This window comes from Canis lupus, chromosome 30, assembly GCF_003254725.2.
Source record: "Canis lupus dingo isolate Sandy chromosome 30, ASM325472v2, whole genome shotgun sequence".
NCBI lineage: Eukaryota > Metazoa > Chordata > Mammalia > Carnivora > Canidae > Canis > Canis lupus.
The window spans coordinates 23,260,216-23,404,394 of record NC_064272.1 but is presented as its reverse complement, the minus strand read 5'-3'; the positions used below and the strand labels follow the sequence as shown (position 1 = coordinate 23,404,394).

The 144,179-nt window shown below is 41.0% G+C and overlaps 1 protein-coding gene and 1 long non-coding RNA gene across 2 annotated transcripts; one reads left to right on the top strand and one right to left on the bottom strand.

Annotated features, from left to right (window-relative positions):
- The first annotated feature begins 28,017 nt into the window (after nucleotides 1–28,017).
- ALDH1A2 (aldehyde dehydrogenase 1 family member A2) lies at nucleotides 28,018–124,160 on the top strand. The gene is made up of 13 exons (XM_025472665.3): nucleotides 28,018–28,316; nucleotides 68,086–68,190; nucleotides 68,375–68,515; nucleotides 71,571–71,700; nucleotides 84,095–84,156; nucleotides 86,166–86,294; nucleotides 86,423–86,536; nucleotides 109,657–109,759; nucleotides 111,486–111,670; nucleotides 113,048–113,212; nucleotides 113,881–114,038; nucleotides 114,407–114,481; nucleotides 122,328–124,160. Exons 1-13 carry the CDS (start codon nucleotides 28,200–28,202, stop codon nucleotides 122,398–122,400), a joined length of 1,557 nt encoding a protein of 518 aa, XP_025328450.1. The 5' UTR covers nucleotides 28,018–28,199; the 3' UTR covers nucleotides 122,401–124,160.
- LOC125754062 (uncharacterized) lies at nucleotides 115,636–116,363 on the bottom strand. Its single transcript, XR_007407333.1, has 2 exons — nucleotides 116,163–116,363; nucleotides 115,636–115,760 (listed from the first exon to the last, which is right to left on the bottom strand). It is a non-coding gene; the product is annotated as an uncharacterized LOC125754062 (long non-coding RNA).
- Nucleotides 124,161–144,179: the final 20,019 nt, after the last annotated feature.

Genomic DNA, 144,179 nt, shown 5'->3' with positions numbered 1-144,179 from the left:
TTAGTTGTTTATGTAAAGTATAAGGACGGATACTATGAAGTTGAAAATGTCACATAGTTGTTGAGGCTTCTGGGGGCATCCATGTGAGGAATATAAGACTTCAGAGGTTGACGTCACATGGTTTTTACCTTTGAGAGTTTGATGGAATCTGTAGGTGGGCAAGTTTTTATAACTGTGTAGTAACATACCTGGAGAGGGACAGCACAGCCTTAAAAAGTGCACGTAGTATGTGAACCTTGTTATGACCTAGGTAGGTGTAACTTTGACCTAAACAGATTCAGTTTAGCTTCAGCCTGGTTGAAGCAGGGAATAAGTCATTGGGAACTATGTCCTATAATTCCAGGAAAATTTTACCTCAAAATAGAGCTTCAAGGTACAAGTGTTTTAGGCATTGGTTTGAGGAACAATTTTCATTGCTTTTATTTGGCGTATCAACAGTTAGCAACTCTTTAGTCTATAAAGACAGGCCAGTTCTACTTGGGCTATAAAGCACGAACACGTGAGTTTCTTGCCAGGCCCATTTAGGAAGAACCAGATAAGCCCCTTTGTGTTTGAGCTGTTGCTAGAGCCTAGCGAAGTGGTGGTGAATGAATTAGCCTTTTAGAATTACATCGTTTGTTCATAGGCTCAGGTGCTCTCTCAAGCTGGCCCTGGTTTTGTTAACTTTGTCACTTATGGCTATGCTTTGGGATCTGTTTTCTTCTACAAAGTTATCCATCATTTAATTGTCCTCATGAACAAATCAAAATAGGACAAACATTATATGGTTTCACTTATGTGGGGAATGTAAAAAATAGTGAAAGGGATTATAGGGGAAAGGAGAGAAAATGAGTGGGAAAATCAGAGAGAGGAACAGAACATGAGAAACTCCTAACTTTGGGGGTAGTGGAAGGGGAGGTGGGTGGGGGGATGGGGTGACTGGGTGACGGGCACTGAGGGGGGCACTTGACGGAATGAGCACTGGGTGTTATGCTATATGCTGGCAAATCAAACTCCAATTAAAAAAAATCCAAAAAAAATAGAACTTTTATTATAAAGAGACTATAGTATCCTTGGGTTACAGAAAAGAAATTTCTTAATGAAATTATTACAAACACAAAAGTAAAGAAGAAAACAGAAAAGGCCTATATCTAAAATATTGTCTTTGGAAATAAAGTATGTTTAGAAAATAAAGAAGGTATTGTTTGAAAGGACTAGATGTGGATGCGGGTTTTGTGAAGAACGAAGATCTACAATTTGGGCACCTTCTTTAAGAAAAAGAGTACAGGGACGCCTGGGTGGCTCAGTGGTTGAGCATCTGCCTTGGCTCAGGTCATGATCTTGGGCTCCCCACAGGAAGCCTACTTCTCCCTCTATGTCTCTGCCTCTCTCTGTCTCTCATGAATAAATAAATAAAATCTTAAAAAAAAAAAGAAAAAGAATACAACATTTTAAAGCAAAATTAATGACTCAACATTCTTAACTTTAAATGTAATCCAATTTATTAGTCTTTTGTAGTTTTTCATATCTTGTTTTTAAAAATCCTTCCCCCCAAAACAAACAAACAAACAAACAAATAAATGAATAAATAAATCCTTCCCAAATCCTAAGGTCACCAAGGTATTCTCTATAAGCTTCTTAGAGATTTCTAATTTTGCCTTTTATAAAAGATTTTTAATTATCTAGTATCGATATTTCTGTATAGTGTCAGGTAGAAATCTAACTTCATTTTTCCTCATCTGGACAGGCAACTATTTCAGCCCCATTTGTTTAAAAAGTCTTTTTTTTCCCTACTGCCCTGTAGCACCTGACTGTCAGTACTCATATAGATCTGTTTCTGGCCTCTCTATTCATTCCAGTTTTCTATTTCTTTATCTCTGAGCAAATGTCACACTAACTTAATTATGATAGCTTTAATATAAATCTTGATATATGGTAGAGTAAGTTCTCCCATCTTGTTCATTTTTAAAAGTATCTTTGATCTTCTGGGTATTTTGTATTTCTGCATACCTTTTAGACCCAGTCTGTTAAGTTCCATAAAAATTTCTATTAGGATTTTTACTGGAATTGCATTAAATATGTTAATCGTGTGGGCCAAATTGGCATATTTATAATATTAAGTCTTCTAAGCCATAAATATTAAATAACTCTCATTTGTATAAGTGTGATGTTAATATTAGATAAAGACCAGTTTCTCTTTGGTATTTGCCAGATGATTTTTTTTAAGATTTTGTTTATTTATTCATGAGAGACACAGAGGGAGTCAGAGACATAGACAGAGGGAGAAGTGGGCTCCATGCAGGAAGCCCATTGTGGGACTCGATCCTGGGACTCCAGGATCACGCCCTGAGCCAAAGGCAGACACTCAACCACTGAGCCACCCAGGCATTTCTTGCTAGATGATTTTTGATTTTTTTTTTTTGACAACTGTTGATTTTCTTTCAATAATTCTGGGAAAATTCTCAACCTCATGGCTCTTCAAATACTGACTCTTCCTCTCTGACTCTATTATTCCTCTCTGAAACACCCAATGACACATTCATTAGTCCTTCATATCCTAGACTCTGTGGCTCTTTACCTCTTTCATATTTTCTATCCTTTTACCTTTTTGGGCTACACTCTGGAAATTTTCTTTGACTCTATCTTCAAGTTCACTAGCTATCTCTTGAATTATGTCTAATCTTTAATATCAAACTTAAATTTTTTAATTTCAATCACATTTTTATTTCCTAGAATTTCTATTTGACTCTTTTTTAAGTCCTCTTGGTTGTTTTTATAGTCTCCTGTATATGTTCAAATCTTCTTTTTTACCTCTTAAAGTATGTTAAACATATTTTAAATACATATTAAGCATGAATTTTATATTTTTCACTAAGTCAAATATCTGAAATCTTTATGACTCTAATTCTGCTATGTATTATTTCTGCTGGCTTTTCCTCACAACTTATTTTCTTGTGTTCTGAGATTCTATGATTTCTTAAGTGGGAATTCTTTGAGACTGAGGCTAATCTCTTGTTCCTTCAGGAAGGATTTGAGCTTACTTATGAAGGTTGCTGGGAGGATTATCTTTCCAGGCTCACTACATTTTCACTTCACAATGATACTTGTATTTATATTTTTTAAACAACCTCAAATTTGCAGAAAGTTGCAAGAATTACACAAAGAGCTATATCTCTGAACTATCTGAAAGTGAGTTGCCAGGTGATGTTCCATCACTTCCATTTATCCTAGTGTTGCCTACACACAGGGACATTCTCCCACATAGACATGATACAACCATCATTGATATATTACTATTATCTAATCCTCAGACCCCATTTATGTCTCAGCAATTGTTCCAATAATGTATTTTATAACAGACGAAGCCCATCTAGAATCATGTGTTACTTATAGTTATCACAGTAATTCTTCAGTCTCCTTCAATTAGGAAGGGTTCCTCAGTTTTTCTGGACTGTCTTGATCTTGACACTTTTAATCATTACAGACCAATTACTTTGTAGAATGTCCCATAACTTGGATTTGTATGCTGCTTCTTTATGATTAAACTGAGAAAGAACACAACAAACCAGGCAAGATTCTGGGACTGAGAATAGAAAATAAGCTCAAGAATGAAGGTATAAGGTAAGCCCTAGCCCAAAAGAATGGATTTCTTTAGAAATAACTAATATTAATGAGATGATTTTTAAAAATCAAATGGTGAAGCTGATTAGGGGGAAGTTGAAGCACTCGTGTCCTGTGGCCCACTCTGTACCGCCAAATATCTTAAAAGGCAAGTCTGCTTCCACTTCCTCTTCACCCACTCACTTCAATCCCATCATTTCAGAGAAGAAATCCCCCTTTTAAAGGTCACCAGTGAACTTTTAATCATCAAGTTCTAAGGTCACCAACAAACTTTTAATCATCAAATTCTATAGCCTTACTCAGTATTCATTCTCCTTGACCTTCCTGCAAAAAGTGACACAATGGACCACTCCCTTTATTATTTTTTTCTTAAACAGCTAGACTGAGATATAATTCACAAACCATGCAATTCATTCAAATAAAGTATACAATTCAGTGGTTCTTATTGTGTTTACAGACTTGTGCATTGATCACAATCCATTTTAAAATACTTCATTACCATTTGCTTCAACGTGGATGGAACTGGAGGGTATTATGCTGAGTGAAGTAAGTCAGTCGGAGAAGGACAAACATTATATGTTCTCATTTATTTGGGGAATATAAATAATAGTGAAAGGGAATATAAGGGAAGGGAGAAGAAATGTGTGGGAAATATCAGAAAGGGAGACATAATGTAAAGACTACTAACTCTGGGAAACGAACTAGGGGTGGTAGAAGGGGAGGAGGGCGGGGGGTGGGAGTGAGTGGGTGACAGGCACTGGGGGTTATTCTGTATGTTGGTAAATTGAACACCAATAAAAAAAAACAAAAACAAAAAAAACTTCATTACCCTAAAAGAAACTCCACTCCCTCCAATCCTTCCACTTGGCCCCAGGCCTAGTAACCAATAACCTGCTTTCTGTCTCTATGGATTTGTCTATTTCAGACAGTTTATACAAATAAAATCTCATATGTAGTCCTTTGTGACTGGCTTCTTTCACTTAGCATGTTTTCAAGGTTCATTCATATGTAATATGTAACAGTCCTCTATTCCCTTTTATGGATGAACAATATTCCGTTGTACAGATATATCACATGTGTTTATCCATTCATTGGTTGATGAGCATTTGAGTTGTTTCCATTTTTGTCTTTTGTGAATAATGGTGCTTCTCTTCACCTTAAAACCCTTCCTTCTTTTGTCTTTGACACCACTGTATGTCATAAATAGTTTTTCTGTTACCTTCTGAAGAAGGAAGGAAGGATGCGAGAGGGAGAGAGAAAGAAAAAGGAAGGAAGGGAGGAAGGAAGGAAGGAAGGAAGGAAGGAAGGAAGGGAGGGAGGGAGGAAGAAAGGTATAGATTTGTTTTTCTGTCTCAAACTCTGCTCATCTCTTTTTTTGTTTAAAGATTTATTTATTTTTAGACAGAGCATGAGTAGGGGGCAGGGCAGAGGGAAAGGGAGGAGAAGAGAAGCAGATTCCTCACTGAGCGCAGAGTTCAATGAGAAGGTTGATCTCACAACCCCTGAGATCATGACTCAAGCCAAAATCAAGAATTGGATGCTTAACCGACTAAGCCACACAGGCACCCCTCTGCTTATCTTTTTTAACTGGAGGCAAACCATATCCAGTGATTTTAAGCCTGGATTTTTAGATGCTTTTTCATATGTTCCATTCCTGCCAAAGCCATCATTTTCTATCTTTCAAGGACCAAACAAAATCTTCCAAATCAAAAAACAACAACAACAAAAAACTCAAAATCTTCAAAGTTCATCTCAAATGCCACCAGAAACTTTTCCATAACCCAATTTTTAAGATAAATTTTTGCATGCTTTGTTTCTTGCCACTCTTCCAACACATTCTTCACATTATGACTATTTGTGTACTCACTACCTTCCCTACCAAACTTAGTCCTTGAGGACAGAAACTAAGTCTTATCTTGTAGCACCTTGCAAACTTGACTTATTCAAAGTAGGGTTTGATAAATATTTACTTGTGAAGCTACTTGAGGGAAATCATGTGAATTGTCTCAATATTTCAAAAGAATATCTAGACATTTGGGGGAGAGCTATTTTGTGATTCTAAATTATCCAGAATCCAAAACTTCAGTTATTTTTAATTTGAGGCATGACCACAGAGAAGACAGTTGTCTTCTGACTAATTCCTATCATATTTGTTAAAGATTTTACTTATTTATTTATTTGAGAGAGAGAGAAAGAGCATGAGTGAGAGGAGGAGCAGAGGTGGAGAAAAGCAGACTCTGTGCTGAGTGTAGAACCCACCGAAAGGCTCAATCCCAGGACCCTAAGATCATGACCTGAGTTGAAATCAAGAGTCAGACACTCAAACAATTGAGCCATCCAGGCACCCCTTCCTATAATATTCAATTTGAGACAATGACTCATTTTTAAAAATATACTGTGATTCGACACTACTTATAATTAAATATCTATGTATATAAAATGAATGGTGAGTGACTTACAAAAGTAGTTGATTCACTAGAGGTGGGGGATCATAGTTTCTAAAACAGTACTAGATTACAGCCTTTTATTAAAAAAACACACACACAAAACCAAACAACAACAAATGCTACAGCCACATTCAATGGCAATGTAAGTTAAAGAAGTTCTGTCGTCAACTGAATGGAACTACCACCATGGCCATTATATGCCTGGATTTGTGGCAGAGGAAGACTTTTGAAATTGATTGTAAAATAGTGAAAAAGACATCATTAATCATTCTCAAAATGCACACTTTATGAAGCATTCTTGTCTATACAATTTGGACATGAACACAATCAAGCCTCTGGATCCAACCACCCATTTACAGGAAATGTAGGAGATAGGGGAACAAGTTGAATAACACCATGAATCCAGAACAAAAGCTGAATCCAGAATGTGAATAATTCTATGACACAAATAACATGTTTGTTTTTAACAAATCAGTGGCATAAAGTAAAAAATATTTTTTTAAAAGAAGAAACTGCATTTATTAAAAGACATAATGAATGCAGTTTGTGGGTCTTGTCTGAATCCTTATTCCAACAAATTGACTAAAAATAGTCACTTGAAGATAATCAAGAACATTTGCATATCAACCAGGTTATAGATGATATTAAAGAATCACTCTTAATTCTGTTAGGTATAATAACAATATGGGGGCAAGCTAGAGATGTGTACTAAAGTATTTACGTGTAACAGAACAGAAAGTGTTGAGATATAAAAGGAGTTTGACAAACTGTTGACATGTGTTGAACAGTGGGTAGTGGGTACACGGGGGTTTGGTATAATTCTTCTTTTTCCTTTTGTATGTTTGAAAATTTCCACAATAAAAATATTTTTTAAAAAATCCTAACACAACGGACTTGGATTTAATGAAGATATGCCATGCACTTTCTATAGGTACGGCCCTGTGCTAGGTGTAGCACTGTTATAAGCTAGACTCTATGTAATTCTCAGTATAATCCTGAGAGAGCTATTCCTCTCCCCATTTTATATATGAGGAAGCAGAGACTCAGAGAAAGTAAAGAATGACATGGCCTCACAGGGTTGGTAAAGAGCAGAATCAGAATATAAATCCAAATCCTATGACTGTAAATTCAAAACTCTTTCACAGCTGTATTACAGCCATTTCATTATCTTATCACTAACTTTAACATGATTTTTTTGCCACATAAGTTAAATTGATCATTCTTTTATGTTATTTATTTTTTTTCTTTTATGTTATTTATGATGGGAAGACAGAACAGAAGGCTATGAAAAAATTCAGAGGTTCATTTCTTTCTTATAGGGGATAAAATCTTAAAAAGGAGGTGCGGAAGTGTTGAGTACTACTGATCAAATGAGAAATCTACTTTAGGAGAAGAAGAACAAGAATGAGTGAAATCAATGCATTCTGGAAAATGGGAAATCAGACAAGACAATTTTGAAGATCTCTCATACTGAACTGCACTGACTCCATTCCCCATCGCCCTGGTTGTACCTCCTCCCCTTACGATAACGGTATTTTAGTGAGAAAAACCACTTGCAAATGAGCAACAGGATGATTAGAGCTATTTGATTATAGCCCATCCATTTAGGAGCATGTCCCTTCACGTCAATCTCCCAATACCTCCAGGAATGACTGATACAGGAGATGTGAACCTACAGTTTTTTTGTCCTGACAGCACATGCTTAGCTGCTTCCTCCAACCTCCGTCCTTTCTTTCTGCTCTTTACTGATTGCCTCCTTGAGAAAGCCAAGTCACAACTATTTTCAAGTTAAATGATCAAAAACCTCCAAAGTAAACCCACAGAAAATACTCTGATCAACGTTGGCATTTCCCAGCAGATCCACTTTCTGTGTCACATAAGCATAGCAGCACCTGGCAGGTCAATGGCAAGTCACACAAGGGGCTCACAGGGGTGGCTTATTCTTCTCACTTACCCTCCCTTAGAACTCAGCAATCCAGCCAAATGCCCGAGAGGATTTTAAAAGCTCTAGTACTCCAACTGCCTATACAGGTCTACAGGTCTCCAACTGCCAGGGACAATATCCTCGGGAAATTCTGGGGATTTACATAATACTAGTAACAGACCACAGCTCCTACCCAGTAGATGTGTTCATGTAAAATAATCTAAGTAGTCACGCTATGCTTCCCCCCCATCCCTGCTCCATTCATATGTTGAAGTCCTAATGCCCCCGGAGAATGTAACCATATTTAGAGATAAGGCCTTTTAAGAGGTGATTAAGTTAAAATGAGAAACTAATCCAATCTGATTGGTGTCCTTAGAAGAGGAAATTTGGACACACAAAGTCATACCAGGGATGTGCTCACACAGAGAGAAGACTATATGAAGAGACAGCCAGAGGGTAGCTACCTTCAGGCCACAGGGAGAGGGACCTCAGGAAAAACGAGACCTTTTGGGACCTCGATGTTGGACTCCCAGCCTCCAAATCTGTTAGAAAATACATTTCTATGTGTAAGCCATCGATGGCATTTTGTTATGGCAGCCCTAGCAAACTAATACAAGTCATCACTTATTTTGTCTAGATACCAGGACGACTGAAAAAAGAGAGATTTTTCAAGTTCCAGACAATGGAATTCTTAAATTTTGGTTGGAAAATTAGACAGTGAAAGGAAAAAAACAACACAGCTATATACATATCCACACATAACCACACATAAATGTGTGCTATTAAATTGTCATACTGATTCCATACTGATTCCTGGAATTGTAATAATAGTAGTAGTAGTAGTAGTAGTAGTAGTAGTAGTAGTAGTAGTAATGTTTAAATAGCATTTACAGGATCCCTGGGTGGCTCAGCGGTTTAGCACTTGCCTTTGGCCCAGGGTGCAATCCTGGAGTCCCGGGATCGAGTCCCACATCGGGCTCCTGGCATGGAGCCTGCTTCTCCCTCCTCCTGTGTCTCTGCCTCTCTCTCTCTGTGTCTATCATAAATAAATAAATAAATAAATAAATAAATAAATAAATAAATAAATAGCATTTACTATGTTCCAGGCAATGTTCTAAGACCTTTATCTATATCCACTCATTTACCACTAACCACAAACTCACAAGACACACACTGTTATTATCTACATTTCAAAGGCAAAGTCACTAAGGCACAGGGAGGTTACATAATTCTTCAAGGTCAGAGAACTAACAAGGGGCAGAGTTAGGATCTGAATCCAAAGAATTGGCTACAGAGTATGAGTTTTTAAGCACCAGAACTGTCTACAAATGCTCATAATTGAATGGAAAGTGATCGAGTGACAGGACAGTTGCTCACACAGCGCTAGTGAAACTGGCCACATATTAAGAGGCTTAGCAACCCAGATCTGAACATCTAACCAAGCATTTGGGTATGACTTGTCAGTCTGTCACTATGTGAATAAAAACAAATTAAATGATCATAACTGACAAAAGCAGTTTACCTTCAGTTACAGCCGCTGTAAAGATATGGCCTCAGCCCATCATACTTTCGGGTACACAGTAAAAAGAATTTTGAATCTGAAAGCTAAAATACCTACCATCAGGGCCCTGCTTTATTATTGAGAGCCATTTAACCTTGAGCATGTCATTTAACTTAGAATCAGGAAAGTTTTCCTAACTATAAAATAGAGATAAAGCACTACTTTGTGGACTTAATGTGACAATTGAGTAAGGTCATGAATATGAAAGATCCCGGCAGAAAAAAAATTGCTCAATAGGGGAATTCTGAAGAAGTTGAATCAAAAATTCTAACAAAATGAATAAAACTGCGTGACAGCTCATGTAAGATATTACTGCCAACTACTTCCAGATAAATTTAGAGATGAATCTAATATTTAGTAGGAAGAATGAAGCATAAATGAAGTACAGGAAAAAATTTAGTTCATTTTATTTTGGGTCTGTATTGCTTTTCTTTTTTTTTAATTTTTATTTATTTATGATAGTCACACAGAGAGAGAGAGAGAGAGAGAGGCAGAGACACAGGCAGAGGGAGAAGCAGGCTCCATGCACCAGGATCCCGATGTGGGATTCGATCCCGGGTCTCCAGGATCGCGCCCTGGGCCAAAGGCAGGCACCAAATCGCTGCGCCACCCAGGGATCCCTGTATTGCTTTTCTAAATATCTCTTAGACTTTTACATTCTACTATATATACTTGACTGCTGTTAACAGTTAAAGAGTCTTTTTATAAGTGGTAAATGATATTATACTGTGAACACACTATGACCAAATTATGTATATTAAGAAACACATCATTACTCCTTCGGTATTTACAATCATCTTTGGTGTCAAAATGGTACTCAATAGTATAAATCATATAAGTCTCAGGATTATCGTTATTTTACTCATTTATATTGAAAAAGCCAGGATCTACCTCCCCAACAGTTGAGATCCTCTTTCCCTCAAACATGTCCTCCCACGCCCCCTACAGATCTCCATGACTAAGGTTTCCTCTGAACCCAGAAGCCCATGAGCTAGAGGCAACAGAAACTCTAGACTGTAAGACTGGCACCATGACCTTCTTACTTGGAGAGAAGGCAAGGAAAAGACACCAGCCAGGTGAAAAGATTCCTCAGCTAGGAGGAATGTGCCATTGGCCACAAGACATCATTAGGAAGGAGTGAGGGCACCATGAACATAGACTCTCAAAGTCTAGGATCTGTATATAAGAGCAGAGAGGAAGGCAGGAATCAGAGAGTGAAAGAGAATCAGCTCAAGTATTTTGCTGTCTTTATTGACTGTCACTATTTGGGTACATAAAAGTAAGAGAATTCTTACACTGGCCAGTGTAAGAGGGGACACTGGCCAGTGTCATCCTCCCAGGTCTGGGGTCTAGCTCGGGCCAAGGGCCAGGCTTCTCCATTTGACCTGGCCTTCCTTACAACATACTGACTTCCAAAGACAAGGGTCCAGGAAGCAAGCGATGGAGGCAGGAGGAGAAGATAAAGAGGGAGGGAGGGTGGGTGGGGTGGAAGCACAGCGGGTGGAAGCCATATTTTATTCTATGAGCTAGCCTTAGAAGAAGCCTTAGAAGTCATGCTGCAGCACTCCTGCCACATCCTATTGGTCAGGGAGGTTACAGAGGTAGCCAGGTTCAAGGAGTGGGAACAGAGACCTCACCTCTGGATGGAGGATTGTAGATCCTGTGGGATGGGATATATATTGATGAAGCCATTTTGAAAAATGGTATCACTTGAAAAATACAGTCTGCCCTATGGTAGACCCTTCACTTCCCATCTACCCCTTCAGGATCACTTCCTTCTACTCTTTGTCACTCACTCTAGATTTTCCATACTGAAATTCTGTTTTGCTTAGTTTTTTTCTTTGAACGTGACAAAGTTTTCTGTGCCTCTGTACCCTTGTGTATGCTGTTCCTTATACTTGGAATGTCCTTCCTTCTCCGTGTTAACTCCCTAGTAAAAACCTTCCCATGCTTCAAGTCCAAATTCAAGTGTAGCATCTCTATAAAGCCTTCTTGTTTCAGCCCAAAGAAGGTTAACTATTCAGTTCTCCAGGATGCTGTGTATGTTACACATATCTCTGGCAGTATTCTCTGGTTGGCTTTTCATCCTCACCAGACTGTGAGCAAGTCAAAGAAAAAGACCAAGCCCTGTTATTTGTTATTATTATTATTATTTTATTTTATTTTATTAATAATATATCTCCCCGTTCTCTTCTGGTTGCTAAATATTCAACATAGTCCTTACTTAACACAAGGTCCCCACTCACTAAATATGAACTAATGGCTGAAGAAAAATTTAAGGCAACCTTTGGAAAATTATCATTTCAAGGGCAAGGTGACTTCCTTGACTTTCTATCACATTTTTTTTTCTATTTCTACTACTGCCTGAAATAATTTACTTTTTTAAGTCTTACAGAGATAGATAGAGAGAAAGCTGGATGGTATAAATGCCCGGTCTAAAGCAAAACAGTGCCTCAGTCAAAGTATGGCTGATGACAACAAAGCCATTTCTATGTATCTGGAGAAGAAAGGGTTGAGAACAAGGACTCACTGAGGGGATGAAGAGGTGAGGACACTAACAAGCCAGAAAAGGAAGCAAAAAGGGAAAGCTAGAAACGCCAGCAGCAGATTCTGCTGCACTCACAATTTTGCCCACAAGTCAAATCTTGTGTACTTTCAGCTGTCTCTGAACAACCAGAAGCTTCTGGTTGGGGCCAGAAGCTGGGGATGTTGCTGTCACGGCCCCATGGGAGTGATGGGAGTGGGAGAAAGGCCCCTCCCTGCCTGGATCATATACTGCTGAGAGCCCCAAGGTGGACCTTAGATTAGGCTCTGTCACCAACACTCTGCTGACATTATCATGAGGTCTGCAGTCTCATTCACAACTCTCCTGCTTTCAGGTCCCTCCATTCTGGAATATGGCCTATCCTCATCTGTCAAACAAGGTCGTGGACTCTCTCACTGTTTCCCCAAACCACCTGAACATCGGAATACTCTGGGAGAGCTCCGGTTGTTAAACACACACACTCCTGGGCCCTTTCTTCGGAGACTGATCCAGTGGGCCTGGGAGGACTCTGGGAGTCTATGATACTCATAAGTGATGAGGGGAGTTTAGGAAAGCTCAGACTGGGTGACCTCGAGTTCTCTTGTCAGGCTTGAATGAATGGTCTACTTCTCTCAACATGGTTATACAATGGACCCTCCAAAGTCATAGCTCTGATCATTTTCTGCCACATCAAGGAATTTGGGTTTCATCCTGTAGGCACTGAGAAGGCGCTATGCAGAAGAGTAGCAGGTTCATAGTCGAGATGTCAAAAGGACACTCTGTCAGTTGCGTGAAGGGTAGGACAAGACCAGAAGCGGTAGGACAGAAGTATTATAATAGTCCAGGAATCCTCTTCTCTTATCAGTGGCTCAAAACATTCCTGCTTCCGACATCCCACAGGAACTGACCTGGTGTCACTTAATTTCAACTGAAATTCATTCTTGTCAATGTAGAACTTTGCAGAGCTACCTATGCTATTCAGGACATGGGGAAGAGCAGGACCAAAGCAGTGGAACAGAGCTGGAGAGAAAGGGCTGGACAGGAGAATGGTAGTGAGCTAGAAGATAGAGTTTGGTGAGGAGACGGTTAACACAGAGACCAGCCTGTACCTTGCAAGGTACTGTAGCCAGTGAGGTGGGAGTGACTCTTACCTCCTTCTTAGCAACACCTCCAGGCATCTCACAACCCTTTCTTCATCACCTTGCCTCCTTCTCCTATAACCCTAGGAATTTCCCTCATTCCCGGGAATCCTTTGATTCATAGACCTTTTGAACCTTTTTTTGGTTTCACCTGGCTATTTACAATGTTGAATGGCAATAGCTTACACATTACACTTCTCTACCATCTATCTAACTCATCATATCCTCATGTAAAGAGGTGTGTGTGTGTGTGCATGTGAGAGAGAGAGAAAGAGACAGAGACAGACAGACCGACAGAGACAGAAATAGAGAAAGAGACAAATAGACACTTTACTTGAGCTCCCTGTTCTATCCAATCATTTCTTAGCTTATCATCTAGGTTATGTCCTTACCATTGGTCTGCAGGTATGTTATACTTTTCTTTTCCAAAATTTGTTCCAGTCTTCCTACCATCATACTAGTCTTGCCTGTGTGCCCTACCATGTAGGTACAGCTCAAATGCCATCTTCTGGTTGCCATGGAGATATAACTATTTTCTCTTCTGATCTCTGTAGCACTGCACACCTGTTAGAGCACCACTACGCTCCCTGCTGGTTTGAACACAGACCTCTTTCATCTGAGGCAATGGCTTATGCATCTTTATAGCCCTGAGTTCCTAATAGTGCTGTAGGTATTTTTGTTGGATTATAAAGATGTAATGTAATAATCATATTTCACATATACCATAACTTGTTTAGCTCAACCACATCCTAATTCTCTATTCCACAGTTTTGAGAGTGGCTTTGTACTATAGAAAATTGGCATTGTTTACCTTTGTGGTTTAAAAAAAATGCAGATCTCCTAATACAAACTCTGACACTTTCACATGAGGATATACTCACATTAGCATAAACGTTTTCTACCAGGGGATGTTTCAATGGCTAAAGCACAGTGAGTAAGGGAATATTCAGGAATAGAATTTAGGTTTCCTGAATCCTGATCCAGTGCCCTTTCCATATTGATATAGGGTAAACAAACAAAAAATTATCATGAAAATAAACATCAAAATCAAAAGCTTTTGCACAGCAAAGGAAACCATCAATGAAACAACAATGCAACCTAAAGATTGAGAGAAAATATTTGCAAAAGATATATCCGAAAGAGGTTACTATCCAGAATTTATGAATAATTTGTACTGAAAACCCAAAAACCTACAAATAATCTGATTTTAAAATGGGCTGAGGACTTGAATAGATTTTTTTTTTTTCAAAGAAGACATACCGCTGGCCAACAGACAAATGTAAAGATGATCATTGTCACTAGTCATCTAGGAAACGTAAATCAAAACCACAATGAAATATCATTGCACACCTGTCAGAATAATAAAAAGATAAAAAATAACAAATGTTGACAAGGACACGGAGAATAGGCAATCTTTGTGCACTGTTGGTAGAAATGTAAATCGGGGCAACCACTGTGGAAAACACTATGGAGGTTCCTCAAAAAATTAAAAATAAAAATACCATATGATCCAGTAATTCCACTGCTGGGTATTTTCCCAGAGAAAACAAACAAAATAATTCAAAAATATATACGCACGCCTATGTTTATTGCAGTATTAATTATAATAGCCAAGACATGGAAACAACCCAACTGTCTATCAGTAGATGAATGGATAAAGAATATGTGGTATGTATACAATGGAATATTACTCAGTCATAAAAAAGAATGAAATCTTACTATTTGTGACAACAGGGATGGATCTAGAGGGCATATAAAGCTAAGTGAAATAAATTAGAGAAAGACAAATATCATATAATTTCACTTACATGTAGAATCTAAAAAAATAAAAGAGTAAACCAACAACAACAGCAACAAAAGACTCAAATACAAAGAACAAACTGGCAACTGCTGAAGGGAAATTGGTAGGTGATGGGATTAAGAGGTAAAAATTTCCAGCCACAAAATAAATAAGTAATGGAGGTGTGAAGTACAGCACAGGGAATATAGAAAAAAAAATGAGAGAGAAAACCTCAATAACATTGATTCAATCTATTAACTATGCATGAAAACAACTTATAACTAAAAAGGTAATTAACATATTAAGTTCAAATTCAAACAATGTTTCTAGAAATACTTTACACCCCTTTTTAGAGAAAGGTTTTAAAATATGCGAGGGAAATATCACAGGATAGTCAACAAAAGAAAACAGTTACCAACTCGCCTAGGTTCTCCTAGAAGTTAAGCGGAATCAGGACACAAAGAAACATAAATCTCTTAAGCCCCTGGAGAAAAGCAGATCCTTACATATGGGCCCACCCCTAACATGGGTGGGGTCCAGATAAAGAGAACAAATGGAGACCCAAATACTATACATTTAAATATTTTATAATTTTTAACTAACTTACAAATTGTTAAATATATTTTTCTTTTCTGATTTAATAGAATTTCACGATGGCAACATCTTTAAATATGTAAAGCTATACTTTTTTATTTGGCTGAAAGTCAGCAAAATCTCAAAGCTACTGAATTTCATTATCATACAGCTTTCTAGATCCATACATGTTGTCACAAATGGCAAGATCGCATTCTTTTTTATGGATGAGTAATATCCCACTATATATACACCACATATTCTTTATCTATTCATCTATTGATAGACACTGGGGTTGTTTTCACGTCTTGGTTGTTATAATTAATATTGCAACGACGCCTGGGTGGCTCAGTGGTTGAGCGTCTACCTTTGGCTTGGGGCATGGTCCCCAGGTCCTGGGATCGAGTCCCACATCAGGCTTCTCTCGGGGGGCCTGCTTCTCCCTTTGCCTATGTCTCTGCCTCTCTATCTCTGTGTCTCTCATAAATAAATAAAATCTTTAAAAATAATAATCAATACTGCAAAAAACATAGACATATTGTGTATGTTTTAGTGTTCTGTTGATGGGCCAGCAATGTGTGGGTAACTAATGAAATAAAGAGTTGGGTGGTTTGTAAATTATATATGTATTCCACAGAACGCAAAATGCAGCTTTTCCTTTCATTTCACCAAAATCACTATATTGTTACAACCAAGATTTTCACATAATTTGATGATATTGATTTGAAGTTTTTTAAGAAGGAATTATATTTGAAGTGTACAAATTTGACTATGTTTCATTAGAAATGTGAATTAAATAAAACTAGAAACTGGGTGACGGGCACTAAGGGGGGAACTTGATGGGATGAGCACTGGGTGTTATTCTATATGTTGGCAAATTGAACACCGATAAAAAATCAATTTATTTTATTTTTTTTTAATTTTTATTTATTTATGATAGTCACAGAGAGAGAGAGAGAGAGAGAGAGGCAGAGACACAGGCAGAGGGAGAAGCAGGCTCCATGCACTGGGAGCCCGATGTGGGATTCGATCCTGGGTCTCCAGGATCGCGCCCTGGGCCAAAGGCAGGCGCCAAACCGCTGCGCCACCCAGGGATCCCAAAAAATAAATTTATTAAAAAAAACTAGAAACAGTAAAATATTTCTCATAAATGCTTTCAAAAGTTATTTTTCTAAACTATTTAAAATTTTCTATTAAAAAGGCAAAAGAGAAATTAAAATTAATGAGTATCAAACTTAAAATTACCCAGTTTTTAAAAATATAATTACAAAAATATATATATAATTACATCTCATAAAGTGCTTTTATAAAAATAAAACTCTTAGACTCTACATAATAAAGGTCCCATATGAAAAACCCATGGCTAACACCATACTCAATGGAAAATAACTGAGAGCTTTTCCTCTAATGTGAGAAATAAGACAGTCCACTTTCATCACTTTATTCAAATAGTTCTGGAAGTCCTAGCCACAGCAATCAGTCAACAGAAAGAAATAAAAAGCAACCTAATTCATAAGGAAGAATTAAAACTTTCACTATTTGCAGATGACATGATATTATTTATGCAAAACCCTAGAGATTCCACCTAAAAAACTACTACAACTGATAATGAATTCAGTAAGGTTGCAGGATACAAAAATCAATGTGCAGAAATCTGTTGCATTTCTATACACTAAGAATGAAGCAGCAGAAAGAAATTAAGAAAGCAATCCCATTTACAATTTCACCAAAAATAGTAAGATAAACCAAACCAAAATTGTGAAAGATCTGTACTCTGAAAACTATAAAACATTGACAAAAGAAATTGAAGATGATATAAAGAAATGGAAAGACATTCCATGCTTGTGGATTGGAAGAACAAATATTGTTAAAATGTTTATACTACCCAAAGCAATCTACAAATTTAATTTAACCCCTAACAAAATACCAACACCATTTTTCACAATACTAGAACAAAAAAATCCTAAAATTTATATGGAACCACAAAACACCCCAAATTGCCAAAGCAATTTTTAAAAAGATTTTATTTATTTATTCATGAGAGACACAGAGATGCAGAGACACTGGCAGAGGGAGAAGCTGGCTCCCTTCTGGGAACCTGATGTGGGACTCAATCCCAGGACCCTGGGATCACGACCTGAGCCAAAAGTAGATGCTCAACCACAGAGCCACCCAGGTGCCCCATCCAAAATAATTTTGAAAAAGAAGAGCAAAGCTAGAGGTATCGTAATTCCAGACTTCAAGTTATATTATAAGGCTATAGTAATAAAAAGACTATGTACTGGCACAAAAATAGACACGTGGATCAGTGGAACAGAATATAAAACCCAGAAAAAAAACCCCACAATAATATGGTCAATTGATCTTTGACAAAGCAGAAAGAACATCTAATGGGAAAAAGACAGTCTCGGGGATCCCTGGGTTGCTCAGTGGTTTAGCGCCCGCCTTTGGCCCAGGGCGCGATCCTGGAGTCCCGGAATCAAGTCCCACATCGGGCTCCCGGCATGGAGCCTGCTTCTCCCTCTGCCTGTGTCTCTGCCTCTCTCTCTCTCTCTCTCTCTCTCTCTCTTTATGTCTATCATGAATAAATAAATAAAATCTTTAAAAAAAGAAAAGAAAAAGTCTCTTCAACAAATGGTGTTAGGAAAACTGGACAGTTATGTGCAAAAGAGTGAAATGAAAATAATGCTACATGGAAAATAATGAAATGGGACCACTTTCTTACACCACACACAAAAATAAATTCAAAATGGATTAAAGGCCTAAGTATGAGACCTGAAACAATAAAAATCCTAGAAGAGTGTACAGGCAGTAATGTCTCTCACATCATCTGTAGTAACATTTTTCTAGACATGTCTCCCGAGACCAGGGAAATAAAAGCAAAAGTAAACTATTGGGACTACATCAAAATAAAAAGCTGCACAACTAAGGAAATAATCAGCAAAACTGAAAGGCAACCTATGAAATGGGAGAAGTTATTTGCAAATGACATATTCAAATAAGGGTTAGTGTTCAAAATCTAAAAAGAACTTACAAAACTCAACACTGGAAAAAAAATAATCCAATTTAAAAAAAAATAGGTAGAAGAAACAAATAGACATTTCTCCAGAGAAGACATACAGAGCGCCAACAGACACATGAAAAAATGCTCAACATCACTCATCATCAGGGGTATGCAAATTAAAACTACAATGAGATACCACCTCAGATATATCAGTATGGCTAAGATCAAGAACACAGGAAACAACATATGTTGGTGAGGTGGTGGGGAAAAGGAAATTCTTCTACACTGTTGGTGGGATAGCAAACTGGTATAGTCACTGTGGAAAACAGTGTGGAGATGCCTCAGAAAGTTAAAAATAGAACTACCCTATGATCTAGTAATCATGCTACTGGATATTTACCTCCCAAATACAGAAACAGTAATTTAAAGGGATATGTGTGCTTCTATGTTTATAACAGCATTATTTACAATAGCCATATTATGGAAGCAGCCCAAGTGTCCATTAGTAGATGAATGGATAAAGAAGATGTGGTATATATGCAATGGAATATTATTCAGCCATTAAAAAGAATGAAATATTGCCATTTGCAATGACATAGATGGAGCTAGGAAGTATTACCCTAAATGAAACAGAGAAAGACAAATACCATATGATTTCACTCCTATGTGGAATTTAAGAAACAAAACAAATGAACAAAGGAAAAGAAAGAGAGAATGAGAGACAAACCAAGAAACAGACTCTTAACTATAGAGAACAAACTGATGGTTACCAGGGGTGGGGGAGGGGGGGGAGATGGGTGAAATAGGTGAAGGGGATTAAGGAGGGCATGAGTTGTGATGAGTACTGGGTGTTGTATGGAAGTGTTGAATCACTATATTATACTCCTGAAACTAATATCACACTGTATGTTAACCACACCAGCATCAAAAATTAAAAAAGTAAAACTATTAGAAATTCTTGAGTTCAATATCTGTCTAGTTGCCAAGATAAAGAATCAATATCACACTTAATGCATGTGATGTCTAGACATACATATATATATGTTTTAGAGTATTACAAATTATTTAATATTGCAAAATATTCCTCAGTTAATTTACACAACTGGCAAGAACACCATGTTAATTTGTGACTACTGCAAAAACCATCTACTGGAATACAAAGAGAAGCAAGAAAATGGACACTCGGCATTCTTGGGCAACGATGCTTCCACTTTGGGAGCCTATTGCATTCACGCTGTCTGGGGAGAGGATGTGATGAGGTAGCTCACTTATTCTCTATCTCACCTCCACTCTCGCACGGCTCAGACCCTTCCTGTACACTAACGAGGACCATGCTTAAACACACTAACTTTCCAGCACTTGAATATTGTCTTTTGTTTTCAGGAAAAAAGACAATAGAGATGAAGAAGAGCCTTTCCCAGAGGCCTGAACCGTGATCAAGGGTGACCGTGGATGTTCAGGGCTCACTAGTACTGAAACGCCAGATCTTGACCCACCTAGGTGCCTGGGTTTTTTTTTTTTTACTAAATTGGCTCCTTTTGCATTTGTAACTTCAGGGACCTCTGTAGCAAGGGTACCAGGGCAGGCTTCCCTCTGACTCAAGTATTACGTGTTCTCCTTCCAGGCCACCTGAGCCGATCAGGAGCCTTTTTTTTTCTTTTATTTCCTTTTTTTCCTTCTGTTTCTTCCACTGGGAGCAGCATGGAGAAGATTTACTCACACAGGCACTATTTTTCAGACACTGAACAGGATAAACCACCCTTGAAACCCAGCAAATCTTGTGGGACTGGGTATATGTGTTGTCAATTATAGAGATTTTTTTATGAGGATCAAATTATTAATCCCTTGAGGTGTGACCAGAATTTATATTTTTCTTTATCATACTCCCAAGGAGTGTGGCCAGTGCTAGGCACGTAAGAGGCCATCAGTAATAGACATAATGAGTATCATAGTAATTCATTTTAAAAATATTTAACAGGGGATCCCTGGGTGGCACAGTGGTTTAGCGCCTGCCTTTGGCCCAGGGCGCCATCCTGGAGACCCAGGATCGATACCATGTCGGGCTCCCGGCGCATGGAGCCTGCTTCTCCCTCTGCCTATGTCTCTGCCTCTCTCTCTCTCTGTGTGACTATCATAAATAAATAAATAAAAATAAAAATAAAATATTAAAAAAAATTTAACAAATGTGCACTGGATACTACAGCAAGGATATTGGGACTATGCAATTCTATAATTAAAAGTAAGAAATGTGGTCTTTGCATGATTCAAATGTTAGCTTGAATGTAAGGAGTATAAAATGAAAAAAAGAATAAAAGACTTATAATCCCTCAATATGGTAGGATGCACATGTCCTCAGTTACTAATTACTGTCACATCACAGACACAAGTCCAAAGTCACTTGTTTAACTCTTGCTCCGACGTGGGACCTATCACATGCTTGGGAGGGAATCTGATTATTTTCCTCACAATCTTGCCATCTCTAAAAAGAGTCTTTCACATGAATTCTAGCTCCAGCCACCTTTCCTGAAACTCATGACTTTTTCATGATTACTAAAAATGTCTGTTTTTCATAGCCAAAGAAATAAAAAAAAAACAGAATTTCAATAATTGAAAATATTGTGGAAATTCATTTTAGACCCCTGAATTATCTAGACTCCCAAAATAACAGATTACTGAAATATCCAGTTCCTAAAATAACGTCTGGTCCTATTTTTAAATCTATAAAATCACCTGAGCTTGGAATGATCCTAAACTTTAACAGTAAGTTAAAGATTTTGTTTAATTTGTGACATTAGTTTTTCCATTGAATTTATTTTCTTAAGCAGTTTTCATGAAAAATGCAGGTTAGAAAAACCTCAATAATTTGAAGTGAAAATCTAGACCTGTATGGGTTTTATATCGCAAAGGGTCTGTACATGTGTACTTCTTTCACAATTCTGATTCTCATATTTCTCTGTAAAGGCAGTTATCTCTGGAGAACATATTGTCTTTCCTATGTCAGCAGACCCCTAAAATTCCTTCCGGGCATTATAGTAGCAGAAATGGGAAAACTGAAAGTTCAAGCTGTTTTAGTTATGTAACAGATTTTTCTTCTTTCATAGCAGAAAAGTTTGAGTCCTTTCAACGGCAAGCAGATGTTGCCCTAGTGCTGCCTCCATATTCATTAGCCCATAATGAATCTATTAATTGAATATGTAAGTTTGGCTAATTAGATGTAAGACATTTCTTCAGATTTAAAGGGTAATAATAAAAAATTTAAACTGCAACACCAGATCGAGCATTTAAGAGTTGATAAATGTGAACTGGAAAGTGCACGATTCCAATATAAATTAGTTAATTGCCTCCGTTAATTTAGGTGAAATACATTAGCAGAAAGGTCAATCCATTTGAGGCTTGATGTGTTTTTCAAATAGTAAATTAAAAATAGCAAATCAAAGAGCACTACAGAGTAGGAAGCATGGAATCCACTTTTCCAACCCAGAGGCTGCAGAGTGGACTCAAGTAACTCCAGAGTTAACCTCCCATGGGTTGACCAGTTGGTTCTCCAAACAGGCTGTGTCTTATAGTCACCAAGAAGCTTTGTTAAAAGGAGTGCCTTGGGTGTTAAAAAGCAGTGTCTGTCTACCTTAGACTAACTGGTATCTTCGGAGGTGAAAGCAGGCCTCCATATTTTTTAAGGCTCCCAAAATGAGTATCATCGGAAGCTGGGTTGAAAACCACTAGACTATTCCATGCCTGTCTGATCCCCTCAGCTCAGCAGGAAGGAGTAAAGTGGCAATGTCAATCCATAGTAGGTATGTCAGCATTAGAAATATGACTTAATGTCACACTTAATGCTTTCTTTTCTCCTAACCTAATGAGGAAAAAAAATCTGCTGCCCTTGGTTCTTCTACTTTCTCTTCTGGCCAGGTCTGTACCGAAAGGTCTCCTACTTGAACACATTTCACTCAGATTTGGGAAATGGGAGGAATCTCAGCTCTGAGTATTTGCTTTTGGGAATTGCCATTTTACAGAGTTAAGCTCTCCAATCACGTTAGCTAGCTTTCCACCAAAAGCTATCAAAGGAGCTCTTTGGGGGACATGTTTTGGGGGATGCTGTCCTTACCACTTGTGTCTTATGTTCCCCATGGCACCAAGGATTACAAGGCCTGGGGAAAGGCCGACTGAGGTATTTGCCAACAGCCTGTCCCTGTCTGCCACTGCCTTTCGCTGTCGTTGTACACCGCATCTTCTGACTTCTTTCCTGTCCCTTCCAGCCCTTGAATAGCTTCGTAGATGCAGCTCCTGCCATCCCACACACTCCTATTTTGTTCTCCATAGACTCCACGTCAATGCTTGGCTCGTAAGGTGCTGTCAGGGAATATTTGTTCACTCGGAGCTATCTGACCGGTAGAGGGAGGACAAAGTCTGTGTTTAGCACCAGTAGTCAAGGAGTCACAGATGCCCTGGAAGGGAGAAGACGTATGCCTGAAGCAGGAGATCGGCCTCTGCCATTTGGGGCAGGAGGTGTACCTTGGAAGTCAGGGTTCTGGCTCTGAATGTCTCCCATGTGTGCCCCGTGGCTTTCACAGATTGAACTGTGCTGCTGAGAAGAAAGGAGCGGCATTCCCCTTCTGTTGCCAAGACATCTACCGTGAAAAGATCTTCGGTGGCTCATTCTAGCATGTAAAAGAGGGAGACAGTGACTGTTCAATTAGCCTCGCTTTCTAGTGAACATGGATACGGATCCCAGTCCCAAATATCACCAAAGTTCATGTGACAATTCCACAAGGAGAAGGACCCTTTGGATGACTGACTGCCTAAGGGCAGAGGCACCTGGAGAAAGAGCTATGTTTAAGAATGGGAGAGCCCGAAAGTAAGGAGTAGCAGTTAAGAGTTACATGTAGATGTGACGCATTTTAAAAGTAAAAGTAAAACTGCAAATTAAGGAACATGAAAGGAAAACAGAAAAGCAAACTTAACTTAGTTACATGCCAAAGAGTTCTTTTTTTTTTTAGTAACCTTTCCTCACCCACCATGATAAAAATAGTTGCTTCCAATCTGAGACACACTCATGTGATTTGCTCAGGGATACCACATGTTCTGAACTACTGTGTGAGCAGGACTGGGGGGGGGGGGTGGCTGAGTATTTTACTTTCTATGCTATCCTAAAAGCCAAAACCTTTTTTAATGAAAGTCCCTCCTAAATTAACTGTAGTTTGAAATCGGTCTGCATTCTGAGTTGCACCCCCCACCAGCCTGATTCAAATTAAAACTGTAACATCTCCATATATTTCTCATCAATGGTGGATAAAATACACTAAATTCAAACTATTGCCTTTTGACATTTCGCCTTCATTTGCACATACATGCCATCAACTGCAGAGGGAGCTAATGCCTTTTTCCTGGGGCCTGGCAGAGAGGGCTGTAGAGCTGGGATTTTAATTTCTCCCTGTGCCTGTTAAGTATGACTATTGATAAAGTGCTGAGCTCATCCCTGCCCCTAGATTGATGCCTCTAAAACATATATGAGGTGGAACTGGGCTTTATAACAAAGACAAATCTAGTTTCCACTTTTAAAATAGTCTCTCGAGGCTCCCTAAAGGTAGAGGATATATTTTAAAAGGAAAGAACTGTGTTTTGTATCAAAACATTATTTTTGGAGTCATAACCAATTAGGAATCTAATCCCTGCAACCATAAATACCCCTTTTCATGGAATACAGTGACCAGAGGCCACACTGGGGTAGGAGGGACTTAATATATAGAGAATTTTTATAGTTAATAAATGCCACAATCTCAGCCTCTTTTCTTCTAGATGTTGGAAGGAACAGGATAATTAAATGAGTGTTTAGATCCCAAATAAAAAGTTACTATTCACGTTAAATAAAAATATAAGTATATTTGTTTTATAGAAGTTTTCAGAATGGATCCAAAATACTTCATTAAGCATTTCTGGATAAAAACATGCAACGCTCTTTACAAGCTTTTGTTAATAAATTAAACACCATCTCTCTATAAATATACTTCGCATTAAGCTTTCCTGTTAGAATTTTCAGGAAACATTTTAAATGAAGTAGCTGAGCATATCCCGTTTGAGATGAATGAGATCATTAGGAAACACTTATATCTGAAATAAGCACTGAGATCATTCTGCATACAACCCAAGGGCCCTAATTTTTTAAATATTTCAAACAATGTGCTTCTTTTAAATCACTAGAGTTAGAGACATTTAAGGAACTGATTCAATTAACCCGGAAGAGAGAAATGCCATAACGTGTGATTTATTTTTGCAGATAAATTAAAATGCGAGTGTATCTGTTAGAAAAGGTAGGCTGTCAGCATGGTTAGTAATGGGAACAGGAAGGCAATTAAGCAGAGCCACCTGAGGCTGACACAGCCCCTGAACATAGAAGCTTGAAGTTCAAGCTGGACATTGTTGTTGTCAAAACCAGAAGCGTTCCTTGGTTGGGAGGAGGAATCTTTGTGCTCCGTTCAGTTTCCTTCATTGATTTTTCTAAAGCATGTTTCTCAATTTGTTTCCCCATAACTGCCAACTAAAAATAAGCCCAGACTGCTATGGTTTCATATTTTTTAAAAAAAAAAATCAAACTTCATATAAAGCGGATGCCTTAAAATTACAACTTTGCATTCTATTATTTAGGTGAGGAAATATGAGGCAAGAATTTATTTTTCTCCTCTACAACTCCAGGATATTGGCTCCATCAGGCCTAATAAATTGTTTTCACAAGGAAATAGAGCATGCTGTAGCTTGTGTTCCCTTGTGCAAGGGGTTTTATAAACATGATGTATCCTAAACAATAAATAATTACAGATGGGAGGGGGTGGGAGAAGGAAACATTATAAGGGTGGGGGAAAATGTTTCTTAACCAAATCACGGAAAAGAGTGATTTTTAAAATGCTACAAATCTGAAGGTAGTTGTGGGGAAGATGGCCTCTTTAATGGTGGTGAAATCTACAGAGGAAATGAGAAAGTAAAAGAACAAGAGAGTAAAAGAAAGAAAAAAGGCAAAGACTGAGAATGTGAGAAGAGAGGTTATGGCAGCCTTACAAGTAAGTAGCAAAGTCCTATGAACAGAAATGAAGAAAAATGTACACTGAAGAAGTAATTGTAATCCACTATTCTTTTCTGCAAAATCTTGTCTCTCATCTTGAATTGGACAAAGAACACAAAAACCAAAAACCAAAATACTAGACCTTTTGGAGTGGCTTAGGACAAAAAGCTAAGAGAGCCTCCTTTTCCTGCCTGGAGAAGAGGGACTCTCTTTATTTGTTCCCCATCACTGTGCAACCAATGCTAGTGATTCCATCATACTTCCCTGGGAGAGATTTTCCAGCCGTGGTGCTAGAACCAGAGTCAGCAAGCAAGAAGTGAGGTCAAGGGTGAACCATCCTGTCTCGTACTTTGCGAAGAAGATAGCTCAATGGTTTCTAGTTTGTGAGAGTCTTTCCTGACAATATTCATTCATCAGTCCAATTTATACAGATTTCCCTTTTTCTCATCCTCAGAATCTTCTGATGGCATCTCAGTGTCTCGAGAACTGAGGTCCTTACACCCTGAGTCAACTGCCTTGGCAGCCTCATCCGCTGCTCCCCCAGCCACATTAATCCTACCCCCTCCCCCTGAGTTTATATACCTTTGCTATTGTGGACTCTACTGCCTATTCTCTCCTCTCCTTTGCTGGGGGTGTCTCACCTCTCCTTTTCAGGCCCAGCTCAAAGGCCGTGGTTCCCAGAGATCAGGCCTCTTCCTTAGCGGAGCCCCAGATCATATGGGTGATGCTCTGTTCTAAGTTTCCCCACAGACACAGTCAGTGATCCTATCTCCCTGTGGAGAAGGGATTCCAGCTCAGTGATGGCAAAGGCTACTCATCTTGCTTGAAACCCAGCCTCCAGCCTCCTGCCTTGCAAAACATGTTGGCAGAATGAGCACCATTGGTTGGTTCCTCCTTGTTTCTATCTTCTCCCTCTCTCCCCAACTAACTCTGGGACCGTTTTCTTCATTCCTCCATTGTATCTCCGACTCTCTCCAAGGCTTTAAAAAAAAAATCTGTATCTCACCAACATATACGATTTACTAAAGGACAATTTTTGACCCTAGTGATCCCCTGTGAATTGAGATCTTTCTATTGCCTAAGCTCAGGCAATTCACTCAGGTAGCCTCGGGTAGTTAACTTTGGGTTCTGAGGGGCTGGAATTTATTTCTACGGCCCTGAAACCAAAATGAAATATTTTTGTCTATTTCTGCTATTGGTTAGCATCCAGGCACTGACTGTTTGGCACTTTTAGTTAGGGAAAGTACCTGAGGGGAGATCTCTTCTGGCTGTCCCTTAACATCCAAAGAAATGAGGTTCGAGGGACCCTGAAAACGGCATCCAAGATTAAGAATCAGTAGGCCCTTGTCACGCTCACACTGGAAATCTAGAAAGGTCTAGATTTTTTACCTGAAGCCCGGATTTGGCCCACCCAGCCCAAAGCCCATTCTGGGATGGGATCTCTGGGCTCTTGATGTACATCTATATGCTGACCTCTAGGATCCCACAAACTAGAAGAAGGCCTTTTGGAGCTATGTCGATACCTAAGTTGGGGGGGGGGCGGCGGGTATAGATATGGAAGCTCAACACCAAAGGAGCAGCTCAAGTAAGGAACCCGCTCCAGTGCCTGTCGGGATCGTAGCTGTTGTGAGAAACAACAACAAAAAAAGCAAAGCGAGCATATCCTTGTATTATTTGGGGGGCGAGGAGGGAAGGATTGGAAGGGGGGATCCGAGAAGCAAGATGCAAGAAGACTCCGGAGAGCCCGTGAGGACCAACGCCCGCATCCCGGGGCGCAGCCCCGACCGCCCGGGGTGGTCCCCGCCGGCAGAGGGCAGCAGCCGGGCGGCAGAAGCCCGGCCAAGGCCGCCTTGCGGGGACACTCGGCTTTGAGCGCGGGGCGAGGGACTCGCACTCATCACTCCCCGGGCGGGATCCCGCGGCCGCGGCGCACCCGGGCTCCGGTGCGGGGCCGCCTGCCCAGGGCGGAGAACGGAGGGCGCCCCGCCCCCACCCCGGGGGTCCGGCACCGCAGGGGCGACGCGGGTCGGGCCGGCCCCGGGACGCGGGTGGGTGGGAGGGGCCCTGGGTGCGCCCCGGCCCCTGCCCGGCCCCTGCCCGGCCCCTGCCCGGCGCCCCAGGAGCCGCCCTCCGCCCGCTGAGCTTCTGGGGCCGCGACCTGCGCCGGACACCGGCCGAGGTGCGCCCCGCGGCCCCCGCCCCCAACCCCCCCCCCGCCGCCGGGCCCGGGCCGAGCGAGGCGGGTGCAGCTCTCGGAGCGCCGCGGGTTCCGACTGTGGCCGTCGGGGCGGGGGCGGGGGGCTGTCCCCGCGGCCGGGCGGGGGCGGGCCGGGGGCGGGGACGGGGGGGGCCGCCGGGCACCCTTGACCGTGGGCGCCGCGAGAACCGGCCGCGCAGCGCGGGCGGCGGGCTTTATGTAAATCGGGGCTGCGCCCGGGGCGTCCTAGGTAGGATGGACCAGCCCCCCGCGCCTCGGCCCTCACGTCCAATAAGAAAAGCCCCAGCTTGACACCTGCCTATATACAGGCGAGCGCGCCCCCGGCCCGCGGACCGCGCGCACCGCCCGCACCGCCCACGCCGCGGGCCCGCCAGCATGACTTCCAGCAAGATCGAGATGCCCGGCGAGGTGAAGGCCGACCCCGCCGCCCTCATGGCCTCCCTGCACCTCTTGCCGTCCCCCACGCCCAACCTCGAAATCAAGTACACCAAGGTAAGCGGCCGCGAGGACCTGCCGTCCGCCGGCGCTTTCTAGAACCTTCCTCCCTGTCCAGGGTCCGTTAGGGGGCGAGGGCGGCGTGACGGGGTCGGGGCCGGTGGGGCGGAGGGTGTGTGTGTGTGTGTGTGCGTGTGTGCGGGTGCGCGCGCGTGGCCGGCTCCAGGCTGTCATCCGTGCGCGGCGGAGGGACGCCCCGTCCTCGGGGCTGGAGCATCCCGAGGCCCCGGGGGTCGCCGTCAACGGCTCCTTAGGAGGCCGCGTCCGCCGCCGCCTTCCGAGCGGGCCCTCGGGGTGCGCGCGGCGTCGGACTCTTGCACCCTCCGCTGCAGGTGGGAGCCGGGGTGGCCGCCAGGTGGGCCGCGCGGCGCGGCCGCTCTTCCCCTCCGCCTGCGGGCTCGGGCCTCGGAGGGAGCGACCCTGCGCCGCGCGCGGAGACCTGGCCGCGGGCGCCCCGCCGCTCCGGGGTCCGCGTTTCGTTCGCGCGCTGGCGGCAGCTCTCCTGGAAGCTTCGGAAACCCTCTCAATTCGTGCAAAACGAACGGGGCTCGCCTTCGGACTGCAGGAAAAAAAAAAAAAAAAAAAAAAAGCATTTCTTAGAACGAACTCTGACGTCTTGGGTTTGCCAAGCAGGATTTGTCGTTGCTGTTGTTGTTGCTTTTGCACCACATTAAAAAAAAAAAAAAAAAAAAAAAAGACTATGCCATTCGCTGCCTTCGTGTAAATTGAATTGACTTCCTACGAATCTCACGTAGAGAAAAATATATTAAGACACACGAGGGTGATGATAACGTTATAGCATGATGATGATGGAGGGGGGAGAGGAGGGAGATGGATGGGACTGAAAGGCATGTTGCTGGGAGTTCATCTTAACAGTTCTCTTGATTTTCTATCCTTTCAGTTGATTCCTTCCTCAGATTTCTCCCGGTTAACTAAAACACGCGCTGTGCGCACACAATAGGGTTAAAGTTGTTTTCCGTCCTGCTGATTACAAGGTAAACTAGATCCGTTAAGGAAATTGTTTGGTTCCCGGCTTGATGGTTAAAAGAGAAAGTTTTTTTTTTTTTTTAAAAAAAGATCCAAATATCGAAATTTGACTTGCATTGGTTTAGGACACCAGTCAAGATGGTTCTTGTTCTGAATGCCCAATTTATGATGGCTCTGATGTACCTGTTAGCTTTTTTTTTTTTTTTTTTTTAAGATGGTGTGACAAAGTTTTGAAGGCCATTTTAATGGGAGGTCGTTAATGGTTACAGCCATTTAGACACTGTTTGCATAACAATAGTGCCAATGCGGGACCCATCGCTGGGTTGGGACACAAGCAGGGAAAGTACACAGCTTAAACGTTTTGTTTTATGAGGGTCCCTAACCTCTTCAGCTTCTCTTGAAAGCTCTTAAGATCCAAGATCTACCCGGGAGACAGGACCAAACTCTCACGTTTGGGAGGGTTTGATTTTAGTCTTGACTTTTGTTTGGATTTTCTTCACAGCCCCGGAAAGGAGTTTTAGGTATGCAGTAGGTATCCCGGAATTTAATTTGGAGGCTCTTCCAGTTCTCTTTTTTCCTCCAACTACCCCCTCTCTCTTTTTCTCTTGTTCTCCCCCAGTAGGAAAGACAACTGATTTATAGCTAATTGAAGCCTTTAATGTGGAGTCTTTTAGCTCGGGAGAGACTTTTATCCAGGATCCACTTTCCCACTTATTACAAAGAAAAACAATCAGAAATGAAATAATGGATTGTAACTTGACTCTTTAATTTGTGGGGAGGAGGCACCTGATTTTTGGCTTGACAAACAACCCTCATAAACATTGAGTAATGCTAATCTAAAGGCAGGCTCTTTGCACAGAACCTTGTTAAATCAGGTATCTGTGAACGTTCCCAGCAGCTTTCCTCCTCAGCTTTTTAGCGAGACTTCTAAATTTTCTGAGACAAGCGTCATGGGCGAGCAGCTCTTTTAACACGAAGAGCAGAAGCTGCTCTTTTGGTAGCTGAGGGTAATGGGTAATGATCTTTTACTTACAAGAAAAAGATTAGTGGAAAGGTTTCTGAAAGTTCACTTCTGATCCGCAGTGAGGGATATTAGTAATTTTAAACAGGAGAATGAAAAAGGGAGAATGGACAGCTCGTCCTTTCGAACAGTAGTACCACACTCATCAGGAATTTTTAAGAGTAATGGCTTAGAAATGACTGTGCTGGAAGGCTGGAGGAATAACATAAACAAATACGGTGTTTGTGTCACAAAGTGGTATAAGGCAAACAAGACGGATCCTTCATCCTTTTTGTCTTCTTAAACGAATACATCTTTAGGGAAGGCTGGTACGACAGGATTTTTAAATGTGTTCTGGGGACCAACATGAAGTTACTACCTATGGGTAAATGGTCAGAGTATGAGGATTTCAAGTAGCATGCATTTAGAAAACTTTGCCTTTGTGATCTTGCATTTCCTGTATTTTTCATCATTCTTCTAAAAGTATTTTGCATTTTTTTAAATAAAAGGGGGCGTGGAGGAGATCATCAGAAATAAAAGTTACAGCTTTGTGTGTCAAAGGTCCAGTGAAAATGCTCCAGCATTACAGCTCAGTCCCCGTGGATGCTGAAGGGGCTAAGGCTGTGCTCCTATGTTGACTTTCATGGAGTTAAATTTAGTTTTTAATATAAACCTGCCTCTGTGAAGTTCTACTACCCATCTTAGACTAAGGATCAATGGCAGTACCGCTTTTGGTATATGTCTAATTTTATTTCCTTAGTGCGGTGAGCTAGATCCCAAGAATTAAAAATGATTCCTTAACTTGGAGAAAACAAAAAAAAAAAATGATTCCTTATTAAGGAATATGGGGGTGGTTGTTGGGTTTTTTAAATTATTATATTTTAAGACTGCGTTAGTCAAGAAAGAGTGCTGACTCCATCAACAAGAAGTAGCAAGGGGACCTCTTGGAGCCTGAGAGAGTGTGTACTCCCTTGCTTGTATCCTGAGAAGCCTGCTTATCAACTGTCACAGGAATCTGATTGCTTTTAGCTGTGTTTTTATGAATTAAAGCTTTTCTGAATTGTTTCTCTTTCTTCAGGCTGGCTTAAAACTTCGCATGACTGAATATATTATAGGAGCTCACACACTGTCAAATAGAAGCTAGTCCTTCACTGACTGCCCCAAACTGCAGGGGAGATTTCTTCCAGATTCCCCGAAGGACTTTGGAATCTTCCCGTCTTTATCCCGGCCCTACCTTCTCTATTGTCTCTATCATCTCTTCTGGCACCACTAGTTCCTCCCGGCTGCCACATCTCCCTTCCACGTACACACACACACACACACACACACACACACACACACACACACATTGTGCTGTCTCTGTGTTGAGCATTTTCTCAGGGACAGTTTATGCCTATAACTAATAGTAATGTAAAGGGTGTGTTTTATTGCAGCATCTGATGCTGTGGGGAGCTAGAACAGGGGGAGGGAGGGAACATTTACAGAGTACTGACCTACTGAACTAGAAGAGAAAAAGTAAAAGACAGCTGAGAATCAGCGCTTATGTGTGTTGGGTAACTACTGTTTATTTATTTATTTATTTATTTATTTATTTATTTATTTATTTAAAAACTTCTTATTGATCATCTGCTCTTTTCTAGAGTCCATTTCAATTCAGTCCAAAGGATGTTTGGGTGGTCGTTGAGTGTCGTTCGTGTTCTGAACAACAGTGCTTTCCATTATGCTAGTTGGGCATTTGCCTTCCAGGAGCTTAGGGTCTTATCAGAAAGACTGGGTGCCAAAAATTAATTGTCAGCATGGCAGGAGTTGACTCGATCGATGTAGTAACAATAGTGATAATAAAATGTATAATGCCACTTACATAGTTTATATGGCCTAATGGTTTACTTAGCACTTTCATTGTGTCTTATTTGATCCTTGCAAAACCTTTTGAAGGAGAGAGAATAGAAAGAAGTAGAAATAATTGATAAGGAAGACCTTGGCCTTGACTTTTAAAAAACTGCCAGAAGGGCCCCTGGGTGGCTCAGTGGTTGAGCCTATCTATGCCTTTGGCTCAGGTTGTGATCCCGAGGTCCTGAGATCTAGTCCTGAGTCGGGCTTTCCACAGGGAGCCTGCTTCTTCCTCTGCTATGTCTCTACTTCTCTCTGTCTCTTTAAATAAATAAATAAATAAATAAATAAATAAATAAATAAATAAATAAAATCTTACAAGAAAAAATAAACTGCGGGAACTTGCCTCACCGTACACTTTGTTTTTTTCTAGCAGTCACATAGTTGCTTGTTTTTGTTTTGGGATTTTTGTTTTGTTTTGGTTGTTTTTTTGTGAGAAAGAGTTTAAATCTTTATTCTTTCTGTTGCTTCTATTGCAAACATGGAGAGACCAGGTACTGGCCCACTCCTTTTAAGAAGCAGCTGCATCTGTGGCTTTTTCGTTCTCTGACTTTAAATTACTAATTTTTGATGTGCCTTTGAGTTTTGTTGTTGTTGTTGGGTCTAGGGCAAGATTCTTGCCTGTCCTAGGGATTATTTCTTAAAAGATGGGGTGGGTCTAGTTCTTTCCAAACCTCTAACCAAGGATCTCTTGATGGTAAATTGTGACTCACACACTTCCATGTTTATAGAAACATCAGATTTTCAAAAGAATACTTTTTCATAATTGTACAGTTTTTTTGAAGTTTATGTCATCTCCATTTAAGCTAGAGAAGCTAGCCATCTTAATTGTATGGCTTGAATTAGATAACTCTCCTGGGGTCCTACCCTGATGCCTTCTACTGTACAGGTGTATGCTACCGTATGGAATCATCATTTGCTGAGACAATTCTATAAAATGAGGAATGACAGAGTTTTTTGATAATTTTTGTATTAGAGGGTAGAAGATTCTCTGAGGAGCCTATTCTATAAGGTCTTATTTCCTTGTAGCAAGGCTTAGGAGAAGCCAGGCATGCGTAGTAAGTTCTCTGATGCATTACCCAAGCACAGTGATCAAACCATGACCACATCAAAAAACATCTCAGAGTACCAACATTGGTAGTTCTGTCTCAAATCTTGCTCAGCTGGACAATGAAACAAATACTGATGTATATTTTTGTCTTTTTCACTTATCTTAGTGACATCTTGCAGTGGTTAGCAAACTCCAGACTATCTGCCTGATTTTGTAAATAAAAGTTTATCCAGCTACGTGTTAGCTGGAGCTACTTTTGCACTGCAATGGTAGAGTCAGGTAGTCACAACAGAGATCATATGGCCTACATTTTAGAAAAAGTTTATAAGCCCTTGATTCAGAAAAAGAAAGGCTCGGAGTTAAACTAGGACTTTACTCAAACCTTAGACATGTACTTATTAGCTATGTGGGCAGTTAACATGGATTCAGCACCCAGGGCCACCTATGCATGCCTCCAGGCTCTGGAGATGCACGGTAAACGAGGTGTGGATGTTGTCTCCTGTTGGGAGTTTCTTCACTGAGTGCCAGTTTCTACATCTGCCAAATGCCAGGTAATAGTAGCTACCTTGTGGGGTTGTTGTCAGGACTAAATGAACAACTATGTGAAAGTACATAGGATGGCAATCAGCCAAGGGCTAATTCCATTTCATTTTTTCATTTGGAGCTATGGATTAACTGAGGCCCATTTTAAGAAAGATCAAAACTGTATGGTCAATAAAGTTTTATAAAACAGGCCACTGTTTACTGTTTTAATTAGTCATAGGAGTTTAATATTATGGGTAGCTATGGATCCCTTACAGTTTTACACTGGATTTTCATCAAATGAGATATCTTGGAGGTTTCCCTACCAAGGGTCTTCTCTTTATTAAAAAGTCACTAAATCAAACAGTTTCCCAGCCAGTATTTTAATAATCAAATCAGATATCTTATTAGGTATTAATATGCCTCAGTATACCCAAGTGGCTGGTCCTAAGTGACAGATGGCAAACAGCCATTTCTGGCATTTTAAGTTGTTTGGGCAAAGATGTTCCCTTGTTTTTGGCACATAAATCTGGGAGGTACGGCAGCATTTGAGGACATTCTCAGAAGTAGAAGTGGGAAGGTATCTCAGTTCATATGATTTAAAACTAGAGAGACTTTGACTGATCCTGACTGCCCAATTTTATGGCACTTCACCTTCCAGAAAGTAAAACCACCGCGCAGTGACTCTTTTGAAAGCCCTTCTAGCATTTCACTAGTTTCTTTATTCACTGTGACAGACCATTTCAAAGCCAGTCATTTCCCCTCAGACACCAAATCGGATGCATATAAAGACCATTGCCACAATGTCACTTGGCACAATTTTTCCAAAGATTTTATTTGTTTATTTTGAGAGCGTGAGAGAGAACAGGGGTGAGAGGCAGAAGGAAGGAGAGAATCTCAAGCAGACTTCATGCTGAGCGTGGAGCCAGACGCAGGGCTCAATCTCATGACCCTGAGATCATGACTTGAGCCAAAATCAAGAGGCAGATGCTTAACCGCTTGAGCCTCTCAGGCCCCCCACTTTGGATAATTGTTAATTGCCTTTTCATACATCTTTGAGCTCCATTCCATTTTATCTTTCAGACATGAGATTATCCACATTTGAGAATTTCTAACCTCTGGCATTTCTCCATTGCTCATTTGTTGGCCTTTATGATGAAGTTATGTTTAAATTGTTTCCCTTCAAAATCTTAGGTCTTAATGAGTTTATTTACAGCACGTCTCTGTTGTGTCACATGATTTGGAAATACTTCCAACCTTTGAAAATTCCAGTTGGAGTAATTGGGTGCTTTCACCACCTAGACTTTTGCTGGGCTCTCAACAAAATTTCCCTGGGGCTAAACACGGGGGTTTATTGACCTCTATAGAATGTGGTTAAAAATTAGAATGTCTGTGAGTGAACATTCAAATTTTTATTATAGAAGGAAGCTTTCTCCTTACTTCAGTTCAGCTCTGTTACCTCCGAAAGTAGTTAGCTGCTCTGCTTCCTTTCCCCCATCACAGGCTGACCTTTGGAGAGCCAGAGAAGCTATTGCTTTAGCCCTAGATCTCTGGAAATATAAAACTTACTGTCCAGCTAAAACTGGACACACCTGTCTCTTATTGGCGAAGAATTTAGGGTATCACAGGTACTCATACACTTTTGAGTCTTGATTATAAAATATAGGAGGGAAATTTCAAAATAATTTCAAAATAGTTAAAGATTATATTTTTATACATTTTATTGTACATTTTTTTCGTTCCTCTAGTCTACATCTTCTGACTTCAAGTCCAGTGACTCTCAAGAGTTTTTTGTTTGTTTGTTTGTTTGTTTTGCCCCAGGTCACTTTTAGAGATTTCTCAAAGATTAAACTTAGTCAAAAATGGTGGTTCTTCCAATAGATAAGTGGATCTTACAAAATATTGTGGGTTAAGTAAACCAAGAAATAGGCAAAAATAACCTAGTTCTTTCCCTAGTCCCCACAACCAATACATGCACCCATTCTGTGAGCTGACTGATAGGTGTGTAATGATGGAGTGTTTATGGTCGGAAGGAAAAGAGGACATAGGAAGGCCTTACCTGAGAAGACAAAATTATGAAATGTCTGTAGAAATCTATAGAGAATAACTGAAGTCATACTTCCCTACATGTGAAAATTGGACTTTTGCATAGAAGAGATTTTGGGGAGGAGATCAGGAATCAATATAACTGGTTAAATTCCCAAGCAAACCCAAGCCAGTGAATTTTGGTTTATCATGTATGTTTTAGAGTCTGATACTCACCATACCAATATACCTTGATTTTCATAGGAAAGGATATCTAACTGTAATCTCTTGAGGTCATTTTTATTTTTAACTATAGCCAAAGCCACACTTTGGCTCACCTGAAGTTATTAATTTGTTCATTCATTTGACATTTATTTGGGCCAGTTGTGTACAAAGCATTGTTCATCACTCTGTGGCATGAAAAGTTACACAGATGTGGGCCCTGCCCTCAAGAGGCTGAGGAGAATTTCCACTTGGATGCGGGGTAAGGACATGCGCACAACTATGGTGCATAATAAAAGATGCAGATGCTTGAGATGAATGCACTGAAAGCACCATGAGCATCAGAAGGTAAAGAGATGCTTCAGGCTCGGCCAACCAACTGCACACTGTGTTGTTAGACCTACTTGACAGGAAATGAAATGTTTCAATCCTATAGAAGATTATAGACAATAATATAACTAGCATGTCCTGGCATGTCCTGTACCTGTACCCAGACGTGTTAGTGCTTAACAACAATCCTTGCTTCTATTTTTTTTTTAAAGAAATGCATTGAAACTCCACCTATGAACTTCTTCCATTCCTCTCTTCTTCTCCGTTCTTTCCTCAGAGACATTTATCTCTACCTTGGGTTATGTATCTGTACATCTATTTGTATTCATAAATAATATATACTCTTATTTTGCATGCTAATTCTATTTTTTTATATAAAGGGTACCATGCTACAGTTTGCTTTGTTTGCATAGCATAATATTTTCAAGATTCCTCCATGTTACTGGATGTATTTGCAATTCATTCATCATCATTCATTTATTCATTCGTTCATCGTCAGATCCGATTCTTTGAATATATTACATTTTTTAATTCATTCCACTAGTGACTTTTTTTCACTTTTTAAACTTGATTTGTTCATTCTACTAGTGACTTTTAAGATACTTCCAGCATTTTGCTATTACAGTAAAGCTGCATTAAATATTCTAAGCATATCTCCTTATGTGCCTGGATGAGAAACTTTTCTAGGATGTATACTGAGAAGTGATATTGCTGGCTCATGGAGTATGTGGATCTAGATCTTAATTAGGGATTGCCAAACTTCCAACACTGTTAAACTGGTTTCCCCCTGCCACCAGCAGTATATCAAAGTACCTGCTACTCTATTTCCTCACCCATACTTGGAGTTCTCATACTTCTTACATTTTGCCAGTCTATGTGAAATGATATTTCATTGTTGATTTAATTTGCATTGCATCGATTTCTTGTGAGGTTTAGTATCTTTCCATATCTTCATTGGCCATTTGGCTGTTCTTCTTTATGAGTTGTTTAGTATATCATTTGCTCATTTCTGCTTGCATATGTGTGTATTTTAACTGACTTGTAGCAATTTTTATGTACTTGGGATTATAATTTTTTGACAGTTATGTACCACATGAAAATTTTCTACCCCTTTGTACTTTTTCTTCTTCTTCCTTCAAGGGTAATGCCATATGGTTTTAAATGCAAAAAGAGAGGAATATTTCTTTTCTTTATGTTTAGTGCTTTTGGTGTCTTTCTAAAGAAATCTATCCTTATTCTGAGTTTTTCAAGATATTCTTTTATATAGTCTTCTGAATCTTTTTTTTTAAGATTTTATTCATTTGGGAGAGAGAGAGACAGAGCACAAGCAGGGGGAGAGGCAGAGGGAGAAGCAGACTCCCTGCTGAGCAGGGAGCCTGATGTGGAATTCGATCTCAGGACCCTGAGATCATGACCTGAGCCGAAGGCAGATGCTTAACCATCTGAGCCATCCATGCGCCCCTGAAAGTTTTTTATTACTAAAAAATGTATCTTTCTCATTGTGTCTTAAAAAATGTATCTTTCTCATTGTGTCTTAGGGCATCTGTAATTGGTATTTGTACGTGTATAACAACACAGGTAGATGTTAAAGACAAGTGATGTAACATATGGGAAAATAAAATGATACTAATATGTAAAGAATTTTTCAAATTGCATTCCAGGCAATTTTTGAGATTAGGAGGTTCAGAATGTGTGGTATTCCTAGTCTGTAGTTTCCTACAGAGAAACCTAGTCTTCTCTGTAACAGGAAAATATTAGAAACTAGTCCTACTTCCATGGATGATTTTAGTACAAATATGTTTTAAACTAAGAACAGTAGTACATTCTATAAACCTACCTCTAAGGACTCATTGTATAAAACTTTAAGATAATATGATCATTATAAGTTTTTCATGTCAAAACTTTTTTCCCCACCTTTCTTGTTTGTATTCCCTAGAACAGAATACATGCTCATGTTAGCTACTGTTCTCGCTCTCTCTCTCTCTCTCTCTTTCACACACACACACACCCCTCACTCATTTATTGAAGGAGCATTACCAGGTAAATAGGTAAATTCCTCACCATGTGCTATTTGTTTATATGACTGGAGAAAAACTAGAGGGATGACAACTAATATAAAGTGAAAAAGAACTTCCTGTCGACTTTTCTCTTGAATGACTAATTCAATACTGTGCTTCACCCTGTTAGTTTAGAGAATTTAAATTATTCCATAGCACCCAGCTTGAAAATAACACTACTTTGTATTTCATTAATGTTTTAACTCCTTGTGTTTTAAGCTTAAAGCGGTATTACACATTCACATTCACTTTTGTGTTTGGATTTCGTAAATTATTGAATGTGTGCTTGTGTACCTCTAGCTCTAAAGAAGCTACCGAGGAAGAATGAAATTTTCCAACCTTAAAATTGAATCTAGCCCTTTTGTGCATATTACAGATGTAACACCTGACAGTTGGCCCCACACTTTTTTTTGGGGGGGGAATAAACCCATTTTCTCTGAATGCCTAATATTAATTGTTTGCAGTACTCAATAGTACGATTTTTTGCATGATGATTACATTTTCTTCGTAACTCCCTACTCCTAACCTGTACTAGATTATAACTCTTGCTCATCTTGGTATTGCTGAAACTTTTAGCTCAGTGCCTTACAGGGAAATGCTTAGGAAATGTTTGTTGAATGAATACTTGTTATATTGTATTGTCATTACTGGCTACACATAGTTCTTTTTAATATTATTACTGTAATGTCCAAAGTGCTACGTGCATATGATTACATTTAATAATTGCAGCCAGCAGTCCTATGACACGGATATTACGTTAATAGTCTCACTTTATAAGTGAGAAAGTCAAGCATATTGAAGTTAAAAACATTCTTCCTAATAGCTAGGAAGTGGCCATCCCAACTTGGTCTTCTTCTTTCTCTGCTCATAACAACAGGAGCAAGCACGAGAACCACAACAAAGCCAATAAAATTGGAAATATTAACCTCAAGCTCTGCCAAGTATTGCATAGGACAATCCCAAGCCCAGCTCTCTGACTACAGATCCCAAACTTAATTATAGGAGGCACTGTAGTAGCTACCATTAGCAACAATTTCAATTTCATATAAAGATGAGAGAGTTCATTGAAAAAAATCCCCACAATAAAGGATTGATATCATCTTTCAGGTAGGTGTAATTCTTTGGGCTACAGTAAAGAACTGTGTTTTTGGATTCCTACTGGTTGGGTGCCTCATACTGCCCTTACCAACACCTGCTTGTTTGTTTGTTTTTCCATGCAGAAAGTGCTTTTCTTTGTTATGTGTTCTTTAGATTTACCTGGAAATAAGTATTTATGAGACCATTGAGAGTAAGTAGATTTCACATTCTTTCTAGTGCATCCTCTCTCCATAGGCCATCATTTTTTGTGTAACTTGACTGTAACCTATGTGGAAGAGATACTTGCCAGAAAGAGTCGGGGGGGTATGTTCCGCCCTGACTTTTATAAGCCATCATTTCTCACTAAGGTTTAACCGCATTAGATTCATCTGTTGCTTGCAGCCTCAGTGGGAATGCAGAATAGAGAAATAGAGAGTGGGCCCCAGAAATTCATCCAATATCTATCCTTTAACAGAGCTTCAGTGCCAGGAGGGTAGTAGTTGGGATGCACGATTAATGTTTCATTGTAAATGATTTCAAAAATCCTACCTAAGGAATCTGCTAACAAGTTGTTTCCTTGAAGCCAGATCTCATAGTCTTCAGATTTCTGTCTTCACTTCTCGAGAGAGGACATTTTTCTTTCTTCTCTACTTCTCAATCAGAGTTACTCTTTCTCACCTTTTCCATCTTTTTCTCTTCTCTTCCTTGTCTTTCTTCTGCTTCTCTTCCACCTCCCTTAAGTGTTTCTGTCAGGCGGGCCTTTGAGGACCCTCATTCCTTGGTCAGATTCATTTACCTGTTTTCATAAAATGTCTAGTTATGCCTGGGAATCTTTGTAGTCAGCTCTTCCAGCTGTTGGCCTGAATGCTCCTTTGGGAGACCAGAAGCAATGAACCTGGAATAACCACATTTGACTTCTGTGAGCCCTCCTGAGAATTTAGTAATTACTTAATGGATTGAATTGGTGACATATACTATTCCAGATAACAGCCTGGGTTGCATTAAATTAACCTTCACAAATGGGTATTTATTGGTGTACTCTTAAAAGACTACATGTGTTGGCCGTAATTGCTCTTCCATGTTTCTCCATGCTGATAGGTATTTGTACTGAGTGAAAAATTTCTCAGATTAGAGCCTGGGTGGTAGTTTCAGCCATTTAGTGATGTGTGTCATTGTGTTCAGCACATTGAGCATAAATCCTGTCTTGTAAACAGCAGGGAGACTAATGAGGTTTGCCCACATTCTGGTATCATTAACAGGAATTCCAGCAGAGAAAAAGAGAAGGCTTGGAAAAGAAGCACACAAATCGGTGATTTTAGGAGCTCTTGATGATCTGAATTAAGGAGAGAGATTATTGCTCAATATATAGTGTAGATGTGTATGTACAAATATGGGTACATAAACTATATTTAGCTAAAAAAAGAAACCAGACATTTGCTTTTAATGAACATTTGCAGAGTCACCAACTTAGTTCTACAGAGAGCTAATGAGGGGCTTATTTATGAGTGTCTCTAATTGTGAGTGGTATAAAGGAGAAGGCTATTGAAATAATGCAGCTGTTAAAATGATAGCACACTCTTCTTTCTGAGGGCTCTTCATCATTTCAGCCAGCTAAAGTTTCATACTAATTTTAGTCTTACAAGTCTTGGAATGATTTGGTTGTTATTTTTATAATAAATGGCTTCTGAACTTGTTGCAAGAAGCCTTTCGAATGTATTTTTTTAGGTTTGTTTCAGATCTTTATTTTTCTTATTACTGTCGAATAACTTGCATCTCTGATAATACCAAAACAAGGGATCCAATTATTGCTTAATGCCTAGACTGGTTTTCTTCCTGGACTCAAATTCTCATAGAACCGAGTTATCATGGTGGTCTTGACACAGAGTGTGGTCCACCCATCTTCGTGTTTGAATAAATGAGTAAATGAATGAGTACTAGGAAAGAAAATTGTGTGGTTTCATTTGCATGGTTACTAATTGAAAAAATCCCAGGACTAGAAAGTGAATTCCGGCTAAAGTATTTTGCAAGGAATAGCTCTCTTCTGAGAATAACACACACGCACACGCACACACACGCGCTTTAGGATGAAAAACTGCCCCCCTTCAGTCCCACTCACCTACCCTAGCTTTGAAATAGAAAATCTTTAGGCTGCCTGTAGAGTCGTGAACAAGGCAGCAGACTGGTCCTACCTCTGCCACTGACGCATGCTTTTTAGCAGTTCTTTGTACATGCAGGCACACAATAAATATTCTTGGAATTAATGAATGAACAGATTCTTTGGTAACTTTTTTTAGATTATTTATCTATTTATTCATGAGAAACACACAGGGAGAGGCAGAGACATAGGCAGAGGGAGAAGCAGGCTCCCTGTGGGGAGCCCCATGCATGACCTGAGCTAAAGGCAGACTCTCAACCACTGAGCCACCCAGGTGCCCCAATTCTTTGATAACTTACGGAGTCCTTTCTTCTATAATTGATTCTGGGGATATGAAAATGCTTTATAATACTAGGTTAGTTACTCAAATTCCCTGGACATCAGTTTTGTTACTTATAAAATGATAAAGCAGAATGAGAGGCTTATTTTTTAAAAGATTTTATTTATTTATTCATGAGAGACCCAGAGGCTTATTTATTAACCCACATACTTATAGAAAGAACTGGATTAGAAGAACTGTAAGATTTCTTTACCCCTACCTTGACTCTTGAGAACTCTTCCATTTCCGGAGCCCAAACCTGGGATTATGAGAATCAGAAGGAAAATACTGAACTTGTTTGTACACCTCTTTGCAGTCTTTTTGGAACCCCAAATTTTTATTCAAAGCAGTGTTTGAAATATTTGGCTAATGATGTCCTTATAATGACCAGAGAGCAGTCCACAAAAATCTGTTAAGGATTCTCTTTACGTGAGTGAGTGATTTAGCAGTGTCCTGACAATCCACCAGAAATTTAAAACAAAAACAAAAACAAAAACTATGTTCCTTAAAGACTTATAGCACTAGAAATTAGAGCAGTGACCTCCCCCACCCCCCGCAAGAGAGTTCCTTCTTTAAATTTTAGGGAAAATTGATTTTAGTACGGGTAACAGTGGTAGAAAGAAAAAGCCTATTGGCATTTTTCCTGCAACCCATCTCAGCAGCTTTTCTGTTAGCCGAAGCTCGTGGAAACCACGGTGGGCCTGGTGAACTCTGCGGTGAGGGAGCTTGTCAGAAGCCTAGGGCTTTTCACTTGAGTCTAATAGAGACTTAGCACTTTGCAGGTCAGTGCCACTGCTATTTGTCTCTGACCCAAGAGATCTGGAGTTCTTCACATCAAAACCACATCTTGCTGAGCAGAGATCAAACGTAGGAAGGTAAGGATCCTGCCAGTGATTTATCATGCCAGTGAGGGCGATCAGGCCATATGGGGCCACTGCAAATGAAGTTGACATTCTGGCAGTTTCTCATATAAGGTCTCACATGTAGTTATGGCTAGTTTTTCTTGTAGAGGAATTCCGGGTCAAGTGGCAGTTTTAGGTGGCATTTCTTAGCAAGACTTAACCTCTAGCATGAGGTTATTTCAAAATCAAGTCCTAGCAAGATTTTTCTAATATTTTGTTTAAATGGCAAAGAGAGATTTTTTGCTCAGATATTTGAAGGTTAATTTGAGCCTTTCATTCGACGTCTCCTTTCCTTTTCCCTTTGTTGTTAAGGTGCCTATTTTAAAAAGAAAGGAAGAAAAGAAGAAAAATTCAGGTGATCTGAGGTCTGCAAAAAAACCCTTTCTTCCTAAATATTAGACGTGACTTTAGGGTGATGAAATTGGCTCCATAAGCTATGCACAATTAGGCTTTTTAGTTCATCACATTTTATGAACTGAGGGGTGTTAGGAATGAATTGCTATAAATATTCCATTCCAATTCCCGGGTAGAGGAAGGCATCACACAGACTTTTTTTTTTTTTTTTTTGCATATTTGTAATGGCAGGAAGCAAGGAGGAAGAATTTAATCATTTACAACATAGATATAATTATGTTTAACAGTATTTGCTCAGATTTGAGTCAAGGGCAATAATTTTAATTTTAATTGAAAGAAAAAAACCAATAATCCTTCTCTTTAACTATATCAGCAGATACATGGAAATGATTGTGCTGTGTGAAATCATGGAAATGATTGTGCTTGCTTTTTGTTTACTCTCACAAGCAAATGTTTAGTCTTCTGTGGAGAAATCACTTATTTATTGTTTTGAAGGCCTCTTCAACCTTAGGATATGCACTGGGATGTTCAGCCTCTCTCTTTGCACAGGATGTTTGCTTTGTAACATAAATGAAAGATGACGCTGACATTTAAATGTAGTAGTTCATGACATGAAGTTCTAATTCAACCAAAGATACCAGTTGTCCCTTTTGTGTTTTCCTTTTTCGTAATGAGAAAAATTAAAATAAATGAATGGGTTTTGGTAGTTAAGAGTAGGCCTCCTTAAAAAAAAAAAAAAAAAAAAGAAGTAGGCCTCCTCCTGTAGTGAAAATTCATTTGGTTTCCCAAGGTTATCTGTTTATCTCTTCATAAACTGGGAGTATTATTCTGACTAATGAAGTACTTCAACTCTGCAAGAAGCCAGTTTAAGTAGGATAATGAAATAATGAAATGGAATTTCTCCTAGTTTCCACTTGGCATTCTTGGAGCGTGTACAACATCCGTGAAAACCTGGTAGGGTTGCCAGATAAAATACACAACGTCTAGTTAAATTTGAATTTTAGGTAAATAACGGATACTTTTTAAATATAAGAACGCCCCATGATTTGCCAGTGGTTTGGGACATATTCATACTGAAATTCAATTAATTGTTTTTCTGAGATGCATATTTTACTGGGCATCTTGCGTTTGCGTTTGCTAGACTGGCAACTCTAAACCGTGAGGCACATGGTTTGTGATTTTTATCTGTGACCAGCAAATAAATATCACTTTAAGGTAAAATTAATTGGCAATAAAAATCAAAGACTCAAGGAATTTTTAAAAATCCCTGCACTAGAATAACAAAGAGTGTAGTAGAAAGACTTCTCTAGCAATACCAGTGAACAAATAGGGCAACTGGGCCCATTGTAAAGACAACTTAATCTCCTAAATGAATTGCTCCAACCTTTTAATTCAAAATCATACAAACAAAAACATTGAGATAAGCTGGGTGCTTTTTCAAATGGGGACCCCTGTGGCTTTGAAAATAAACACTTCAGCCTTCTCCCCCCAGCAACACCTACACCCACAGTCACTAGCCTTTCTGATGTCTGCCATTTGCAAATGAACAGACTGAATTCTGAGAAAGACAGAAGACTAATTAAACCTAGGGAAGATAGGCAGAGGAACATTTGTTTCCGAGCAGAAGACCAAAGAAATCATGTTACACTCCTCTCTCTCAAGACTGACGGGAACGCCTTAAAGCCCTTTGCAGAACTTCCTCCTCTCAGAGCACATTTCCCAAACCGCTGCTCAGACCCTCTCAGGGCCCAGCAATCAGCCTGCCTCAGCCTCCCTCAGGGGGAGAGTCAGAAGAGGGCAGCGGTCAGAAATTCCCAGAGACCAGTTAATGTGTTGGGTGGCCTTCACCATTGTTACCTTCTTCCCTTCTTCCTCCATCCTTTTGCCCTGTTTGTCTCTGAGAGTTTGTCAAAGTTGCCTCAGTTACTAGCAATGGGAAGAAGAATAAAATGAACGAGCGAACAAACAGAACAAGCAGTGGCTAGTTTTTTTTTTCTTTTAAAGATTTCATTTATTTACTAATGAGAGACACAGAGAGAGAAAGAGAGAGGCAGAGACACAGGCAGAGGGAGAAGCAGGCTCCATGCAGGGAGCCTGACATGGGATTTGATCCCAGGACTCCAGAATCACACCCTGGGCCGAAGGTGGCGCTAAACTGCTGAGCCACCCAGGGATCCCTGAGTGACTAGCTAGTCACTCAGGGGCCAATAAATTGGGGGCCAATAAATTGCCTTAGGTTGGTCATTTACATTCAGAATCTGAATCAGTTAAAAGCTTGAGTGCATGCTACTCCAGGCTTTTTGGCAATCCAATTAATTCTTACATCCACTGGTCAAGGTAGTTTTGTTATCTGACTTTACGAATGGGAAAATTGAGCCACAGAAAGTTTATTTTACATTATTTATTTTGTTTTTAAAATATTATTTATTTATTTATTCTTGAAAGACACAGAGACACAGGCAGAGGGAGAAGCAGGCTCCCCACGGGGAGCCTGATGCAGGTCTCGATCCCAGGACCCCAGGATCACACCCTGAGCCAAAGGCAGATGCTCAACCACTGAGCCACCCAGGCACCCTGAGCCACAGGAAGTTTAAACGACATACCAAGTCACACTATCTAGTAATCTTTTTTACACGTAGAAGTACACCCATTATATATATATATATATATATATATGTTATGAGAGCAACGGGGAGGCAGAACTTGATTTTAGGACACCTTTGTCCATTTTTGCGATTAAAGAAGACCAAAAGGACATCCGTGAGATTCAACCTGGGTGCCCATACAATCAAGATCTGGGAAAATTAGACCGTCTCAGTCTGTGGCAGAAAAACCCTGCCTGCCCCGTGGAATTCTGAGTCAAATGGAACACTAGGTCTTCCTTGATCTGGATCACAGGTCCCTGGAATGACCCCAAAGCCCTTTAATCTGGAAGATTCAGGCAGCCTCCTTCAGGGAAAGAGGCCAGCCTCCCCCACCCCTTACCTCACCTCCCAGTTCATTCGGAGCTAGCCTTGTTCCCCGAAGGCTGCCCAAACTGAACTGTCCTCTGGGAACATGACTAATGAATGACCTTTTGTCTCTGGACTCTCATCAGTGTCCTTTCACTTTCAGAAACAGACCTTGAGGTTAGATGGATACGGGAAAAGTGGGGTGGATCTTTGCTACCTAGAACTGCTAAGGTCATAACTTACTTCTGTTTACAACACTAACACAAGTCGTGTAAGCATTGTACATTAGTGTCATGTGTTGGGCATGCAACCTTCATTTTTAAATACTCTGGCACAATTGCTTTGAATTAATATTTTACAGCTATTTAAAAATGTTGCCTCTCATTTCTCAGTTCTTTTGACCTTGTGCTATTTGCATACTTTGAAAGTCTAGTTTGTAGTCTTTCCTAGTGAAGACTTTTCCCTTTTCCTACCTTTCAGCCTAAGACTCAAGATAAATGGCATTCAGAGTATGTAATATCAGTTCCATTATTTAAAAATGGCTAATTGATTTAAAATTAGAATTGGTAAGTTAGTCCTTGTCAAAGCAAGCTTTATAAAGCCCTGCTTTTGCCAGTAAGAGATTACACCTATTGAACCAAAGCCATGTCTCTATAATATCAAAACACTGACTTTAAAGTGAAAAATGCAATCAATCATCTAGGTGTTTTCCTATACATTGCCATTTGGGTGTTTTTTCACTTTTTAGCCAGATGTTTTGGCGTGAAGCAAAGCAAAGAATGGAAGTCAACAGATTCACTTCTGCTCTAACTACCTAGATATTTCAACAGGAGGCTTCTCTCCTCCCAGGAATGATCTGAACATTTGCTTGATTATTTTACTTTATGTAGATAGCCTCTTAATTAGAAGTAAGGTAGGGATTTTTTCATTAAAGTTAAAAATAACCTTTTTACCTTTGATTATAATAATCAAAGTCTCCCAGCTTTACAGAGTAGCACACTGAGGTGATCAGTACAGCTCCTTATTACAATAGAAACTTAATTTTGTATAGTTAAATGATAGTGCTGTGTGTTCTCTTTTGTCCACAGATCTTTTTAAAGTGCAGTGTATCAGTAGAAACAATGGAGCAATCACGTAAAAGGAGATAACGGATATATGACAAGTCCTTAAACTACTTCTTTGTACTGCTTAATTAAAAGTAATTGAACTTTTTTCTGTAGATAGATCAATCTGGTTATTGATTTTGCTATCTGCTACTCTCCTTTGATGAGCCAAAAGCAGTTTAAAGTGGCAAGCTGAGTAAAATTCAACTCTCCAAGGCACAATCTACTGCAGGGTTTAATACAAATCATTTGAAGCATTTACTATTAAAAAAACAAAACATTTTATTACTGAAATAAAACGTGGCAGCTTTATGTTAAAGATTCATTGAAGATAGGAAATTATTTACACCTAACTCCTATTAATGCCTGCTGCTTTGGAATTTCGCGGGGGGTTTAGAGTCCCCAATTAGAAAATTCATGGCAGCCTCTCTGTATTATCACAGTCACTTTGCTGTGGGCTGGAAAGTGTGGCAAATCTGATTTATCCTCGATTATCTTCCTGCTGCAGAAGTGACCAAGTAATGTGGCTTGCCTTGCGTGGCTAAATTCACTGTTTTGAGTCTTTATCCAGGTAACTGCTGAAATTTATAAAACAACGTAAAGGACTTCTAGGTGCATCAGATCCCCGTGGACAGTCAATCTGGATTCCTTATCCCATCTTCACTTCTTTCCACAGTGATGGGATTTGTTATATCCCTTGAACGCTGAGTGCATGTTAAGTGCTATTTAGTATATGGAGGAAGCCAAACGAAGCCAAGCGAGCTTTTCTCAAGTAACTTAGAGAAGGAAGAAACTTCTGTCTTAGCCAGCTAAGCCTTAGGCACAGTCACGTTTTATCTCGCTTAAATGTACAACAGCCCTGCAAGGTAGATGGGCCTTATTTCTGTTCTTACAGAGAAGGGAACAAAGCTCAGAGAGTTTGAGAGTCTATTTGAGATGGCTCAGGATTGCATAAGTGATAAAAGGCAGGTGTACATGGGGGTCTTTGAGCTCTTGTATCTCCACTCTGGTTGGTTCTATACGGAAGATAAAGGAATATGCGCAAGATTAATCACCTCTTCTTCACTGAATTTCCTTATTTCTCTACTCTGTTTTACATTCACATGCAACTCTCATAACACTTAATCTTGGTGATTGATATATTAAGCAACATCAGTCTCTCCCCTTGTCCTAGGGAGAACAGACTTCATGTTGCTTTGTTATCCTGATGGTTTCATTTGGAAAAACAAAATAAAACAAAATTGTATAAACCAGCCCAGGCACCTTGAGTTGGCTTTCAAAAAACCTGTCTTTATGGTTCTTACTGTTTTAATCCAGAAACACAATGTTATACTCCATTCACATTTCAGATCACCTCTCTTGGATCCTGAGATACTGTTCCTTTCAGATTTGGGAAAGCACAGGTCTGTTTGGCGGAAGCCTTTGTTGCAATAGAGAGTTGTACTTGTTAGATTTCTTAAACATATTCCATCAGGAAGGGGTAATATTTCTGAGATAGGGAAAAACATGACGTTTCCTGCCCAGAATCTAGGATGCCATGAAATATTTACAGGAGAAAATTATACTTACAGATTTTTTCCTCCAAATACCTGTGTAGAGTATTCCTAACAAAGTGCCCTAATGAGTTTACACTTTAATTCCTTTAGCCAAGAAAAGGAACCACGAGCCCAACAGCTATGAGCATATTATAAAAACTTCAGCATTTGATGCCCTTTTCTTTCTTTTTTTTAAAGATTTTATTTATTCATGAGAGACACACACACACACACACAGAGAGAGAGACAGGCAGAGGGAGAAGCAGCCTCCATGCAGGGAGCCCTATGTGGGACTCGATCCCGGGTCTCCAGGATCAAGCCCTGGGCTGAAGGCGGTACTAAACCACTGAGCCACCCGAGGGATCCCTGATGCCGTTTTCTTCTTCAGTCTTGGATGCTTAGATTCTATTGAGAAAGGAACATATGGAAAAGGAATCACTTTGATGCAGTGAAATTGTTACCAGCTCCTAAATGAGTCAAGGTTGGTCATTCCCATTCTGCTCTGTTTATCCAAGACCACCTGCCTGCCCTGTGGGAAGTCATTAGGGTGATTTCGAAGTACCCTTCCTGGGTCCTCAAAGATAGCCCCATGGTTGTAAGAGCACAAAGCTGTTCTTTAATAAGTCCAATAAATAATTTTCTACCAGCATATCACAGTAGTCAGACTGCTGCCTGTCCTCTGGCAGAAATTCATGCTTCCACACTTGGGGGGACTGCAGAAAACATCCCAGGACCTCATCTCTAAGCAGAATCACATCAGGAATGGAAATCACCAGTTTCCCTAACACATTTTGCTTTCAAAAAAGGAAATGAAAAATTATTTTGCTGTCACCTGTGTTGATTGTGTTGAAGAAAAAGGGGACTCAAGCAACATTCCTTGTGCAGAGTAATTGTTTAGAGACACGGTGAAAGAAATGCAGTGAGGATTGCTCTTATGACCCAGGAAGCCATCACATCTGCTTTCCAGAGGAACATCAGCGAAGATTAAATTTAGAGAAGGCACTAGAATGGGAATTAGGATGGGGGATTTCAGTCCCTACTCTGCCACTGGCGGTGGGGGTGGGGGGGATGTAATCTTAGGCAAGTCATTGGACTCCTTTTGAGAAGTTTATTTAGTAACATTTCTCATTGGCGTGGAGTATAACTAAGGCCCTTTCCAGCCTTGTGAATCTATCTCTTCTTGACCTGAGCAGACTCCACTAACTATATTTAGGTCAAGAAAAAGATATTCATTCATTAATTAGTGCATTTAAAAATAATGCTTTAATTAAGATTTGGCTGCTAATGTATGATTGTGGCATACCGCATAGTTTCACAACAATACAATACAACCAGTTCTTTGGGAGAGGTGGGCAATTTCCAGTTGTGCTCAGTGTTGACCTTGCGTGAGTTTTAAAATGTTTGTTGTGGGACTCTTTTTGACCTAAATTTCGCTTTTTCAGAATGGTGTCTTTCTAGTATATCAGTTGCATGTTCAAGTACTAGACATAATTGGAAGAGGAGACCACCGCTTCTGAACCCAGAGGACTGACTCTGATGTGGGTACAGAAATAAGTTTTTGAAATGGTTGTAGAAACATCAACATGCACTTGGAGAAGGAGCAAGACAAGGCTGTGGGGGTAACAGAACTGATAAACTCCTATTGAGCGCCCACTGGTGGCCATGAGTGTTGGACACCCAGTAATTCAGATGAACCCAGTCATTAGAACTTGTAAGCCACTGGGGAAGACATCTTCCATTCAGGTGGCAGTAGCTTTCTAACGTGACATGTTGAAAAGTATCCAGAAGTTCAACTGGAAGATATTGTGATCAATTATCGATATCTGTCAAGGGGCTGGACAGGAGGCTATCACAAGTACCCTAGATTAGCCTGTCCTCAGTTACCGGGGATGGTACTGTCATAGACACAGAAGCTGAGGGCTGGGGAAGCTGGGAAACTTGCCACACAGTTGGTGTGAAGCCAAGAGCAAAACGCTAGCACTCTGCCTCCTCCACCTCCTTTTACTGTAGAAGAAAATTAGACTGCTGAAGTGTGATGTCGCATTATAGATAAACCCCTCGGCGTAGTCAGTTGAAATAATGAACCACACTACATAATTGGTAGTGGTCAGATGAGGAGACTACAATTCCAGTTTGGCTTTGCAGATTGCAGATCACTCAAGGGAGCTCAGGTGTCGATGTCCAGGGCCCCAGAAGAAAGGGGTTCCTTCTGAACCAGCTTTATCCTAAAGAGACTTAGCAAGGTACTGTGGCTCTTGCAATCTTTTTAGGTAAGTAAATAACTCCATTATCTTGTTGTCACAGAGTGTATCTAGAACAATGTCCTAGATGAACACTGATTGTCGTAATCTCAGTCCAGACAAGAAAAGGTAGGGAGCATTCAGTTAGTGGGATAGTATTCAGCATCGGGTAGGGGCCTGCTTCTCTGGATGGATGAAAATGGTTCTAGGAGTCCAGAGACCTGGCTCCCGGAATTAAAACACATATGGTTTTGGTTTTTGTTGAAAAAAAGCAACGTCTAAATGTTGAGCAACTACCATTTCACGGTGCCTTTTGTAGGTACTGGAGATACAAAAACAAGGATGACATAGGGACATGGTATTTGTCCTTAAGGAGCAAACAGTCTAGGGGGGACCTAGGTAAAGTATTATAGGAGAATATGACACACAGGCAGAAGTCAGAGAACAGCAGTTAGCTTTGAGGGGATTTGGGAAGACATTCTCAAGTATTTGAACTGAGTTTTGAAGGATGACCACATCCTAATGTCATGTCAGGTAAAGAAGGGAGGGAAGGACAACAGGCTCAAAGACCCTTACTTATGACAATTCATGGCATGTTTGGTGTGATTTCAGTATGGAGGGCATAGAGAGGAATTTAGATGCACAGATTTTGTATCATTGTGCTCCTCAGTTTATGGCACACTATATGAAAGAGGAGTCTTATTTTTTTTTCCACAGGCACCCACCCCGATCTGTATTTAAGTATAGGCATATCCTTGATGGGAAGCACAGTCTTACTTTGTCACGATCTGTTTTTCACTTACATGCGTGGTGCTGTGCTATAGATGTCAGTCCAGCTTAGATACTTGGTGAGGACTGGCTAGGGATGAGACTAGAAAGGCTGGTTGGGACCAGATTATGAAGGAACCCACCCCTTGGGAAGAAATCTGTATATTTATTTTGGAACAGTACAAGTGTCCCCTTGAAGGTCATGCAGTAGTGAAGGAAACTGCCTGCCCCAGGGCACTCATCAGGGTCCAGGGCTGAGGGACGAAGGTGCCAGACTATGTAGGTTTTTTTTTTTTTTTAAGATTTTATTTATTTATTTGAGAGAGCAAGAGAGAGAATGGGTGGGGGGGAGGAGCAGAGGGAGAGGCAGAAGCAGACCTCCAGCTGAGCAGGGAGCCCGGGGTTGGGGCTCGATCCCAGGACTCTGGGATCATGACCTGAGCCAAAGGCAGACTGAGCCAGCCAGGTGGCCCAGACTCTGCAGGTTTTGAGTTCCAGTTCCACTAAATGCCTAGCTGTAGGCAAGCTCCTTTACATCTCTGAGTTTCAGCTTCCTCCTCTATAAAACAGGGATAATAGTGCCTGCTGCATGTGATAATTTTGAGGATTAAAAGAAGTTAATACGTGTAAAGTGTGTAGAACAGCGCCTGGAAAATAGTAAGCACTCATATGTTAATTTTTATCATCATTCTCTTGATTGGCTGGGTTTTCGATTCTGACTTTGCGGGAAATGTTCTAATTATATTCTTTCTGTTGCTTTTGGCCAAACTGAACATAGATCTTTAACTTAAGGTTATAGTTTAGCAGAGATGGGGAGCGGGGTAGGGTGGGGAGGGGACCAGTAATGTGGAAAGGAATGGAAAAGCTCTGTACTTAGCATTTAGAGACCTACACTCAGGTTTTTGCCCTGTAAATTATTCTCAGGATAAACTTGCACTTGTAACGTGAGCCTTCATTTATACATCTGGAAGGAAAATACCTACATCGCACATTTGTGACATAGATGAAATGAAATAGTGAAAATGCTCCAGGATACCATAGGCATCTAATACTGTTAACAACCTGAATTATTCATTGACTGCGTGTTATGCATGTACTTTGGGTTAAAATAAATTCCTCTCCCAGGTTCTCTTTCTGCAGGTGGTTTTCCTCTTCACGGTGTAGTGAGGCATGGTTAGATGGTTCTCTGTTAGCAGGACTCTCAGAGAAGGCCTGATTTAGCAGACAGCCTGTCTTTTTAAGCTGTGGGTCCACAGAGCCAGGGCTTTTTCTGAGGTCACCTGTGTCCCATCCTCATAAGGATGTCCTCCAGGCTTCCACCAGGCAGGTGTGGCTCTTTGGTTGGATTTCTCTGAGGCCCACCAATGACCAGTCTGGCATTTTAGAAAATTGGAATATAGAGGATATTACCTTTCAGTGGTATTCAGAGTAGGTGTTCCATAAATACTTGTGACTTGTTGCCAAGTCGTGTTCTCAGAGCTTGTACGGTGACAGTCTTCCCTCTGCAGAGCAGGACACTTGCTCCAAGGGCAGGTGCTGATGCTCCCGTATTTCTGTCCCTGTCATGCCTAGCACAGAGCCTCAAGGGAGGTAGGTGCAGACTGAGTGGTCATGGCCAGAAGAGGTAAGGACTCGAAGGGACACAGAGAGAAGATGCCAGCTGCTTCCCCTTTCCCACACAGCTCCCCTCCCCTGTCCTCCTCTTCCCTCTCTCATTCCAGCTCCTCCCTCCCCATAACCAGTGTGGTGACTCGCTTCCTAGTCTGAATTCCCCTCTTTAGGAGATAGTACAGTATTTCTTTCGTGTCCTCTCCTCTCAGAAATGAAAGGAGACTTTTCTTCGTTTATAAAGAAATGGCCCTGGCCACTTCTGGAAAAACTAGTGGTTAATCAGTGACTTTGAATGTAAATACATATGCTTAATACAGAATTACATTGTAAAATTCCCAGGCTGATTTATGGCCTCCGTCCGCCTTCATTAACGTCGATTCTGGGGGAATAGTAAATGGGAATGGCCTTCACAATTGAGGTTGAACAATGGACGCTCTGGGTGTTGTCCACTTTGTAACATGATTTACATGGAAGCAAACCCTTCCTTTCCCAGGGTCACCCCTTTTTCATCTGGAGTGTAGGACGGGTTATATATAATCCAGAGATAGGAACATTTGCTGTCAAATACTTGTGCTGATTTAGAGCTGGGCCACGAAATGGTCACTATTAATAAAGAAGGAGAAAAAAACCTAAGCTGAGGCTTTGCAGGGATTCCAGGTTCTTGCTATGTGTCATCGCTTGTCCAGTCTCTGGCGTTTTTACGAAGTGGCCATAATGAAAGTCAGATTAAATGCACAGGATATATACATTTAATCAACAGCCCTTGGAGTCTGTGGTGCTGGAAGAGTTATAAGAGCCCCGTGAATGCAAATTTATTGCAAAAGAATCCAAGGGGTGGGGGAATGAATGTCTGCTGAATGGTACTACCTGACACGGGACACCAAAAAACCTTCCAGTGTGAGTGATTTAAGTGTAAGGTTTGGCTTGTAAAGCTGCCAGCTGCTTGGTTTCAAAACTTGAAACATTTCCAAAACATTGGATGAGGCACTTTATATGTGCACTAGAGTAAATACTCTGGTTTTACTGCCAATTTAAATGTGCTCAGTTTACAGTAATGAGCTTGTATAGGCATTACCTTGTTTATAGAAAGTGGAACAGGAAGAAATGAACATTAACCATTACCAGTAGCAATTCCCATTGCCTTCTACCACAACACTGACGGCAAGTATAGTTCCTTCTAATTTGGGAACATGTCACAACTGACATTGGTGAGTACTTGGCTTTAAGGCCATGTTGCTTCAACAGAGTAACAAATGCTGTAATTCAACGTGACTCTGATAAAGCTGCTCAGACCAGTTGGCTGTTTCTTACTATTTTTCCTAAAACAGATGTCAAGAGCATTCTCAGATATGGGAATCGTGGGGCCGTAGAGTAGGTAGGACTGATTATACATAATTGAGTTTGTTTTAGCCAAATCTGTTCTCTACGAGTGAATCAGTCATGGGAATGATTTATTTTCTCTTTAAAAAATTACCCGAGTGTGTTTTGATGCACTCCATGGAAGCAGTGGCCTTTGTCTTTTGGGATAACTGGCACCAGAACCCCTTTGGCCCTCCTGTACTTTTGAGATCCTACACTGGAGCCAGGCAGACATATGTAGCCTGAAAGACATAATTTGCTCAGCCTAGAAAAGAAAGAAAATCTAGAAATCTAAGGAGACACTAGCAAGCACAATGCCTAGAAGAGAGTAGGTGCTTCATAAAAACTGTGGAAGGAGATAAGGGAACAACGGATGGGAGGTTGTTAATAGGAGGAGAGCATGGAAATTCGTATCTTAAGAGACTTAACGTCATGAGTTCTGCTGTGTTTAGACTAGACTTTTTATAACAAAATTGTCCCTACTGATTGCCTGGGACTCCCTGTCTTTATTTCTGCATTTGTTTACATGGCTTCTGAGAACCTTTTGGCCCAAGTACATGTACTTAGGATAGCAGGATTATGCTACCCAAGAATACCACACTTCCCCCACAGTGTAATCCCTTCTCCATTGTGTGGGCTACCAACAAAATGCAGATGTTGACCAAAACCACGAACATGATACATGTCTGCCAAGAGCAAGATTCTGATGACACAAGTCTACGGCTATCACATTGTTCTTCTACTATGAGCTGTGTATGTTTTCTGGCCAGTCTGGCTTTAATGCTTTTTCTGATTGTATTTGCAGGGCAAAAAAGAAAAGAAAGCTAGTTACCCAGTATTGAATAGTTCACAATGCTCTCAGACCCTCTCCTTTTCCCTCTTACCCCCCGCCCCCCTGCCCCATTTCTCTTCCTCTTTGGTCAGTAGGAAATCCATAAGGCTTATTTTTCTCAGTCTCTTCTATTTTAACAACTGTATTTAACAAATATATTTGTTTTCTAACACTATTTTTTCAGTGTTTAGTTTTATCTTCTCTAAGTCTCTTCTTCCTATTTCCTCTGCCATATTTTTCACTCCTTTTAATTGCAGCTTGTTCTAAATATATCAATTTATAACATTTAAAAGAATCTCTCCCTTCTTTCTGTGACTGTGACTAGTTTGATGAGTCTGACCTCTGTACTCTATGGGTTTTTGTGGTTTGGGGGCCCTGCTTGCCCAAAGGCACCCTGCTTCCTCTGAAGACAGTGCTGCAGCAGAGGCTGGGGCCAGGATTCCAGGGCTGCTCAACCACCAGAGCTGCTTGGTAGGGTTCGGTGACTGCTGGAGGGAAGGAGAGCAGCTAAACTTCCATTTCTTCCTTCTCTGTCACCCTCCTTAAACCAGGGTATCGGATCATCTTCAAAGAGGAACTGAAGTCAGGGAGGAGGGGCTGATCGGGCCAGCTGAATCATTTTATTAGGGATAGAGTTTCTTTCTTCTACTTTATCCCTGGGTCATACTCCCTCATTATTTCTTGTTTTCCTGAAGTGTTCTGCTAACATGTCAGCCCACACTGATGTCTCTCTCCTCTCAGGCAGACTCCTTCAGTGGTTATCTCTATCATTCATCTTGACACTAAATCATAGAATACCTTACAGTATTTAACTTTTCTGAAAGTAATCTTGTCTTTGAAACATAATAAGCTCAGGACAGCAGCGAGTAGAGTATGTGTCTTCTGTGGGTCTTCAGTAATACCTGCAAACAACTCAGTGTTTAGAATTGGCTTTTTGGTTTTTTTAAAGATTTAATTTTAGGGAATCTGCACAACCATTCTGCAGCTTGAACACACAATCTCGAGATCAAGAGTTGCATGCTCCATTGACTGATCTGGCCAGGCACCCCATAGTAGGCTTTTAATAAATATTTGTCCATTTTTTCTGTGAACCCAGATTTCTGCTCAACTGTTCCTTTCTTTCTTAGTTCCAACTCACTTTTTTTTTTTTTCCTATCGAAACCTGTTTCTACAGAGGAGGTTTGGGAGGGTGAGAGTTTTGCAGGTCCCTCAGTTTTGTGAAGTGGTTACATGGCACCTAGGAGTCATAACTCTTCTTTAGACCTGTTTTTTATTATTATTTTTAAAATTCACATAATTTAAAGGGTTAATAGTTGCTCCCCAGTATTTCCTCTTCTGGCATTAAAGTAAACTATATGTTCTAAATAGAAGGGACTTTCTTTAGAGTTCACAGAGATCTAGTTCACAATAAACTAGATCTTGCATGAACTAATGTGTGTGAATAAATATATGCATTTAAATTTCAATTTCCAATGATTTGTTAGTAATATATTGATCTTGAATCTTGAGGTTTTGCTAAATTATACCTTTGGTTTTGTGTTTTGTTTTTTGTTTTTGTATATTTCTTAGGAATTTTTACACAGTCATGTCTGAAAAGCAAGACAATATTACATTTTCAACCTTTTTTGCCTTTCATTTCTTTTTCTTGCTTTATTACATGGTATAACATGAAATATTACAATATGACACCAAAACAACTATCCATGCATACTTTAATTTTAATGCATTGATTAATTGAAAGAACATTGATCTTAAAATGATTTGGGGACAGAAAGAAAATGGAAAAGCTGGCTTTTCCATAAAATCATGCTAATATCACCTTTAAGAATAGTAAAGTAAACCTCCATCAAACAGCAGCAGAATATGCATTCTTCTCAAGTTCACATGGAGCATTCACTAAGATAGACCACGTTCTGGACTAGAACGCACACTTTAACAAATTTAAAAGAGTAGGAATAATATAAAAAAACACTCTCAGACCACAATAGAATTAAGCCATAAATTAGTAACAGAAAGATAGCTAGAAAATTCTGAAATATTTGGAGATTAAGTAGCACATCTATCAAAGAGTAAGTCTTGAGAGGAATTAAAAACATTTTGAATGAAATGAAAATAAAACTGTTCAAAATTTGTGGAATGCAGTGAAAATACTACTTAGAGGAAAATTTATAGCATTGAGTTATATATTATAAAATAACAAATAGTCTAAGCTTCTACCTTAGGAAACTATAAAAAGAAGAGTAATGTAAATATCAAGCAAGCAGAAGAAAAATTTAAAAAATTATGGCAGAGATCAGTGAGATTGAAAGCAGAAAAACAGTAGGGAAAATCAATGAAACCATGGGCTGGTTGTTTGAAAAGGTCAATAAAATTGATAAATATCCAGCCTGTCTAACAAAGAGAAAAAGAGGGATGACATAAATTACTAGTAACAGAAATGAAAGAGGGATCATCATGGACATTAAAAAGATCATAAAGGAATACTGTGAGCAGCTTCATGCCCACATTTGATAACTAATGGGCCAATTTCCTGAGAGACGCATTCTACCAAAACTCACACGAGGAGAAATAGATAACTTGAATAGCCCTATATTTATTAAAGAAATTGAGTTTATAGCTAGAAAACCTCCCAAAGAAAACTCCAAGACCAGATACCTTAACTGGTGAATTCTATCAAATATTTGAGGACAAAATAATACTACTTCTACACAAATCCCTCCAGAAAAATGAAGAGAATACTTTCCATATTACTCTTTGAAATCAGTATTATTCAGATACCAATACTAAAGACTTTTTAAAAATACAGAAATTCTTAAAATCTCAATACCTGTTTAAGTTGGCACCCACTCTTGAGATATTCATCACTTGTTGCCTGCCCCTCCACAGTTCTTTTGAAAAGAAAGTATTCTGACCCAGGACTTGGCCCTTTAATATAAGCCTCAAACTAAACTACATGATCTTCTTCTTACTGGTTTCGTATATTTGGACCTAAGAGCAGTCATTTAATTTACAACTGGAGGTGTTTGAAAAAAATGTGCTGGAACCAATCAGATGTTCTTCTCAGGAGGTTGACCTAAGAGACACATACAAAAGGAATAAATAGTTGATGGTGAGAGCTGAGAATGGAAACTCATATTTGCTAACCATAGATGGGCCCATATAAATTCAAGAAATTGAATTACGGGATCCCTGGGTGGCTCAGCAGTTTAGCACCGCCTTTGGCCCAGGGTGTGATCCTGGAGACCCTGGAACGAGTCCCACGTCAGGCTCCCTGGATGGAGCCTGCTTCTCCCTCTGCCTGTGTCTCTGCGTCTCTCTCTCTCTCTCTCTCTCTCTCTCTGTCTCTCATGAATAAATAAATAAAATCTTTTCAAAAAAAGAAAGAAATTGAATTAATAATGAATAATATTCCAAAAAAAGGAGCACTGGTCCAGATGGTTTCAGTGGTGACTTCTACCAAACATACCAATTCTCTGCAATTTTTGCCAGAAAACAAAAGCAAAAGGAACACTTTATAACTCATTTTATATGGCCAGCATTACTCTGATACTACTACCAGATAGACACTTATAGGAAGAGAAAACTACAGACCAATACCTCTTACTAACATACATGTAAAAACTCTAAAGAATATTGACACATAAAATCCAACAATATTTTATACACCACAACTAAGTGGATCTATTCCAGGTATACAAGACTGGTTCAAAATTCAAAAATTGTTTATTACAATCTGTCAGTCACATCAACAGGCTACTGAAAAAAATCACATGATAGTATATATACATCTAGAATTAGCATATGACAAAATCTAACATCCATTCATGATAAAAAAAAACTCTTAACAAAATAAAAACAAAGGGGAATTTCCTCAACTCAGTAATAAACATCTACATAAAACCTATGCCTAATGATGAGAAATTAGATGCTTTCTGTCTATGGGAACAAAAAACTGCATTTTGTGACTCTTGCTTAACATTGTGCTGGAAGTCCTAGCTAACACAGACCAGAAAAGGAAATAAACTGAGAAGGAAGAAATAAAACTGTCTTTGTTCATAGATGACATGATTGTCTAGGTAGAAAATCCCTAAGAATTCACTAAAAACAAAACAAAAAACTCAGAAAAAAAAACCCCTTCTGGAACTAATAAATGATTGCAGGATATGAGGTTAATGTACAAAAGTCATTTGCTTTTCTGTATATCAGCAATGAACAATTGGAATTTGAAATAAAATACACAATACCATTTACATTACCACAAAAAGAGAAATATTTACGTATAAGTCTAACAAAACATGTATAATAAGATCTGTATGAGTAAAATTGATGAAATTAATCAAAAGAGAGCTAGATAAGTGGAGAGATAGTCCATGGTTTGGAAGACTCAATATTTTTTAAGATGTCAGTTCTTTCCAATTTGATTTGTAGATTCAGGCAATCCCAATCAAAATCCTGCTAAGTTATTTTGTAGACATAAACAAACTAATTCTAAGGTTTATATGGAAAAGCAAGAGACTCAACAATATTGAAGGAGTAGAAAAACGTTGTAGGACCTGCAATACTCAACCTCAGGACTTACTGTGAAGCTATAATAATCAAGACTGCGCTGTTGGCAAAAGAATAGACCAATTAATAGAGAGCCCAAAAATAAGTGCACACAAATATAGTTAGTTGATCTTTGACAAAGGAACAAAGGCAATAATGGACAAAGAATAGCCTTTTTGACAAATGGTACTGGAAAAACTAGACATTTACATGCAGACACTGAATTTAGATACTGACTTTACACCTTTCATACAAATTAACTCAAAATTGGTCATAGACCTAAATGTAAAATGTAAAACTATAAACCCCTGAAAGATAAAATAAGAGAATGTATAGATGATCTTGAGTTTGGCAGTAAGTTGTTAGATACAACACCAAAAGCATGATCCATGAAAGGAAAAATTGATATATTGGATTTTCCTAAAAATGAAGAGCTTTTTTATCTGCTAAGACACTGTGAAATAGAAGAAAAGACAAGCCACAAACTGAGAGAAAATATTTGTAAAACACATATCTGATGAAGAACTTGTATCCAAAATATACAAACAATTCTTAAAATTCAACACTAAGAAAACAACTCAATTAAACAGTGGGCAAAAGATCTAAGACACTTCACCAAAGAAGATATATAGACAGCAAATAAGCATATGAAACCATTTTTAGCATCATATGTCATTAGGGAATTTCAAACTAAAACAACAAGATGCCACTACACTCATGTTAGAATGGCTAAAGTCCAAAAACTGAAAATACCAAATGTTGATGAGAATGTGAAGCAACAAGAGCTCTCTCATTCATTGTAGTGGGAATGCAAAATGACACTCATTTTTGGAAAACAGTCTGGTAGTTTCTTACAGATCTAAGAATAGTCTTACTATCTAATCTAGTTATCCTGCTCCTAGGCATTTACTTACATCAGTTGAAAATTTATGTTCGCACAAAAACTTGCACGTAATAGCAATTTTATCCATAATTTCCCCATTTTGGAAACAATAAGATATCTTTTAGAAGGTGAATAGATAAACTGTGGAACATCCATACAAAAGAATATTATTCAGCCTTAAAAAAATCCAACAAGCCATGAAAAAAATATGAAGTAAAATTAAATGCAGATTGCTAAGTGAAAAAAGCCAACTTGAAGAGGCTACCAGCTATGTGATTCCAATTATATGTCATTCTGGAAAAGGTAAATTGATGGAGACAGTAAAAAAAAAAAGATGAGTGTTTATGAGGGGTTTATAGAAAGGGGATGAGATGAATTCGTGGAGCACAGTATTTTTATGGCAGCGAAGAAACTACCTGTATTACACTTTAATGATGGATACATGATATTATGCATTTTTCAAAACCCATTGAAGTATACAATTCAAAGAGTAAAGCCTAATGTAAATTATAGACCTTAGTTAATAATGTATCAGTATTAGTCCATAAATTGGGACAAATGTACCACTCTAATGCAAGATATTAAAAAGAGAAGAACCTGAGGAGGGGAATATGGCATATGGAACATCTCTATAACTATCTGCTCAGTTTTCTACAAACTCAAAACTGTTCTAAAAATTAAAGTATCAGTTTTGAAAACCAAGACAGCATGACCAAGCATATTTGAAAAAAAGTACAGCAAAACTCTTAGAAATAAAAATATAAACATTAAAAATATAAATATTAAAATGAGCAGATTAGACCCAGGTAAAGAGAATTGGATAACAGGACTGAGGAAATAGCTCAACTGCAACACAAAGGAAAAAGGAGATGAATGGAAATAATTAAGCATTCTTCAGTAGAAAGTTGAGGAGGGAATAAATTCAGCTACACACATACATGCACATGTATAACCTGCACAGTCACCTATATACGTAAACATACACATTGGGATACAAATAAACCATTAAAAATGTCTATAGCATATTGTTAAATTTTCAAAAACAAGTTATAAAGCTCATGTATATGGGATATATTGTTTTATAAAATTATGTGTGTATGTATGTATTGGGCCTAGAGATATGAATATATGACCTTTGGTTATCTGTGGGTGATGAAATTTGAGGTGAAATTTTACTTTCTTGTTTTTTTTTTTGTTTGGTTTAAATTATTTAGAAGAATATATCCCACATTTACAAAACAATAAAGCTATTTTTACATAAAATATTTTTAAAGAGGGGTAAAACATGAGTAGTTACTGGACATTGAGGGTAGACTACAATGGTGTAACTCTTAAAGTTCCAGAAGGAGACGGTACAGAGAAAGGTGTTCAAGGAAATTATGATAATGATGAAGAATACTCCAGAATTTATGAGACAATTTCAGACACTATAAGCACAATGCTTTACTGTTGAGATAAAGAAATTGGTACTTGGACATACTGTGATGAAACTTAACACCAAGTCAAAGACAAGATCTGAAAAGCAACCAGACAGAAAAGGCTAATCATAAACAGGAAGTTATAATCAGAAATTTACGGCAGACTTCTTATAAACACCATTGCAACTTAGAAAATATAAGAATAATAGATATACCCAAAGTATTGTGAAAAAATACTTGTCTATTTAGAATTGTCTAACCTTCTTGGGATATCTGCTGAGAATGAGGGTGCAGTAAATATGTGTTCAGAATTTAGACTTTATTCCCCCAAAATCTTGACTAAATGAAAATCTAAGCAATCATGAAAATGAAAATCTTTAAAAATAGCAAATATAAGAAGATGTTTGCTATATAAAATAATAATTTACAACAAATAAACCCCTGGAGGAGATTAATTAGATTAATTAGATTTAGTGTTCTAAAACTATAATGTTAAGATATATATTAACTTTAAATTTGAAGTTGTTAAATATGCATGATAAAATATCATGGATAACCAATGAAAGAATAGAAATATAGTGTACAACTTCCAAACCAATAAAGTGAGGAAATTGAATTGTAAAGCCAACAACAGTTACTTAACTAAAAAAAAACAGGCAAGAGGAAGTAAACTAAACCAAGACAAATTGAAAGCATCCAGCCCGAATATCACACGGTATAAAACACAAAATATAAATACAATAAATACAAATGTATTAAATTTGCCAGTTAAAAGACAGAAATTTTTATATTGACTAAAATAAAATTTAGCCATACATCATTTGAAGACACTCAGCAAGACAATAAAGACATAGTTGAGAGTAAAACGATGGGGAAGATCTATCAGGGAAATGTTACAGAAATACACAAAAGCTTAGGTAGCTTTACTTATATTTTTTTTTAAATTTTTATTTATTTATGATAGTCACAGAGAGAGAGAGAGAGAGAGAGAGAGAGGCAGAGACACAAGCAGAGGGAGAAGCAGGCTCCATGCACCGGGAGCCCGACGTGGGATTCGATCCCGGGTCTCCAGGATCGCGCCCTGGGCCAAAGGCAGGCGCTAAACCGCTGCGCCACCCAGGGATCCCAGCTTTACTAATATTAAACAAAATAGGCTTTAAGACACAAAGCTTTGTTAGTAATCAGGAGGACTACTTCATATTGATAAATGGTTCTGTTTACCAGAGAATTTAATAGTTACGCACTTCTATTCGCTAACAAAATAACCTAAAATTTATAAACCTAAAAATGATGACCCTAAGGGATATGTTGACAAATGCACCACCAAAGCAAGAGATTTCATCACAGTTTTCTAATTATTGTTAGGACAAATAGATAAAATGTCAATAACAATTAATTTGTTCCATTACTGGCAGTGTTAACATTGATCACTTGATTAACGTGCCATCTGCCAAGTTTCTCCAAAAGTTCCTGTTTTCTCTTTGTAAATCAATAAGTATCTGGAGGGAAGATACTTTGAGACTACACAAACTATCCAATCTTTCATTGTGCTTTTATCCGCTAATTTTGCCATCCATTGATGATTTTTGCCTCTAGCAATTACTACTGTGTTATTTGAAAAATGATTATTATCTAATTTCATCATTCTTTCACAGCTATTAGTTGGAACTCTGCTATGAAGCAGAGCTTTACCTTATCCCCAATTTAGATATTCTTTTAAAAACTTGTATCATTTTGGGCTCTTGAATGTCTTTTTCATTCTATGGGTGATAATTGATTGCTATCATTATTTTGTTGCTTAAATTATCCCTGTATTGGTCATCGGAAGCCCCTTCACTTTGGCTTCTGTGGGTTTTTTTGGTAATGTCTCCATCAGTTTTTGAGTATGTACTTGATTTCCAGCACCACGATAGTCCAGGATCATCTTGTGTTTTCCCTGATACAGCCCCGAAATGAACTATTTCTCCAATGATCCCTGGTCAGAGAAGAACACTTTAGACAGTACTCAAAACTTTTAAAATTGAGAAGTTGAAAACCTGCAAATATTGGAGGTATTTGCTAGCCTGTGCACCAACCAAGTTATCAGTACAAGTTTTTTAAATGTCGTATTATAAGGTTAGGTCTACAAAAAAGAATAACCAATAAAAATACCAAATATTTTAACCTTCAGCATACCAGGAAAAATAGTCATCACATTTACTGTCTGGGTCCAACGAACTCTTTATATTTTTAAAAATTTAAGTTATTTTATGAAAAATTTACAGAAGTAAGAATAGATAAAACAAGAATTTAAACATAACAAACCAGATTTTTCTTCCATATTTTCCTGGGTCTTTGGAGGTATTGCCCAGAAATGGGCAAGAGCCTTTGAATCTGCTCATCAGTCATAATGTATGAAATAGGAAATACTCACATCATAAATATTGATTGCAGATTTTAAACACATCTCTAAAAGGTTATAGCTTATCATTACTTCTGGTTTCTTCTTGCATGTGTATTTTCACAATGTAATAGTATTGGAAAGTTTGAGTGCTCATAATTTTGTATAAAAGAGGATGGCTATCTTTCTACTCCATTATAACAAAATGTTTCTATTTTTAGTTTTATAAACAAATTAAATTGATCAATCCAGTGAAATTTTCTATTTCTACATAATATTTGTTCTTCCAGTCACCTTTGTAAATACATCTACCTTCAGCATTTGTCCATTTATGAACCATATCAAGTAAATTTTGCCTACAAATATAAAAGTTAAAAGAATTGTCACATTTGCTTTTGGCTAAGCAAGATGGTCCAGGTTTTTGTTGCAAAACAGTAAATAATTAACTCTCCTATTGAATCAGTTAGAGTATCATATTTTCTTTGTGTATTTATAAATATCATTTTTTTGCTTTTTGATTCTTGAGTTTGAGAAAATTTACTTATTTATCCTAAAGACTTGTAGTCCAAGATTTTCCTGAGTCAACTTCAGTAGTTTCCAGTGTTTCTCTTTGCCTTCATCTTCTGCTCATCTACAATTGCAAAAGATTCACCTTTCTTTGTAAATCTTCTCTATATCATCTTGGGCTGAGATGAAAAATTCTGAATTCCTAGCTTTTCAGTGAAAGCTAAAAGAATATGACAAAGATGGTGTCTCCGGACTTCTTGTATGTGCTTTCAAAAGATGCTGCATTTGTTTGGATAGCACAATAAGAAAACAGAAGGATGATAAGATAGTTGTAATGTACTTATTTATTCCTTATTGGGCAGTCCCATAATTTTTTGTTTTGTTCTTTTTAGCATGGTTGGAAATAAATGATGAGTGATAATGGAAATTCCTAGGATGATGAAATAGCAAATTGTTTCAAGATACAGAGAAAGGTCACTAATATCCTATAATGTATCTTAAATTTATAATATGACCGTGTACCTTAATGTATCTTAAAATTATAGTATGACCGTGTACCTAAAGGAAAACAGAGATTAAGTTTTATTCCCTTAAAAAGTAAGTAATTTTTCTCTTTCATCTTTGGAAGACCTCTAAGAATCAGTAAAAGTTGTGAAATATCAACTCTTACATATAATTAGAACTGCTCAGTGAAGAAATTAAAAATTAAAATTGGATTAAAAAGGTTAAGAAGTTTCAGTCAAAGAGTGAATAAAGAGAATAAGGAATATTGGCAAGACCCCTCTTCCTTAAACCTGATAATAGTTTTCACTCTAGAAGTGAAACTGATCTCTTAATTTTTTTCCATTTGTTTCCTTGGAGATCATATTGTGTTTCAAAGAATATGCAGATCTGATGAGCTGGGAACTGTTAGGAAGTTTGTTAAATGGAGTAGAAAGAGAACTAGACCAGGAGTCCAAGAACTATGATCTGATTAAGGCTTGGACTCTAACTAGTTGTGTTTCTTTGGGCTGAGCAGTCCTGCAAATTCTAATGTGGTAGAAGGAGCAGTTGACTGACCCAGAACCACAAGAATGTGCTCCGCCAGACTCTTAATCTGCCATCCTCCCAACTTTCTCATCTTTAGTAGAAATAATAAAATTCTGCCATTAGAATTGTTGTGAATATCTAATGAACTAGTAGAGACTGGAAGACCCTGGAGGGCTGGAACTGCTAGTCATCTTTGCCTGTCGTATATCTAGAAGTATCTATCTATTTATTAAATAAATGCATATATTACATTAAGCATGTTTATAAATTGTACATTTAAAATGTCATGCAATTACAAGGTCATTGTGTTTGTGCTTGTTATATATGAATTAAATGCTTATGCAGATTTAAGGTTTTTTTCACTTGATCTTAAAAGCCTTCAAGAGGGCTCCTAGATGGCTCAGTTATTTGAACATCCAACTCTGATCTCAGCTCAGGTTATGATCTCAGGGTCCTGGGATTGAGCCCTGTATCAGGCTCCATGTTCAGCAGAGAGTCTGCTTGAGATCCTCTCCTTCTGCCCCCCCCCCACTCCCCCATCTTGCTCTCAATAAATAAATAACTCTTTTTTTTTTTTAAACCTTCAGGAAAAGAAATCTTCTTCAACACAGGCTCATTGTTTTATCAAATCAAAGAAAAATAAAGCTTTGGAATAATCTAGAACTAGATATTTAAAATTGTAGATCTATCCTCATTAGCCTCATCTGTGACTATTAAAATGGCAGTCAGTAACAAATCAGTTTATCATTGTGCTTATTTTAAACTGACTGATGGCTCATAAGTTCAGAAATTTTCATTGTCACACTATAAATTTTATAGAGTAAAATATTTTTGTCTATTCTTTGAGCTTTCATAGTCTAAAAATACCTGTTTGGGTTTCCCAATATCAATAAAAATTTTTATATTTCTTTACCCACATTTTCTTTTTCATCAACTCATTTCTTAGAAATATTCTGAGATATTAACTTGAATAATTTTTAAACTATTGGTCTCTTTGCCATTTTAATAGAATCTCCATTTCCTTTATAAGGAAACCAAAGGTCTTAAGAAATCCTTGAGAGACCAGTTTGAAAGACAGGCCTTTTCCCTTTATTGAGCTGTGTAGCCTACTCAGCAAAAGGAAAGAAATCTAACTTGGATTTACACATGTAACTTGTTTAACTCACTGATTAGTTTGCTCAAAGTCATTGCTCAGTTTAGGATCTGACTCTAAATTAAGTGAATGCTTACTTATTCCAGGCTTCCTTGAGTTCCCCTGGGAAATTACTTATGCCTCTGACAAAGAAACTAGGATCTCAAGCTTGATGACTATCCATTTGTTCTATGATTTACTCCTTTTGGATAGTGGCCAGAGTTTGGACAATCAGTAAATGTATTCTCAGCCTTAGTGTATCATTTGTATGTATGTGGCACTCTGTCCTTCCATCTTTGACTCTTTCACTGGTTGGCAGGTTCACTAAAGGTAAGAAATATGTTTAATCTTCAGATGACCTTGGGGTAAAAAATATCATGGAAGAAATTCCTGAATTCCAGAAGAGGCTGGACTGCATGCTGTTGGAGGGTCTCTGGTAATGCTTCGAATTCTATGCTTCCCTTAGATGCCAGCAAGCATGGAGAACAAATACTACTACCGTGGTACTTCCATAATACTTCACCATTGGATGGCTTCCTCTCACCCGTCTCACCAACCTCTTTCTCTTGTTTGCTCCCTCAGATTTTTATTAACAACGAGTGGCAGAATTCAGAGAGTGGGAGAGTGTTCCCTGTCTATAATCCAGCCACAGGAGAGCAGGTGTGTGAAGTTCAAGAAGCAGACAAGGTATGTCTTTCTTAGAAGAAGGTTCCCTATGACATAACTGCCTTCAGACAGCAAAGCACTAAGCTTGTGTTCTCCCAATGCCAGCACTGACGTTCGTTCATCACCTCTTCTGGGAAAGCAGGTGGTGTTTTTCCTTGATCTGGAACATTCTGTCTCTTCAGTTGTGCCTCTTCCTCTCTCACAGGCAGACATAGACAAAGCGGTGCAGGCAGCCCGCCTGGCTTTCTCTCTTGGTTCCGTGTGGAGAAGGATGGATGCTTCAGAAAGAGGCCGCCTGTTGGATAAGCTTGCAGACTTGGTGGAACGAGACAGGGCAGTTCTTGCAGTAAGTAGTCAAAAAAAAAAAAAAAATCAAGGCTTGACCCTAAGTTTACCATTCCAGTGAAATGTAGATTCCTCAGTTTTCCCACAAGTGTGATGTGAAGCCAACCTGGGAACGAGATGAGTACGTCATATATGTGAGAAAGGCGAGGTGCGTGGCTTGTGGGAGCAGGCAGGGAAGTGCAAGAGCAGCTCCGTGTCTCTTCTAACTGAATTTTAGAGAACAAAACCATAGCCTCCCATGGCTGGGAAGGAACTTCCTGCCTTCCTTTCCAGCCTTACTCTACCCTCGTCAGACAAAACCCAACAAAAACAGTTAAGTGGCAGGAGAGTCACCAAAGCTTGCAGAAAGCCAATCCCAGATGATTCATTTGAGAATCAAATAGGACTGGTCTTTTTGTTTTTGTTTTTGTTTTACCCCCCAAGAGTTAACCTCTCCTGACTAAAGGAGAATCCTTCAGAAGCAGAAGGCCTCTCAGACACTTCTCCCTTTGTTCTTCTGCCACTTTCTAGAACCAAGAAAAAGGAGAGAGAGGAGGGGGACGACAACTTTCTTTCCCTAAATCATGTTCTCACTGAAGGAATTCCTCTCTCCCAGTGGTTCTTCTGTGTGTTTGTTTTTGCTATTTTTTAATTTTTTTATGGGTTTTTTTGTGGGGTTTAGGAATATGTCATTCAAATAGTAACATTTATACTCTAGAACTGCTCGATATGTCTATTTTTATTAAATGGACCAGATACTTCACTATTAATGGGTAATGGTTGTTAACATAAATATTTACCAAAAACCCCACATTTTTTGTGGGGTTGTTTGTTTGTTTGTTTGCTATTTTTTTTTTAATAAAAGTCTATTTCTTAGAGAATACACACGGCCTGGAAGCTGGAACCGTTTGAGAATGCCTGTGTTGTATGCCAGGGACCTCCACCCCCATAAGCCACAGTTGATTAGTTACTATTTAGGAGTGATCCTTGTGCCCTCCACGTGGGAAATCAGGGCACCATTGGGCTTGCTTTGGGAGAGGGAAGTCTGAGTGTCTTTCCTCACTGTCCCCTGTACTATGGCTCTTCCCTCCCACTGTCCCCTTGAGGGGTCTGCTCATAGGATGGGAACGAAAATGAATCCTTTACAGAGATGACTTAGAACTGTGACTGTATACAACATTTATTTTTCTATAAAAACACTTTCTAATCTGGTACATCAAGGAAAACTGTTCTAATGAGGTGTTCTCTGCACTGTGTGAAAAAGGTGTTCCATGATAAAGTAGCTTCTTCTCAGATATTCGCAGGACACTGAGCCTCTGAAAAGCCCTGCTCACTGTTTCTCAAACTTCCTTAAGCCTCAGCACTGCACTATTTTGCAGTTCATCTGTCTGTATTGTGCAAAACTGAATTCTTTGGAACCCTTGAGGGGAATGCTGGTCTGCATGCTTATTATCTTTCCACTGGATTATGATTTCTTTGTGATGAAAACTGTATTTTACTTCTTCTTTTGTGACCTCAGCACAGTTCCTGGCACATAAGTGGTCGGGGGGAGCACATTGATGGTCTGTGTCTATTTACTTGAGTGCAATCTATATAATATTCACAACATTCCATTAACAGTGTGTACTAGATAATGATATAGTTCATTTCTGCAGTTATATTTTCGTATCATAAAATTCAGATGCCATCCTTTTTCTGACATATGTCTCACTGGGATCAATTCCCTTTTGCCATTACATTAAATGAGATTTCTCCTTTTAAACATTTCCCAAGCTGTGGAAGGACTGTGTTTTAATAAGAGGTAGCCTCTAGAATATAGGGGAGTTTCTGGCCAGAGAGTGGGGTTAATACCTCATCCAAGTAAACGTAATTAATTGAAAATAAACACAGGTGAATTTGGCTGATGTCAACAGTTTATTGGGACCATATAGGTGGCCCAGATTCTGGTTATTGACTCGACTTTGGTCAGTGCTTTGTAGAACTTGGTTGTGTGCTGGCTGCATGGAATAATAAATTTCCTTAAAAGTACTGGGAAATAATTTGATTCCCTTTAATAAAAGGTGAGCCAATATACAGTGATAAGCAATGTGATCTTTTAAAATGAGTCCCATCTTCTACATATAGTAAGTGGGTAAATTGCACTGTAAGTAATTGTATTTTTATATCATTGGATGGAGAATATTTCCATTTTAATTTTGTCAGCGCTGAAGTCATTCTCGTGCCAGTATGTTATAAAATGTGCTTACAGAGAAGGACGTGAGATTATAAACATATGTTATTGCTTATTTAATTTGTTAAACTTGTAACACCTTTAATATTTCTCAAGTTGAAATACTCTTCTCATTTCAGTGTGTTCATTTGGATCTTTTTTGTTGTTGCTACAGATTTAAGCAGTTTAGGAATATGTCATTCAAATAGTAACATTTATAATCTAGAACTGCTCGATATGTCTATTTTTATTAAATGGACCAGATACTTCACTATTAATGGGTAATGGTTGTTAACATAAATATTTACCAAAAACCCAGCCCTAAAGTTGTTAAAGTGTGAGCTTCCCTAGAGGAGATCTTGCTTATTTGATGGTAATAAATAAACTCGCTGTGCACTGTGGATATTCCATTTCTCAGCAGGGGTCTTGGCAGCGGTGAAGAACGTTTTATATTCTCATCAGTTGCATAAAAGCCCAAGTCCCTGCTCCTCTTTATGGATTCAGATTACTGGTGTAGACTCCAGAAAAATCCCCACGCATTCTGATCATTAATATGACAGAAGCCGGTTTGACAAGCAGAACATTTCTTTATCATCAGTTGAAGAAATGTTGCATTTATGTATGATTTGGATAGTGGTTCCTGTAGACACACAGGCACAAGAACATGTTGATATGTATTCATTGTGGTTTTTACTGGAAGCTAAACTAAACTGGCAGTACTAAAAACCTGTTTATTTGGGAAATCAGAGTTGACCAGGTATGCATCATTATTCACATTCATTCATACTCTCTCTCTTCCTTTTTTCCTTCTGCTCCAGAAATTATGCAGTAGATCACTGGAAAGTTCTCTCCATTTCTTTTCCTACAGACCATGGAATCCCTAAATGGCGGCAAACCCTTCCTGCAAGCTTTTTACGTGGATTTGCAGGGGGTCATCAAAACCCTTCGATATTATGCTGGCTGGGCTGATAAAATTCACGGGATGACCATTCCTGTAGGTACGTGAAATCTCAGTACACTGAAAGGGTAACCTGAGGCTCCACCAGAAACACACTTTCACCATCAAACACAAACAAGTCACAGAACGCAGAGAGGAGCACACTCACGGCAGCTTGAACTGAAGATCTGAACAGACTACGTCCCTAACTCTGACAGCATCTTTAATTCTGTACATGGACGGTCCACACCTAAGTGCAGGGGAAGCCACTTCCATCAGCACAGCAGTCAGCTAAGGCCCAGGTGGAGTTGTCAGCTGCTGAGTGCTCAGTACTCTGCTTTGTGAGGTGCTGGGGGTGTGGAGAGGTGTCGGATGTGGGGAAATCAGGGCAGATTCCAAGAACATTAAGACTTGGTCCTTTGCCTCCTGAAACATGAGATCTACATGTTTGGAAGAAAGTACTCTAAAATGTTAACAGTTGTCTCTTAGTGGTGAGATTGTGGATGATTTATGTCTCTTTCTCTGTATTTTCTCTGTATTTTCTACAATGAGCATGACTATCACAGTCGGTAAAAACAACAACCATCCTTTCTTTTAAGATCCAAGTTAGGAGATAGAACCAACAACACAAACGCATATCTCTGTGGGAAAGTGACAATCAGGTGCTGAGCCATGTGGCTTGGCCGGTCAGTGCCATAGTCCTATAAAGGGGAGGGAAAGTTTCCAAGCCAGGTTTGCCGGTGGACAGGTCCTGATCACATGCTAACCATAGCTAACACCTGATTGAGGGCTTTCACAGCAACCCCAAAGGGCAGGCAGCATTATTAGCATCCTCGCTGACAAAGGGAGAAACTGAGGCCTAGTGAAGTTAAGCTGTGTTCCGAATTCGCCAGCAAGCAACTTGTAGAGCCGAAATCCTGACATTAGAGTCCGGTGAATCACTTCACTAGCTGATCCATTTTAGATCCTGGGAGGAAGAAAGAACACAAGAGGAAATGAGCAACTGAAGGAGATACGAAGGTGAACAGACATAAGGAAAGGAAATAATGTTCATTGAGTGGCTCCTGGTGGCGGCTAAGTGCTGAGCCAGGTACTCTTACCTGTGATCTCCGGAAAACAGCCTGCTTTCTGTGGGTATGCTAGGAGGAGTAGAAAGTAGGGCTGGGCACTTTGGGGTGCCTCATGAGGGCCTTCCTAGGCCAAGTGTTGGTTTATCGGGAAAGGGAGTGGCTGGCTGGTAGTGCAGATGCCTTGGAGCGGTGCTACTCAGACTTTGATGCATGTATGTATTGCCTGGGGGCAGTTTCTGATGGAATAGGTCTGGGTGGGGGCTGAGATTCTGCATTCCTAATCAGCTGCCAGATGATGCCTCTGCAGGTGGTTCTCTGTCTTGAGCAGCGAGTAAAGGATAGAGACCAGCACCAGCCAAGTGGCTGTTGTGGTGCTTCATTCAGGCATGGGGCAAGAAGTCACAGTGAGAGTGGAGAAGGCACAGAGGTGAGACTTGAAAGGTCTGTTTTCAAATGACCTCCACAGGGGCACCTGGTTAGCTCAGTGGTTGAGCGTTTGCCTTCAGCTCAGGTCGTGATCCCGGGGTCCTGGGATCAAGTCCCGTATCAGGCTCCCCTCTTCCTCTGCCTGTGTCTCTGCCTCTCTCTTTCTGTGGCTCTCATGACTAAATAAATAAAATAATAAATAAATAAATAATAAATAAATAAATAAATAAACCTGATGAATGATGGCCGCACATAGAATGTAAGTCTTTAGAAAATGGGTTTGCAGTTATAGGTACTCTTCCTTGCCATCCAGAGGTTTTACTTGTTCAGCAGACTCAGGATGGAGAGGTTTGCTCCTACGAAACATCGGACTCTTTGTGCAGTCCTGGCTCTGAGGATATTCCAGAACACCTGTTCTCTAGCAATACCAGCAGGACTTATGAATGGCCTAGGTGGAGCAAGGTTATTATGTGGTATGAGCAAACCTATTGGAGGACTTGAGAATTAAAAGCTTTGTTAAAAACAGAATATGTGTCAGCCTTCTTAGGTTGGCATCTCCTATTTCAGTGTAGAAAGGTAAATTAACAAGACCAAGGCCCTGGTTCCCCCCGCACCCCCACCCCCACCAGCACCATTTCACTATTAAATACATAGTGGGCATTTAAATATATTTTCCAATGATTTACAAGCATCTTAAGAAATAAGGTGAAACAGAAGGCTGAACACACAAATCTTTATTTGGCCTAACAATATCTTAGTGTTCTTTTGCTTTCTTAGGAGAGAAGACCCTAATTAGATAAAGATTTACTGGAGTCTCTGATGTTTGATGCTTGATTTTACTTTATCTGAAAAGAGGCCTCACTGTTTTCATCTGCTGCTCTTTGGAGGTCCTGAGGACATTGAGTAGGAGTTAGAAACACAGGGCTTAGAAAAGGCTGTCACAGTAGTCTCTCTTACCTTTCTTTACTCAAGAACTGGTGTTCTGTCTTTGGAGGGAAAAGTGAGGAATTCTCTTAAATCCTAAATCATTTTTAGTTTCCCTAGTTTTTCTTAAAGTTCATTTAGGGAGCCACCAGGTGAGGGACCCTCGGGAGAGTCAGGAGGTTGGGCGGTGATCCTAGGACGCTGGGGACTTGAGATGCAAGAGCCCTCCTGGGGTACCTCACGCAGATGAGGGAAGGATGGAGGCTCTTGGGAACTTGGCAGCTTTCCTCTCTGTTCTGGGTTTAGGTACATTTGCACTTGCCCATAGGCTACTGAGAATTCAGCTCATAGGCCCCTCTGGGGCTAGTGCAGTGCTTAGGGAACCTAGCTGGACTGAACTGGGGTGAGGCGGTGTAGGGGAAGATCAGAGAAAGGGGGGGGTCATTATTATTCACTTATTTATTCTCACATGTGTTCAGTCAATCCGTTTGTGTTTGTCATTGTAAATCCATAATTTAACATCAGCTTCATTTTGTCCCTCATTCTTGACTTTTCCAACTGAACTCTGGAATATAAGAAGGTTATTTATTAGTCTTTAACCATGCGGCCTTTATTGTGTTACATACATTTCTTTGTGAAATACCCTAATTTTACATTTGGAATTATAAAGGAATAATGTAGTTTATATTTGCATAGTAGTTGATCTTGTAAAATGTTCTTACAGCCACAGGACCTCTGTGATTCTGTGGGTGATCCTGTGAAGCAGGTTGGGTTTTTAAAAGTATTGTGGGCAGCCCGGGTGGCTCAGCAATTTAGTGCTGCCTTCAGCCCAGGTTGAGATCCTGGAGGCCTGGGATCGAGTCCCATGTCAGGCTCCCTGCATGGAGCCTGCTTCTTCCTCTGCCTTGTGTTTCTGCCTCTCTCTTTCTCTGTGTGTCTCTCATGAATAAATAAATAAAATCTTTAAAAAAAAAAGTATTGTACCCATTTTACAGATAAGAAAATGAGACAGCAAGGGTTTAGTGTCTTGAACAAGATTACGTGGCTAGTAGGTGGCAGGCCTGAGAGTCTCGTTCTGCCTGAACCGTTATAGACCTTCTTACGGGGGGATTGGTTCAGCAGGATGGGAAGATGAAGAGGCCAGTCACCCTGGTGAACTCTCTAACACTGCAGATTTTTAGATTAATACACTTTTGATTCTTGTTATTCCATGGTAGTTATATTCTGTAAAGTTGGCTTGGACACTAATCAGCAAATACCGAACCGTTGCTTCTAGAGGAAATGCGGGAATGAAGGATATCCTATGGTTCGCCCAGCTTAGTATCTGTGGCAGTAAAGGGTAAGAACCAAGAAGAGTAAGAAGAATCGAATCATTGTCTCCTTCACTCCTTCCCAGTTAGGGAGGCAGGAGAGCTGTCATATCTTGGGAAGAACTTTTCCTTCATCTCCTCTCACAGGCATCATCTTTAGTCTCTGTCATTCACTCTTTCCTCCATGCATTCATTCATTCGACAGTTTTGTTTTGTTGTGTTTTCTTTGCTTGTTTGTTTTTGAGCATCTGCTGTGTTTCATGTCCTGTGAAACTCTCCTTGCACTGGAGATACAAAGGTGAGTAAGTGAGATGCTTAACGAGTAGTAAAACAAGTAAGTAGATAAGCAATTGAGGTACGGTGTGGCACATCCACGTATGGAAGCATGAAGTTCAATGGGGCTCCATAGGAGAGGCGTCTCACCCAGTATTAAGGCTTCCTGGAGAAGACAGTGGGATGAACAAGGTAACGTCTAAGAGGGCAGTTAAGTGAAGATGGAAGTAGGGCCATCATGGGTGGTGGTAGTAGCCTGTGCAGAGTATGGAGGGAGGACAGTGCAGTGTGGTAGTGGGCATGACGGTATAGCCAGGTGGAGAGGATAGTGAGGTTCTGGGGCCTGGTAAACCACGCTACAGCAATGGTGAATCACTGAATTATTTTAAATAGACAAATGCCTTGATCAAAATTGCATTGTACAGAGAGCACTTTACTTAGAGCAAGGACCTGCTTTTTTACCCTCCCCCCTGAAGGGTACCTTACCTTTAGAGTATTTGAGAACACGAGAAACAGGTTATGGCAAGAGCACTTTGAACCTTCCACTGGACAGCTGTTTGTCCCTCCAAATTGAAAGCTTCTCCCATCCATCCCCATTGCCTCTCACACAAGGCCCATAGTGGAAGAACATCACGGAGTCATGCAGCATCAGTGTGATTCACAAGGGTCTCGATGTTGTTCACTTGTCAACACTGGTTTTTATTTCCTGCCATGGTATTCAGTGGAGCTATTCTTTCTGACCATAAATCTTAAGCTTGATCCTTTTACTATGGCTCCTCCTAATTATGCTGATAAATAATAATCATTACTATGATTTATTGATCACTTCGTGCCCACTATATTATCTCTCATCTCATAGCAGTCCTGCAGGGGGAATACTATTGTACCCATTTTGATTATTTTTAACCTATATCAAAATCCTCTGCTGCTTCTCATGCCCACAGACTCCTTATAATGGAGAAAGAATCCAAGCTTGTTTTCCGTTTACCGAAGGAGAAATGCAGGTTAATCTATTTGCATGACTTAAGATTTTTTTCTGTAACACGTGTTGATTTTATTGATTTTGTGATATGTAAGCAGGGAAATGTCCATGCTTTAAGCTGAATTCTGAGACAAAGATGGCCTTGTGATACATTAGCAGAGGCTAAAAAATCTACCCAGACCATATGTGATTATTTATCTACTATACCCTCTTTCCGTTTAACCTTTTAAACTACAGTATGGGCTGAAAATGTGCAGACATTGACTCAGATCATAAGGTATTGCCTTCAGCAGCTCAATCTAGTTTAGTGCTGTTGACAGAGAATGTGTATGGTCAGGTATTTTGTTCACTCGGGCTGAGATTAAGGAGCTTTTTACTCTGCCCACCCAAAGAGAAGAAGCTGACGTCGTCAGTGGGACCTGAATTGCTAGTGACAGGAAGTTGTGAAGTCTGGCCCACATGTAACTTCTTTGAGAAGTGAAGGTTAAGAAAGACCTGAGGCCAGTCTACTCATTTTTCGGACAAAGAAACTGAGGTCAAGAAGTCACTTTTTTTCACAACCACTTAACGGAGTGGTGGTGAAACTAAGATATCTTCATGACTCAGGAGTACGTAATTTAACTTCTGAGAAGCTACTGTCAGACTCCTGGGAAGAATAGTGGTAACACCACTATATGCTAACACCAAGTCTCAGTGTTTCCATAGGCATTTATAGGGTTTATCATTATAGCTGTAAATGTTTAGTGAGGTCTGTGCAGTGTCAAAATACATAGATATTTGCTAGGGGACATAATGGGAGAGCTCAGTGGAATTGGTCTAATTGTTCAATACTGGGGTCATCAAAAGAGTTATTTACTCCTTGAAACACAGGTTAGAGAGTCCATTCACTGAATTGTGTTTAACAGATTTTTATGCTATTAAATAAACTCACTTTTAGTGAGTATATAAAATTTGCTGCAGTTCTTGAAATACTCTTAGTATTATAATCGGAAGCTATTTCTTGAGGTCTGTATTAGATAAATTTCTCCTCAATTTCTGGCACATTTCACATTTTACTGATTTTATTGACATATTGTCTAAATATACTCTAGTTCATAGAGAGTGTGCCAGTGGCAGATATTCCTATGAGAATAAAAATTCTGTAAAATAATTATTTCAAGCAACAATAAAATTTGCCTTAGCAAGGATAACTCTGCAGGAATAATTCAAATAATTCAGTTCTGATTAACTAAATAATTTCTGTCTCTCCTATATAATTTGACAAGTTCCCATCAAAGAACATAGAACAATGGCTTACCATTTCCCAAATACAGGCGAGGTTTACTCTATTACTCAAGGCTTTTCTCAATATAATTCTAGAAATGGCTCAATCTACACATAGTCAATAAAATTTGATCCATAGGTCAACCAGATTCTTGGTATAATAAAATACTTAATTGTAAGATTTTAATATTCTTCAGGAATTGTAAAAATTCAAATATAAAAACATCTCAGAGAAGTTGTCTCTGGATGTATCTTAAACTCCTTTCAAGAGCAGTATCCATTACTCTGTATTTTTTGCTTTTTCAAGTGAAAGAAATAGGAGGCTGAGAGATAAAATTCCTACATGTATGATTTTGTATTTCTAGTTTGGTATCTCATCTCTTCTGTAGTTTTCCCCACCATAGTTATGTTCTAACTTGTTGGCTCAGAATTTGGCATCCAGAACATTCTTCTGGTATTCTCATCAAATACAGTCTTTCTTGCAGAGTCTGAGCTCTCCCTGTAATACTTATTTAGTAAGAAGACCTAAAATCATCATAACCTTAAAACAGAGTATCTGAGTTTGGGTGGAGATTTTTCTTTTCTTTTCCTTTTTTTTTTTTTTTCCCCAGAGAAGTGTGCAGAGGGAAAGAGAGGAGCTTAAGCAGGCTCCGCACCCAGCACAGAGCCCAACACATGGCTGATCTCACAACCCCAAGATCATGATCTGAGCTGAAATCAAGAGTCAGCCACTTAACTGACTAAGACACTCAGGCGCCCTGAGATTGTTTTCTACATGGAGCTGAAGCACTTCTATATAGCACAAAGCTAGAGAAATGAAGGGAATACCCTTTAAGTCATCTTGCCATATTTAGAGAACATTATTAACAACTATGGGAAGATGGGCTGTAAGTTTCTCTTAGAGAAGAGTACTCATTATGTAGCATCTTAGGTATATGAGAAAGAGTTGACTCTGCTTCCATGAAGAGGAGAGAGGCACTCAGTCCTGCGCTGCCCCATCTGAGGGGAGGAGGTGTTACTCTGCAGTGTTCCCTTTGTTTCTTAGATAGTGGAGTTTATGTGAGTTCTCTGCGTCCACAATAACAAATGCTCAAAAAATCATCTTCAGTCATCACAAAAAGGTTATCATTTTTCCCTTATTTGCACAGCTAGACATCATGCTGTCATTATGTGCTTTGTGATATCCACCTAAATCCAACCTCTCTTCACAGAAGAGTCTTTAATATATTTCTAAGGGGAATGAACTTGAAATCTGATGACCTAGTTTCAAGTCCAGGAGCCACAGTAACCAAGTTAAATCACTTTAGACTTAACCTCTCTGTGCCATTTTTTCTCTACTTACAAAATACTCATAATAACTATTGCCCTATATTTTTTTCATACAGTTGAGTATGAAATGAGATAAGAATGTGAAAATAGTTTGTAAAGCTCTATAGAAGTACACATTTTTGTTCTTGTTTTAGTATTTTTAAAATATTAAGATTGATGAGATTCTCCTACACTTCAGCTCACTTCAGGCAAATTAGTAGAGTTATCAGAGAGGCAAACAGTAAATAAACAGACATGAAGTCAGCAGCTGTGGGTCATCATGATACCCATGGACCCTCTTTGCTCTTTTGGTTCCTATGAACCTCACTACTTGGAGTGGGGTCTGTTGATCAGAAGCACCATAATTGGCTGGGAGCTTGTAGAAATGCAGACTCTCAGGTCCTACCCCAGACTTACTAATTCAAAATCTGCATTTTAACAAGCTCTCCAGGTGCTTCATATACACATTTAAATGTGAGAAGTACAGTAGCATACCACATGGCACTGGAGCATGCAAGATTATTCTACACAGTAAAGTAGTGAACACCTTTCATTTTAATTATTAGGTTTGAAGAAAATATTGCTAGTTCACAAAACCTCTTGTTTCATAGATTTTTTCAAGGTGAGGCTAATTTACATATTTCTAAAAGATTATTTAACAAATTATTAAGTAACAGTAAGTGATACACTTGGATGAGATAAAAATTATGAAGGTGTCTCTTGAGTGATTGGCCTTTGGTAACAGTAGCGTACAAGCTTGGTGGGATACAGGGCAGTCCAAGTAGCTTGAAGGACCTCTGTGGTGTAGTTGGCCCTAGCCAAGGGTATGTGTAGAAGGCATAGCTCTCATGTTTGCCAGGCATCTCTAGACAGTCTCAGGGTGTCCAGAATCATCTTCCAATAACCAGATTATTCAAGCTCAGGGCCCTTTATCTCTTTTACCCAGATTCTTTGGGGAAGAGTTCAAGCACCCAAAATGTCCTTGATATCTTTATTTCCTACTTAGAGGAGCTGTAGGGATAGAAGACTCTTCAGTCCATTCTTTGTGCCAACTGTTAGCTGAGCGTCAGATCTATGGACAGTTCATCCAAGGAAGTGTTCATTCCCCATAGTTCAGTTTCTCTTGAGACACAACTATGGAGTCAGGTTCAATTCCTTACAAGGTCAGCTTTGTCAGATTTCACCTACATTTGTTTTCTCTTTCATTTCTTCAGCAACTTTCAAAATGATGCAAGTGATACAACTAAATTATTCAGCTCTTAGAATATACAGGGGTTGGAGGGGGACATGCTTCACCTGAACTGCTTCAGTTCCCACGTGTGCTGCCACAGGGAATGCCTGTGGTGTTCTTCAGTTCAGATTCCCATCTTTTTCTCAGCCCATTTGCTCCCCTTCTTGCCATTATACTCTGGTTCTGTCGTCTGTGATTATCCATCCGGAGCCGGCGCCCTAGCCAAGTTACAGTTTAGTTGGGAAGAATTTCCATGTAAATGAAACCATCTAGCCTCTTGATCAGGATTATTGTTCCTTTTGAAAAATCTTCCAAGAATAGCCTGATATCACATTTATATCTCACACACATACAGAAAAGTGAAGCAGTAAAAGATACTGATATTAAAATTAAAAAAAAATTCTCCAGAGATTGTAAATTGAAAAAGCGTAGTGACTTATAAAGAACAAAGCTAAGATAGTTGATTTGATTTTTTAAAAATATTTTAATTATTCATGAGAGACACAGAGAGAGAGGCAGAGACATAGAGAGAGAAGCAGGCTCCCTGTAAGGATCCCAATGTGGGACTCGATCCCAGGACCCCAGGATCATGTCCTGAGCTGAAGGCAGAAACTCAACCACTGAGCCACCCAGGCATCCCTTGATTTGATTTTTAAAGTATTACTCAGACTTCTTATTGTAATTCTATGGACAGTTTCCACATTTGGGTTTTTTGTTTAAATGGAGATATGGGCTAAAATAATTCCCACCCAACAGTTGTTCCCTAATTTCTTCCATTTAAAGCAATGCCATAAAACAAAATATGCACAAATTAGGAAAAAACCTCATACATACATATTACAAAGACCTGATTTCCTTAATATATATACGTAGAGTTCCTCAAATGACTAGAAATTTGAATAACCCTATAGAAAAAAGACAAAAGATATAAATCTGAAGAAAATAATTGCAAATGGCCAGCAAACATGAGAAGATACTCATGCCATGTATCTCTCATGAAACTCAAATCAAAACAAGGTGTCATTTTCCACCTGTCACGTTTAATGAAATTAAAATGTTTGAAAAGCCCCAGTGTTGGGACGCCTGGGTGGCTCAGTGGTTGAGCATCTGCCTTTGGCTCAGGTTGTGATCCCAGGGTCCTTGGATCGAGTCCCACACCAGACTCCCCACAGGAAGATTGCTTCTCCCTCTGCCTATGTCTCTGCTTCTCTCTCTCTGTGTCTCTCATGAATAAATAAAATCTTTAAAAAAGAAAAGAAAAGCCCCAGTGTCAAAGGATAGGAAAAAATACTTTGTTGTTGGAATTATAAATTGTGTAACTTTTCTGAAGGATAATTTGGCAGTAGTTATCAAAATGTGAAATGCACGTACATATACACTTTGACCATGAAATTCCCCAGATATGCAAAGATAATGTAAAATGATCATGTTTAAAACATTATTTATAATAGCCTAAACTGAAAGCAATCTCTGTCCCTCAGGACAGTTTATAGTAGTACAAGTATTTATTGAGCCAGTAGAATAGCATTCAGCAATTTAAAAAATGTGTAAGCCATATATGAAAAAAAGGTGAGAAAAAATATAGAAGACTGTGAATAATACGATCACATTTATATTTTTTTAAAGCCTGAGGGAGAAATAAAAGTATGCTACATATACTTGTATGTGAAGGGGAAAATAAAGGTTCTTTGAAAAGATGCACCGCAACAGATATTCTGAATTCTGTGAATTCTGGGAAGAATTCCAGGAGAGAGAGAGAGAGAGAGAGAGAGACCTTTCATTATTTTAAAATGCCTAGTATTGAATTTAATTAAAACAGTTCCGTGTGATAAATAGGAGTGGTTTAGTCGTGTTGAGAGACAAGGATAAACAATCACTTCCTTTCTCTTCCCCCAACCGACACACTCCTCCTGTCCCTACTTCATCCTCATCTTGAATATTAATGTTCTTCAGGAGAATTAACTGACGGTCTTCACTTTCCCTGCAGGACAGCTTTTGAGACAGAAAACAAATATGAGTGAAGTGGCCAAAGGGTTGGAGGTTGAGGGAAAAACAAACACTTTGTCCAGTACTGACATTGAAGTGTCTTATGCTAAATTCAGCTAAGATGTGATATATATATATATATATATATATATATATATATATATATCCATCGTGTGTATGAATGAAATATTATCCAGCCATCAAAAAGAATAAAATCTTGCCATGTGCAACTATGTGGATGGAGCTAGAGTATATTATGCTAAGTGAAATAAGAAATAATATACTAGAGTATATTATGCTCAGAGAAAGACAAATACCATATGATCTCACTCAAATGTCGAATTTGAGAAAGAAAACATGAACCTATGGGAAGGAGGAAAAGAAAGAAGAGAGGGAAACAAGCCATAAGTGACTCTTAATGACAGAGAACAAACTCAGGGTTGATGGAGGAAGGTAGGTGGGGAATGAGTATTGAAGAGGACACTTGTGGGGATGAGCGCTGGGTGTTGTATGGAAGTGATGAATCATTGAATTCTACTCCAGAAACCAGAATTGCACTATATGTTCACTAACAAAATTTAAATAAATGAAAAAATAATAGTGTTTGACACAGAATCTATTAGGCATCATTGATGGCTGTACAAGTTGATACAACATCTAGGGAGGTCAAGTCAAAAGATTTATTACTGTTTAATATGAACATATGCTTGCTTTCAGCAATTCCACCTCAAGGAATTGATCAAACACATGTGTACATGTACATAAAGATGAAATAGTTCATTGCAGCAGTGTTCATACTAGCAAAAGACTGGAAATAATCTAAATATTCATTAACAATAGACTGTTTCAATAAATAATACATATATAAACAAATTTAAAAATAAAATAATTCACATAAACATAATGGCATTTTCCTAAAGAAAAATTTGGTTTGGATTTCCTGGGTAATTATTCCAATTGCTCCTCTAGTGAAAGTAAGGTTATTAAATCGTCCTCATTTCCATGACTAATTTGAGGGTGGAGTCTTTGGGTTTTTGAAAGAATCTTTTTTGAGATAGACTTTTGCCTTCTTGAAAAAGGCCTGGACATATCTGTGTTCCCCCCCCAGTGCCCAGAAAGTGTGTTCTGATGCCTGGATTCAATTATTTAAAAAATCTTTCTTTTACTACTCACCTTTTCTAGTTGACTCCCATTTAAAATTTACCCAGTAGCATTTTACTTAGATTTTTTTTTATTACTTCAGAAAGTTATTTAAAATGTTGAGGTACCTTTTATTTATTTTTTAAAATTTTTTGAGGTACCTTTTAAATAACTGTTTCACCTTTAGGTATCCTTTTAATACTTGACATAAAATTTAGTATTTACCATGTTCTGGTTCCCTGCCCCTCTACTCCCATCACCTGTCCCCTGCCCCCACGTCCCTGGAAGACTGCTTCTAGGGTCATCAACTTGTCCTTCATTTCACCTTTGAGGCACCTTCATCAGTAGTCTGGGTGTCCAGAAGCCATAGCTGGAAACACCCTGTGCCACGTGATAAGCTCTTCTACGACTTTCCTTCACGGTTGAGTAGGATGTTTTCTCAACTTTATTTATGATTTTTTTCATCACCACCCAAATTCTCCCTCTACATATTTTTCTTCTAACCCAACTTCTCTGGTAGTGACCATGCTCCTTTCTTTCAGATGGAGATTATTTTACCTTTACCAGACATGAACCCATTGGAGTGTGTGGACAGATCATTCCGGTGAGTGAATCTCCTCACGCCTCCTATTTATTTTCATTTGAACCAATTCTCTTAAAGACACATAAAACATGGACCTCAGCGAGGTATGCTTTCCATTACTGGGGGGAAAAACTGAGCTCATGTTGTTGACATATCTTTAACAGCCTCCCCGCAAATGCTTATTTGAACAGGTTAATAGGTTTTCGGCTCCGTTACCAGGAGTTGAGTTCTCAAGCCGTGGAATTCTCATGATTAAAATAAGCAAAGCAAAGCCCAGTGTATTAATAACCTGCCCTTGGTTATGGATGTTCATTCTGCTTATGGAAAATTAATGCTTTGTTATATTTGCTTGTTTATTTTTTAGGACTATGACTCACCATCTTTCCAGGCATATTGTTTTATATGGTCTTTTAATCCCATTCTTTCCCACTGTTTCTTTTCACAAGAATCTAGATAGAAGACTCTACAGAAGACACAGCAGTACAATTAACGTCACGGTCATAATTGAAACCATGCCGGGCTGTTGTATGTCTTGTAAAGGGAAATAGATGTAGTGCTTAGTGTTTGGATTGGAACATTAAACATTGTCTTTTTTTTCCCCTCTCTCTCATACACAGCCTTGGCACTGTATAAAACATCATCGAATCTTCCAACAGTACTAGCTAATCATTCTGGCAAGGATTTCAGGGGAGGCTCAAATTAAACGCTTACAGTAGAGACAAGAAGTCTTCTCTTTCCAAAATATAGAAGAAAGTAATCTTTGGCTTGGGGGAGGGGGGGCAAAGATTTTTGAGAGGTTTTAGTATTTTTTTTTAAGAGTTCCACAAGCTGCAGGTTTTCTGTGGATTTGATTAGAGAATGAAACAGAAAATGAGAGGTTGGTTTAAGGTCTGCGGCTCCTAAACCACCCAGGGAAATCCCACGTGGATCAGGACATGGGTGAGGTCTGTCACCTTAATTGCGGGCACTCAAACCTGCTCTTCTCGCCCTTCTCCAGGCTCTCGGAGCTTCAGCTTTCTCTGACAGGACAAGAGCCGCTTGTCAGCCAGCTCCAGCTCAATTACCGCACTCCAAGATTTATATACTGTAGATGGAATTAAAACATCACTGTGGACTCCCAAGTTTATAAACAACTAAGGGGAAAAGAAATTGGGTGTTTGGTGAAGGCAAGACACTTGTATATTTTTGCAAGCTTGCCAGGGCCAGTGAGAATCTTTCAAGGGTGGCAGCTGAGATGCTTCAGGCAGAAACACATTGTGGTCAAGGGCTGAAGCCAGGGGACCAGGATTTCTGTTTTCTTTCTTAATGAAATTATCAATGACACCTGATAGTACTGAGGTTCATCCCTGTGCTTATGACAATACAAGCTTAATATCCTTCTTAAAAAAGCAGTTTAAACTGTTTGAGGTCTCCAATTCAGATACTGGCATGTAGTTCTCCGCCTCCCATTAGTTTCTTTTGCAAGGGAAAGAAGACAAATGAGCAGTTTTGCATACTCACCAGTCAATAGGGCTTCTTTTCTGTCCTTGCATGCTTTGTGACAATACCTGTATCTAAAGAAAAGGCACCACCTTGAAGTGCACGTTGACTTAACAGCCAGTTTTCTTTTCTAGCTCTTCCGCACCCAGTCTGAAATTCCTGATATAAAATCACAAATGCAAGAAAAAAGCTTTCATACACAAGAACTTACGGGAACCAAAGTCTCATTTTAAAAAACCTATAAAACGATAACAGTGAAAAACCAAACAAAAACAAAGAAAAAACAAAGACTCCCTTTTCACCATGAGATTTCCTTTGGTGGGTCGTTGGGCTATAGTAATTTGCTGAACAGAGAGAAAAGGAGAGATTTTCAAGGTCACTCCTATTCTCTTCTTAATGAAGTCATTAAAATACCCAAACATCTATACTTTGTGGTGGGACAAGATTTATGTTGAGGACCAGTCTGAGAAATCCGAGCAGTCACAGCTTGAAAACGCAGTCGTAGAGGAATATTTTTTCATTTATCAACCTTGAGTTTTTTTTCCTTTCAGTGGAACTTCCCCCTGCTGATGTTTGCTTGGAAAATTGCTCCCGCTCTTTGCTGTGGCAATACAGTAGTTATTAAACCAGCAGAACAAACACCACTCAGCGCGCTCTACATGGGAGCCCTCATCAAAGAGGTAAGAGAAGCTGACTTTAGGAGTGGCTCCCACTCCCCTCGTAGTTGGGGCCTCTACTGGAGCATATCCGATTTAATGTGCTTCCTCAGCTCTCACAGGCCACATTTCCTCCGATTCTGTTTTGTTAGGCTGGCTTTCCGCCGGGAGTCATCAATATTTTGCCAGGATACGGGCCAACGGCTGGGGCAGCCATAGCTTCTCACATTGGCATCGACAAGATTGCGTTCACAGGGTCAACTGAGGTAGGTAGCTGAGAAGCCATGGGTTGAGGGACAGTCCTGCAAATGAGAGGGTTTGAAAGAAGACGTTATGTGTTACCTATAGGCGGGACACCAAAAGGGCAGGGAGTGTCCAAGCCCTCAAAGGGTGGTGGGGGTACTTGCTGGAAGACCTGAGAGTGGCAAAGTAAAGCTGTGCATTGACCTTCCGATGGTGCGGCTCTTGGGGCCTTTTTCGTGATGCCATCTGTGTAAAACCTGTCCCAGAAAACTCAAAAACACCCTGTTATATTTCAAAGGAAAAGAACACTTCTCAGAGGCAAAAAGAAGCACACAAACAAAATCTATCCCAGAAGCTGAGACTCTAAACACTTTTCTGAGTCAAGGACATTAATGGCAGAAGCAGGTTAAGAAACTGGAAGTCCAAACGAATCTCCAGTAGAGATTAAAATGGAAACACAGTGCTCTTTCTCTTCACTATTTCACCAAACCTGTAGATGCAGTTGGCATCTATGCCCCTGAGCCGTAAGGGATGGTGAAGAGCACAGGAGTCAGCAAACATTTCCAGTAAAAGGCCGGATAGCAACTATTAGAGACCTTGCAGGTAATGTGGTTTCTGTTGGGACTACTCACTCTGCCCTCGTAAAGCTTGAAGCAGCAGTCATAGGTGATGGCCAAGCTGAGCATGACCTCAGGCCCAGAAAGCTGTATTTATAGATACTGAAATTTGAATATCATATAATTTTTACACATCCCAAAATAATAATCTTCTTTTGATTCTTCCCCGCCTGCCCCCAGCCATTTAAAAAACACAAAAACTGTTTTTAGTTTGCAGACCATACTAAAAGAGGCAGTAGGCTAAATTCGGCTCGAGGGCCATAGTTTGTGCTTAGAAAGATTTATTACAAAATGTTACTCTAAATGTCTTGGTTCAGGTAACAGAGATGATAAGAAAGAAGGTCTGATTGATTGTTTCAAGTAGAACTTCACAGATGACATCCCCATTCAACAAAAGATGCGTGCAGATCTGGAACAGTGCTGCCTAACAGAAATACAATGACAGTAACATTTGTAATTTAAAATTTGCTATTGGCCCCATGAAAAAAGTTTAAAACAAGTGAAATTAATTATAACAAAATATTTTATTTAATCCAATATTTCCAAAGTATTATCATTTCCACTTATGATCAATATAAAAAGTCACTGTCACAGTATTTTGCATTCTGTTTCTGGCATGTATTTTACATTTACAGCACATCTCAATGCACACTAGCCCCTTTGTGGGTGCTCTGAGCCACATGTGGCTAGTGACTACCACACTGAACAGCACAGGCATAGGGGCTTGACTCTATCAGCGGATGCATTGAATGATACTTGGTTAAATTGACTCATGTTAAAAATTTTCCTGAGAGATTGGTTAATAAACCTGTTAATTTATAGTTAGAGATTCTTGAGTTTTAGGTTTATAAAGAGTTAACCTTGTTTCCAAACCTCATATTCTAGTTGTACTTGTTACAGTAATTTGCAGTTTTAATGAAATATATAAACCAAAATTGTGGACGTGAAAGGAAATTAGAGTTCCTATTTAAGCTAAGTCCGGTGCTTTGAAAAGATTTGCTAAGGGCTAGATGCCTTAAAAACTGCAATCAACTAGGAGTGGGCAAGACAATTATAAAAAGTTGGGGGAAAATATAAAGCTAGATAGAATGTGCACCTGGCTTGCTTTGCAAATATTTTTAAGTCTTCGATCCACTTTAAAGAAACTGAAACCAGAAATCCTAAACAGTATTTTAGGGGTATATATAGTTTCATCAGAAAGGAAAGGTAAACCCATAATTAAAGAAAAGTCCTTGGTTCCATATCCAAAGACTAGAGAATGAATGTACATATTTTTTAAATTAAAATGAAATATCTAAAGACCTTTCCCTGCTTTAACCTTTTTAAAAATTAACCAGTCATGGGGCATCTGGGTGGTTCAGCCGGTGAAGCATCCGAATCTTGATTGTGGCTAAGATCATGATCTCAGGGTGGTGAGATCGAGCCCCATGTCTGGCTCCATGCTGGACATGGAGTCTGCGTAAGATTTTCTCTCTCCCTCTCTTTCTGCTCCTTCTTGCATTTGCATGCTTGCATGCTCACGCAGACGTACTCTCTCTCTCTCAAAAATTAATTAACTAATTAATTAATTAACCAGTCAGTGGTCCAGATTGAGTCAGTTTAGGGCTTTCTACTGTATAATATTTCTTTAATAATATGAGATCGTAATATATAAAATGAGGTATAGCAGCTTATATGCAGTAGTTACAGATCTCCTTCATTCATTTTAAGAGCTGAGTGGCATACTCTTGCGTCAGTGTATCATCATAGTTCAATTAATCCTTACTAATATACACTTCAGGGTTTTAGGAGGCTTTTTTTCACTTTTTTTCGCTATCACACAGATCCCTGAAATGAAAATCTTTGGAGATCTAAGATAAATTTTTTTTCATACATATTAGACATTCTGCTAGATACAGTTTAGAAATGGAATTGTGAAATAAAAGAATGTTTATGTTTTAATTTGCTTATAACCAAGAATGCATTAGAGTGATGGTTTCATTTATAAAATCTCATTATGTATTAAGTATGCTAATTCTGTGTTCCTTGTAGGATTTGCAAATACTCTCAGTTCTTTGCTTTTTAACTTTTCAAAAATAGAATTATTTGCCATGCACAAGTTTTAAATTTGTGTGTAGTCTTTTCTTTTATTCTTTTCATGGCTTCTGGGTTTCCTGTCATCCTTAAAGAAATCCTTTTAAGATGATACAGATGGTACTTAACATTTTCTTTCAGTATCTTTATAGTTTTGTTTTGTTTAATTCTTTAATCTGGTTGGAGTTTATTTGCTTGTGTAATGAAAGGTGAGACCTAAATTTATTTTTTATTTTTATAAGTTTTCATTTAAATTCCAGTTAACATACACTGTAATACTTCAAATTGCACAATGTAGTGATACAACACTTCCATACCATACCCAGTCCTCATCACAAGTGCATTCCTTAATCCCCATCACCTATCACCTATTCCACCCATCCCACCCCTACCCCTACCCCTACCCCCACCCCCACCCCAGTAACCATCAGTGTGTCATCTACAGTTAAGAGTTTGTTTCTTGGTTTGCCTCTCTCTCTCTTTCTCTGTCTCTTTTCCCTTTGCTCATTTGTTCTGTTTCTTAAATTCCACACATGAGTGAAATCATATGGTATTTGTCTTTGACTGACTTATTTCACTTAGCATTATACTCTCTAGATCTATCCACATCATTATAAATGGCAAGATTTCATTCTTTTATGGCTGAGTAATATTCCATTGTATATATACACCACATCTTTATCCATTCATCAATTGATGGATGTTAGGGCTGTTTCCATAGTTTGACTATTGTAGATAATGCTACTATAAACATCGGGGTGCATGTTTCCCTTCAAATCAGTATTTTTTTATTCTTTGGGTAAATACCTAGTAGTGAAAATCCTGGGTTGTAGGGTAGTTCTATTTTTAACCTTTTGAGGAACCTTCATACTGTTTTTCAGAGTGGCTGCACCAGTTTGCTTCCTCAACAGTGCAGAAATGTTCCCCTTTCTCTGCATCCTTCCCAACACCTGTTGTTTCCTGCGTTGTTGATTTTAGCCATTTAGACAGGTGTGAAGTGATATCTCGTTGTAGTTTGATTTGTACTTCCCTGCTGATCAGTGATTTTGACTAAGTTTATTTTTTATAACTGAGTATCAGTTACTCCAACACCATTTATTAAACAACCTATCCTTTTGCAGCTAATTTGAATACAACAGTAACATTATATGATAAATTTCTACATATACATGTTTCTGTTTTAGGACTCAAAATTTTATTTGTCTGTTCTTTCACTAGTACCAGATTGCTTTAATTACTAGGTTTTAAAAGATGTTGCAATAGGGGCTCCTGGGTGGTTCAGTTGGTTAAGTGTCCAACTCTTGATTTTGGCTCAGGTCATGACCTCAGGGTCTTAGGATCCGGCCCCACCTTCAACTCTCTTTCCCCCTGCCCCCCCAAATAAATCTTAAAAAAATATGTTGCCGTATAGCAGACAAGATACCCTCTTGTTTTTTCAAAACCTCTTAGCTATTCTTGCCCATTCTTTCAGATAAAATTTCAAATTGAATTTCTTTGCCTTCTCCCTAAAAACTCTCATTGGAATGTTGACTGGTGTTACCTATCTACTAAATTGAGGTTGCATGCTTTCTGTACAAGACTTACTTCTCTTCTAGGAGCACCATGCAAATCTTTTCATTTTACATGTCAGTCATGTAGATTGTTAAAGTCACAATATCATGTATTGGCAAGTAACATCGATGGATGACCCAATCTTTCAGGCTAGATAAGAAGTGGCATAGAGAGGGGCACCTCGGTGGCTCAGTTGGTTAAGCATCTGCCTTTGGCTCAGGTCATGATCCCAGGTTCCTGGGATCGAGCTCCCTGCTTCTCTCTCTTCCCCCCTCTCCTCCCCTCCTCTTTCTCATGTTCTCTCTCTCAAATAAATAAATGAAATCTTAAAAACAAAAAAGTAGCATAGTGAATCAGTAAGACCATAAGTACTTGTTTCCGGGATGCTTGGGTTCAAATCTCTGTCTTGCCATCTCTTGTCTTTAAGATTTTTTTCCAACTTTTTAAAAGACTTCATTGAAGTATAAAGCACATACAATAAAATGCCTAACACCAGATGTACACAAAATTATTCATATAATCATTGCCCAAATAAAGATACAGAACATTTCCATACCCTAAAAAGATGTTTCATGCCTCTTTATGGGTAGTATCCTTGGCCCCAGGCAACCACTGATCCTTTTTGTATTTTTGCCCATTCTAGAATTTTATATAAATGGAGTAATGCAATACGTACTCTCCTGTGTTTTTTTTTTATTGTCGTTTAATATTAAAGAATTACTGATGTGGTTGGATGTAAATCTCCCATCCTGGTTTTTGTTTTCTACTTGTCCCATCTGTTTTTTTGTTCCTCTTTTCCTCCTTTTTCTACCTTCTTTTGGGTGAAGTGAGTACTCCATTTTATCTTCTATTTTGGATTATTAGGTTTACTTCTTTCTAAAGTGTTTGCTTTTAGTAATTACAATATGCATGTTAATCATAGTCTATCATTAAATATGGTGATTACTTCATATATAATATAGTGGCTGTACAAGAGAATTCTATTTTTCATCCCATCCTTTATCCTGTTGCCCTGTAATTTACTACTATATATGCTGTGTACCCTTTCTGGCAAGTCAGCTATCTTTTAAGAAAATTTAAAGTGAGAAAACAAAATTATTTTACATTTACTCACAAACTTGCCATTTCTGTCCTTCTTCTTTTGTTGGTTGTAGACCCAGGTGTCTTTCCAAATACGAATTTCCCTGCATTACCATCTTTCTTTAACATTTAGAGTGCAGCTTGTTAGCAGCAACTTCTCTTGGCTTTTGTCTGAAAATGTATTTTGTTTTCTTTTTTTTAAAGATTTTTTTCTGAATATAGAATTCTGATTTGACAGTTTTTGTTTTATTTTGCTCTCAACACTATAAAAATACCATTCTGTTTTCTGGCTTGTACTGTTTCTGATGAGAACTTAGCAGTCATTATCTTTGTTTTTACCACATGTAGTATTTTTTCTCTGGATGCTTTTAAGATATTCTCTTTTCACTAGTTTTAAATAATTTGAGTTTTATATGCTTCGGTGTAGTTTTCTTTGTTTTTTCCCTTTAATTGAGGTTCATTGAAAATTTTTGGATCTAAGAGTTTATAGCTGGATCTGTAAATTTATAGTTTTCATCAAATTTGGAAAACTTTGAACACTATGTTTTCAAATGTATATATAGTTTTCAAATATATATGTATTTTTTCTATATATATATATATATATATATATATATATATATATATATATGTAGTTTGTTTTCATGTCTGTTAATTTTGGGAAGGATTGTTACCATGTGGATTATGTTGTCTTTATTTAAAGAGTGCTGGGTTTGTTTGTGTTTAACAAATGGTTAAGTCACTTGTAGACAGCTTGACCCTTTTGACACTAAATTTTAAGCTTTGTTGGGACTAGTTTATTTTTTACTGAATATTGCAATTTACTGGGACGCCTGGGAGGCTCAGCAGTTGAATGTCTGCCTTCGGGTTAGGGTGTGATTCCAGAGTTCTGGGATCAAATCCCACATTGGGCTTTCTGCCTGCTTCTTCCTCTTCCTATGTCTCTGCTTTCTCTCTGTGTCTCTCATGAATAAATAAAATCTTTTCCAAAAATTAAAATAAAATTTACTAAGATAACTAAGATAAGTTCCTCCTGGAGCTTCTGCTGAGTGCTCCAGTGTTTAACAAGGTCTTTCCACTCTGGTTGGTCCAAACTCACATGTCACCCAGTCCTATATGAGCTCCAGGAATTATCAGCATACAGATGACCTGGTCTTGGTTCTTTATCCAGTTTCCTGGAGTCTCACCCTATGTATTCCCAGCTTAGCAATCGATTTTTAGACCTCATTCTCTCCCTCCGGTACTAAGCCCCTCACCTTTTAGCCACTAAACTCTGATCTTTTTCATCAGTTTAGTGAGACCACCCTGTTCTACTTGCTCTCCCCATCCCATGCTGCAGTCGAGAAAGTCTTTTGGTGGAGAAGTCTTCCCTTACTCGTTTCTCTCACCTATATGATCACAGTCCCAAACTGCCTGCTGGCCAGTTTGAAGACAGCGGTTTTATATACTTTTCTAGTTGTTTATAGTGGGAAGACAAGTCCATTGTCTTTAATCCATTATGAACAGAAGCAGAAGCTTCTGTGGCATCTTTTGATTAATTTTGAAACTGTTCTTTGATTTCTTTCTTCATATTTTAGGGAGATCACTTATCCTCACAGTTTCTTCTTGTCCTCATTGCCTCAAATTGGATATATCATAGTCAGTGAGGTTATAAACGTATTTACTTCTTGGCCACATATGCAGATTCTTGCGGTGGCATTCTCTTTGGAGCCTATCTTAGACATTCTCATCACTTCAGGTAGTATCTGATGTGTAGTTAACAGGCATCATAAATATCCACTAGCTCTGTAAAGGAGGAAGGACTGAATTTGAGGGGGGAAAAAAGCTTAATCTCAGAGCTAAAGGGTAATGATTATGCTACACTCACCCCATCTTCCACCATAAAACACTATCACTATATCAGTAGTTCAAGATATTCAAGTTTAAATGAAAAGCTACCTCATTCAAAGATAATATTTAAGAAAAAGACAATTCTACCTCTTAATTCCACAGTTGTTCATATTCCCAGCTGGGAAAGTGTAGGCCTATCTTCCTCTTCTCTGAGGAAAATGAAATGGTAGTGCTCTTGGGACCAATGGACAAAAAGGCCTTGGAGGAAAGTAACCCCCACTTTTGGGACCCTTGTGAGTGATGTGTTGCTGGACACTAGCAGATAATCAACAAGTACTGGGAACCATTCAATTCTTAGAATCATTTCCCAAGCCTGATATTAAGGACCAGCACTTTCAAAAGCTCGATAACGTGTTTTGCTGGGATGTGAAATGGAAGATGAGGTTTCAGTATTTGCCTCTCAAAAGCAAATGTAGTTTTCATTTTTCTGTCATTTCAGACAGCTCTACTTCTAACAGGCATTTAAACTTGAGTGCTGTAGATTTTATATTACATCAGTGTGTATCCTTAACAGTCTCTTCTGGAAGTGAGAAGCCTCATAGGGGTGGGAGGAAAAAAAAACAAACCTGGTCCTAAGAACCTAAATCCTGACACACGAGACATCTTGAGGGATTGGTGCGTTTAATTTTCTAGCACCCCAAACACTTGATAGAGTGAACCAACACTGGACAGCAGAAGTTCAGTGACGGCTACAACAGAATCTTATTGTTCTAGTGGAAATATTTAATATTCAGAGGACACAGAAATGGGCCAAAGTTAGGTAGAAAATTAGGTTTTATCCTACACTTATTTTTCATAAATCAACTTTCTTTTCCTTGGATTATATCACCCTCCCCTATTTTCAGGCCGGGTTAATCTTCATCTGCAAAGCTATCCAGTGGCTTATCATAACCAAAGTTAGTCACTGAGCCAAACCTTTAGTAATCAATCCAATCAGTCTGATGATAACAAAGACCTGACCTCCTCAAAGAATCTCACATAAGTTTGGGAATTTTAGAGCTTTAATGTCATTAAACTTAAGTTAATTTCTTTCAATCCTTTATTGAGAGCCTCTTAAAGGAAAATAAAGTATTCCTTTTGCTAAATGAAAGCTTGAAAGAGCACTGCATCACAACACCACATTTTGCCCCTTTAAAAACAAAAACAAAAAAATGGAGAGGGCTGGAAAAAAAAAAGAGGAAATCACGTTTTCAGTAAGAAATTCCAAGCACAGTCTTCAAGTCATACTAAAAGAAATCAAGTTTAAATAAGCTATGTCAGATCCCTCTGAAAAAAACTAGATATAATTTAAACCTCTAGAATGGTGGTGTGATTTGTTCACAGTACGTGTTATTATTTTATCCTTCCAGCCCTCAGATGCCTATCTGTAGATAAGGGATGAAGGTATCTAATTCTAATCCATGGATTTTGAAGCTATAATAAGCTAATGTAACATGTTTAAGACGAGGGCCTGGTTCTCTTAGTAAAGCAGCAGTAAATATTAGCTATCATTGTTTTCTATTAATTTTCAAATGAAATTTATAGAATAATTTATGCTTGAGGAAGTGGGGGGAGAATAGAAGGGGGCTGGATTCAGCCAACCTGGGACCTGCTGTGTGACCTTTGGCAAATTATTTAGTCTTTCGGACCTCTCATTTCTTCATCTATTAAGAGAGGCTATGAATAACTCCTAATTCCTGCTGTCCTCTAGCAGTTTTACTTTCCATTTGTTTGTCTTATGGCTTTTATAAATAGTTTACAAATATTTTTGTCCTCTAATAAATGTGGGGGTGTCTTTGTTTTTGCTGTTCTATTTTACTTTTTTGAAAGATCACCTAGGTACTCGCTTGGATTAATTGATTTTGAATCCTTTTTTCCTTTTAACTGGAATAGTGTACTCGATTTAGAGAGCCTGCTAGAAGAGGACACTTGGTACTTATTAAGGAACTTGTGTATGATTCCACTGTGGCCTAGAGCAGGGGCCACTCCCACAGCCTGTATTTGCCAGAACCAAATCCCGAACCAGGGAGAATTTCTTTGTGGCAAAGTGTAAAGTGGTTACCATGTTTTCCAATAATTTTTCAGGGACTCTCTCACCTACAGGGACTGGAGGGGGGAGACTCGCAGAGGGCAGAGGGGCTTGTTTAAATGCAGATTCCTAGGCATCACCACCTAGGAGCCTCTAAGTCAAAACACTAGGAAATAAGGTCCAGGAATTCTCATTTGAATAAGCTTTTCTAGTGATTCTTATGTTCATTAACTTTCAGGAATCACTAGTTGATACATAATTGGACTAGTTGAGTCATACCCCAGGACATGTTCCTAGGCCCATTTAAGAAAACAACTACAAGTCTTGAGTTTGTTAACCTGTGCCAAAGAAAACATCTATGCGAATGGACAGCTGCCACTCACAACGTCCGCTGTCTGTAACTTCATCACAGGGATACTAGCTCTTCTCAGTGCCAGAAGGGGGAAAAAAATGAATTCAAAATCAATTTAGTACAACAAGGACTTCCCAAGCATTCCCTCTACCCTTCATAATTTCTCAAAAGAGAAACAGCAAAAAGGGCCTATGTTTTATTTAGAAGTTGACAGACTTTTCCAAAAGCTCACACATACTACAAACCTATGCAGTATTGGCAATCAGGGAAAACGCTGACTGAACACAGGGGAGCTCGTTGTCACGGGGGCAGAGTTCTGCAGTGGTTATATTTCTCAGAAGGAGCTGTAACTCATGCAGTGCAACTGTAAAGTGCCAAGGCTCTTTCCTTATTTCCATAAGCTGCACCTCTTGAACAAGAACTGTAGCAACTCCTTTGCCACTTCTCAGTCTGTGTACAGCTAATGACGTATGTCTCCTTCCTGCTCCGCATGTGCTGGAGCAGCCCCAGAGCCCCGAAAGGCCCAGACGGACTTGCCAGCCGCCACAGAGAGAGGACTTTGAGACTCTGAGTCCTTTTTCATCCAGTAGACATTTGGACTCCTCCTGTATGCCAGGCAGTGCTAAATGCCCTTAATCACTTCTTGTTTTACAAATGACCTTGGGCCTTCCCTGGCTCACAGAGCATAGAATGGACACTCTGGAAGGTCACCTGAGTTCTTCGTGAGCTTTCTCCTCCCTCTCTTTGGTAGTTTCTTTGTGCTTCAGGCCTGTTTCTCAGAAGGTTCTCTAGACTTAGCATAGCTCCAAGGCTGTGGCACCGTTGTGTGCCCCCTGCAGAGGCCGTTCAAGGGAGCCCAGAGAATCAGCTGGTGAATTCATAGAAAATTTTACACTCCAGGCTTAGCTGCTCAGATTTTCTTCTTACAAGCCATCTTTGTTGCCTTAGCCCTTAACCTGCATAAAAGCGCTATTCCTAAGGGAAGGTATAAGGTTCATTTCAGTCATAACTCTTGGTTTCTGAACTTGGGAATAAACCACCATTTCCCATTCCAACTCTTCCTTCCCAGAAGACCATCAGTAAAAAAAATTTTTCACCTATAGTAACTTAACTGGCTCATTTTAATTTTTAATTTGTCAATATGAGATAATCCAGTGAGGGAGTCAACACAGTACGTCATTTAGGATATTTCCTTAAAGTAGTTCACTGTAGTTATTACCCTCTTTTTTGAGCTTTAGACTTCTGCTTCTCACTGCAGAGTGGATGTCCGAACTCCTCCAGGTAACAGACAAGTCGGTTCCTGACCTGGCCCTGCCCCTTCCCCTTTCTCCAGCCTTCCCAGACTGCTTGCACCACGGCATGGGCCATGCCTTTCGGTTGTGTGCCCTCCTCTCCATTATCTGCCCCTTGACCCCTAGCACAGTGGTTTTGTTATGTCTTCTGTGCAGGTGAATGAGAACTGGTCTACTTCTGTAGTAAGTGTGGTGCTTCATTCTTACTGAGACTGATTATCTCAAATGTTGCCTCTTTCTAGTTCTAATCATAATTGCTTCTTTTGCCCTTTAATCTGTTCTTTCTCTTCAGCACCTTTGGCTTTCCTGTTTTTTTTTCCCCCCATCACTTCTTTCTCCCTGTCAAGCTTAAATTATCTTAACATTTGACTTATACCTACCGCATTTGACTTTAATACTGGATGGTTTTCATTAAAACCATCCGGGGCAATGCTGGGTGGCTCAGTGGTTGAGCGTCTCCCTTTGGCTCCAGACGTGATCCCAGGGTCCTGGGATTGAGTCCCACATCAGGCTCCCCACAAGGAGCCTGCTTCTCCCTCTGCCTAGGTCTCTGCCTCTCTCTCTATGTCTCTCATGAATTAAAAAACAAAAACAAAAAAAACACAAAGCTACCAGGTCATATATAGTCAGGTAAATTAAATATAATTTCCCCTATCAACAGACCACAAAGTCCAAATAAACACATCTATTTGTTGTGTCTAATAAAGTAATGTGTATTCCATTGTTTAATGTATCTTTATTGACAGCTTTATTGGGGTGTAATTGATACACAGTAAATTACACATAAATGTACAATTTGATACGTCTTAATGTATGTATTTACCCGTGGAACCCTCACCACCGTTCAGAGAGCAGACACCTCCATCACCTTGGGAAGTTTTCTGCTGGCCCTTTGTGATCTCCTCTCTCCCTTCACCCCCCTTCCCATTCCTAGGCACTGATCTGCTTTTTTACGACTGCAGCTTGTTTGTGTTTTTTTAATTTCATATAACTAGAAACACACTGTATGTACTCTTCTAACTGTTCTTGCTTACACAGTAATGTTAAAATCCATCTTTGTTGTGTATCTTAGTAATTCATTCCTTCTTGTTGCTGAGTTTCATTGCTGAGTTGCATGAGTTCCAGTGAGTTCCATTTTATGGATATATCACAATTTGTTCATCCAGTCATCTGTTGGTGGACATTTATGTCGCTTCTAGTTTGGAATTACTGTCAGTAAAAGTTCCTATGACCATTTCATGTGCAAGTGTTTGTGCATCTGTGTGTGTGTGTGTGTGTGTGTGTATATATATTTCTGTTAGTCTTGGGTTAAATACCTAGAAATGGAATCGCTGGATCGTAAGGTAGATTAAGAAACTGCCAAACTATTTTCCAAAGTAATCGTATCATCTTACATTCCTCCCAGCAATGTGTAAGGTTTCCAACTTCCCTACCTCTTCTCCAGCATTTGGTATGGTTGGTCTTTCTAATTTTGGCCATTCTGATAAATGTATAGTGTTATCTCAACAGAGTGTTTTAAATATGTATATATAGACTGTGAGAGAGAGAGAGGTTGGGAACTTTTGACTATGCACCACATTCATTTAAAGTTTTTTTAAAATTACAGAAGCCCATTTGAAAACATTTTGCTATAAATTTATTTCATAAATACATAATTAATGCCAAATTCCACCTGATTATAAGTTAGCTTTCTGAGTTTATTTTCTGTGAAATGGGGAGTGACTCCTTAGTTTATGAAGTGGTTGTGAGCATTCAACTAGACAACATCTGCAGAAGATCCCATTACTGGCTTATAACCAATTCTTCTGGGCTGTGAGTTGAAATCACGCATTGTATATATTAGTTATCCTTAACCGTTTTTGAAATTAGGTAATAATCAGTCCAAACCTTATCATGAGGCAGATCAACATAACGTACCTAATGTGGCATAATTGAAAGTCGGTTCTCATCATTTTTTTAAAAAACGCTTATTAAAATAGTTTACAGGTGATTTTGGTATATCAGTTGGAGATCCTTTCCTCTTATTTCTAGAATCCTATCACTTATGCATTTATGTGCATGATCTATAGGTAGTTGATTTTATGTGGTGTTTCCATTGCACATTTTTTACTTTTGGAAGCTGGCCCTCCTCACTGCAATGTTAGTTTCTGAAGCACAGGAGCTAAAATTCTGAGTGCATACATACTGACAGTTGTGGTCCTGGAAGAGAGTAAAGCACCTGCTTTGTAGATGGAGAACCTGCAAGACAGGCTGTCTCCATACTTACTGTTTTTATGTTAGCCCCCCTTCGAAGAATTTGGTTTATTTAAACTAAAACAAAAGCAATTCACCCTTTTCTCCCACTCACCATCCCCTGCGTCTGGCAACCCACCAGTCTGAGCTCTGGATCTGTGAACTTATTTTATATGTGTATAAATATATATACATATATATAATATTTCTCTCTCTAGACAGGTTTGCATGTAAATATATGTATATATGTATAATATATGTGTGTATATTATACATATATGTATTATAGATACATGTATACATATATAAAATATATCTTAGATTCCACTATAAGAGAACTCATACAGCATTAGTCTTTCTCTGATTTATTTCACTTAACATAATGCCCTTGAGGTTCACCCATATTGTCACAGAGGGCAACAGTTTAATTTTTTTATGACTGAATAATATTTTATTGTTTACATATATCACAATTTCTTTATCTAGTCACCCATTAATGGACATAGTTCTTTTTTTCCATATCTTGGCTATTGTAAATAATGCTGCAATGAACACGAGGGTTTAGATATCTTTTTGAATTTGTGTTTTTGTTTTCTTCAGATAAGTACCCAGAAGTTGGATTGATTGTTGGATCATATGATAGGTCTATCTTTAATATTTTTAGGAACATCCATACTATTTTTCATAATGGTTGCACTATTCCCACCAAGAGTACCTAAGGGTTCCTTTCTCCATGTCCTTGCCAACACTTGCTGTTTCTAGTATTTTTGATTCTAGCCATTCTGAGAGGTGTGAGGTGATATCTCATTGTGGATTTGATTTGCATTTCCCTGCTGATGAGTGATGTTGAGCATCTTTCCATGTGTATGTTGGTCATCTGTATATTTTCTTTGATGAAGTATATTTTAATATTCCTCATTTTACTGTATTATTGTTATTTTATTTGTTTTATTGTTGAATTTTAAAAATTCTTCATGTATTTTGGGTACAGGTTCATTGTACTTTGCAAGTATTTTCTCCTACTCTGTGGCTTATCTTTTCATTCTCTCAACAGTGTCTTCTGTAGAGCAGAAGTTCTTAATTTTCATGACATCCAGTTTATTGATTCATTAATTTTTCAATTTTGTGGATAGGCTTTTGGTGTCACGCTTGAGGAATTTTCACCTGATTTAACATCACAAAGATCTTTTCTTATGTTTCTTCTAGAAATTTTACAGTTTCATATGTAACATTTAGGTCTGTGATCTCTTTTTAGTTAGTTTTTGTGAGGAACTAAGTTCTTTAAGAAAAAAAAAGTTGATACTAAGAGTTCCAGCACCATTTCTTGAAAAGGCTTTTTTTTTTCCCCTATGGAATTGACTTTGTGACTTTCCCATGCAGCAGTTGTCCATATTTGTAGGAGTCTTTTTTTTAGACTCTGTTCTCTTCCACTGATTCATGTGTGTGTCCATTTACCAATATCATACATTTTTTTATTACTGTACCTTTACATAACATGGGAAATTCTTTACCTTAACAGAAAGAACATTAAAAACTAAATATGTAATCTTCAAAGGTGCAGATCTTAAGTAGAGGGATCTAAGTGAGAAAGAGAGAAGGGAGAATTTGAGAAAGAGAATGAGGTGGAAGGTGGCCCTATGAAGAGTTTTGCTCTTAGAAATCCTCACAACAGTGAGCGAGCCTGTTGCAGTGTGCAGAGAGCAAATTTAAACCTACTTTTTCTGACACAGTCTGTATGTGATGTTTCTCTCTCTAGAAGGGCTTGCATTCACGTGGAGGGAACCCCTCTGATGGCCTTTAGAGTATCTCCTTGTTTCTTCCCTGGAACGATATCATTGACATTAGAAGACCCAAGGGAGAAGCATCTGTCTGGAATATGAAAGCCAGCTTATAATTATTCATGTTCATGGTGGTGGGTAGAGAATTTTCACAGGCAAATCCAGTGATCACATAATCCCCAAAGGCCTTTCCACCCTGTTCTCATTGGTCTTTTACTTCTTTATCCATCTGTTCTCTTAACTTTATACGCTGCTTGGGAAGTTGCATAGACTCTTCTAGAGGGAACATGTCACTTAAATGTGGATTTGAGCATGGCTCCAGGTCTGATGACCCTAGGCAGAGGAGACTTACTGGTACATCACAGAATGTCTGCAACAGTGACAAGAAGCTTGTTTGAGGTGGCTCCTTTCCATTTCACTGGAGCAAAAGGCCTTTGAAAAACAAACAGAGTTACTCAGATTAAAGATAGGATTAATTTCTCCTTATACAGCTAAATACATAAGCAATGCATGTAAATATTTAATAAGTGAATATAAAAGGGCCTTATAAACACAGAGTCAATAAACAACCTCAGCCCAGTACAGGAAAGCAGTTTGCACTTTGCTTGGTGTGGTGTTTTCTTTATTCAGTTAGATTAACAAACCGTGATTTCATCATCAGTCAACAAGATAGTAGAGAGACCATCAAAGCAAACTACAGGAGAGTCCAGATCGATCCGTGCCAAACAAATGTTTGTAGCTAACAGCTGTATTAGCACTGACTCTAATTGACGCAGCCGGGGTTCTCCTCTCACTTCCTAAGTGAGAGGGATGTCCTGTTGCATGGTCCGGACCCCCTCACTGCTGCTGGAGGCCATTCTCTCCTCTTGTAGCGTCACCACCTCTTTATAGGTGGGGGAGGCAGCCTACTAGTGTTTTAGCTATTTTTTGTTTTTAAAGGCTAGTGGGCCTCTCCCTCAGGGTGTGTCAGTCCACAAGTAATCCAGCACTTGAATCAAAAATACCAGTTTGATGTATCAAAGCTTTTGGGTATACAGGTCTTAAATTCTTTTTTTCCCCCTTTCTTAACACTTAAATCAAAACTGGAGTACTGAAGAACAAGAAGAGGTCTGCTGTGGCCTCTGTCTGCTAGCGGAGATTGTTGATTTGTTCTGCAGCAGGTCTCTCTCTGTGAAGCTCTGGATGATAATGAACAGGTCCTAAGATGCCCAACCCTTGAGTTAGTTCATCTGGCTGGTGGGAAATGTAGTACCATTGAGTTGTGTACTCTAGGAGTCTTCCTATCAAAGCAAACCAAAACATCAAACTCTTTTGCCTTTTTTATTTATCTGAAATATGAAAGGGAGGGTCCTATGTAGTTAACAAAAGAATGCTTAAGTGTACCAGCCAGCCAATCTGCAATATCTGTTAGCTGCAGATAGTGTGTTTCGCTGTTGGGATTCTTGTCCTAGCAGAGGAGACCTAATCCCCAGGAGGGCATCTGGTGAAGAGAAACTGTAGTGGAGCAGAAAGAACTGGAGGCTGGGGATAGACATTTGGAGTCCCATCCTGGCTCTGCCTCTCGGTGGGTGCCTATCAGCAAGTCATTTCTTGATCTCTCGGAGTCACATTTTTTTTTTTGACTACAAAATGGGGGGTGATTTCGCCTCACTGAAACAGCATGAAGATTAAATGAAGTCCTGTTTATGAGAGCAAGCAGCACAGAATGCGAGCTCAGCAGACAGTAATGTGGCGCAGCTAGGAAAGAGAAGCAGTGATGCAAGGTGAGAGACAAGTGTGGAAGAAATGCCTTTAAAAGTTCTTTGATCTCCTGGTTCTTAACCCTAGCAGTACATTGGAATGTTCTGGGGAACTTTTAAAAATAATCCAGAGTAAAATAATCAATCTCTGAAGGCAGAGTCCAGCCATAGGAAAAGTATTTAAGGGCCCCAGGAGCTCTGCAGCCAGAAGTAGATGAAGTCCTCCCCCTCATTAAAAAGAGGAAATTTAAACCAAAGATAAGTGAGGGAAGCCCAAAGCTATTCTTGTAGCTGTGGCAAAGTACAACTACCTCGGACATAGGCATCCTGTATTCCAATCTCCCACTTATTTCCATAAAGCCCTCCCAGTCTCTGATTTCCAGAGACCTCAAGAGCAGGTGGAGTGACCCAACAAATCTCTTTTATGTATGTCAGATAGATGGATGGGTGGATGGATGGATGGATGGATGGAGAATCTATCTGCTCACAAATTGAGTCTAGAAGACAGCTATTAAATAAGAATGGTGTAAGAGGTTTTTTGGATCAGAGGATCATGACCACCAGATTTCTAGGGAGGGTGGTTTCACAGAGGTAATGGCAGAAGTAGGTCTGGAAAAATGAATTTATCAGTAAGCAAGGGGAGGAAAGGCATTTTAGGCAGATGAAACAGCTTTTACGAAGACATAGAAGTACGTTTAGGGGAAGGCAAATGGTTTCATGTGGCTGGAAGGACAAGATGTGATGGTGGTTAGTGGCTATATTGGTTTTCATAATCTGAATTTGACAAAGTTTGGAAATTGTTGTTATCACTGAAATTAAAGGAACTGCTTAAATATCTTAGTCTTTTTATTTTCTGGTGGAAATCTGAACAGACTGATTTGGGCTATCGTTTCTAGGTATTTGAGAAAATGTGTGGGAAATATCAGAAAGGGAGACAGAACGTAAAGACTTCTAACTCTGGGAAACGAACTAGGGGTGATAGAAGGGGAGGAGGGCGGGGGGTGGGAGTGAATGGGTGACGGGCACTGGGGGTTATTCTGTATGTTAGTAAATTGAACACCAATAAAAAAAAATATCGAATTACACATATTTTCAGCATTTCTATTTCTATCATAGGCAGTAAGCGCAACAGTGAAAAATAAAGGAGAGGAGGGAAAAAGCATAGAGTCAGTCTGTTTGATGTTTAAGAAACAAAAATATACTCCAAAAAACAGGCATCTTCAACCAGTTTACTGAAATTTTTGTATTTTCTTTTAAAGGTGGCATATTTCTGAGAAAGAATCCACCCTTATTAATATATGTAATTAGCTAATTAATAAAAAGAAATACTTCTGAGAAAGAACCTATCCTAATATGGACAATTCAGTAATTAACAAAAGGAAAAATTTTTACCTAACATCAGAAACTCTGTCCAGGGAGCAACAGCCTTAAATACAGAGCACAGAGTGCATGGGGAGGCCTTTTTTTATTGTTCTGTATAACAAATCCTTTCCCTTGCAAAGCACCAAATTGCGTTTCCCTACCCTGCTGTATTGCAATGAACGTAGTCTGGTACACTGTGGCTCTTCCAGGAATACTCCTAATATCAATCTTGAAGCCTATTCAAAGCAAGGATGGGAGTCAGAGTTATCTGTGCCAACATTCCTGCTGAGAATTAGCCCAGTTCCATTATGTGTGGGGGAGCCCCCACTTCGCACCCTTACGCCTGTTTGGGGTACACAGATACAGCTGACTACAGGGAATGCAGAGTTAAGAAACCACATGGCAGGAACACTATCACTTACTCTTTCATAATGAGCTCCGTGCGGGGCAGGGAACTAAAAAATTAAATTAAATTAAATTTTAATTTTCTATCCTTCAGTGCAGCTGGGTACTTCAACAAAAAGCTACTTCTCCATAAGCAAGAAAAATGCAGAGGAATTGTGGACTCTCAGAACAAGCAAGGGCTCCAGGAGCCCTATGTGTCTTTTAAAACTCTTCCAACTGGAGTACTCCAGGCATTAACTGCTTGGCTTGTGCCTTCATTCGGCACATGAAGAAACTGAGGCTCGAGGAGCCTAACCCCTGTTTCCCACATTGAAACAGGGGTTAGGAGCCAAGCCACCGTTTGTAGTACCTGGATCTCCTGACTCCTGTGGGCCAAACTGCAGTCCCTAAACCTGAGTATTGTTATAATGAGCCAGCTCATCAGCAATAGGTTAGGAGAGGTTGCCTATTTTATCAGAATAGGAATTGGTTTTATGAATCCATCCCTATGGACTTGACCTTTAATCACTCACAAGGCCTGTGTGTCTTGCAGCCCCATTTGGGTCTTCATGCTCCTCCACCTCCTGACCAGAGCTGCACTTACCCCCAAGGAACACTGTTCACTACTTCCCCATCTCGGAAGGGCCAGTTAATCCCAGGCCTTGGTGTGGTGTCTGTATTTTGTTCTTCCTGAAATTGTCTAACTCTGTAGATTTTTGCTTCAGAAACTTTAGCATGAGGTTTGTACAAGTAGTATTTTAGGTTAGTTTGTACAGGACCTATCATGTTTTGTAAGTGGACATGGAGTCAGTTCTCACTTGAACTCTGTTTTTATGCATTACTTTTCCCTCTAAGAATCTCCTGCTTGGGGTGCCTGGGTGGCTCAGTTGGCTAAGCATCTGCCTTCAGCCCAGGTCATGATCCCGGGGTCCTGGGATAGAGCCCTGTGTCAGGCTACATGCTTAGCAAGGGGTCTACTTCTCCTTCTGTCCTTCCCCCCTGCTTCTGATCTCTCTCTCTCTCTCTCTCTGCCCCCCTAATAAATAAAACCTTAAAAAAAATCTATTGCTTTGAAGTTGTATCTGTTCTCCTGTCCATCATCTCTTTTCCCTTTTTGGTAATGTTAATGAGGAGTGCCTCCCATTTGGGGTCATTTACCCTCTCTCTCCCAGAGAGAATTCGTGAGTAATAGTACATCTCCAAAGCGCAGTTCTGTACATAAGGACCAGAGTGCTCTGACTGGCTTATAACAAACTACTGCAGAACCATAATCCCATCTGCTCAGATCTAGTATTAAATCTGACTCAGATATTTCTCCAAGTGAACCTCAAAGCTGCACTTAACTGAGCACCTACTAGGTTTATATGGCAGTCCTCTTAGCTGTGAGTTCCTTCCTGGTACAGGACTGTGCCCCACACTGCACCTGGCACAAAGTAGAACAGGAATATGTGTTGAATGAAGGGGACCAGTAAAAACTGGGTCTTCTCAGAGTGTCCTGTCCTGAGGCTGTTCTAGATGGGAATGGTTCTCCCATGGCCTAACACATCCAGTTGTTTCTTGAGGCTGAGCTGCAACTTGACCTTCTTCCAAAGATGAAGAGGAAAGGCATTATTCATCTGAGATTTGCCTTGCAATGTTTAGCACAAATTTGGTTTCTAAGGAAAGGCTGGCAAAGCACTGACACAGGAAAAATTATTCTTAGGTATTCTCTGATGACCATACACTGAGCGAGGTTTTTGTATAGTTACTGTAGCCATGAAAATAATCACTGGACAACATTTGTAGTCACAAATAACACCAACCCCTAGAACTTTTTGATTAATGTCAGGGAGTAGGGCTAACAGAAGTGTGATGCCAGCTGGGCCAGCATGCCCTTTACCAGCCCCAGACATTTATTCAGTGAATAGATGTGTGTGTGGAACCCGTGATCTCTCCGTGCTTTTGCTTATTTTTTTAATGTCAGTCTGAAGGCAAAATACAGGCTTTGCAACTGATGGTTTGTGACCATCATTTGTAGCTACAAAAAGTGCTATTCCTCCTCACTTTAAAATCAATTTGGGGTTCACGGACAGGTTTTTGGTGGCATGCAGTACAATTTAGATGCTCGGTAAGTACAGAAAGGAAGACAGAAAGGGCAGAAAGTTGAGGGAGAGGGAGGCGCATAGAGGGAGTCACCCGCTCTGTGTGTGTCCTGGCATAGTCTGCCTGGGGTCTGACAGGCTCTGCAGCCACCTGCTGGGTAACCTGGTGACATCCATTGACTTCTGACTCTTAAGTTTGGTCATCGATAAAATGAGATAGTACCTACTGTGAAGGGTTTTTGAGAGACTTATACATGTAAATGTCTGACAGAATGACTCAGTAAATGTTAGTTTTTTATTATAATTCATAATCAGTTTGTGAATTCCAGTGATCGCTTTCTTTGAGAAAACACTTGCTTGTTTACCTTCCTGGACTTCAAGATGAGTCCCCAGCAGTGAATATGGATTCCTTAGCGCAGAGAGAGCCAAGAACCCTAGAATTCCTCGGGAGAACAGGTGGTCACAGAGGATAGCCCAGCCAGGGACTCCCCGTGGCTGCTGTCCCAGCTGCCCTACATACAGGTTTCCCCTCTTGCTGGGGCTCTCAGGCATCAGTCATAACTGTCACCTGATTGCTGCTTTCTTGCCAGAACGGAGCACCAGATTTCCTTTCCATTGTATACCTGTATTTTCTTCCTGAATGAGAGGGAGAGGGAGCTTGTTTGCCTGAGAACAGGGCCTTTATTCACCTGTCTTCCCAGGGACCTTACCTTGAGGTAGAAGACAGACAAGCTGGCAAGACGGGAGAAGGGCCATCTGGCTGGTGGGCTCATGCTCCCCCCCCCCCCCCCCCAGTAATCTTTAGGGCCACATGTTAGTACTTTTTAACCCTTTGGAGACTAGCATTTTCCTGCAATGAAAACTCTAGTTCTAGCTTTTTCAAAGACATCACTATTCCCCCCCCCCCCACCCATGGTTAGGTTTCCTCAGAATTAAAGTATATTTTCTACATTTATTTTTTGCCATGAGGGAGGGTAATAATAAAAACATAAAAGCATTTAATCCAGTGAATGCTGGACTGAGGGAAGTCAGATCCTTTCCCCAGGATTTTCTTATAGCAGTTGATTTGCAGAAGCAGTTTGAGGGGTCTGGGGGAGACCTGCTTTGGAAAGTCTAGCAGCAGTAACTCTTTTTAACAGTGACCTCCATTTCTCTGCATCGAATGTGAAAGAGGGGCCTTGGCTTCTCCTGCCCGCATGTAGTTATCACATGTGGTTACTTACTTACCAGGCTCAGTCTTAAGGGCCAAATTTCTTCTCTTAATCCTCAGGACAACTGGATTCTTGAGGTAGATACAAATTTGAGTCCCATTTACAAAGGAGGGAACTGAGGCTCAGAGAAGTTAAATAAATTTCCCAGGGTCAAACAGCTGGTAGGTGATAAAATCCATAAAACTTTCAGGCCCCAGAGCCTTTTCTCTCGACCAGGACTATACTGCCTGAGGAGTTGCAGTCCTACTAGAGGATTTCAACAGGGGTAGGAGGGACTGAAGTGTAGCATTTCTCTTCTCCAGGCTTTTAAGATATTTTACATTTGTAGGATTCGAGGCAAAAGCAGTATTTTTCATTTCAACAAGAGCAAACTACCTATGTGGGCTGTATGGCATTTTCCATAATGTGACCTCTAACCCATAGTCGAGCAGCTCGCCATTACAGGTCAGGTTCTCCGAAAGTGGTTGCTGAGATGGTTTGCCATGCAGATTATTTACTGGGGATCCCTGCTGAAGGGGAGTAGGCACAAGGGGAAACTGAGCTGCAGTGCTGGCCCGGCAGCTTCTACCAACAACATGCAGCATGGAGGAGCATAGATGGTCCTCTGGAGCTATCCTGTGGTGAGCTGAAAGTGAGGGCCTGTATACCCTGCCACCGGTGGATAGGCCACCCCGGGGAGGGTATGCTCTTGGGCAAGGAAACTATCTTCCTCTGAGGCAGACTCTGAAGGAGTTGACAGCACTTCTACTCACCGAGGCAATCAATGTGTTCTTCCTTGAAGGGAGGCTGTAGGTGGTACGCTACGGTTTCCATTTCAACACTTGCAATTTCATTAGAAATGTGAGTTTACACAGTAGTAAATGCTGTCTTCAACCCAGCCTATTGTTTGCTTGGCTTCTAAGTAAATAGGCAGTGCACTCATATAGACAGATGCTCAGCTGCCTGGAATCCTTTTACTTATAGACCCAGGGAGAGGCAAAGGTGTAGTAACATCTATATTTTCTTTGAACCATGTGATTAAAGACATACCTGGCATTTTTGTAAATGCATGAAGAGTTTGTTTTATATTCATCATGTCTTTCATGTGGAGCCAGTTGGCTTTTTTTTAGAGATTAGAGTCCAAAGCCACAAGCCACAGTGCAGTGGTGGAAAACCTCTAGTCACATTTTGCCTGCCAGTTGCCTTTAGAAAAATCATTCGATGATTAAGATTCCAGATTAAACCCCTTTTCAGTGCTCTTTCCATCATGAAACTAAAGCAGTCTTCCAAATCACTTCGCCACAGACATTAAACTGCATCCCAACTGACTTGTATCTTGTCCACCCACCTTGGCCAAGTTGACCACAGGAACTATTCCTGTGTCGTCCACAGGGCTGGTTTGCCTTGCAGAATCCATCACCACTGCCTCCCACTACTGCTCATAGTTGACTTTGGCCACTGACTGTCTCAACTGCAAGGTGTACAAAATCCCCCTCTATTTCCTTTTTTTTCAGGTTGGAAAGCTTATCCAAGAAGCAGCTGGAAGAAGTAACTTGAAGCGAGTAACTCTGGAACTTGGAGGGAAAAGTCCCAATATTATTTTTGCTGATGCTGATTGTAAGTCAACCATGGATCTCATACATATCCCAGTACACTCCTTCGGTGCTCTTTTGAATCTCTAGTTTTGACAGGACACTAAGAGAAAGATCCATGAAGCTAAGAAGAAGCTTCAAGTAGAAGAATCTGGACCCTTCCTCCTCAGGGGCAAAGAATTTAGTATTGGGAAAGAGCATTTGCTAGTTGACAGCTGGCCAGAGTTTGTTTTCTAGACACTACTGAGCTGCTTTGGCTCTGAGACACTGTAGAGAAGGGTAGAAGAGGTGAAGGCTTATGTAGTGCTGTGTAGTGGAAAGAGCAATGGTCTAAGCCTCTGAACCCCTGAAATATACCCTCTCTGCCTGGATTCAAGAAATCTGAAACTTCTCAACTGTGTCTGGTGGCTTTGTAGATCATTAAGAAAAGTTCTAGTTCACTAGCCCTGCCAACATTTTCCCAGAGCCACAGCCCCTCCTCTGTTTAGTCCTTCCATCCTCTGCTGCTTCCGTGACTTCCAGCCAGAATGACTAGCACTTTGGTCAGTTCTGTATGAATGGGCCTAAATTGGAGGTGGTCAAGCCTTGAAGGTAGGACTTTATGGCAGCGTGGAGCAGTCACTTAGGAAAGCCCATGTCTCCAGGCAGGAGGCCCTCTAGGCCACTCTGCATAGGTGTGGTCTTTCTGTTTAGAAAAGCTTTCTAAGGAATAAAAATTCAAAATCTCTTTCAACGCCTTTTTTCTCCCTTCTCCTCCCACCAGGCAGGGCTGCTTTCTCTTTCACCTCTGGAGACATCAGAAAGCAGAAAGCAGATTGCTTGACTTTCAGCCCCAGCTCAGAGTCCGTGAAAAGTTCAGCATCAGCTTCATGTTAGTTGTCAGAAGGATCGGAACTGTCACACCTAAATTTCTCTTGGGCAGTGGACCCTCTATTGACACGATTGATTGATTGATGAGTGACTGATGGATTCAGTCAGTCATTTAGCAATCAGCACACACCAGATTAGTCCTCTCTTGAAGTATAAGCTCTGAGATGAAGGAACTATGTGCTGCTATACAATTCCATGTAAATGTAGAGGAAATTTGGTGTGTTTCAAGAAGATCCATTACTGTTACAGTTTAATTCAGCACAATACTAGTTAAACATACAGCTACAAGGCTCTATAGATCAAGGATTGCAAGCTGGCAGTCCCCAGACCAAAAGCAGGCCATACGTACGTTTACCTGTTTAAATGTCACACAGCATTTTAAAAAATAAAAACTAAACATTAAAAATCCTGATTTCTGTTTTTTCTTAAAATTGGATATCTGGCAACCAGTGGTGTACAGTCATGCATAGCAACAGCCAGATGCGGTGGCTTTCCTTCTGAGTCTCCATCAGATTCTTTTACTAGCTGGCAGATTCATACCATTACATTATCTGCTTAGCCTCTTGGCATACGGGGACTTGGGACTCCTGTTCTAGATGCTGTGGTCCAGCCCCCCTTTTCACAGAAGAAAGAGACTCAGAGAAGTGAAGCTGTCCAAGTTCCAAGTTCACATAGCAAGTAATGTCAGGATCTAGTTAGAACTTCCAACTACACTGTGTTCTCAATCCAGGCCTTTCCCCTGTGTTGCCAACTTACCGTTACGCTCTGTGGTGAGCGTGGCATTATACCCGGGGCTCTGGGAGAGGGAAGGGAGGCAACTCCAGAGACGGACCCCTCTGCAGGTGAACTAGAGCTGAGGACGCGGCTGTTTCCTCTTGCAGTGGACTACGCCGTGGAGCAGGCTCACCAGGGGGTGTTCTTCAACCAAGGCCAGTGCTGCACCGCGGGGTCTCGCATCTTTGTGGAGGAGTCCATCTATGAGGAGTTTGTCAGAAGAAGTGTGGAGCGGGCCAAGAGGCGCATAGTGGGGAGTCCCTTTGATCCCACCACTGAGCAGGGACCCCAGGTAGAGAAATCATAAACATTCCCTTTCTTAATCCCTGGCGAGCACCGGACACTCTAGTGGGACCCCAGAAACAACTTCTTTCTTCACTCCCTGCTTACTCTTCCACCCCATCTTCATGACTGGAAACGTCACTGGGGAGGCATTGCTTATCCTAATGCTTCCCTTGCCCTGTCTAAACTTTATCTCTGAAACGTCAAGGGATTAAGATTGCCTCAAGGATACTTTGAACTTTGGGGGTAAACTGGAGTCTCTTAGCTCTAAAGAAAGTCCTGAGCATGACAAAATGGATATTGACCTGAGACCCCAGTCCCGGGCCTAACCACTGGCCTTCAAGACATCCCTACAGATGCCACAGTCATGGAGAGCGACTATCTGCCTTTCTCAGAGCCCTTTACCCTTTCATCAGTGGCTCAGGAATCTCTCTGCCAACCTGACCTACTTTGGGGAAGGTCACTCGTGGCTTGTGAATGTGTAGGAACTAGAGGGCTGTCTACTTACCCCTCTGCTGTGTGGTTATCTCTTACTCTGAATGCTTCTTGCGATGGGGTGGGGAGGGCCCCATAAGTCCCCGCAGTCCATACTGTTTGGCTCTGCAGGTTCTCCACAGTCATCAAAGCATATTTCCAGGTAGAGTTCTGGTTTAATTTTAAACTGTAGATCTATCTACAGTTAAAGGATATTTGGATCAGATTGCATCTGGATCTCTAGCATATGGGTCTTCACGATAAGAAACAACATCTAGGTTTGGGGACCATTTGAAAGAGGATTGATGTTCTAGTGGAGCAATTCAAACTCAAATGAATTTAGGTTTTTGTATTTACCATAATAATGGAGTGATGACTATGACTTGGTGGAGGGCAAGACTAACCTTATTTTATGGAATAGGAAGCTAGTCCTTGCTTTTTCTACTTAACCTTTTCCTCTAAATGTGTAGTAAGAGCTCCATTAAAAATAGACCCCAATAGGATTTGGAGCACCATATAGTTTACCTATTGTTTTCATTTTTTTAGTATCAGTATTTGTTGAACTGTTCATTTGGTTATACTAGTCAGTTTTTCCCCATTTAGAAGCTGCAAATAATCAATTAGCCAGTTTCTCCATCATTTAGAAACATTGTCTAAATCTTCATCTGGTACTTCTGATTTGGCAGGATCATCAGGGCAGTACATTTATTGGAATTCTCAATACATTAGGTTGAACTATACAAAGTCACCATTTTTTTTCAGGGGAAAAAATGGCTAAAATGGCAGCAGTTCCACATAACTGAACTAGATATAATGGAGCTTTGAAAAAAATCACAAGTGAGAGATCCTTGAGTACACATTTCTGTTTTCATAGAAGACTTTACACAGAGTCATTAGAAAATTTCTTTTGTAGATTGATAAGAAACAGTACAACAAGATCCTGGAACTCATCCAGAGTGGTGTGGCTGAGGGTGCCAAGCTGGAATGTGGCGGCAAAGGCCTGGGCCGAAAGGGGTTTTTCATCGAGCCCACAGTGTTTTCCAACGTCACCGATGATATGCGCATTGCCAAGGAGGAGGTATCAAAAATGGGGATCTAACAAAAGCCACACCTTTCTTGGGACAGCTTCCAGAGCATTTCCTGCAGATGATATTATGGTTTGGGCTCTTTATGTTTTATATACATTCTGTAACTGCACTAAACATGGCTGTGAAAATCCTGTTTTCAAGAAAACGTTAAATCAGAAGGTAAACAAGCTAGATGGAGGCCGGGTGACATGCTGTACGATTGCAATTATTATTAGCCGAGAGGACAATCATAGTAGCCCATCATTCGCCCTAGCAATGTGCTGGCGACAGTTCAGTTCCTTCAACCGTGGGTTACTAAGTTGTTCATCAGAAGAAAAAAGCATCCAAGCAGCCTCACATTTGTGCGAGAGAGGGACCAGGAACACACCAGCCAGCAGTCTAGGGCAGTGGTCCTGAGTTCTGGAGCAGTGTCTGGGGAATCACAGAGAAAGCAGTCTTGTCAGGGAGGGTGGTGGAGAAGGGCGTTAAATGAACCCTAAGGTTAGACTCCTGTGTAATCCCGTTCTGGCCAGTTTGAGAAATTTTACAGTTCTGTGTTGCTACAACTTAAATGTCATTTAAATAATGAAGGCAGAGCAAACTTGCTTTGAAATGCGGAAAGCAAGTAAGTAAAGGATGGCAGAGCAACCCCATGTTGGGTCACATGATTTTGTTGCAGATCTTTGGCCCTGTTCAGGAAATTCTGAGGTTTAAGACTATGGATGAAGTTATCGAAAGAGCCAATAACTCAGACTTTGGACTTGTAGCAGCCGTCTTCACTAACGACATCAACAAGGCCCTCACAGTGTCTTCTGCAATGCAAGCTGGGACTGTTTGGTAAGAGCAGAGTCAGCCTCATGGCTCTGGCCATAATGCAAGCCATTGGTAGCGTAGGGGCGTAGGGGCCTCATAATCTCTGGAATGTGGGTGAAATAAGCATATCCTCCCAGGGGGAGGGAAAGAAGGAAGGCAACCAGCCTTCACCCTGGGAAGGGATATACACTCCTTACCAGCTAGGTCAGGAAATCACAGCAAATTTTAAATTATAAATATTTCATATGCAAAAAAAAGGGAATTAAAAAATAAAACTTTTAAAAGAAATATTATGCTGTGGCATATATATTTAACTATACTTAGTAATTATATAAATAACTACTTCTGAGCAAGCAGATTCATACTAACGGTACTATGTTTCCTTCTCTTAGGATCAATTGTTACAATGCCTTAAATGCCCAGAGCCCCTTTGGGGGATTCAAGATGTCTGGAAATGGGAGAGAAATGTAAGTGGCCAAAGTTGGTGGCGCCTGCAGAGAAACAGGGATTGCGCAAATATCAGCCTAGAGGAGTTTGCAAACAATTGTTTAATTCTCTTACTCTCATCCATTCACTAAACAAACATTTTGTTGAGTGCACACTTCTATACACGAAGCACTGCACTCCATATCACAAAGGTCAATAACACACAAGTCCCTTCTCTTACATGGAGATGGCTAAAAATTAATATACCATCTAGTTCATAAAATCAGGGCTACTTTCTTGATGGAAATGTGCCAGACATCTTGCAAGTACAGAGGAAACAATCCATTGATTTTGCCTGATGGGGTCAGAGAAGACTTCACAGAGCAAATACCGTTTCAGTGTTTGGGGGGCAGTCCTTCCATGTAGAGGGAGTCACAGGAACAAAGGCATGAAGGCACAGCAAATACAGAACATCAGGGAGTTTGGTGTTTCAAACATAGGTCACCCACTGCCAGCCCAAGGACAAATCTGGCCTGCAGAAACTTTTCGTTTTGCCTCACAACATTTTAAAATCCTTAACTGACATTCAAAAATGAAGAGGCTTTCCGTAAAATCAGGATTTCTTGCTTATTCTCATTCCCCCATAGCAAAATTGCTGCAGCTGTGAGCTCTAGAACACGCCTTATTCCCCCACCATTCCTGCTGCTTCTGGGCTGAATATTGGTTACCATTGACTTCCCAAGCCCCTCACTTTTGTCCCCTACTCTGCTCCGGTAGGTTGTCTGAAGCTGGGACCACAGGGTTTTGGATGTAGGATGGCTGGGGGGGACTTGCCGAAGGCACAAGTGGGAAGGTGGTTGTAAACTCAGTCTCAGAGGGCTTAGGCATTCTATGGGAGCTGAGGAGATCCCAGAGGTTTTAAGGCAGAGATCCCTGGCCAGTAGAGGATGTCCTGGCAAAGACTAGAGGAAGAAGACCTGCCCCAAGGATTTCACAGTAACAGTGATAGATACCATTAAATGCCTGCTCTGTGTATGCCTTTATGTTAGCTTCTTTCCTGACGTCTCATTTGATTGTCACGACGACAGAGTGGGATAGATACACCTACCTTCCCACCCACTGTGGTTCGGGTGGGGAACTGAGGCTTACACTAGCTAAGCAGCTTGCCCAGGTCACACAGCCAGTAAGTGGCCGATGTGGAGTTTGAATGTCGGTTTCAGTGACTCCTGTGATATCCAGCCAAGGAAGCAGGGGGGGCCAGGTGCACATACTCTTCAAGGAAGAGATCAGAGCTGGGAAGAGTCCTGAGAGGCAGAGGACCTGGAAAATGGGATAGTAGTGGAGGTAAATTACACTCAAGGGGATTTTATTTGCAGCCTTCATATATAAATGGATTTTTTGAGTGACATTCAGAGGCTGACCCAGGTCATCCAGGGTCTTCCTGAACTGACACGTCCCTCCCCATAATAAAAATGTTTTTTTAAATTTCCCCCTGGGGTGCCTGGGTGGTCCATTCAGTTAAGTGTCCGACTCAGCCCACATCATGATCTCAGGGTTGTCAGATCGAGCCCCGTGTTGGGTTCTGAGCTGAGCGTGGATTCTGTTTGAGATTCTCTCTCTCTCTCCCTCTTCCTCTGCTCTTCCAACCCTCTGCCCCTTCTGCCCCAGCTCACACACTCACTTTCTCAAAAACAAAACAAAAAGAAAAAACAAAGACCTCACCATTTTCCTTCCTCTTCAAAGGAGCCTGGTTCCATGTTTCTTAAATCCTGTGACTCCCAAGAGGAAACATCCTCATGTCTGTTCACTCCACCGTTATTGAATGTATCCTTGCATGAGCCAGTGCCAGTTCATGGTCAGTCTGCTGTAGAATTGAGTGCTTGGCTCGTGGGGGAAGATGTGGCTCGTCAAAGCACTTGACATTTTGCTGGATAAATGAAATATACAACATCAAAAGAGTCAGAAGAATTCCAGGGAAGACCATGAAGTCATAAAGGAGTTCAGGGATAGGGGAGATCATTGTGAACTATAGAAGCCTGGAAAACCTTTAAGTAGGACCAAATATAGGGATTTGAATTGGCCTTTAATGGAGAGCAACATTGAGGTAGATGGAGAGGAATAATTTGCAGGGTTGGTGGGCAAAGCGAGGTAGGAGTGGGGGAAGAGTGAGTAGAGGTATTGTGGGAGAAGTAATTATGGTGTTGGGACAAAGTACAGTGAACCCCTAAGACCGGCACAGAGGATTTACATACGATTCAGATACTTCAGCTGGTAATTTCTAGCTCTTAGCCATTAAACTGTAAGTTAAGCATAGCTGTAAGGCTAAGAGCAGAGTTTCTAGAATCACATTGCTAAAGATATATATCCTGGCTCTATTGCTTAATACCTGTGCAACCTTAGACAATTTACTTAATCTCACTAAGCCTCTGTTTTCTCATCTCTAAAATGGGAATATTTATAGTACCTACCCCAAAAGGTTGCGATGAGGATAAAGTGGTAGGATTTACCAGGTATCTGGCAAACCTCAAGAAATGTTAGCTGCCATCATCACTGGTGGTCAAGTAGATGACTGTTATGTAGGTGATCCTTCTTTTTCTTAATAAATGTCTTACTTTGGAAGTGTGGCAGAATTTTTCCTGAATTTCAGCTTGTATCATCAACTTCTACTCAGTCCCTGGGAATGCCAGGAAGAAATCTCTCTTGCTTCTGGCCTTCAGTGTTTCCCACTTGCTTTACAGCCAGAACCCAGAACCGGTCATTTGCTCGGTTATTAGTATTTTTTCAGCTTTTATGAAGTCTTTGTGTGCTCCGAGTATCTCTTCTTCACTTGCATATGGCCTTAACTTTCTGTTTCCACCTTTCAAAATGCATTTATCTTGGTATTCTGTGTGCTTTCCTGGTCTCTGAAATGTTAGGACAATCACTGGCTCTGGGAAGTACTGCTCACACTGACTGCTTTATTACAGATCATTAAGAGGGTGAATCATGGGCATAAAATATAATCAATAATTGCTGGTTGATAGAGCTTGTCCCAGGCTAGCCCTGGACCCTCAGCATGGACAGGATTCAGGCTTGTGACATTGTCCAGGTCCAGTCTCTTCCCATTAGAAACCTTACCCTTGCCTGGAGTGGCCCAGGAGATAGTTTGACTATGTCAGGCTCATATGGAGAGCAGTGGCCCAAGAGACCGAAAAGCAACCTTTCTCAACTTACCTCCTTGGTGCCATAGTCATTTGGCCTTCCCAGTACAGTTAAAAAATAACAGTTCTCTTTGATGAGACTCACTTCATCTTGTCTAAACGATATGGTTCTTTGTCCCTACTTGCTCCCAAAACATGTTTTTTCTTCCTTAAATGACTTAGAATGGTCTCAAAGTCTTCAAATTAAAAAACCTTCCCTATCCTGGTTCCCCACTCTTCCTTCTCACGGCCATCCCAGAAATTCCTCTTACCTTCCTTTGGACAGTATTATTCATCTCATGGCCTCACGAACCCCATGTGGCTCTGGTCCCTGGCACTCCTTTGCCCATCTCTCAGAGGCATAGAGACGAGAAGTAGCCCTTTGTGCAAACAAGCTCCAAGGTGGGCTGTGGGCGGGTGGGCTGTGGGAGCCCCTGAGGCTGCCCTCTGCAGATTACCTGGTGGGCCCATCTCTGATTCCCAGGGTCACAGAGGGGGCTCGCTCACCTCAGGCCCGCCCTTCAACCAGTTCCCCCTGTTTCACTCTCCCTGCCCCCTCCCTTACTCCTCTTTTAAGCTTCCCCGAGCCAAGCTGTAAATACATGTCACAAACTGGGAGCATGGAAAGAAAGCTGTGGACCTCAGCATTTTAAAAACTAAGGACACAGGCCTTGAAGATGAGAAGCTTATTAGGATATTCTAAATAAGGGCTTCCCAAGTTTGCATGTCTGCATGCATGTGTGCCCATAGATATACATACATGCATGCGTGTGCACAGAAAGTCACATGCAGTCTGGGCGAAGGGGCTTGCTGAGACTGCTTATCTGGGGACCAACTCTCAGAGATTTTGCTTTAGTAAATCTGGGCTAAGACTGAGGATCTATGCTACTAACAAGCTTATGGAATGATTCTGGTGCAGGTGGTCTGGAGACCTCACTCTGAGAAATGTTGCTGTAAGGCAAAGAAAGGAGCAGGGATGTATACATCCTACGTAGAAATCCCTCTTTGTTTTAGGAGTGATTTTCTAAAATAGCTGGCTCAGAGACCCCCAAATCTAACATCTTACCTTACTTGTAGGTATGCCAGGTTTGGTTCATGGTAGAGAATATAAGCCAGTCTGGCTCAGAAGCGGGAATACAGGCGTCGGGGCGTGCGTCTGCCCGGGCGCACTGTGGGGCTGTGGAGGCGACCGGACCAAGAGATCGGGGTGCGGCAAGAGCAGTGTGTATGCTTTTGCACTGTAGTGCTGTTCTTCCATGGAATTTAACCGGATTAAGTTAGATTTGAGAGAAAGCCCCCGGAATGAGATGGCGAAATAGCTGAGGAATCTGTATGTGGGGCCTTCGGAGACTTTCCAGCAGCGCTTCTCAAAGGGTGGCCCAAATAACCACCTGCATCATAATCTCCTGGGCTCTTCCCCAGACCTACTGGGACAGAGTCTTTGGTGGGGATGGTCAGGAATCCACAATGTAAGCAAGCTCCAAGGGTGATCCTTGTGTTTCCGAAGGCTGAGAGATGACCGGGTGCCAAGGGGACTGGGGTGGCTCTCCTGGAGCCACACAGCCAGCCAGTGGCAGGGCTGAGCCGACATTCCTGCCTGTTGCCCCCCAGCCCCAGGGTTGTTTCTGTGGCAGACCTGAGTCCACTCCTCATCCTCGGAGCACCGTGGTGGCACAGGGCTGCCCGGGACCCAGGGGAGGAGCTCCTCCAGTCCTCGATGATTTCCCATTGCACCCAGGGATTAGGGGACCCTGTCGTCCCACCTGAAAGCCACCATGCCACCACACTCTGACTCTGCAGGCTTCCTTACACTTCTCACAACCGACTTAGAGATCTGAGTGGGAGGAAATGATTTGGGGTCTGCCCCATGTGCGTGCACAAGCTGAGAAAAAAGAAGGGGGTGACCTCACTTCAAACAGGAGGCAGATGATGTCCATGATGAAGAGGCACTTTGAGAATTGCCCAAGGGCAGGAAAAAGTCCTGAGAGAGCCAAAGCTGAGCTGGTAATAAAGACTCAGGGCCTGGAAGGAGCTCATGAGGGAAGCTGATACTGAGTGGGACAATCCCAGATTTATTCTCATTCCCGTGAGCAAGAACGGTGGTCGCCACAGATGAGAGAAGGGCACAGGTGCCCTGCTCCCTCCGAAGCTGCCTCTCCTATCCTGGTGGGGAGGGCACAGGCGCAACGACTCAGGTGACCTCGGTGCTCAGAGGTGCTGCTGCTGCTGGCAAAGTGACTGGAGCCTTGTGCAAGGCAGGGGGTTTCTGGAAGGAAGGAAGAATGAATCATTTACAGCGGGTCTTGATTGTAAAGACCAGTTACGGTAACACACTATCTTTCATACATGACTCCTTTTTTAAAGATTTTTTTTTAAAGATCTTATTTATTCATGAGAGACACAGAGAGAAAGAGGCAGAGACACAGGCAGAGGGAGAAGCAGGCTCCATGCACCGGGAGCCCGACGTGGGATTCGATTCTGGGTCTCCAGGATCGCGCCCTGGGCCAAAGGCAGGCGCCAAACCGCTGCACCACCCAGGGATCCCAAAGATTTTTTTTTTAAAGATCTTATTTATTCATGAGAGACACAGAGAGAGGCAGAGACACAGGCAGAGGGAGAAGCAGGCTCCATGCAGGGAGCCCGACGTGGGACTCGATCCCGGGTCTCAAGGATCGCGCGCTGGGCTGAAGGCGACGCCAAATCGCTGAGCCACCTGGGCTGCCCAAGATTTATTTATTTTTTGAGAGAGCAGAGGAGGGGCACAGGAGGAGAGATTCCCAAGCAGACTCCATGCTGAGCGCAGAGAGCGACCCGAGGCTCGATCTCACAACCGAGACCAGGAACCTACCTGAAACCAAGAGTTGGCCGCGTAACCAACTGCGTCCCCCAGGCGCCCCATCTGTGACTCTTTTAAAAACAGCCCTTATTAATATTAATATTAATTATTAATATTTTCTTGTTCAGATATATCTCTAAGTGTTCTGTTCATTCCTGGCAGAGGTGGTATATCAACAGGCTAAAACTGGGGACGGGGGTCCACGGGTGCCACTGGAGCTTGATGCTGCAGGCTGCCCACTGGGTTCGGTGAGGGCAGAAAGCAGGGGCAGCAAACCCCAAGTCCCTGGGAGGAGACAGGCTTGGGCAGCCGCCGTGGCAGGGGTGCGCACAAGGTGCTCTGTGAACGTGGAGGGAGGAGCACCTCCTCCTGAGAGAGCCAGGAAGAGCCTCACTGAGGACTGACTTTAAAAAGGATGGAGGCGGGGACACCTATCTGGGTGGTTCAGCAGTTGAGCGTCTGCCTTCGGCTCAGGGTGTGATCCCGGGGTCCCGGGATCGAGTCCCGCATCGGGCTCCCCGCAGGGAGCCTGCTTCCCCCTCTGCCTGTGTCTCTGCCTCATGAATACATAAATAAAATCTTTTTTTAAAAAAAAGGAAAAAAGTTCAGTTTTCTAAAAAAAAGGAGAATGTGCTTGATTTTACCATGAAATAAAAAGCGGGAAAGGGCACTGAAAATGTGGTGAAATGAGAAGAGGACAGAGGGGAAGAGAAGGAGCACTGTGGCACGAGGCGTGGCCCCACCCCGGCACCCCGAGGGCAGGGCTCAGAGACCTGGCGCGGAGTGTCCCGAGGGCCCCATGGAGACAGGGGGCCCAGCTCCCACCTTCGAAACCATTACCCAGTGTCTGGGTGCGCCCAGCTCACTACTTCCCTTATGGTCAGTTATTCTGATTTCTTCTCTCTTCCCCCCGACTGGGGGGAGGGGGGGGGCAGGCCCTGCGGGCAGCACATGGCAGGGTTGTTTTTAAGGCATTGCTGGCGATCTGCGCTCTTCCCTGCTAGGCCTTTGGGTCTTCACTTCCATTTGTTAAGTCTAAGGACCAGTGAAAAGGAAATCCAGAGCATCAAAAAGGGGGCGTCGCAGCCTGGAAATCTCTGTTTCTTTCAGCCCAGGTGGACTAGGTGTCTAGGGGAGAGACTGGGACGCAGCCACGCCGGGGGGCGCCCAGCGGCAGGAGTGGGTCTGAGAGGAGGAAAGCACCCATCGTCCTCGAGGGACGCAGTGGCGTGGCTGGGAATGCTGCACCCTCCCGCGCAGTGCTGTGAAGACAGATCGGCCTCTGCCTTTAAGAACCCGTCACTGCGGGCAGCCCGGGGGGCTCAGCGGTTTAGCGCCGCCTTCAGCCCCGGGCCTGATCCTGGAGACCCCGGATCGGGATCGAGTCCCACGTCTGGCTCCCTGCATGGAGCCTGCTTCTCCCTCTGCCTGTGTCTCTGCCTCTCTCTCTCTCTCTCAGGAAAAAATAAATAAAACCTTTAAAAAAAAAAAATCCTGGGCAGCCTGGGTGGCTCAGCAGTTTAGCGCCTGCCTTCGGCCCAGGGTGTGATCCTGGAGACCCAGGATCGAGTCCCGTGTCGGGCTCCCTGCATGGGGCCTGTTTCTCCCTCTGCCTGCCTGTGTCTCTGCCCCCCCCCAAAGAATAAATAAAAAATATTAAATAATAATAATAATAATAATAAATTGGTAAAAAAAAAAAAAAACGGTCGCTGCTCGTGACATGACGGCTCTTCGCTCCTCAGAGGAGGGCTGGGCTGGCCACTCGTTAGACGTTTCTCCCTGGACCCCCAGGGCTGCTGGGTGCAGGTGCTGAAGGGCCACGCCAGGCTGCCGGGGCCCTGGTGCCTGACGCTGCCTGTTTCTGCCTTTCAGGGGGGAGTTCGGCTTGCGAGAGTACTCCGAGGTGAAGACGGTGACAGTAAAGATCCCCCAGAAGAACTCCTAAGAAGGCCAAGGAGGACGGTGGAGGCCAGCCCGCAGGACTCTCCCTCTCTGCTCTCCCTGGGGGGCCCGGCTCTCAGGAATCCAAAGTCCATACTCGGTCCTTATTTAAAGATTTAAATAACGACACGTAGGCCAGGCCGTCATCGCATAACGAAAGCCGACCGTGTGGGCCCGGTTTCCTGGCACTCTGTAAGGGATCACCTTCATGATACCAAATATTGGGGAGAGTGGGACGGAGGCAGGAGGCGTCACTGTCGGGTACCTCCAGTCCCCCTTTCCGCGGTGATGGGCAGTTCCTTTTATCCCAAGGAACTTTCCTCCTGAGGAGAGGTCATCTTTCCATTGTCTCCCTTTATCCCCTTCCAGCCTCTCCCCACTCACCCACTCCTCCCACCCGTCCAAGGAGATCTCTCAACTGAGCTCATTTGGGGCAGATGTTTGGGCCGGGAACAATTTTCCAAGGTCTTGCAGCCAAATTACCATTTCATGTTATCCACTTCTTCAAAGCAAAACATGAAATGGTTTTAGTTAGAGCCAGACCAGACTGAGACTGCCAGGAGCTGGTACGCTGCAGATGTACCAAGAACTGAGACCTTGGGGTGCTCCTTGACCCAGCCTGGCTTTCTCACATCCGTACAAGACAGGAGTGAAAGATCAGGAAGATGGAGATCCAGAGATCGTCACGTGCAGCTTGCGGCTTCTGAGCTTGCTGCTTGGGTTTTAGGGTGTGTGGGTGTGCGTGTGTGTTTCCTTCCTTCTGGGTGATTCTGGAATAAGGCAGGGGGGCGGGTTGTTTTTCATAAATTGATAAGATCTTTTTCCAAAGCCTCTCTTACCAATCAACCCCAAAACGAATCGGGGAGGCTCAAGAATTTGGTAAAAGGTAATGCTGGGGGCCTTGCAGAAATAAGTTCATTTTCAATCCTAGCTGACAGTTCTCATGAAGTGAATTGTCTCTGCGGAGGGACTCCACTGGCTGCTTCTGCCCCCTGCTCTCCCTCCCGCCCCCCTGCACCTACACCGCTACTCCCAGTGCTCTGGGTGTCACTCCGGCCTATCGTGCCCTAAATCCACTGGCAGTAACCTTGGAAAATCCGGCCAAGCCCGGAGGTTCCCGTTTCCATTTGCAGAGCTGCAGCGTGCCACGATGACCACGCTCCACCAGAGCTCAGCCGTCACGTCCTGTGCCTCGTCCACGCGTGCTTTTCCCTCCTGGCAAAGCAGTCCCTCTCCCTCTCCCCCAGCCGCGCACTTCCTCTTCCACTCTCCAGCTCATCCACCCGTTGACAGACAGTGTCACCTTCCTCTCCTCCTTCCCTTTTCCCGGTTGCTGAACCCAATCCAGTCTGTAACCTAGATGAAGATCATTTATTTAAAAGTACCAAACATAACCTAGAGTACACGGAATATGGACCGCACGTAGGTAGCCTTCTGTATGTAATGGGTTTCTGCTTTCTCACCAGACCAGTTTTCTATTTATAAGTCTCATCTATTCATGATGTTTAAAAGGAAGCTCCGTTTGCTGTTCTCTACAAACGACAGTGCATTCAGTGGCCCGATGCCTCGAGAGATGCCATGCTTCTGAATCCTTCCATGTGAATGTCATGCTCTCCTCCTATAGCCTGTGTCCAAGTGAACATACCCATTAACCAGCTAGTTACCTTTTCGACTGCAATATAGAATGTGAAAATGAAGATTTATTTCTTTTAATTTACTTAAAAAGAAACCTCTGTGCTAGCAATAAAGCATTTATATTGTGTACTCCTTGGGATTATGTGGCTGTGTTTATAAATCTTTGTGTCATACTGAGTATATTTGGGTCCTTCTCTCAGCTGCTGGGTTTTTCAGCTGTGCCGTTTTCTCTGGTTACTGAGCAGAAGTCTGCGAGAGTGTATTTTACCAGAATGCAGCAGAGTAAACAAGGCCCTTGTTTTCTGACACTATTTAAGATCTGTCTATACATACAGTTTTGTGTGGCAAACAAGTGCAATCAGGTATGAGATCTATGAGATGACTGTTTTCATTCAAAACAGCCTCTGTGAAAGCTAAAAAACGTAAAGGAGTGTTTAGGGCCTAGTCCTGAGAGTCGTGGGCTACACGGCAGAGCTCGCATTGCTGATGGCACTTGGCAGTAGCTTTATTTTTATTTACCGTGGTGAGATGAAGTCAAAAGCTGACAACCTGCTGCGCTATTTTTGCAGCTGTATTACCAACCAGAGCTTGTTTGCTTTCTCCACGTTCTCAGAGTAGAGCTTTTGGGGAGTGGTTTCCACTCTCCAGACCTGCATGTCCCTTCCTTAGAATCTCCACCCGAGTCCTGGTCGAGTGAGACAAAACAAAAACTGAAGAGTTAGTCGGCCACAAAGGGAATCAGACTTGGGGAGACATGTGCTGCTCTGACCGCTGATATCTTGTCCCTCAGATGAACGAACTGAGGCTGAGGCACGTGGTGCCCAGGGCACTGGGATAGACTCTGAGATAGACGATGTGGGCTCCCCATGGATCTACCCCATGTCCGTTATCTTGGGCCCTCAGGAAGAAAACGAGAATGGGATGGGCATAGAGGAATCATTGAAAGGTCATCTGGAAGGTGGCATTGTAGAATTTATAAATAACAGGAATCCAGAATAAGATAAATAAAATTTGATGGTTCTTCAAAGCATAAAATTCCTCAAACCTCATCCCTTTATGGTACCAACAAAAAGGCAAAAGAAGACCGTGTTACAAATGTCACTAATGAAACTAACACGGAGACATTGATCATTTACCATCAGCCCTATATATTCACGGTCTTTTTTTTTTTTTTTTTTTTTTTACTGTAACCCCTGAGATTCCCACTATACCTTTTCCTCCAAAACTCCTTCAGTGCCTTCATATTGATGGTTTCATGCTTTTTCATGACCTTTTAGATAATAAAGGACAAGAATATTACAATGTAGGGACTAAGGAACCGAGAGAAACAGTAAATACGACTGTACTGTGTGGTAAAACAGGAAGATGCCCAAGAAAAAAGGACAATCCAAGAAGCTGGCAGAAGATGTGGGTTTTGAACTGAGCTTCAGGAAGGATTGTAATTCTAACAAGCAAGGTGGCAGGAAGAAGGCGCTCTTGTGAAACAGTATTGTGCAGAGATGCAGAGGTGAGGTGAGGCATGCTCATGTGATCATGAGATGTGTCAGGCACCACGTGTCCGCAGTTGTTCCGATTGTCCCCTGGGGGTCAGCCAGAGCTTCATGGTACTCTAATGAAAAATGGGGGGTCCGTGGTGCTTTTGGGGCCAGAGAATGACAAGGAAGTGTTGAAAGCATACTGTTCAGGAGCGGTATGGATGTGGATGGCAGGAGAAGCAGATCCGATTGCAGGATGAGTTTGGTGTGGTCCTGACTCAGTCATGGGATGGAAAGGAAGGAATCAAATCAGTGGGGAAGTCACCAGAACTCAGTGAATGAATTTGAAAGGATGAAAAGTGAATGAGTATGTCTTTAAGCCTGAGAAGGAAATGGCAGTGCCACTGCCCAAAAGTCAAACACATGTAAAGAGGTTTTGGAAAGAGATCTTGACTTTTGACTTTGGACGAACAATTGTGGGATTGATGAAGGAATATCCAGACAGACCTGCAGGCAGTTGGAGATAAGAGATTAGAACCTGGCTCGGGGGACTGGACTGTGACATGACCATGAGAGTGATGGCTCTATGTACAGAGAACGCAAGAATAAAAACAAAACCCGGCCAAGGAGGAGGAGGCCGAGTGAGACAAATGGAGGCAGTAGGCAGAGACCTGGGAGGAAATCATGTTAAGTGTACACTCTAGAAACCCAGGGAAGAGGGCTTAAGAAGAGGGCAGGCAGCCAAGAAGTTGAGAGGATGGGGATGGTTTAGGAGCCCTGCACTGGGGGGTTTTGAATTTATCTCTTCCTTTACAAAGTAGAGTCGGGTGGTGGCGGTGAATTGAGAGAGGTGATAAGTGGCTACTGCCATGCGTGTGCTTCATGCCACGAGCTAGGAGGCCTTCCCTGGAGCTCCCCACCATGCTCAGCATCTGCCGGTACAGTTCCTGCCTCTCCTGGGCACCAGCGCAGGCCAGTGACTTCGTGTGACCTGCCCTACTCTCACCTATCCTGCTCCGTGCTCTTGCCCATCCCAGGGCCCCATGGAAAGAGGATGTGAGCTCCCAGTCAATAAACGCCACCTTAGGTTAGAAGAAACTCAAGCTGGATTAGCTGGCGGAGGTCAGGAGGAGGAAGCTGGCCTCGGAATAAGCATCAAACCACAATGAGATACCATCTCACACCAGTGAGAATGGGGAAAATTAACAAGACAGGAAACAACAAATGTTGGAGAGGATGTGGAGAAAGGGGAACCCTCTTGCGCTGTTGGTGGGAATGTGAACTGGTGCAGCCACTCTGGAAAACTGTGTGGAGGTTCCTCAAAGACTTAAAAATAGACCTGCCCTACGACCCAGCAATTGCACTCTTGGGGATTTACACCAGAGATACAGATGCAGTGAAACGCCGGGACACCTGCACCCCGAAGTTTATAGCAGCAATGTCCACAATGGCCAAACTGTGGAAGGAGCATCAGTGTCCATCAAAAGATGGATAAAGAAGCTGTGGTCTATGTATACAAAGGAATATTATTCAGCCATTAGAAACGACAAATACCCACCATTTGCTTCCACGTGGATGGAACTGGAGGGTATTATGCTGAGTGAAATAAGTCAATCGGAAAAGGACAAACATTATATGGTCTCATTCATTTGAGGAATATAAAAATTAGTTAAAGGGAAAAAAAGGGAAAGGAGAGAAAACGAGTGAAAATATCAGTGAGGGTGACAAACATGAGAGACACTAACTCTGGGAAATGAATAAGAGGTAGTGGAAAGGGAGGTGGGCGGGGGGTTGGGGTGACTGGGTGATGGGCACTGAGGGGGCACTTGGTGGGATGAGCACTGGGTGTTATGCTATATGTTGGCAAATTGAACTCCAATAAAAATTTAAAAAGCAACAGATCTCTTCAGCTGTTATTAATAAATGATACTGGCAATGAAAACAAACAAACAAACAAACAAAAACAAACAAAAAAATGTGGGTAGCATTGGGGAAGGTGCAGGGAGGAGGGATAGCAGGACTCCCGGGAAAAATCTCCAGGCAGTTTTAATACTGGCTGCATCCTCTGCTGGTGGGGCAGGGTTGCAGCTGCGGGCAGAACGGAAATGCTCATTGCCAATTACCTGCATTTATATAGTCACTTCTTAGTTTTTCTAGGTTGGTTTTGTTTTTTTGTTTTGTTTTGTTTTTTGTGGCTTCTTTGGTTGACTAATATCCCCGAAATATTTGAAGCCAATCAAATGCTTAAAATATAACAAGAATGATAGAAACAACAACGACGACAGCACATGAATTAAAAACAGGACAAAAAAAAGAAAAAAGATGAAGAAAAGGAAACAAAGGTGGGAAACGAACGCAGCCAAGATGAGGCTGGAAGACACACGTTCCACAAAGTCCTATCGCTGTTCCCGGGGGTCACTGTCACCTGGTCAGGGAAGAGCACTGCAGACCGGTGGCCCTGAGACACCACCCGCCTCTTCTACACCCCCTTCTCTTCCCTTCCTTCCCTCCACAAATGTTTATGATGCCAGCAACTGGCACAACGCGGGAGCACAGGGCAAGCTGGGCACAGGCCCGACCCTTGTGAAGCTCACAGCTGAAGGCCCGCTGCTTTGCTCTCTCACTGTAACTCCTCGCCAGGCACATCCATCCAGTTTATGGAAGAGTCAGGTAGACCTTTTCCCACGTCCTCGTGTTGGTAACCCAGAGTGACAGCTTGGCTCACAGAGAAGCAGCTGACTCAGCAATGTGGCAAGAGTGAAAAGCACATTGCCTCAGAGGGTCGGAGGAGTGATCAGCACTTCTCCCTCCGGTGCCTTTACGAGCTGTGTGTCTCTGGGTAAGTCCCTTCACTTCGCTGGGCCTCCACCTCCCGGTGGGATGGAGGTGGTCATCCCCGCCCTGTCTATCTCACAGTGCGGTGCAGGCAGTTCAACATCACGGACCATCTGTTTCTTCAGTTGCTCAGAGACATCATGCCACGCACACAGCTCTAAGCTACAGAAAGTCCTAACAAAGTGACTGTTGCTTTGCCAATCAGTCCCTAGGACACCAGAATTTGCCATTTCTCACCCAGCTTTGAGGCCATCCTATAGACCCTGACTCTCCAGGATAAGACTCCCTGCCTGGAGGCAAGCCAGCTAGGAGCAAGGGGGAACGCATGCAGCTCCGACCGTTCCCCAAGTTTCAGTCCTGTGTAGTCAACACATTGTTCAGACACCGCGTGGGGTGATTACGAGGCCCGCAGGCTGCCGGGGCCGCCCCGAATGTCTTACACAACAACAGCTCCTCGGTGGAGACGGCTGGGAATGAGAGCATGGGAAAGTCCACTCCAGAACCGCATGAGCCTTCTTCCTAAACACGTACATTGTCTCATTCTCACTTGGTTATTGGCCAGATTAAAAGGAAGATCAGCTTGCCATGTAGCCTTTGATGTGAAACTGCTTAGATAATGTTTCCTTTGGCCATTTATCTATGTAGCAAGGAGGAACCTGAAACCAGCCTGGCCCAGGCCCCCTTCCTGCTGGAGCGTGAGCGCCTCTTAATGGTTTCAAGGTCTTTGAGCCTTGCTTTTTTGGTTTGTTTCTCAAAGGCAGGTCCCTGTCCCTCCTCTCCCTCTCATGAAATACATGTTACTTATCAAGTGGGCTCGAGGTGCCTCATTTCTTCTACGGCGTGGTTTCCCTAGTCTGTTTTCAGAGATGTGCAGTGGACTTCATATTTTATATTATGAACAGCATAAAAAAGTACTCCAAGCCCAAACACTCCTGAGCTCCAGTCCCTACCCTACCTGGAGTCAAACGCAGTGATTCCAGGACCTTAGGAAGTCCTCTCTCTTTCCAGTTCCAAGGAGAAATGTCCAATTTATGGAAGGATAGTGTAGAACGTTTCTCAGTTCCTCTTGGTTGGTGGCCTAGAGGGAGAACTTTTCAAAGATTCCCATGAGGGTAGCCAAGTAACAATGAACAAGAGCCCATAGTCCCTCTTCAGTTTGCCAAAGCTTGGCAAGCCCAAGGGAAGGGGCTGTATGTTGAACAGCTGAGATCCCAGTCTCCACTTCCCAAGTTAGGTTCATTCATAAACAACACAGAATTCGAGTAAAATTGGATAAATTCCAGATGCCACTTGTTAGTACAATTAGCTCATGCTCCCCAGTGGCCCAGAGGGAGGTGTGATGCCCACAAACACTCCCAGAGCCTGCAACAACGGCCACTCCCAGCCCTTAATTGTGTGTGCTAAAAGAAATGCTGTGCCCTCCCTGCCGAGGGGTGGTGGGGACAAGAGCTTGTCAGACAAAGGCTGGGGACTATGGCTGTGTGTGTGTGTGTGTATACTGGTGTCCACCCATCACATGTCTACTCTTTTAAGTTCAGATCTGACACAGTCTAATTCCAGGAATTGGAGTTAGGAGCTGTTAGTAACAGTTAAGTTAGTAACATAAAGAGCTTCTCCAATGGACAAAGGAAAGAGAATTCTAGAGTATTCCAGTGTTCACTAGCTGTGTGCCCTTGAAAAAATAGTTAACCTCAGTTTCCTTACGTGGAAAATGGGGCAATAAAATTACCTACCTCACACAGTTGTCATGAGAATGGAATAAGAAAATGTGCGTAAAATGCTTAATAATGTCCATTGTAAGAGCTCAAAAAATGGTAGCCCTTAATAAAAATGAATAAATAAATCAGTATTCAAGAGACCTATAGTCCCATAGAGATAGTAAATTTCACAGTCCCTTGGGTTTGGCCCAGCACATCCGTGGCTTGGGTTCCTATGCAGAAGCCAGGCAGGAGGACACCTGCACAGTGTTGGCTTTAAATAAATGGTGGGATTGGAATCAGGAACTCTGGTGAATGCTGGAAGGTTGGTGGGTGATTATCTGGTTCTGTGCCCAGTTAGTTCTGCTCTGCCTGTTCTGGCACTGAGATCTAGAGATTTCCCAATACAGAAGATGGTGTCCTGGTTCCCATTTGTTTAAAAGAACTTGTAGCAAGTCGGGACAAGTTGGGGAAGGAGGCAAACGCTAACTTAGAAGATGCTTATGCCACCTTGTGCAGAACAAGTGTTTGCTATGTTTAGGTTATTATTACAATAATATTATTGTGGTTATCATTGCTACTGAGCTCAGAGAACCCGGCGGTGTTTTTGCTTAGGTGTGGGGGAGAGAATCACCTGTCTGTTTGAATACTTCGATTAAAGCCAAGGTTCTCAGGAAGGGGATGGTGACACCTTTAGAAGAATAACGTTGTGGGAAGACATCGCCTCTCCCCAAAGCTACAAACTGTGATTCCTCAATGGGGCATTTTCAGGGGAGTGGGAGCAGCTCTGGCCCAGACATTGAGAACAAGAACCCTCCCCTAAGCAAGGGCCTTGGTAAAACCAGCTAAGCCCAAAGGACCACAGAGAATAAAACTGAAAAATGCCCAGAACACTTTCTTCTGCTGCCTGTTTGTTCTGTTTTATTCCCACAAGAAACTGTTATTCTTACAAACTAGCTTGCCCACAAGAAGAATTGATAACCTTAAAAAACCCAGGGAAAATAAAACCACCTTGGAAACTCATTCAATCCCAAGGGCCACAATGATCCAGGATTCTGATTTGGCTTTTTTTTTTTTTTCATTTCTCGCTCAAAGATAACAAATAAACTAATGAGCAAAGCCACATGCATATTGGAAACACTTGTCCTTTATTTTTTTCCACTTACCCTCAGCGATATCAAGGACTTCGTAACAAATTAGTTTGTCAGGAATTCTTTTCAGGAAACTAAACCACAATTTTAGTCTTGTCTATTCAACACATTGTTCAGAAATGTTTTGGTAACCTTTAAAGCCCTACTCTAGGAGAGAAGTTCCCATACCCTCCAATTAAATTCTTTCCTATTTTGAAGGTCATTAAGACTTTGGAAGATGTGCTGGTACATGAGTTTGAGTCACACATCCATGTCCTCAGCTGAGGAGGTAGGAAGGTCCCCACAGCCACCAAATTGTGCTTGGCCAGGCTCTCCATGGTCAGGAAGGAAAGTCTGGGAGTGGTGGACACAGCCATCCACCAGGGAGGGTTCACTGGTGGGTGGACCTCCTTCTGCCATGGTGGATGCCAAGGTATGAACAGATCTGAGGGGATGAGGGCAGAGGACTCACTCTATGGAAAGGCCAGGAAAACCCTAGGTTCTCAGTGCCCTAACCTGCCAGATAGGGTCCTCCCACCCTTATTCAAATCTGGTCATAGCAGGAATCGAACAGATACTTGTACATCCATGTTTTCAGGTGTAGTGTATCCACCCAATGGTATATTACCCAGCCTTAAAAAGGGAAGAGACTCTGACATATGCTACAACGTGGATGAAATTTAAGGAGGTTATGCTAAGTGAGAGAAGCAAGGCCCAAAAGAACAAATAATGCCTGGTTCCGCTTATATGAGGTTCTTAAAGAGTCAAGTCCATAGAGACAGAAAGTGGAGTGGTGGTGGCTGGGGCTGGGGGAGGAGGAAATGGGGAGTTATTATGTAATGGGTTCAAAGTGTCAGTTGGAAAGGATGAAATGTTCCGAAGATGGATGGTTGTGTTGATAACACAATAAGGAATGTGCTTAATGCCACAGAACGATACACTCAAACATGGTTAACGTGGCACGTTGTATGTCATGCGTATTTTACCACAATAAAGAAAACTCCTGCTCATGAAAAGGTTTGATAAATCCATATGTACTCAGGGGTATACGGCTGATGAGAACTGAGTATTACCTCTCTAGGGAGGCTTGCATTTTCGCAGAAGCCTCAGATCAAGGCCTCTTATCCCAGCTGTTAGAGGAGGCCTTGTAAGGGAATGAAAAATAGAGCCTCTCTTCTTGACCATCCTTTTCTCAGACACATACCTGGCTCTCCTCCCTCAGTAGGAACAGAAATCACTAGAGACCAGGTGTGTTCATGCTTCCCGTGCTGGGTACCCTCCAACTCAAGCCGACTGTCTTCCATCTGTAATTTTTGTTTGGTTTCATTTTCTTTTAGTGAACCCCAAGCTCTTCTTCTTTCGTGTGACCAAGACAGAATTTGTACCAAATGGTCCCCTTTGCCACCCCACCTGATCCTGAAACAGCAAAACCCATGCTCCCAGTGCTCAGAGCTGCAAAATATTCAGTGTCACCAGGAACTAGTCTCCAAAGGGACAATGGTATTTTCCAATGCCTGTTGTTGAAAGTATGGATTTAGCCAGAAAAGGAAGATTTAGACAGGGCTGTATAATGGGATTTTAAGAGTTAAAGGGGACCTTTGAGATTATTCGGTCTAATACCTTCATTTCACAGATGTAGAAAATGAGACAAAAAAAAAAAAAAAGAGAAATGACTTCCACACGGTAAACCTTTCAACTCAGATTTCAGGATTTTAGTCCAATGCTTTTTCTCCTCTGCCACCTGGAATAGAATTTTTTGGAAACTTGTTATACTGAATCCCCCATATTACTTTACAGAAGTAAAACGTAGCCATTAATTGCAAATGTTTCCAGAAGGGTTCAAGCAGCGTCTTTTAATAGAACACATTAGCCCATTAGTACCCACTAAACACATCATCACTCGGTTTACCAGATTAGCTTAAAGAAAGCAGGGTTTGAAGGGCAAGGGATCTGAGATGAGGAAAGTCTTTCTTGTGTAAAGAAGTAGAATTGTGAGGGAAAGAGGCTGGGGCCTGCAACGGGCTGAGGGTGAGGGTGTCATGGCTTGGAGATCTGCTTTTACTTGCTGTTCTGCTTCTGAGCAACAGTGTGACTCGGCCCCATCCCTGCCCCTCTCAGAGCTTAGTTTTCTTTTTTTTTTTAAGATTTTATTTATTTATTCATGAGAGACACAGAGAGAGAGAGAGAGAGAGAGAGAGGCAGAGACTCAGGCAGAGGGAGAAGCAGGCTCCATGCAGGGAGCCTGATGTGGGACTCGATCCTGGGTCTCCAGGATCAGGCCCCGGACTGAAGGCAGCGCTAAACTGCTGAGCCACCTGGGCGGTGGTCCTGGGTGGGACCGAAGAGGTGTCCTCGGGGACAGGGGTCCTTGAACCTGACATCAGAGTCACCTTGGAGAATTGGTTAAAAACACTGCCCTGTTTCCTCTCTGGCTATTTTGATTCGATTGGACTGAAGTTCAGGCTGGTAATCTCTACATGTGGTTCATCTTGTTTTAAATGTGAATTGTTTTAGTTATTACTGAACAGCTGTTTGCATGTGTTCGGTATAAAACTCAAAAGCTAAAAAAATAAAATAAAATAAATAAGAGTATTTATGTACCGGAAGGTTTCCTTCCAATGCCTTGTCCTGTCCCCAGGCCCTCTTTCCAGAAGCAGACCCGGGTGTCGGTTTCTTGGTATCTTTCCAGAGATGCCATCGACATCAACAAGTAGCCCAAGGGCTTGTGGTGTAGCTGGTCTCAAGGCAGGCATTTGGGGGGTCTATCTGCTCCAGGATCTCCTTAGCTTTGTGGATTAGGGAGCTGAGCCTCAGAGGTGATAGAGCTTCACCTCATGGAGCAGTAGTGCGATGACAGCGGCTGGGACACGCGATGCTCTCTGTCCTCTGCTTGCCCCGGCCTGCATCTGCTGGTGTCATTGTCTTGCTGGCGGCCACTGTGCCAGGGACTGGGGGGCTCTGGTGTGTCTCCTGTGGACGGAAGAGCTGAATTCTCACCTGCCATGAAACCCAGCCGGGGGCAGCCCGGGTGGCTCAGCGGTTTAGGGCCGCCTTCAGCCCAGGGCCTGATTCTGGAGACCCGGGATCGAGTCCTGCCTCGGACTCCCTGCATGGAGCCTGCTTCTCCCTCTGCCTGTGTCTCTGCCTCGGTCTCTCTCTCTCTCTCTCTCTGTCTCTCATGAATAAATAAGTAAAATCTTAAAAAAGAGAAAGAAAAAAGAAAGAAAGAAAGAAAGAAAGAAAGAAAGAAAGAAAGAAAGAAAGAAAGAGAGAAAGAGAGAAAGAAAGAAAGAAAGAGAAACCTGGCCAGGAAAAGCTTCTCCTTTGCTCAGGGCCCAATGCCTGGCCACGCTTCGGGGGCTTTGGAAGGATGACTGTGGGGACCCCGGCGCTGCCCCAGAGGGAAACTGGACCAGTGAGACCTGCCTGTCTGGGGCGCCCAGGAGGATGTGAGCTCCGCCATGGGCACTACCTCTTTCCCCCCTCTCCCTCTCCTTTGCAGCACCCCAAATTTAAGCACAGGGATGGTTTCCCAAAGCTGACTGATTTCATATCCGAAAAACCTTCCCAGAAAAGGAGCTAAGAATCCTAGAGACGGAGGTGACTTCGTTCCTGATATTTGAGTCCCTAATGGCCTTAAAGATCTCCCAGTAATGGGCCCAGCAACCGTCATTTGCAGACTCCTGCCCTTAGCTAATAAATAACACAGTGAAGCTTCACCAGGGGTCTGTTTCTGGACAAATTATCTTTTCAACACTCGGATCAGCTTACTTCGTGGCTTGGTTGTTTCCTGTTTCTCAGCATCCAGTTCAGGTGGCCCTCCTCGGAGCTGGCCGTGAGTGGGGCTTTGTGTGCGCGCTAGCAGAATTCCTGCGCAGCCCCCGGGCGGGGTCCTGTTCTGCAGCCCCACGGGGCCAGAGGGCCCTGCTCGCCGGCCAGGCACCTGGGCTCCGGTCCTGGCTGTGAGCTGACTCCCTGCCCTCCACCCGCTTCCTCACCCGGGCGTTGCTCCCTCCAGTCCCAGCACGACCCGCTGTGAGAGGCCTGGCCAGTCGTGTCTCGTTGATGGCACTGAGATTTGAGAAGAAATCACAAGTGGCAGTGCAGGATCCCGAGTCCAGTGGAATTCCAGGCATTGGGGTGAAGCACCTGTAGGGCTGGTTGGCCTTCACCCCACCACCTCTGTCCAGCCACACATCTCCATCACCGCTGGCCCACACTCCGCTGCTCCCTCTGCCAACCCCAAATAACCCATTGGCTATTGTTCTCCGGCTCTGTTGGCACCTGCTCCCTCTCCCCAGAACCCAGCCCCACTTCCCCCATGTCCTTTTTCCTTCTGTCTTTCCTTCATACTTTCAGTGAGATGACCGCTCCCTGCTGGCATGCTAGGTGCTGGGAATACCTACTGAGTGAGAGGGGCCGGTCTTCTGAAGCTTACCGTCTAAGGTGGGAGACAGAAATGAACCACTCACTCTAGTGGCATCAGATAAGAGCTGTACCAGGAAGGAGAAACTGCAGTGACAAGGCAGGGGAGGAAAGTGATCAATTTTGATAGGTGAGCAGGGGCTAGGCTGAGTTTGGGGGGAAATTTTATAGAGAAGGTGACATTTGAGTTCTTTTAATACCTCCCTGCTTCCAAAGAGGATTTTAAGAGGATGAGTATAGGGAAGGGGCCAGAGAGAGAATGTTATGATTTATCATGTAGCCTACTACATATCAGGCATTTTTTGCTGCATGACACACAGCTAGACGATTCAGAGGTATGTCCAAAGCCCAGAATCTTAATCTCATACAGACTCTCTCTAGCACAGTAGCTTCTAGGGGAAAAAATGTGCAGATGTAAGCAAGAAGAGAAAACCCAGAGTTACTTGGAATCAGCCTCAAGGGGAACACATCTGTCCATCAAGCAAGGGTAGATCCTAAGTGTATGTAACCAAAGCAGAAAGTACCTGCAGGGCCTTTAAGACTGATTTGGAGGGGCACCTGGGTGGCTCAGTGGTTGAGCGTCTGCCTTTGGCTCAGGTCATGATCCCAGGATCTGGGATCGAGTCCCGCATCAAGCTCCCTGTGAGGAGCCTACTTCTCCCTTTGCCTATATCTCTGCCTCTCTCTTTGTGTCTCTCATGAATAAATAAATAAAATCTTTCTAAAAAATTATTTGGAAGGCAGGGGAAGGTGACCAGGAATTGATGACAGTAAATAAAAATGATGGCTACCCTACTCTCTGAGATGCTAATGGATCTTGCAAGGACATGGGTGAGGCATGTTCTGGAATAGGAGCTCTTGAAGAGAAACTCAAGGAGCACCTGGGTGGCTCAGTTGGTTCAGTGTCTGCCTTCAGCTCAGGTCATGATCCCATAGTCCCTAGATAGAGCCTCACATTGGGCTCCCTGCTGAGCAGGGACCCTACTTCTCCCTCTGCCCCTGCTTGTCCCCTCTCTCTGTGAAACAAACAAATAAATATTGTTTTAAAAAATGAGGAGAAACTTGGTAACACAGTCTACTTCCACTTTGCTCTGTGACCCTGATCAAGGCTTCCCCAGTGCTCCAGGCTGGCAAGTGCACTGCACAGGTACTCCACTGGAATTCAGGAGGAGCAATGAGTAGAAAGGAAGAGGGGACCAACCTTCTGCAAGTGGGATCTATTCACATAGATCTCAGCCTAGAGTCCAGGGTGGGGATGCACCAATGGAAACACATTCCCATGGACACTGAAGAGCATGAATCCTTCCATGGCAACAACACCAGGCAAGTAGAATTCAGTCCACCATGTGGACCTTGTGGAGCTCCACCAAGTGAAGCTTGCATTTCATCAAGCACCTCCATGAGGTAGGTACTGTGGCGGGCTCTGACCTGGCACCGTGAATAAGACTTGGCTACTACCTTCAAAGCATTTGTGGTTGGATTTATATTTCTACGGCCAGCTTGCATAATTGTCACACCAAATAACATTAATGGAAAATAGGGGAATTTACCGGTTAAGTTCAAAAATTTGTATTTTTTGTATATTAGAAGAATGACCTGATCTTTAAAAAAATAATCATTGCATTTGGCCACATGGAACTATTTGAATAGACAAAGTCAAGAATGGTAGTAAGACTGGGTCTAAATTTAAACGGGCAGTCTTCAAATCCTGGTGATCCTGGTGCCATTTATGTGTGACCGATGGCAAGACGTTTCTCTTTTGCCACTCATATTGTTCTACTCTGAAACTGAGGGAGAGACTAACACATAATTTGCAGTATTACAAGTATTACTCATGCATGTCAAAGCCTAGTACATAGAAAGCATTCAATACATAAGACTTTTTTAAAAAATGCATCCAACAGACTAGGACAAAGTATTGCAATATATGTAACAAAGTATCAGTATCCAGAATATATAAAGAGGTCCTAGAAACTAATAAGAAAGAGATGAGCCACTAGAAAACTGGACAAATAATATGAATAAGTAATTCACAGAAGAATAAACATAAAAGCTCAGTCCAGTTTGTATATGAAAAGATCCTTATTTTTACTAGTACTCATGACTGTGCAGTCTCACAGTGACAGGTTAAATATACTTTTGTGTAGCTCTACAATAGAATGAACTACACTTATTGACTCCTTTCCATGTGCCAGGAAGAGGGAAAATAGTATGTTTTTCAACATAATGCAAAGCGAAGAAAGCTGTTAAAGAACAATGCATGAAGCTTGATGCCATGTAGATTGAGACGCACACACAAACATGTCATATATGTCCATAGTGCACATTAGATTCACACCAAATGTCTATCAGTGGTTATGTCTGGAGAAGGGCTTGGCATAGGAATGGGGTTGTCATAGGGCACTTTCACTTTAGCAGGAAAGTTTCAATTTCTTTTAAGAATGCATTCATAGATTAAACAGAGAAGTTAAATGAATGCAAATCTAATGTATATATAATTTATCTCAGCATAGGGTGCAGTTGAAACTACTGGCTCTGAACCCAGACAGCCTGGGTGCATAGCCCAGCTCCACTACTTTCACTGTGTGGATTTAGCCAAGTCACATAACCTCCCTTGCCTTCGTTTTCCTCATCCTTGATATAAACATAATAATAGTCCTTGCCAAGGGCAAGTGAGGATAGATGAGCCAACAGATATAAACCATGGAGAGCCTGGCATGTGGAAAGGGTCAGTTACGTAGCTTTTCCTATCATTACCCTCCTTCCTACAATAGGTCAGCAAAAATCATCCTACAGTGGAGTTGGGAAGGTCCACATTTAGTCTACGGTCATTCTACAGATAAGGAAAGGAAGGCCAGACAAATTCAATGGCTTGTCCAAGCAACACAGTTAGTGAGTTTTACACTGGTTCCCAACACTTAGTATTCTAATAATACAAAATCATATTCTCCAAGGTATCAAAGCAATCAGACTCAGCTTCATTTCTGTGCCTATAAAACGTGAATGTCTCTTTCTTTACACACACATCACCAGGCTTCCTTAGGAAAAGTACAGCTCCGGTGAAAGCCTATCTCATGGCATGAATATTTCACTTGTGGACAAAGGCAAATGGTGATTATGGTGATTTACTTGTTCCCAGTCAATGCTCCAAGGAAATAAATCACTCACAAGTAAATTTGCATGGCAGAGCACTTTCACATATTATCTTATTTAGTCCTCAAGACTCTTGCAGGGCAGGAATCATCATTATCCCCAGATTACAGAGGGGGAAGCTGAGACTCCAGCTTAAGCAGAATGCCCGAGAGTTTTAGAGAGGATTTAACTTTCTACTAAAATTAAGTGACAACTTTAAAATTAACTTTAAAAAAAAAAACAATGGAAAAGCTTGGAATCTTGTTTTTGTTTTTGTGGAGTTGGGATAGTCAGGTTAAAACATTCATTATGAGAACATATATTTTTGTAATTACTGTGCACATCTTAGCTATTCTTTGGCAGAATCTTCTTCAAACACCTTGACTTATTGACAGAATCTGCATCCTGATGTTTGTTTCAGAAAATACAGTTACCATTCCCATAGAAAAATATTTCCACTCAAGCTATATTAAAGGTCAAAAGTGTCATTATGAAACAGTGATCGTAATTTCTAACTATTATACTTTTATACTAGTTTGGGGTGGCAAATAAATACAACTTAATTCAGAGAGCCAAGGAACCTTTTAAGAAAAGTTTCAAAAGCTCATCCAAACACCGGTGAACTATGTCTGGGGCTCCTCTTCACAGGGTGCCATCTGTAGATAGGTCCAGAAGTCTCTGGAGGTGACATAGAAATATTAAAGAAAAATACTTCTCTCCATGGGAGGCAGAGCTCATTGCATCCAGAAAGAAGTCCCTGGGAACAAAGTTACTTAGCTTTCAACTGCGGAGCTTGGATCTGCAGAGATATGTTGATTGTCCATCTGGTCACACCCACTGTCCACCCGAAAGTTTCTGTGAATATAATCAAGCACTTAACTCTAAGCCACACAGTTAATCAAGGGAGGTTCATCAGAGTACCATAGGCATGTCCAGGAAGACCTAAACTTTGATATAAATGAGAAGGAGGGGCTCAGAAAACAAAGGAGAAGCTTCTGAGTGGGATGCTCCTTCCTTAAGAGAAAGAGCTGCCTGGGCTTCCTGAAGGTAAGGGCTGGCCCAGGAAGAGGGTCCTGTGGGAAAAGGAAAACTCTATCTCCTGGGAAGGAGGCCCGCTGGAGGATATTTTAATGAACTTCTACCTTTGAGCAAACAGGTGGTGACGTGCAAAATACAACAGTGCAACAAAGATATGCAAATGAGATGCCTGTTTGCCCTGTGGAGCTCACCGGGGAAGCACCCCAACCCAGGATGCTGCTCTGAAGGTGATGGATGGGACCCTGGCCTCTCCATCCAGTAGGCTCTCAGACTCCCACGACCTCCTGGAGGACTTTGGGCAACCAAATTCTCACAATAGCATCTGAGTGCTTTTGTTATTCTGGTACAGATCTGCCATCTTTTAACTGCAGTTGGGAAGAGCAGTAGGGACACATCCTCTTTTTGCAGCATCTGAGCATCTCTAGCAGCAGTTGAGCACACCCATCAGTACACGGGATTTACTGCAACAGCTCTCTCCTAACTCCAGCCAGTTGGTGAGGCCGGTGGATGTCAAGGGAATAGCTCTTCGTAAGCCAAAAGATTTTTCAAACTCTCCACCATAAAAAAATAGGTTTATATTAATACTCAGGTACATTTGTAATAACAACCAACGAGTGCCACCAACAAGAACTAGTATTTTAAAAGCTTGTTTGTGGAGTGAATTTCCTTTAGAGTCGGTGGAGAACCTACACATTGTTGTCACAGCTTGGACCCCAATACCAGGATAATGTCTGACCGTCAGGGCAACCATCACAGATAAATCACTAAAAAGGAAAAGGAAAGAATATCATACCACAGCCTTGAGGGTAAAATGTGCTAATGCAGCCACTGAAAGAAACTTAAAAAAAAATGGCAATGCATTATTAGTGGAAAGTTTACCAAATTAGCAACTTAAGGAAACTCAGATGGCAAGGTCTCCTATTGGTGGTTGGCTGTGCTGTAGATGTCTCCAGTATGACATAAAGTGGAGAGAGCCTTCAGCTACTAACATATGGTGTGGGACTCATTCAGGACACCTTACACTTCAGCTATCTGGGTCCGGGGAAAATTATCAGAAAGAAAGAGGGAAAGAGTAGAAAGGGAGAGGGAAACCAGAAAGATAGTGTCTATACTCCATTGCAGCTGCCCTGTGTGGGCATCCATGGGGTGTCCTCAGAGTGGAAAGATAGAGCTAGGACCTGTTCTCTGACCTGCAGGACAAGTGGAGAATAAGGTGGTGACCAGACAGAGAATGAATCCTCATAGGCTCTGTTCTTGACATCTACCAAAGAGGACAGAACCTGTGCTGGCCACTCAGATACTACCTTTGCCCTTGAACAGGGTACAGGAAATTTGACCTTTTACGAACTGCTGATTTCTTGACACTGGGGAGAAATTGGAGATCTTGAAAACAGGACTATGCCATGACAGAGTTCATTGTCAGCATTGAGGAAATACATGTAAGTAGCACAATTGTCTTATTCTCTCCTTCCAGGGTCAGTGATTCATGGTTGAGAAGGAAGGGCCACACAGTCAGTGTGTTACCAGGATCCTTATGTTCTGAGCTAGCATGGCCACTAACACCCCTGTGGCGTGAGACAAGACACAGCCTCTCCGGGTCGTGGTGCCCCATCTGTAAACAAGCGACTGGAGAAGGACCTTGCTAAGGTTCATTTCACCTTGAAGAACAATGTTTCTTGGGTTTGTCTCTATATAGCTCTAGATAGAATAATAATGTCTGGGTTAAGCTGGGTGAAGGGTGAAACTTATAAGATTTGTTGAGGGTTTTTTTTAGATTTAATTAATTAATTAATTAATTAATTTGAGAGAGAGAGAGAGAGCACAAACAGGGAGGAAGGGCAGAGGGAGAGGGAGAAGTAGACTTCCCGCTGAGCAGGGAGCCCGATGCTAGACTTGACCCCAGAACCCTCAGATCATGACCTGAGCCGAAGGCAGATGCCTGACTGAGCCACCTAGATGCCCTAGATTTGTTGAGGTTTTGAAATGGTCTCTCCTCATAGAGTAATCCTCCTGAACCCTTGGGTTCACGCTACTTGATGTTCTATCTGTAATTGTCTTTCCTCTGTTGAAGTTCATTTTATAATAAGAAATCAAGGAACTACTGAAAAGCAGAAATACAAATCTCTATCTACCCACTCTAACTTATACTAAAAGAAAAATGAAGATAAAGATGAAATTACCTTTTTCCAAACTTAAATTACTTTCTCTGCCTAGGTGGGAATAGTAATTCGGTTGGAATGATTTTTTTTAAACCGTTTTTTTCCCATCTTTGTGGATGAGATCATTTAAACGTTTAAAATATTCTTTAAAATCTGTTATGCATATCTGATGACAAAGAAGGATTTCTAAAATGCTTAATGATTCATATGGAAGGAAATGAGTTGATGCCCATCGGTCACCTGCTACCTTGGACATAGCCGCGCCCCAATAACTTGCTACACTTCTGCTTGATCCAGCTTGCCAAATCAAAGGGTCCAGCCTTTACTTCTAAGGTAACTGCACTCTCATTCACCCTTGAGGAGCTTCCCCCGCGAGTTTGTCCATCAGTCAGGCTCTGATCTACAGTTTGGCCAACAGGCTGAGGTCTCTGGTTTCTGTTGATTGATCTCATAGAATAGGCCCTTGCTTTTAGATCCATGGGCCAGATCTGTACCAGGTTTGGTAGAAGAGAAGATTCTAGCTTGAAAGACTTGATCCTTCCCACCCCGATTTGAGAAAAACTTCAGGATTCGTGAGAGCAGAGGCTCCTGAGGGGTGGTTTTACTTAGACGATTCCAGTTCTCTTGCACAATAGAATAACTCCAAAGTAATCTGTGACAAATCATTTACATGTGAAGAGGCTATGACCTGATCCATGGACACCAAACCCCAGCTCTCTGAGTGGCAAACACATTTTCATTTAACCTGTCGCTCTTGCCAAGGAACACCAGTGCGCAGGGCATTGTCACACACCTTCTGGGTCCCTGGACAGAGCTGCCACCTATAGGATTATGAAGGTGTGACTTTAAGTTACATCTGTGCAAGGTAAGGGATAGAGTGGGAGTGGATCCCAGACCCAACTTTGTGTCAAAGTCAATTGGGGCTTTGCAAGAGTATAGGTCTCTAGTCTCCCCCGAGGCATGTCGAATCAGTATGGATCTGGGTGGGGTCTGGGAATAGCACTTTTGAAAATCTCCTTTCCAGATCCATATGCCACCTGCCCTCCACTAATTTGGGGTTTGATGTTTGGGAATCACTGAACCAGATAACTGTTGCTAGTATAGTAACTTCCCAGAAAATAAATTGTTTTATCTAGGATTCTGGTTAGGCCCAAGAAATATTTCTAAAGAGAAGATTTTTGTGGAAATTATTCATTTTAACTTGGCTGAAGTTGCTGCTGTTGCTTTTAACCACGCACGATTTAATTCCCATTTGCAATCAGACTAGTACAAATTAAAAGTTTAATCTATTTCTATTTTTATTTATTTATTTTTTTTTAATTTATTTATTTATTTATTTATGATAGTCACAGAGAGAGAGAGAGAGAGGCAGAGACACAGGCAGAGGGAGAAGCAGGCTCCATGCACCGGGAGCCCGATGTGGGATTCGATCCCGGGTCTCCAGGATCGCGCCCTGGGACAAAGGCAGGCGCCAAACCGCTGCGCCACCCAGGGATCCCCTATTTCTATTTTTAGATTATTATGTAGGCTGATTTGTGGGGAAAATTCAGAACAAATATGTGTGTGTGTATATATATATACATCGATATGTATATATATTGATGTATATATCTCAATGATATATCTATAGATATATATACAGAGAGAGAGAGATCAATGAATATCAGCTAGAACAATTAAAATGTCTATGATGTTTGGCTTTGTATACTTAATATAGTGTATCTCCAAAATAACTGTGGTTAACCCACTTAACTGGAATAGGTTTTCATGAAAAAATAGCAGAAATATGCCTCTGCTTGCAGAGTTTGTATTGTTTCTTTTTGATGGAAAGAATAGCTCCGAATCTTGCTACTTTGGATAACAACACAGTATTGTCAACGACATTCCAATCCGTCTTGTTAAACCAATGAGAAGAGCAGAATAAGGGAAGTGTGGAGGTCCATTTCCCTGGATTAATTTGCTGGCAGAGATTTTGTTCAAACCTTGCACTGAATCAAACTTTTCCAAGACCTTCAGAGGTCAAGAAAAGTGTTGTTTGGATATAAATTTCATTTTTTTTTAAAAAGCATTTTTTCTTGCTTGCTTTAAGATATTTTACATACCACCCACTTCCCCGACTCAGGAAGAATCAGAAATAGCCATACCACATCATGAATATAATCACTATAGTTGTTGGAAAACTCATGAAAATTTGTAGGAAAACACAGCCAGTGAACTGAGCGAAGAGAAGAGGAAAAACCAACCATTTTGCACAAAT

What these genes read in the sequence shown, in the direction of transcription:
- ALDH1A2 (XM_025472665.3), top strand. Translation starts at nt 28,200, where the DNA reads ATGACTTCCAGCAAGATCGAGATGCCCGGCGAGGTGAAGGCCGACCCC. An exon ending in CGTTCACAGGGTCAACTGAG is followed by an intron (nt 86,537 to 109,656) that starts GTAGGTAGCTGA and finishes CTTTTTTTTCAG; the next exon opens with GTTGGAAAGCTTATCCAAGA. An exon ending in CCACTGAGCAGGGACCCCAG is followed by an intron (nt 111,671 to 113,047) that starts GTAGAGAAATCA and finishes TTTCTTTTGTAG; the next exon opens with ATTGATAAGAAACAGTACAA.